Source organism: Jaculus jaculus, chromosome 15 (genome assembly GCF_020740685.1).
Source record: "Jaculus jaculus isolate mJacJac1 chromosome 15, mJacJac1.mat.Y.cur, whole genome shotgun sequence".
Lineage (NCBI taxonomy): Eukaryota > Metazoa > Chordata > Mammalia > Rodentia > Dipodidae > Jaculus > Jaculus jaculus.
The window spans coordinates 16,788,992-16,927,969 of NC_059116.1; the positions used below are offsets into that span (position 1 = coordinate 16,788,992).

At 43.8% G+C, this 138,978-nt stretch overlaps 2 protein-coding genes and 2 non-coding genes across 4 annotated transcripts; 2 read left to right on the top strand and 2 right to left on the bottom strand.

Annotated features, from left to right (window-relative positions):
• Positions 1–5,751: 5,751 nt before the first annotated feature.
• LOC101602682 (cytochrome b5) lies at positions 5,752–36,168 on the bottom strand. Its single transcript, XM_004654641.3, has 5 exons — positions 35,910–36,168; positions 17,359–17,487; positions 14,769–14,798; positions 8,079–8,113; positions 5,752–6,131 (listed from the first exon to the last, which is right to left on the bottom strand). Exons 1-5 carry the CDS (start codon positions 36,039–36,041, stop codon positions 6,050–6,052), a joined length of 408 nt encoding a protein of 135 aa, XP_004654698.3. The 5' UTR covers positions 36,042–36,168; the 3' UTR covers positions 5,752–6,049.
• A 4,572-nt stretch (positions 36,169–40,740) lies between these two features.
• Positions 40,741–40,873, bottom strand: LOC123455208. Its single transcript, XR_006633754.1, has one exon. It is a non-coding gene; the product is annotated as a small nucleolar RNA SNORA33 (small nucleolar RNA).
• Positions 40,874–41,382: 509 nt separating this feature from the next.
• On the top strand, positions 41,383–79,957 carry C15H18orf63 (chromosome 15 C18orf63 homolog). Its single transcript, XM_004654642.2, has 11 exons — positions 41,383–41,516; positions 43,880–43,958; positions 46,412–46,468; positions 48,890–49,001; positions 50,034–50,075; positions 51,587–51,663; positions 58,519–58,628; positions 67,477–67,573; positions 67,668–67,753; positions 70,648–70,831; positions 78,890–79,957. Exons 1-11 carry the CDS (start codon positions 41,383–41,385, stop codon positions 79,955–79,957), a joined length of 2,046 nt encoding a protein of 681 aa, XP_004654699.2.
• A 21,506-nt stretch (positions 79,958–101,463) lies between these two features.
• LOC123455145 lies at positions 101,464–101,571 on the top strand. The gene has a single exon (XR_006633704.1). It is a non-coding gene; the product is annotated as a U6 spliceosomal RNA (small nuclear RNA).
• The last annotated feature ends 37,407 nt before the right edge of the window (positions 101,572–138,978 follow it).

Genomic DNA, 138,978 nt, shown 5'->3' on the forward strand with positions numbered 1-138,978 from the left:
TAGCACAGCTGTGGAAGTCAGCCCTTGCCCTCCACCTTGTTAAAGGCAGGGTCTCTGTTGCTTCGCCATTGTGTTCACTGGGACAGCTGGGGTTCTCCCGTCTTCACCTCCCACCAGGCTGTAGAAATGCTGGGATTTGAGACGCTTGCTACTGCACATGGCTCTGACCGTCAGCCTTGTATAGCAAGTGCTTTTATCCTCTGAGCCATCTTCTGGGCCCTCAAGCTGTGCTTTGTAGGGGTGGCCACAGAACTCCTTGAGGAATACAGAATGCTGTCTGTGGCGGCACCCATTTCTTGCTTAGTCCTTTGGGTACCCTCACTTCTCAGACATCCGCTTTAAGCTTTTCTTTTTTCGTCAGAGACATTTATTCCTTGGTATGTGTGCTCAGGCAGACATGCCACATCCTCTAGCTTTTACACGGAGTCTGAGGATCCCCGCTCAGGTTCTCAGAGCTGCACAGCAGGCTGTAAACCACTCAGCCATTTCTTCAGTCCTTGACCATGTCTGAAGGAACAGAGAGGAACTTCACCCAGACAGCCTTCATGTGGGAGCATTCAATGCAGCACCAAGGTCTTCAAAGTCAATGCTCATTAGCTGCTGGCCATGGTTGTGGAGATTTGTTATTTGAGATAGAGAAAGGAGAGAGACAGAATGGGCACACCAGGGCCTCTAGCTACTGCAAACGAACTCCAGACGCATGTGCCACCTTGTGCACCTGGCTTATGTGGGACCCGGAGAATCGAACCTGGGTCCTTAGGCTTTGCAGGCAAGCGCCTTACCCACTAAGCCATCTCTCCAGTCTGGTTGTGGTAGTTTGAATATATGTATCCTACAGACTCAGGTGTTTTATGAAAGCTTTTAACTTAAATCTAGAGCATTCTGGCTGGAGGACGTATCACGAGGGGGTAGATCCTGGGGTCCAACCCTAAGGTATGTTGGGGGGAGGATCTGGTTTCTAGCGAGAGGTGTGTGGAGAAGTCTAAGTCCAGACCAGGCCCCCCCCCCCACCCATGCTTGCTGCCTGTGGTGTGCTTGGTGCTTTTGGTGTTTGCTGCCTGGTGATGGTTTCTCTCCGCTTATATGAATGGACGCAGCTTCTGCCACTGATGGAAATTCCCTGGATCTGTAAGCCTGAAATAAATCTCTTCCTCCCCTAAACTAGGCCTGGTTTGGATGGTCATCCCAGTACCATGAAGCTGTTTACAACGGTCAAACATGCAGAGCAACACATACACACAGACCTGCCTACTTCTAACACCTGTGATGTCAAAAAATTCCCCATAATTCTGTGGTAAGAGACACACTTTTATTATTATGATGATTTTTTAATTTATTAAAGACAAAGAGAGGGAGAGACAGAGAGAGAAAGAATGGGCATGCCAGGGCCCCTAGCCACTGCAAACGAACTCCAGATGCATGCATCACCTTGTGCATCTGGCTTACGTGAGACCTGGAGACTCAAACCTGGGTCCTTAGTCTTTGCAGGCATGTGCCTTAACCACTAAGCCATCTCTCCATCCAGCCCACACTTTTATTTTTTATACATATGGTTATTAAAAATCTGGAGAGGGGCCAGGTGTGGTGGTGCACGCCTTTAATCCCAGCACTCAGGAGGCAGAGGTAGGCTCACCGTGAGTTCGAGGCCACCGTGAGAATAGAGTGACTTCCAGATCAGCCTGTGCTACAATGAGACCCTACCAAACAAACAAACAAACAAAAAATCTGGGGAAGGCACTCAAGAGATGACTCAGTGGTTAAAAGGCACTTGCTTGCAAGGCCTGACTGCCTGGGATCGATTCCCCAGTACCCATGTAAAGACAGACAGAGAGAGTGCCACATGCATCTGGAGTTTGGTTGCAGTGGCAGGAGGCCCTGGTGTGCCCACTTCTCTCTCTCCCACTTCTTTCTGTCTCTCGCTCTCCTTCCAAATAAATAATAAATAAAAAGAAATTAGGGGTGGAGAGAAGGCTTAGCAGTTACGGCACCTGCCTGTAAAGCCCAAGGTGCCCATGTTAAATTCTCCAGGTCCCACATAAGCCGGACAGTCAAGGTGACGGATGTGCCCAAGTCGCACATGCTCACAGGGGGACGCGCATGTCTGGAGTTCGACTGCAGCGGCTGGATGCCCTAGTGTGCCAATTCTCTCTCCCCCTTGCTCTCTCACAAAAAGAAAAGGGGGGGTCCTAATCTGTTGGATTTGCCACACACACAGAGTAATTAAGACAAAAGCATCCTGGGGAGATGGTTCAATGGCTGAAGGGCTGTGCTAGAGTGAGTACCTGAGCTTGGATCCCGATACCCCATGTAAAAGGGCAGACGCGGGCTGGCTTCTATAGTTACTGATCAATAGGCCTCGTCTCGGAACAAGGAGGGAGGTGAAGAGCAACACACGAAGGCTGTCCCCTGACTGCCACATGCACCATGGCATGCACGCGCCCGCAGCTATCCACATGAACACACACACCCCAAAATAAAATTAAAAAACCTAACAACAGGGCCTGGGAGATAGCTAGCTCAGAGGGTAGAGGGCTTGCCTCACAAGCATGGGGAAATGAGTTTCACCCCCAGAACCCACACAAAAATGTTAGGTATCGTGACACATTCACACACAGTGTCGGGGGAAGGTAGAGTTACAGAGATTGTTAAGAGAGATTTCTGTGCCAGAGGTGGGATGCTTCCCAGTGAACTGCTGGATCACTGAGGCCTCTGAGCACCGCCCACCAACAGTAAATGCTATTTATTGTCGAGACTCTTGGCTGCTCACCAGAATTAAGACACTAAGACTCTATTGCTGAAGACTCCACAAGCTTTGGTTGCAGGACACTGGGAAATGAAACTAGAAGGGAACTGAAAGCCTCCTCCCGGCTGCAGGCCTTTTCATTGGCAGTCTTAACCAGCAGTGGACCCTGCATGCTACACAAGTGGCCATCCAGGCAAGATGTGCCTACTAAGTACAATGGTTGCATGGCCGTTGCTGGAGTAACCAACTGTAAACTGGACACGAGGCCCACTCCATGGGAGGGAATTCATGCCTGATACTGAAAACCTAGTCAAAAGCCTATGGCTGGGAGCGTCACGGGCCCTTAGGAGGAGAGCGACTATGGCTGTTTGGCTACATGGATATATTAAGCTCACAAAATTACCCTCTAAATATTTACGTTTCTGCCCATGTTCGAGTGCTAGTTTCACTTTTGGCTAGAGATGTTTCTCTTTTCAGACAGGGGTGACTGCTGGGGAAAACTCAAAACTCATCCAAGGGCAGCGAAGAGACAGTTGAACGTTCATCACTGAAGGAGGCATCTCTATGGCGCCCTGTAAGGGCTCGGGGACAATGGCGGATGTGGCAGAAAGAACGTAGGAGCCGAAGGACGGGAAGCAGTGCTTTGGAATGCTGAGTGCCAGACGCAAAGAGGTCACTGAATTTGCGACCTCACAACCGCTGTCATCACCTACACAAAACCTACATGATACTGATCCCAACCACATGTCGTCACAGATGATGGAGGAGGGCAAAACAAAAAGACAGCAAAATAAAAGAGGGAATAGTAGGAAAGAAGAGAAAGTTTAGTGCAGGGGTTGGGAGGAGGGGATTGTGTAAATTTTACGTACAATTTTAGTTATTAATAAAACTTTTTAATTTTAATTAAAAACATAATTGAACTTGAAAACGAATAATAATAACAATAATAAATAAAACCTCCAGGCTCTGTGTTAACATTAAACTCTTTTCATTTGTATTATTTCTGACCACCCCCACCGCCCGTCGGTCACCCTGTGTGCGTGAACATGGCTCCGTACAGGTTTCTGTGTTTAAGATGAGATGGCTGCATGATAACGTTGTGTCAGGCAGAGGCAACACGTGGGAAACAGATAACCAGCAAAACATGGGGCACAGCAGTACAAGTCTACAGGTTGAGATGAGAGGGTCGGGAGTTCAAGACCAGCCTCCATGACACAGCAACATTGAGATTAGCCTGGGATACACAAGACCCAGTGTCAAAACAACAATAAAAGGAAAACAAGATGACGGAATCAAGCCATCAAGAGTTCCTATAAGGAAATGAGTGGAATCATGAAAAAATTTCTCTTGGCTTCTTACTTTGTGGCTAAATCGCCTCACAAATCAGGTGCCAGAAGCTGCCCTACAGCCCCCAACCTTCCAAATCTGTACTGCCATGAATCACATACGGCCCCTAACCCACCAAATCTGTGTTGTGATGAGCCGTAGAGCTGACACTTAAGAAAAATTCATAAGCTACTTTTGCCTCTGAACAGGAATTATTAGAACTTTAGAACTAAAACTGAGAGCCTCTTGGGAGTGACTTTTAAAACAGAACAAGTAGTCCCAACCTCCTCTCATAGTCCCTGAGTGAGTCACATTACTGGCATTTGCCAAGCACACATGTGGAGGCTCACAGAACCTGTAGTAGGTTGCTTTTACTTTTTATCATGCAGAAAAATTTCAAGAACAATTATTATAACTCTTCAAGGTACAACTTCTGCGCCTTTCTTGATCTTCTTTAAAGAAGAAATGATGTTGCAAACTCACGAATGTAAAATGTTCCGTGTAGGCTCGGTGTTTAAGCATTTGGTCTCCAGCTGGTGTCGCTGTTTTGGGAGGTTATGGAATCTGTGCCATTCCAGCCTAGGAATACACAGTCAGTCAGGCCTTTACTTGGTATCTGCTGATGGCTCTGGCCTCTGCTTCCTGATCCACCATAATGTGAAGAGCTGCCACAAGCTCCTGCTACCACTGACTGAATCAGCCCAGCCCTTGGGTCTTCCTGACATGATGGACTGATACCCCTGAGACCACGAGTCAATAAACTTCCTTCAAGTGCTCTGTTAGGTATTATGCCACAGCAACACGAAAAGCAACCAACAGACAAGCATGCAATAATGCATATTAACTGTGATTATTAACGAGCTATTCAATTAAGACAAAAAAAAACCCACCAAAGATCGTTTCATTATTTAGCATATAATCCTGGGACCTGGGAGATGGCTAAGCAGGCAAGAGCACTGGCCACACTTGCATGAGGGGCCTGAGAGGGCTTGGTTTGCCTTGGTTCAGTTCCCCAGCACCCACATAAGCAGCTGAGCATAGCCATGCAAGCCTGTAACCTCATTCTTATGGAGAGTGGAGACGGGAGAATCACTGGGGGCTCACTAGTCAAGACAGCCTGACAAAAAAAAAAAAGCAGGTTTGTGTTCAGTGAGATTCCAACTCAAGGAAACAAAACAGAAGAACGAAAAGGAAGGACACCCAATGGCCTCTGCACACACAAAAGGCACATACATCTACACGCTCATGTGCATAAACCACAGCACACGCACACAATTGTTGTAAACAATCAAGACACTAAACATTAAAGACAAGATACCAAGCTGGAGAGAGAGCTCAGCAGTTATGGGCACTTGCTTGCAAAGCCTGGAGCCCAGGTTTGATTCCCTAGTGACCATGCAAAGCCAAATGCATCTTGTGTTCATTTGCAGTAGCAAGAGGCCCTGACAGGCTCATGCCATTCTCTGTCTCCCCTTGCAAATATATGTATTTTTTAAAGTTTAAAAAGACAGATATGGTGGCATACAGAGCACTCAGAAGACAGAGGAAGGAGATCACCATGAGTTCGAGGCCCCCTAAGACTATGTAGTGAATTCCAGGTCAGCCTGGGCTAGAGGGAGACCCTACCTCAAAAAAAAAAAAAAATAAATAAAAGATATCACAACAAACAGGCAAATGTGATATATATTTTAAAAGCCAGATATATTTTAAAAAGATCATGCTTACAGTAAGTAAATTATGTAGTGAAGACACATCAAAGTAAAGTTGATGAGTAAAAAGGCACATTGAAAAGTTTAAGGGCAGAAAGAGTTCTTTCTGTTTTTGTAGTTTTGCTTCTAACACAGGAAATGGGGAAACAAACATTACAATTACTTTTTTTTTTTTTTTTTTTCCGATGAAGGTTTCTGTCAGTTAAGTGATTAACACTGGCTTCTTTTCTCCCTTGCCCAGAACAGTCTTTCCTTGGCTTCAGAGAGGCGTTTAGTCGTCTGCCATGTAGAGACGATACATCAGGGCTACAGCCAGGGCAGACATGGCAGGAATCACCCAGTTGGTCCACCAACTAGAAAGACAGAGCAACGATGCCTGAGTGAGGTTTAGTGCAGGGAACTCAAACTCTGCTTCTTCTGACAGAAGACGACTACAGCGCGTTTTCCTCGCCTCGAGAAGCAATATGGCCAAACAGACAACACAGCTTTACTGAGCATCGTTCTCTCCTGCTGTTGTCCTGAGAAAACCAACGCCCCCAACCCTGTTCCAATGTACTCCCATTGACTTGACACAGAGGGCTACCTTTCTCTCTCCTGCCCAGGAACACTGATTTTCTTCATGTGAACTAGGGGTTAGCCATGACAAAGTGCAGTGATTAATCTCTGGTGGTTAACTTGGCAGGATTCCAAATCACGCAGGCACGGGGCCCCTGGGAAGGCTGGGGAGGGCTGATCTTGATTGGGTTAACCAAGGTGGGCAACACCATTCCACAGGCTGGGGCCTCAATTGACTGAGAAGGAGGAGCACCGAGCAGAGACACTCATCGCCCTCTGCTTCCTCACTATTGACTGAATGTGACCAGCTGCCTCAAGTTCCTGCCACCATGCCTTGAGCAAGAGGCATCTTGCTGGAGGAGGAGTGTCACTGGGAGCAGGCCTTGAGCCTAAGACCCTGAGCCAGGCGCTCTCTCTCTCTCTCTACTTCCACCTACTGATGTGACGTGACACAAGCTTCCTGCTCCGCCATGCTTCCCACGCCATGACAGACTTCACCTTAAACAGTAGCAAACACAATAGAGCTTTTCCTTCCTCAAGCTGCTTCTGGCTGGCCATTTTGTCCCAATGATGAGAAAATAACCAACACACCCTGTGAGTTCAGGCTGCCACCTGGCCCAGCTCTAACATTCCACGATCTTCCTGCTTTAAAAACCCAATCTTGGCACCTGTGCCTGGTGGACTTTAGACTGTTAAGAAACATGCCCAACATATTTAGTCTGTTCACAAAACTCACAAAAATGTCCAATTTATACATTGTCCAGTTTTAAAGAACAAAATCTCAGTAGATGATAAATTACAGGGTATAGATGAACTAGGGACAGAACCCCAGGGCAGTGCTTTATTTTTGATGTAAATTTTAAAATCAGACTTGAATCTCTAATTCAGATTTTAGTATCTTAGAAATCCGATTTAAGATTGGCTTTGCAATCCAAATAAACTATACATACATCTATTTTTCACCATAAACTCTCCACTCAGCCCATTCAAAGAATGAGATCAATAAAAAGCTTTAAACTGTGAAAGGACTACAAGGGTCATTTTCATCTTAATGAGTTTTTAGTTTCTATTCCGATTGCCAGCACACAGCGAGGTGTGAAGTACTGCCAGTAGGCAGGGAATGTTCTAGAACACCTAAAGACTGGGGAAGTTAACTTTGACAAGAAAAAATAAGAAACATGCAGCCTTTAGTTTGGTGGGGGAGGGGGGAGGATGTTACATAAGTCAACATGGTCAAGTTGCCAAGAAGAAGCTTGGCCCATAATTAAGGAAATGTCCCTGTAAATGAGTAACAGCACTTATATAAGTGAGGGCCGGCTTAGTGACAAAGGAAAACTGAGCCATGCTAGGGAAACACGATCACCAGGGTTTAAGATGGTCACATATCCAGCAGGAAGGGAATGGGACTTCTGCCTGAGGAGCAATCACAGGACTGATTGCCCGAATGGTTATCACAGGACCAAGAGGACTCCATTTGTTCTGTATGTTCCTTGGCGCAGAACCATCTGGAGGTTGATACATGGGGTGGGGGGGGGGGATTACAATGGAGGGTGCTGACAGCTGGAAACGACAGCTAAGGACAGAAAGCTCTGAAGGACCAGGCACTCGTGGGGCTGAGCCCAGGGTGATGGTCGAGTGGGAAGCATGGCGGGAAGCCAGGCACAGAGGGTCATAAGGGGAGGTGCCCATCCAGTTCTGACTCCCAAGCACTCCCACCTAAGCCTGTTTAAGAGACCACCACATACCTGGGCTTAGACTCAACAGTAGTAATAAGCGGTTCCTGGAATACAAGAGAAAACAAAGTTAGAGCGATGTCTGAACATTCATTCTATGGACCAAAATCCCTTAATTAATTAGCTCATTAATAAGATCAGAGTGTTTTACTCAAACCTGCTGTTTTTTGATTATTGATAGGGAAAATTGTATCAAAGTTCTGTTCATTAAAAAAGCCTGATTTCACATTTTTTTCAAGAACATAAAATTCTAAGTTCTATATTTAAATTACTCAATAGTGCAAACTTGATAATTTGAAAGTGTTAAAACCCCATCATTGTCCTTAGAACAGCAAACTATGGAACTAAAATATCAATTATTTCATTCAAAACTAACAGGGTATAAAGGTGAGTCCACATTACATTAAGTACATGTCAACAGGAAGAAAAAAATGACTGTCACTTCATATCCTAATGTTAAGTTTATACCACAGTTTCTGAGCCTCCCTGAAGTCACCAGACAGTACCAGCAAGACCCCTGATTGACTCCAGGGACCATTTCTGCCTGACTAACAAATAAGGAAGCCCTGTTTTTTATTTTCTAGCACTTTCTGAGGGAAGCTCTTCTTGTGAGGACCTGAAGGAGAACAATGTTTAATGTACAGCTTCATGAAACAAAAATAAACTCCTTGGCTTGAAGATGTGTTAAGAAGCAGTCTTTTAATATTCCACACCAGCAAAATTAATTATTAGTACGTCCAAAAAAGCAGGCATGAACAAGACAGCTTCAGAGACATGTCTGCAGCTTCCAGCAGCACAGATAAAGAAAAAAATGAAATCAGTAACACAACTGGTGGTTTGCAGAGAGGCAAAGTTTCGCTCCCATAAGGCAGAGTAAAGAAGTTCGCGCGGAAAGGTGGGATCATTTAAAGGACCAGCAAGCAAAGCAGGCAGGGGACACACACCAACCTTGAAACGGCGACTTTAAGAGTCCTGACACAGTAGGGGAAGAAAATAAGTCATTTAAAAAGAAAACTTCACATCTATTATCTACTTAGGTGGCTTTAAATCTCACCATCTGTAAGAAGCATTCATAACTACTGCAAGATTTTTTTTCAAACTTTTTTTACATGTGAATAAAATTAACAGTGGGGACTAAAGATGATCAAATATGGAAAGCCTGAGGCTCAGCTAGTGGAAGCAGCTCGCCATCAATTCTGGAGGAAGAGCTCACTGAGGGGCGAGTGCGACCACCGTGCTGCACTTAGGTGTCAAACAGTAGTATTGTATTAGTGGGTTACACTGGCCATGCTGCAGGCACTTGACCAGACATGCCGGCGACTCCACGCAAGCAGCTCATCTCTTCTGCCGGGCTGTCCAGGTGGCCGTGACTGCTGATGTTGAAACTGCCGTGAGGTTAAAATGCTGCCACAAAGGTCAAGCAAGATGGTTAACATGGAAAGCTTGCTGACTGACGCGTCGCCACCACAGGCAACGACGATGCCTCCCCCAGCAGAGGGGATCTTCAAAGATGAGCCCAGAGCTTCCATTTTTATTTGTTTTTCATTTTGTGTCCACAAGTGTTGCGCTGTGCTTGTGTGGTACGTGTTCATGTGTGTAAGCATGTATGTACAGATGCACATGTGTGTGCACACATGTGAGGCCAGGAATCAACCTCAGGTGTCTTCCTCAGTAGCTCTCTACCTTGAGTTTCCCCCCCGCCCCAACGTAGGGTCTCACTCTTGCTCAGGCTGTCCTGGAATTCACTATGTAGTCTCAGGGTGGCCCCATGGTGATCCTCCTACTTCTGCCTCCCGAGGAGTGCTGGGATTAAAGGCGTGCACCACGCCCAGCTTTCTACCTTGTTTTTTAATTGACAGCTTTTATACATGTGCGTAATGTATTTGGACCATAATCCCCTCCTGTGTCACCTTCTCTTGTCCCTCCACCAGTCCTGACCGAATGTCACTGGGCCCAATCTGGCGCAGGCCTCGTGCAAGTAGTGACAGCTGTTGGGAGGTCATTAATGCAACAGCCACCTCGTGCGCAGAAAACAGGGCTCCAAAAGCTCATCCTCTGGCTCCTAAATTCTTTCCACTCCCCTTCCACAATGTTTCCTGAGCCTTGGAGGTTCACCTAGGTTTTTTTGTTTTGTTTTGAGATAGAGTCTCACTTTAGCCAGGCTGAATCTGGAATTCACTGTAGTATCAGGGTGGAATCAAACTCATGGTGATCCTCCTACCTCTGCCTCCTGAGTGTTGGATTAAAGGTGTGCGCAATCACTCGGCCCACCTACTTTTTTTGAGACATGGTCTCTATATGAAAATGAAGCTCACTGGGTTCAGCTAGGTTACCTGACCAGCAAGTACCAGGATTCTCTCATCTCCACCCCTGCCCTTAGTACATGCCACCAAACCTGGCTTTTACACTGTGATGCTGGAGGTCTGAACTCAGGTCCTCAAGCTTAATGCAGCAAGCACTTGACCAACTGAGCCATCTCCCCAACCCTCATATAGCCTTGTGATATGCAATATCTTCACAACTCTATAATATCTGTGAATTAAAGCAAGTTAAAATTTCCCTTAGTACTTGAGTAAAACAAAGTAGCCAGAGCCCTGAGGGATTTCATTTGGGTTCAGGGAAGGAACTATCAAACACATCAAGAAGTAACAGGCAAAGGCTCATTTTTATGACAAGCTCCAACACCTGTCAACTCTGAAATCTGGAAGGCTTCCAACTTCTAGCAAGAAAGGTTAACAGCCGGGATGTGTCAGGCATCATGATTTATGAAAGTCACATAAATCTATGTGAATGGTATGAGTCACATAAAAATGCAGGGAGCTGAAAAAGCTTTGGCACATCAGAGTGATGACAATTGTAAGGTCAGCTAACTCAAGTCACTCCTTAGAAGCCTTTCTCCCTCACAGTACTGACAAGGATGCCTTCACGAGAGGTCCAGAGCATGTGGAAGCGCAAGAGAAGATGACAGCTACAAGCCAGAAGTTGGAAGTGTGCCTTTCAGAGCCTCACATCCTCAGCAGGACTGTGGGATGTGGTTGAGAGTAAACTACAACTTCACATAATGACGCTCTGAAAGTTATAATCTCAGGGTACTGTTAATATTATTCCCTCCTATGCAAGCAAATTTGGTTAACACAAATACATTTAAATATGTGTAATTTCTAGGTCTATAAACATCTCAAGTTGGCATTTTAACCTCATGCTTCCCCTGGCAGTTTGGATGTATGTCCTCCATAGACTGAGGTGTTTTATTAAAAGCTTGGATCTCCCACCAAGGCTGGAGGAGGTGTCGCTGGGGGCAGATCCTGAAGTCCAGACCTAAGGTGTGTTTGGGGTCAAATCTGATTTCCAGCCCAAAGGTGTGCAGAGCAGTCCCAGTTCTGGCCGGGCCATGCTGTCTGCTGTCACTTTGTGCTTATTGCTTTTGGTGTTTGCTGGCTGGTGATGGTTTCCCTCTACTGGGATGTGTGGAAACAGTTTTCTCCACCATTGATGGAACTTTCCCCAGGATCTGTAAGCTTGAAATAAACCCCTTCCTCCCATAAACTGTGTCTGTGTGGAAGTTCATCCTAGCAATGTGAAACTGACTGCAACTCCCATTTGGGCAGGTCTGAAGTAATACTTTGAAACCTCTAATTTCATAATTAAATTAGAAAGTTTAAGTAAGCAACATTTACTTTTCAGTGCTTGGGACTGGACTCAGGGCCTTGCTTAGCAAGCACTGAGCAACACTCCCATCCCTAATCCCTAAAGAGGTGCCATTTATTTAAAAACTCGAGCCACAGCACACATTCTCCATCCTAGCGACATATGCTGTTAAGAAACAGCTACACACCCAACCTTGTCTGGCAGACCAAACACACAAGGACAACAGACATAACACCGTTAACACAGGAGCCACCCACGACCTTTCATTTTCCTTGCTTACAGCCTCTCAAGCAAGGTCCTGCCCCACATTCCTCCAGCTCCACTCCCATTTACTAAGCAGACATAATAAAGGACAAAGGTTTTTTGAATGATAAAATACTTAAAAGTTCTTTTATTTGTAAAATCCCTGTATAGAATAAAACTATCAACTTTAAAAAGTGAGCAGGGAACCTGGTGTGGTGGCGCACGCCTTTAATTCCAGCACTTGGGAGGCAGAGGTAGAAGGATCGTCTGTGACTACAGAGTAAGTTCTAGGTGAGCCTTGGCTAGAATGAGATCCTACCTTGAAAAAAACAAAAACAAAACAATAATAATAACAAAAAAGTGAGTAGGGTAGCCCAGGAGATGGTTTATTAGGAAAAAGTGGTTGCTGGGCAAGCATGACTTGATCCCTGGCACCCATGTAAAAAGCTGGGCATAGTGGCACATGACTGTAGTCCCAGAGCTAGGAAGGCAGAGGTGGGGGCTGGGGGGGGCTCCCTAGCACTTGCTGGCGATTCTAACTGAACCGGTGAGTTCTAGGTTCAGTGAGAGAGCCCGTCTCAAAAAAACTAAGGTGGAGAGTGACTGAGGAAGACGCCAACATCCACTTCTGGCCTCCACATGTGCACATGCATGAATACGACCAGATGTACTTGTCTCCGCAAACATACACACATGTACACCCATCTCACACACACACACACACACACAATAAATTTTTTTAATTTTTATTTATTTGAGAGAGAGAAAAATAGAGGCAGGGAGAGAGACAGAGAATGGGCAGGCCAGGTCCTCCAGCCACAGCAAATGAACTTCAGATGCATGCACCACCATCTTATGTATCTGGCTTACATGGGTCCTGAGGAATTGAACCCGAGTCCTTTGGCTTTGCAGGCAAGTACCTTAACTGCTCAGCCATTTCTTCAGCCCACACATTTCTTTTAAAAAAGTGAGAGCTGGGCGTGGCGACGCACGCCTTTAGTCCCAGCCTTCTGGAGGCAGAAGTAGGAGGATCACCACGTGTCAGAGGCCACCCTGAGACTAAATAGTGAATTCCAGGTCACCCTGGGCTATAGCAAGACCCTACACCCCCCCAAAAAAAACCCAAAAATGAAACAACAAGTGAGAGTCAGCCTCCCGTGAGGCCTCTGAACCCAAACAGCTACTAGTGAGGATCTAAAGGCTCAGAGCCTCTCAATCCAGCAAACATAGACAGGAACACTTTTTTTAATGTTGACTGCTCGATTCCCAGAATTCAAGATGTAGTTGCACTCTGTCCCCCAAATACTCAAAGTATCAAAGTGACCAACAAGTTCAAACAGGAAACCAAACACCCACATAGAACAGCAAACAGTGACAGGTCATCTGTGCCCCCCACCTAGCAAAACACACATGTTCTAGGCGCAAACTAGGGAAACGGGCCCTAACACAGTGGTGGTCTGTGGGAAGAGACATGCTCACCACTGCACACCTGCCGTGTCTAACACGTGAACCCCATGGGAATGGACAAGGTTGGCCTGTAGAGGATCTAAGCTCAAAGCCTAGTTTCTCTGCAGCTGGGCAACTTAAAATTACTGTATGAGTATTAACATACTGAACATCTAATAGGGGAAAAAAAAAAAATCAAACTTAGTCTCTTATACACTTCAGAAAAAAAAAAAAATACAAAAGCTTCACCCATCACAGAATTTTAGCCTCCAAAAAGGGACTCCAGTCAAATGAACTAAGGACAAGGACACTAAGGACAAGTAATTGTCACAGGTGCCACTCAAATTCTAAAGTCTGTTTTTAACTTCCTGAAGTATTCATGTTACCTGCACTGAACTTAAGCCCTGTTTTTCAGCTGAGAAAAGAGAAAACAGAAGTGGAATGGCTGTGTACCAAAAAGCACTGGCCAGGCCTTTTATCATACTATGTAAGGGTTGAAGTCAACATGATCTTTACACTCATGCTATTGAACTAAAAAACAATATGCTGCCAGCCCAGGCAATGCAGCGGGTTCTCCTGTTCTTACTACAAGCTCACGGAGGTGTGCTGTGTGTGCTTTATCCACCAAACCCAAATGCACATACCAAGAGGAAAAACTACACTTCCTTGCTGTCATTGTTTGAAGCACAACTTTCCCCTGTCCTCCTTTAATTGTAGGCAAGGAATGAAATTTTTCCTACTTGCACTTTTCATGAACATGGGCTGTTCTCATCAGTTCTTATTCTGAATTTATTATGTGCAAATGTAAGTGAGAAGGTAAGTTCAGAGGGAATTTCTAGGGGACCAGAATGTAAGCCCAGTGCATTTACTGAACACCTACTGTGCCCCAGAGATGGGGAAACATCGAGCAGGAGACATGGGGAGTATCCTAAGAGGTTGAGGAGGGGAAATTCTCAACACAATCAGCGTTTAACTTCTCTGCAAATAGGACTTATGTTGTACCTTTCAGATCAAAAGAACAGTGCTCTTATAACTTTTTTTAGGGAATGAATCCAAGAACTCATTATTTCAGGCCAGCACTTTAATACTGAGCTATACTTACAGACTTGAAAAGGTAACTTATTGATAATTCTGATGACAAAATAAGCTTAAGTATTGACAGTTATAAAAACAACAACACACAAGCTCTCGTTGAAAACATACCAGCTGACCTACACAAGTAACTCCTGTGAAGCCAATCTTACCTAGAAAGACGTGGGTAGGCCTCAGTCAGGTAGGTAAGAGACCTATACCCACAGCTGGACAGGTTTTAAAGACAATGAAAATAGCTCCATCCACCAACACATGTGAGATGTTCAGACTTACCGAAGGTTTGGCTAACTTTGATCTGTCATCCTGAAAGAAAAAAAGGGGGGGGGGGCATTTAGAATAACAGAACATTTACAGAAGTATCATTTCCAAAGAGCACACTTTTTCTGAGACTTAAAATAAATATTCTCCAGTAATTAGCATTTGGGGCTCAGCATTCTCCTGAACAAAAAATTTGATCCATCTGGCTTGACAACAAAATTTAACAGCAGATTTGGGGTTGAGAAGCATTCTCTCCAGAGTCCCAATGTTTAGAAGGGCATCTGTGACAGTCCCATTCATGTGTTAATATGTGGACATTTACTTGGGTCAGACTGTGACTTTTAATTCAGGAAGTAACTGAAGACTGGACTCTTTCCCTCCCTTCCTCCCTGCCAAATTCCCTGAGATGTGGGCAGGAGATGGCTTAGCGGTTGAGCGCTTGCCTGTGAAGCCTAAGGACCCCAGTTCCAGTCTCGGCTCCCCAGGACCCAAGTTAGCCAGATGCACAAGGGGGAGCACACATCTGGAACTCGTTTGCAGTGACTGGAGGCCCTGGCGCGCCCATTCTCTCTCCTTCTCTCTATCTGCCTCTTTCTGTCCCTCTCTGTCTCTCTCAAATAAACAAACAAAAATAACAACAACAAAAAATCCCTGAGATGTGACTCTCTCTTGCTTATGTGATGACCTGAGTTCTGTAATTTCCCAATGGCAGGGTCATAAATTGTTTAAACCTCAGGCCTAGGATCTCAGAATGCAAAGGCATCTAAAAGAAGACTGGAAGTCCCCACAGGGTGGTAAAGCAGGTCATGGCCCAAAACCCACCCCCCCACCTCACAAGCACTGGACAGGACACTAATAAGGACAGACTTTGCTGGTGACTGTAGGACTACTTCACTTCTATGAGTCTAAAGATGAAGATATGCGAGCAAATAAACTTCCCAGGTAAGTGGAGTATACTCCCTCAAAGTACATAGATCCTCCCACCAAAACCAAACCTTCTCCATAGGTATCTAAAATGATTGCAATCCTTCTAAAGAGAGCCTAATCTTACCTTTAGTCAAGGTCACTATGAATAGTATGCATCACTCATATACATAAAATATCCCATGTGCACACATATACTGTTATATATGCATGTTATAAATGTGTGTTTATAAGCTCAGATTGCTCACTTGTTCTGGGGCTACTTGTCTCTCAGAGGGGCAAAGTACACTCCTGGCAGTTCCTCACCCCTCTGTGGCACCAAGGAGCTGGGAAGACAGAAAGGACCCAAGTGTTCTCTCAGAGTACAGAAAGAGCTAAATGTCCAGCCAGGAATCAGCCACCTTTTCTGAAACCCGGAGAACTCAGACACTCACAACTTAGGCGACAGACCAGCAGCATTGCAATAGGTCATTGAACAGAGGACACAGAAGGGCCTAAGTTCTGAGATAGCCCTGGGTACATAACAGAGTCACAGAGGCCAGTGCTTCCCAAAATTCTGCCAATGTAGTGGCACCAAAGGGTGCATCCTCTAAGATCCGGGGCAAAGTAGCAGAAAGAGGACACGGTGCTGATTTTCCATATGGCCGGGCTTAGAAGTTTAATACAGCTTCTAAAAATCATTTTTAAAATATTTTATTTATTTATTGAAAGAGAGGATGGGTACCAGGGCCTCTAGCTACTACAAACAAACTCCAGATGCATGCACCACCTTGTGCATCTGGCTTTACCTAGGTAGGTCCTGGGGAACTGAACCTGGGTCCTTTGGCTTTGCTAGCAAGCACGTTAACTGCTAAGCCTTCATTAAATTAAAATATCCTTAGGCTAATGAAAGTGGGGAGAGGGACTTGTCAAAAAAAAATCATTTGGGGCAAAAAAGAATACAAGGAAGAAAGCTCTGTGAGACTGATGCCCTCCCACCCTCTGGATGTCCTTTTTGGTGAATTTGCAAAGATTAAAAAGCAATCCCTGGGACAGGCCTTGGGCCAAAGCATTCTGACTCCGAATGGCATTACAAAACAGATCCAGCGCAATGCAGAGCAACTCTGAGCCAAGTTACTTATGACAAAGGTAGCGTTCTAGGCTGGGGGCTGGGGGAGGGGAATGGCTCAGTAGATAAAGTGATTTGTTGCAGGCTGGACTCTGGACCTCCAGAGCAAGCTGGCTAGCTAGATGAGCTGAACTGGTGAGCTCGGGGTTCAAGTGAGAAACCCTGCCTCAGTCAGATAAGGTGGACAGCAATCGAGGAGGACACTGCGTGTCAACCTCTGGCTTCCACACACACTATCCGCATGTGTACCCACTCGCACAGTGTAAATTAGTAGTAATGATGGCGGTGGTGGTGCTCGAGCTGGGTGTGGTGGCGCCGTTCCAACACCCGGTAGGTGGAAGCAGGAGGACTGAGAGTTGCAGGCTAGCCCGTGCTTCGTAAGAAGTTACAGGTCAGCCGGCGCTATACATTGAGACCTTCAAACCCAGGAACAAAACGGGTATTCCAAAATCGGGAGCTGCTTTTGCTTTCCTCCTTTGATAAGTTTTGTGTCTATGCAAAGCTAGACTTAACAAGGTCGAACTAGTAAGACCTTACAGAGAAATCAGAAAGCAACCTCCAGGAAGGACTTACTGGATGGACCTCCCCGATGATGTACGTTTTGGACAGTTCTCTTGCGTCAGTAGAGTGCCCCACATCCTCGAAGTTCTCGGTAGCATCGCCCCCGGCTTGTTCTCTTAGCACTTCTTCCCCGCCAGGATGCTGTTGAAAGGATGAGCAGAATGAAAAATTACTATTTTTTCCAGGCAAATGAGTTAAAAGGAAATGGTCAGTGTCTTTAGCCAAATAGGCCGCCCCAGAAAAGTCACAGGGGGCAATGGGTGACTGTGATTGCCCACAGCAAGTAGGTGGAGGGCGGCAGCTCTCCAGCACCCACATCACAAAATTACAGTGAAGTCTGAGGATTCTCATCCTACCTCGGTTTGTTTTTTTGTTTTGTTTTGTTTTGTTTTGTTTTGGAGGTAGGGTCTCTCTCTAGCCCAGGCTGACCTGGAATTCACTATGTAGTCTCAGGGTGGCCTCGAACTGGCCACAATCCTATCTCTACCTCCCAAGTGCTGAGATTAAAGGTGTGTACACACCTGGCTCATCCTGTCTTTTTAAAAAAATATATTTATTTTTATTTATTTATTTGACAGAATGACAGAGAGAGAGAGAGAATGAGCCCACCAGGGCTTCCATCCACTGCAAACAAACTCCGGATGCAAGCACCTACTCGTGCATCTGGCTCACATGGATCCTGGGGAATTGAACCTGGTTCCTTTGGCTTTGCAGGCAGACAGCTTAACCACTAAGCCATCCCTACAGCCCTGTCTTTTTAAAAAAAAAAATTTTTTTTTTAAATTCTCCCAGTTCTGGAATTGAAAGATGGCTTAGCAATGAAAAGTGCTTCCCATGAGAGCATAAGGGCCTCAGAAGGCCTGAGGCTGCTCACGTTCAATCCCCAGTATTCACAAAAATATCTGGCCATGTGGCCACACCTGTCTATAACCCCAGTCTGACAAGGGAGCAGAGACCTCAAAATTGCTGGAACTCATGAAAAGACAGCAAACTCCAAAATCAATAAGAGACTCTGGCTCAAGTAAGAACGGGCAGAAGAGCAATGGAACAGGCCACTGGGCATTCCACTGTAGTCACCGCATGGGCACACATACACATGCATGTAACATCCCACACACACACATTACACACAATACACATTACACACACATACACAGTAGCAAAAAAACAAAACAAAAAAAAAAAAAACCTCCCAGTTTTATTAAGGTAAAAATTTTTGTATGTGTATTTGTGTTATATAGGATGTAATGTTCTAGTGTGAATATTTCATAATGATTCAATCAAGCTGGTTTACCTATCATTTCAAATACCTATCTCTCTACTTTTCTGTGGCAAAAACACTTAGCAATTTCCAAGTATATATCACTATTACTAGCAGTCACCATATTGCAGAGTCCACCTTCACAAGAGTTCAGCAGCCAACAGGCAGCTGATTCATCCCTGAGGGGAGACCCACACACGAGGAGGAGGTGGCCAAGAACCGAGGACTATTCTGTGACTATGGAGCAAGTGTCAGGATCAAGCCAGATCAGTTTTATCCTCTTCCAATCTTAGGGCATGAAGAGGTAAGAAGAGGTTCTTATCTGCTTTGAATGCTTACATAATGTACTTTGTTTTACTCATGTTGATTTTATACAAATTGAGTTTTGTGCCTTTAGTCACTATTTTAAAGTCATGAAAGATCTGAAGTGATCCCTTAACCTTTTCACTAAAACAACCTTATTTAATGTGAGTAATATAGCTGTAATTGTACTGTAAGTTGAAATTGTACTGCAAATTATCAGAGTTAGGGGTCTACCCAAAACAAAGCTGAGAGAAATATAAATAGAATGAGAAGTATTAAATGAATGATATCAATGAAATCCACATAGAGAGAGACAGTTTTAGGTAGGGAGATGGGCAACAAAAGCATCTATCTATGATACACAGAATAAGTGATTGGAAGGTGGAGTCACCCCTGAGTCCATTAACTGGGCATTCCAAATTACAGCACTCCCTGAGCTGGTTTGGTGCTCAATGATCTGGAAGGCACATCTTTGGCTTCCTAAGAAACATAAGGGCTTAAAAAGGAAGAAAATACTACAAGCTTAATAATATTCATCACTGAGCAACAATTACACACAATCAATTGAGCAGACTATTTGCAAACCCTTGGTTATGCTAATAAATGAGCCAGATTCCCATTCTCATTTTGTCTTTCACTAACAGTGCCAATCCAATATTTTTATTTAATTACCATTGAGCCACCTGCTATGAAAAGTCAACATACTTCCAGCATTTGGGAGGCTCAGGTGGGAGCACTGCCATGAGTTCAAGGCCAGCCTGAGCTAGAGTGAGACCCTGCCTCCAAATGAATGAACAAATGCTCAAAACATCACCTAACCTACAAAGACAACAGTGATCCAGCTCACCCATCTTTCCAAATAAACGCTAGTGGTAACAATTTGCTTTCATCTGGAAAGAACCCGGCACGGGAGGCAGGGGGGCTTATCTACCTGTTCCAGGTATTGCTTCCTTCAGGAGAGACATCAAGGTTATCAAGGAAAGGCAACACACATGCAGCCTCCTTCAGGGAACACAGGATAAACACCATTCAAAACTAAGTTCTAAGAAACTCACTGAGAAGATATGCTGCCTATTTAAGACTACAGAGCTCAATAGCTTATACCCATTAAAAAAAAAAAAAAAAAAAAAAAGAATAAAGAGCCGGGAGTGGTGGCACACATCTTTAATCCCAGCACTCGGGAGGCAGAGGTAGGAGGATAGTCCTAAGTTCGAGGCCACCTTGAGACTACATAGTGAATTCCAGGTCAGCCTGGGCTAGAGTGAGACCCTACCTCGAGAACCACCCCCCCGCCAAAATAATAATAATAATAAGGAACTAACCCAAACCTTATAGGCCATCAAGACCATGCCTGCAGATCACCCACACAACAGTTCATGTGGCAAAGCTGGCCCCCAGAAAGTCTTTTCCCTCTATCTCCACTTCATTCTTTAGCCCCTGGTTAGTTTCTATTCGGTAATAACTGGTGGCAGTAGGAAAATACAGCATACACCAAACAACTGTTTTGCAAGTGAAAATAAGGGTCTAATTTCCCCCATCGAGAAGAAGAGAACAGCAGTACAAATATGGCCTGTAACTACAGAGTGCAATGGTAAAGATGTGACCTCAGGATTTTTTGTTAGTAGGTCAAGAATGATAAAATACTCAAAGTGATGCCTCAAATCCATTTCAGAATGAGGCCAAAGAAAAATGCTCAATAAAGTGCCATCTTTCAGATTCAACAATACCCAGAACTTAATTTTTTATATATTTTATTTTTAATTATTTATTACTTCACAGAGAGAAAGAAGTGGGGGGGTACCAGGGGCCCCAGCCACTGCTAACGAACTCCAGATGCATGCACCACCTTGTGTATCTGGCTTACGTGGGTCCCAGGGAATAGAACCTGGTCCTTTAGCTTTGCAGGCATGCGCCTTAACTCCTAAGCCATCCCTCCAACCCGTGACTTTTTTTAAATTGCAAAATATTTCCATTTCGGACATTGTAATGTGCACTACAAATAGATCTACCAAAACTGCTCCAACTATGATTTCAATAAATAATTCATAATGTGAAGGCAATAACCTCGAGAAAGAAAACAGAGAAGTCAGCTGCTTAAGATCCAAAGTTGCAGCTTGCAACTACCACTTACAAAGGAACTTTCCTAAGTAAAAACAATCTCCAGTCTCATTCTTCATCCATGTTTCTGTCTATGGTCATTTTACACTTCCTGTGACTTTCTCCCTAGAAAATAAAATTGAGTATATTTTTGGAATTGTCTTTGTCCCAGCTATGTTTTACCTTAACACACATAAGTTAATAAAACTGAGGATTTTCTTTTTTTTTTTTTTTTTCTGAGGATTTTCTTTTTTAACCAGAGGTCTTATATCCCTAGAATGCCTACATCTTAGTGGACTTAGAATACAAATTATAAATGCTCAAGCTCAGGCTGGAGTGATGGCTTTGCGATTAAGGCATTTGCCTGCAAAGCCAAAGGACCCAGGTTTGATTCCCCGGGACCCACGTAAGCCAGATGCACAAGGGGACGCACACGTCTGGAGTTCGTTTACAGTGGCTGGAGGCCCTGGTGTGCCCATTCTCTCTCTCAATAAAAACTAAACGGGGCTGGAGAGATGGCTTAGCGGTTAAGCACTCGCCTGTGAAGCCTAAGGACCCCGGTTCGAGGCTCGGTTCCCCAGGTCCCACGTTAGCCAGATGCACAAGGGGGCGCACGCATCTGGAGTTCGTTTGCAGAGGCTGGAAGCCCTGGCACGCCCATTCTCTCTCTCTCCCTCTATCTGTCTTTCTCTCTGTCTCTGTCGCTCTCAAATAAATAAATAAAAATATTTAAAAAAAAAACAAAACAAAAAAAAAAAACGTTCAAGTTCAAAGGTCACACAAGAGGAAAAGCTCTCATTCTTGTCAGTGAAACCAGGGGGGGCTTCTCACCCTTCTCACCAGGCACTGGGCCATCTCCCTCACTTCAGCCCCTCGTGTGTCCTTTGTGCCCTTACAGACCTACCACTGCAATACGCATCCTCAAGCCCTTTGACCATCTGTGCCTTAGCCAAAAGCTTGCAATTTTTTTTTCTTGAGTTTCTGCAGCCAAGTCAGATGTGAATTTCAACAAAGAAAACACACACCTAAGCAACACTGGTGACCACACATCATCAGGTGACACTGACCATTATTAGTCCAATGTCTTTGCCCTCCTTCCATAAAACCTAAAACTTTTAGCTGAGAATGACCCCTTGTCAGAGATATAAGAGATATTCCCAGCTTCCCTTTCATCTGGGAATTCCAGGAGATAAAATTCTGTCTAACAGAAGGCAAGTACAATTGTCTATAAAATTTTCCAGAGGTTTTCTCTCCTAAAGAAAAGTGTTATACTTCCTTTGCCCTTTCTTCTTCTTCTTTAATTTTTATTTATTTTAGAGAGAAAGAGGCAGATACAGAGACAGAGAGAGAAAAAAATGGGTGGGCCTCCAGCTCCTGCAAATGAACTCCAGACATAGGTGCCACCTTGTGCATCTGGATTATGTGGGTCCTGGGGGATTGAACCTGGGTCCTTTGGCTTTGCAGGCAAATGCCTTAACTGCTAAGCCATCTCTCCAGCCCTGCCCTTTCTTCATCTCTTCCTTTATCCTGCTGCTTGGAGGACTCTGCCCCTGAACATGAGGAGGGAGGATCATTCCCCAAGGAGGGAAAAAAGGAGCTAGATGTGTGAATTCCTCAGAGCCTGGTGGTATATGGCTATCACACAGCCCTGGGTAACAAAGCTAGCTTCCTTATGATAAATGAGTGAACTACCATCTTATTGAACAGTTTTCTGGGGATCCTCTACGCTTAGTTGTAATTGCTGCATCAGTTACTTGGTCAAAATTTGCCAGACCCCATGCCAAAGTGCATAATAATCAACGTAGTTTTGAGCTTCAAGAAACGTAAAAGTCAGGGCAACTGTCTTAACATCTATCAATGAAGAAGCCACAGGGACTGCTGACTGAACACAGTGTAGACAGACATCTACTTAGAAAAGTGAGAATTCTAAAGCCAGGCGTGGTGGTGCACGCCTTTAATCCCAGCACTCGGGAGGCAGAGGTAGGAGGATCACCCTGAGTTCGAGGCCACCCTGAGATTACACAGTGAATTCCAGGTCAGCCTGAGTTAGAGTGAAACCCTCTCTCAAAGAAAAAAAAAAAAAGGTGAGAATTCTAAAACAATAACTTAGGTCCCTTCAGGACAGTTAGAATGTGGATCCACAGAGCAGAGAAATAAAGATGAATGAGCCCAAGAAGAGTAGGACCCCAATGAAGGGTTACTATCTGTGATGTCCAGAGCCTGCTCAGTATTAGCAAGGAGACACAACAAAACCACTGTACGGCCTGAACGGGAACAGGGCATGACAGGTACCCACGCTGGATCTGAGTGGCTGAGGGAGGGAGCCAGTGGCATGGAGGCCTAAAGCATGGCATTGAAACTCCACCACATCATGGCAGAGTGACAGCATGATGCAGCACCGCACAGCTGTAAGGCAAATCACCATGGTGACTGAACACTGCTGCACATGCTTAGTCTGAACTTGCCCAGGGGAGCGTGGTACTGGGCTCTCCAGCCGGCTCCGGGCTCGGGCCGCCGTAGCAAGCCATTCTCAGCTTCTTGCAAAGGCCGACCTCCTCCACTGGAGTCCCGGGCACACAGCTGAGCCAGAGATTTTGACTCCACATGATAGCCTGAGGGTTAAAAGAGCACAGAACTGGTGCTGGTAAGAGCACTGCCACGAGTTCAAGGTCAGCCTGGGCTGAAGTGAGACCCGACATCAAGAAAAACCGAAACAAAACAAAACAAAATAAAAGTCCAGAAATGTAGACTTGAAAAAGACCTTCAAGGAACAACCCAACTTCTTTTTGTTGTTGTTGTTTTGAGACAAGCCCAACAGACTGCCCTCTTCCTTTTCTTTCTTTTTCTAATTCTTTTAAGTTTTTCTTTAATATTTTATTTTTATTTATTTATTTATTTGACAGAGAAAGAGACAGAGAGAGAGGGAGAGACAGCATGCCAGGGCCACCAGCCACTCACTGTAAACAAACTCCAAATGCACACACCCCTTTCTGCATCTGGCTAACATGGGTCCTACAGAATCGAACCAGGGTCCTTTGGCTTTGCAGGCAAATGCCTTAACCGCTAAGCCATCCCTCTAGCCCTCTTTCTTTCTTTCTTTCTTTCTTTTTAATGAGAGAGCAAGAGAGAGACAGAGAGAGAGACACCAAGAACTGGTGCAGTAGGGTCTCCAGCACAGCAATCAAACTCCAGACACGTTCACCACCTGGTATGCATGTGCAACCTTGCACACTTGCATCACTGTGCATCTGGCTTACATGGGACCAGGAAGAGTCACACATGGGTCCTTAGGCTTCGCAGGCATGCACCTCAACTTGCTAAGCCATCTTGCCAGCCCGTGACTCAACTCCTTAAAACTTACAGTCAGAGCACGTGGGATCCAGATGGGAACCACACCATAGTGGGGGAGGGGACTGGGCCAGAGCAAGTTTCTGACTCATTTCAACATCTTCTTTCTTGTAAAGCTCAAAGATTAAATAAGCAGACATGTACACACACAAAGTAACATTATATACAAAAACAATGCCTTACAAATGAAGTTTCTTCATAAATGTCCTATTTGGGGAATGTGGAGAGAAATCATTCCTCTAAACTCAAGAAAACCTGTCATTTCTCTTCCTGAAACTTTCCAACTTGAAAGGTATCTGTCTCTTTCTGTCTTTCTCATCAGAACTCCAAATGGCAATCAGAGTTACCCTATAAAAAAGCCAAATCAGGGCTAGAGAGATGGCTTAGCAGTTAAGGCACATGCCAGCAAAGCCAAAGGACTCAGGTTTGATTCCCCAGTACCCACATAAAGCAAGATGCACAAGGTGGCGCATGCATCTGGAGGCGGCCCTGACACACAAGTTCTCTGTCTCCCTCAAATAAATAAAAACAAATTTAATGAAATAAAGAAAGCCAAAACAGCTGGGTGTGTAGTCCCAGCACTCGGGAGGCAGGACGTTACAGCCAGGTTTGCATTACTGCCAAAAATACCCAACCAACCTTCTCAAGACCCGTTTTTAACAGCAAACCTCTCACAAACTGCTTCTAGCCCAGTCCAGGCACAGCTCTTTCTCACCCTCATAAGCCAAACTTCACAGTCCATAGTTCTTAGTGCATCCAGGTCTTTCAACTCTGACCAGAATAGTCCATCAAGCTGTACTTACAGCACTGCAAAGCATCTCTTAGGCCAAGGTTTCAAATCCTTCCACATTCCTCTTGAAAAATCAGCTCCAAAAGGCCAAAGCCAAGCAGCAAATGACACCATTCCTCCATACTACTTTAGTGCTGCAGTCAGGTTCACACTGCTGGTAGACATCACCCAACCAAGCGCAGCTTGTGGGAAAATGAGGTTTGTTTTAGTTTACAGGCTCGAGGGGAAGCTCCACAATGGCAGGGGAAAACGGCGGCATGAGCAGAGGGTGGACATCACCCCCTGGCCAACGTAAGGTGGACAACAGCAACAGGAGAGTGTGCCAAACACTGGCAAGGGGAAACTGGCTATAACACCCATGAGCCTGCCCCCAACAATACACTGCCTCCAGGAGGCATTAATTCCCAAATCTTCCATCAGCTGGGAACCTAGCATTCAGAATGCCTAAGTTTATGGGGACACCTGAATCAAACCATCACACAGGGGTAAGAAGATCACTGGGATTTCAAGGCCAGCCTGGAGTGAATTCCATTCCAACCTGGGCTACAGTGAGACACTACCCTGAAAAAAAAAAAAAAAGGCAAAAAGAACTAGAGATCTAGCTCTGTGGTGGTTCAATCCCAATAACACCTTAACCCTTCCCCCCAAAAAAGGTATGTATGACAATAGTGCAGTATGTATTAGGTCAGTGCACTGAGTGTATGCTTAACCCAAGACTACCAAAAAAAAAAAAAAAACCAAACCTTTGCTACCTAAATGCCATGTAGACCAGAAGTCCATCAATTCTGGAGTCTGAACCTGGCTCTTTAATTCCAAACACTTAACACTGCCAAAAAAAAAAAAAAAGGAAACAAGCACATTGTCCAAAAGCAATGACTGGGCAAAAATAGTGTGGTTAAAGAGATTATCTGGGATAGTTAAACCAAAAATGACAACAATTCAAGACTTAGGAGGAGAAAAGTTCATAAGAAATTTGAAAGACTGTAACAACCAAATGTTTCCTGCCACTTCTGGGTTTTGTTATTCTAAAACAGCAAAAGATAATTTCAGCTCATTGGTCCTACTTCTGTTGGCTTGCTCTGGGCTCTGTCAAGGGGCAAGCGTGGCACCTGCATGTGGCATGAACCCCCCCCTCTCACACTGATCCTTATGAGCACCCTCTGCTTTGGGAGCTCTTCTGCCTTGAAGATCTGGGGGTAGAGCCTCACGGGGAGGCACATCTACGCATTCACCCAGCAGACCCGGGAGGCCGGTGCCCTCATTCAAACATGTGACCACCACGTTTCATGTTCAAGGAGCAAGTCTAATAAGGAAGCTAATAATGGAGACGAAAAGAACAGCTGTGCGCCAGGCACCGGGGCCGCAGCACCAGAGGTGGAGAAAAGGCCAGCGATTTAGCAGTAAGGAAGAAAACAGACAGCACAAAGGCCTGGAGGCAGAACACAGCAGCCTGTGGTGGAAGAGAAGTCCCGGTCAGTTTCAGTGGAGGACGCACTGGCAATGAGCCAGGGTCTCTGTCTCCAGAAGGAATTCACTTGTAGAAACTGGACAGGAAGAGAGCACCCCGGAGATCTGCCTGAGACATCTACCTGCACTTCACGGCCCAGAAAAACTCCTGTGTCACCTGTAGTCCTCCACCCTTTCTGTTGTCATGGAGCTCTACAATCTGTCCTTTCTACTTAACATATCTCATTCCTCCAGAGGCAAACATTTCCTTTTGCTCACGAAACTCTCTAAGAAACTTGCGAGACTCCAGAAGTCCCACCTAGAAGCTGGAAGAACTCCTGCAAGTCACATGGAGCACGCCACCATGAGGAAGCTTTCAGGAGTCATCAGCGGTGGACTTGAGGGTGACAAAAGGGCCAGTCCATCCGCCCGCTTGAGAAACCCCAATAAGCTCACTGGTCACTGTGGAACTAAGAATGTATGCCCCCCACAGACTCGGGTGTTTTATTAAAGCTTGTTATTTGGTCTCCAGCTGCCTGGCTGGAGGAGGTGTCGATGAGGGTTGCACCCTGGGGTCTAGACCTAAGGGGTGTTTGGGGACGGATCTGAGTGCGGGAGGTCTGAGCTGGGGGGGGATCCTGTCTGCCTGCCGCAGTTCCCTGCTCCTTGCTGCCCACCTGTGCTGCTGCTTTTGGTGTTTGCTGTCTGGTGATGGTTCCTCTCTGCTTCTGTATGGAAGCAGCTTCTTTCACCACTGATGGAAATTCCCCCTGGATCCCTTCTGCCCCTAAAATGTGTCTGATTTGTATGCTCATCCCTGCAACGTGAAACTGCCTGTAACAGTCACCAAGCTAGTCTTGGGTACTCATTCCTTTGGCTTGTGGTCAGTGCCCTATCTGGGGTGAATGGAGATTTGTTCATGTCTCCCCGGGATAGCTAGCTAGCAGCTGTGGGAACAGAATAGGAGAAACAGGGATAAGTGACAGTGACTTAACAAATGCCAGCTCCACACCAGGAAGTACTCTTGAGCGTCACAAGAAACCCAAGGGCTGGGAACCTCTACTAGTCACCCCCAACTTCAGATGCAGAAGCTAAGATCCAAACTGAGGGAGCTCATCAAGAAATATTTGCAGAAGGAACTCACTGACTGCAAATCAAGTGTTCACACCACTCTGCACACTGGGAGGAAGCCATTGCCCTCAGTTCATCACATACCTGCATCTAGCTATCTGCCAGCCACCAGTCTAACCTCTCCAATGTTCTCTCCTGTCTTCCTGCCTGCTTCAAGGCTGCTTTAGATAAGTCAGCCAGATTCAAACATATAAAAACAGGGCTGGATCCGGGCGTGGTGGTGCACACTTTAATCCCAGCACTTGGGAGGCAGAGGTAGGAGGATTTTGAGTTTGAGGCCACCCTGAGAATACAGAGTGAATTCCAGGTCAACTTGGGCTAGAGTGAGACCCTACCTCGAAAAGCCAAAAAAGGTTGGGGGGCTGAAGAGATGGCTTAGCAGTTAAGACATTTGCCGGCAACACCTATCGACCTGGGTTTGACTCCCTAGCAACCACATAGAGCCAGATGCACAAGGTGGCACATGCATCCGAAGTTCACTTGCAGTGGCTAGAGGCCCTGGCATGCCCATTCTCTCTTGCTGTCTCTCTGTTAAGTAAATATTTTTTAAAAGTATAAAAATATATGCCTCAGCAATTAAAAGCACTTGCTTATAAAGCCTGCTGGTCCGGTGTCAATTCCCCAGTGCTCACATAAAGCCAGAGGCACAAAGTGATGCATTCATCTGGATTTCTTTTGCAGCAGCAAATGGCCCTGGCATACTCCTATTCATTCTCTCTCCCCTCACAAATAAATAAATAAAAATATTTTAAAAATACAGAAAGCTGGACAGTCTGCTTGCTTGTTTTGAGTATTAAAAGGAAGGTATTCAGAAAAGAGACTTATGTAGCAGAGGTTGCAAAAGTTGTTCAACTTCTAAATATATTGTGAAAGTTATGTCAACAGAATATTCTGGTGGATTGAATTAAGAATGTGAAAGAATCAAGTATGATTTCAAAGCTTTGGGGGACATAACTGTCATCAAATAACATAGGGAAGGATGAGGATGAAAAGTCTGGAGCAGAAAACTGGGTGCAGGGTTAACACAAGGTTTGAGAAGCCTATGAGGCAGGAAGTGGAGATGGGAAGCACTCGTACCAAGCTGAAGATGGGCCACAAGAATCCGTGCTCAGCAGAGAGGTCCTTCTGGCCTTGATTAATAACCCTGAAATTATCAACGTATTTAAAGCTATGACCCTGAGCAAGATCATCATCAAGGGAACAGAAAACCCTTGGCCTTGGCACCTCCAGCCATGCTAAAGATAAGAGAAGGCAGTGAAAGGAGGTCAAATGTGTGACCCCGTGAAGTAGAAGGAAACTCAGAGAGAACAGCATCCAGGAATCCAAGCAAGCACTTTTCAAGAGTAGACACATCAAGCTGGCGTCATGGGAGACCTTGGCAAGAGCATTTTGGTAAACTGGTGTGGTTTCCAAGAGAAGAGAAGACATGAACTGGAGATTGGAGGAGGATAATCAGAGACAGCAGGTTTAACAGCCCTTTCAAAGGCTCCACCACACCACAGGGGAGCAGTAAAAGGGAGGAAGCAGTGCTTTCCAGAGAAGCTGCGTATGCACTTTTAGGACAGGAGGAATCTCGGTGGGCCTGACTGTTGATGAGGATGGTCCAGTGGATGAGAGTCAGGGCAGGCGATTGGTTTCCCTCCAACGGAAAACAGAGGGTGGCTGAAGAAACTGCTGTGAGCGAGAGAGGGGGAACAGGAGCCAGCGCGAGCCGAACGTGGAGGCACAGCTTTGTCAGGAAGAGGTGGGACAATGGCTAGGAAGTGCTTTCCTGACCCTTGCCCCGGCTCTCCCTGCGCAGGAGGCTGGCTCGGCGCCAGTTGTGTGTTCTTTGATCTAAGATTATATCACAATCCAGATTTTTCTTAACGAAGTCCTTAACAGTGCTAAGGGCCAAATCTCCTGGGATAGAATTCCAATCAGTGTCTGTGAGTAAGAAGAGGTTATAATACCTCCGGCAATCACCCTTCGTGTGGGAGAAAGGGCAAAAATGAGATAGGATAGCAAGAGCGAGTGAGCTGGCGTCTGAGTTCTTCCTGGGGACTGTCCTGTTTCCCCACTTACTATGTGCCAGGGCACACAGCACCGAGGAGACACACAGGAAAACCTGCTCTCTGGAGAAGATGACAAGGGCACCAAGAGAAGCATCAGACACTGACTGACATAACCGTTAGCAGAGACTTAACACAGAAAGGTTAAGGCAAAAAACCGTCCTTTTTGGGGTGGAGACACAGAGCCACAATGAGAAGGGGGCAACGACCCAGGGAACACAGGACAGGAAATAAAGTAGAACAAGGGCTTCAGGCAAAAACAAACTTGGCTGGTTAGAGAAACAGAGCAAAGTCATGATGTGAAGAGAGGATAGTGTTACTAGCTCAAGTGGGACAGGCAGGTAGGGGCCAATCATCCAGTACTTGTTCAATTAGGGCAAAGAGATAAGATTTTATTCTAAATGCAATAGGCAGCCACTGAATAGAATTAAAAAGGGACACGACACTCTTTCACAGGACGTTTTGTTTTCTTCTGGAAAGAACATTCTTTAGTGTTATACTAGTAGGCATTGCTCAAGCTGAGCTCACAAAGCCACCCAAACTGAGGGAGCCAATGAGACTCTGAGGGCTTGTCAGCACAGGGGCCAGTGCAAGAGGTACTAGAGATGCAAACAGTGCCAGCAGAGTCCAGAGAGAAGGGTGTGGATGTGCTGAGACAGGGCCAGATGAAAGGATTATGGGAGACAGGACAGGGAGGAGAAGGCCAGGAGAGCAGCTGGACCCACCAAGGGATTTGTCAACAAGTCCTCGAAAGGCTGGCACTTAAGAGGCCATATCGCCCATTAGCTTCCTCACACATGCCTAACATGCATGTGAACCATTCCTTTTCATAATAGAAACGATTCAGATGCTTAAGCCAGGCCTACAGGAGAAGATCCACTGTGCCAAACAATAAACTGGGCAGGACTCTGCTGAAAAAAACTCCAGTGAGAAACCGGAATAGCTGCTTCCTTACCCTTCTAGAAGGTAACTCAATAAAATGACAACAGATGAAAATAAGGCACATCTTGGTGCTGGTTAATCTTCAAACTCCATGGGCCTCGTGGCTTGATAGCAGAGCAGTGTGGACTGTCCTCCTTCCTGCTGTGAACTTGACCACCTTAAGTCACCTCTATTCCCTTTAAAAAGAAGGATGCCACCACCAGGACATCAGAGATTAACAGGAAAAGTGCAAAGAAAGCTTTATGTACAAAAACACTCAGTATTCAGCCTAGGGCACAGTGGATGTTAATAAACATCCAGAAGATGCCCACTGTTTCAGCTTTTATCATTAGCTCCCTAGGAACTTTTATGGGAGGAATTTGCATATGACACTGACTTCATACTTTCTGTAAAGATGGAGCAGGGAAAGCAGGTGGGATATCTTTTGTGTCCTGGCCAGTGGTGGCTATGGCCACTGCTGCACAAGGCCTGAAAGGCAGCCACTAGAAGAAACAATCTGGAAACTAATAATCCAGGGCCAGAGACCATTTCATGCACGTACCTCAGGCTAGCCGAGTGTGCCACTGGAGCTCCAGGAGAGACCATTCCATTTCAAACAGGCTCTATCCCTGGTGAGCCAAGCAAAGCGGCCATGGCTGAGCCTGGATGCTGTTAATATCATGTTCTTCCTCCTGCTCTTCCCCCCACATTCACTTTACTTCCAGTCTTTTCAGCATTAGCATTGGTTCATTTTGTCATGTGCCTGACTAGAACATTCTGTGGATACAAGAAAGTCACTTCCACCTCTCATACAGAGATTTCCTGACCAGAGGCTGCAAGACCAGACCCTATCCAGCCACCAGCTGGGAGTTACACCCACCCACCCTTCAACTTCTTCTCCTGGGCCCTATCTTAGCAAAAAACACAGGAGCCACTTCATAAATATACTTAAGTGTGCTTTCCCAAGAACACAATTCCAACAAGAGCCTGCTGTGTTAAAAGAGAAGGATGGCTTTGGCCCACTGCTATTTCCATTCCCATTTGGTCTGCTGTCCCACAGCCCGCTTTTCAGAGAGCGCTGAGCCTTTGAACAAAGAAATGGACCAGTGCTGGTAATAATGGACAATTTTTCATAGGACAGAGAGTGTGCATGCTTCATTAAAAACTGCATTTTAAAAAGTACTTTATTGGGCTAGCAGTTAAGGTGTTCGCCTGCAAAGCCAAAGGACCCAGGTTTGATCACCCAGGACCCACGTTAAGGCAGATGCACAAGATGGCGCATGAATTTGGAGTTGGTCTGCAGTGGCTGGAGGCCTATTCTCTCTCTACTTACCTCCTCTTTCTCTTTCTCTCTCTCTCTCTCAAATTAAAATTAAAAAAAAAAAAAAACTCACAGGGAATAAGGCTCCTAATCTCGTTGGCTGGTATCAGATAATTATCTGGCACCTGCTATTTAGACTGCCATTCATAACGAGCCTGCCCTCCCACTTGGATTTCCACCCCTCCCCTTTAGTTCAGGACTGAGCTCATATTGCACAAGTAAACTTCAACCTGTGTTCTCATCAAGGAAGATAATCTTTATAATATCCTCCTATTCCGAAATCACCTTGCCAGATCTACACCTTTATCTAAAAACATACCTCAGGCACTCAGGTATGTATGACAAGGAGGAAAGAAAAGCACTCAACCCTGGCCTTGCCTGCGGTAGTTCACATCGAAGGAAAGCACCACCAGACAAACATTGTTTGGCTTTTTTCTGTTATTGGTTTTTTGAGGCAGAATCTCACTCTGTAGCTCAGGCTGTCCTCTAACTTGCTGCAATCCTCTGGAGAGCTGGGATTATAGGTATGCCCACCTCATGGGGCAATGTTTTGTTTAATTCTTTTGATAACCAGCACACAGGCACTGCTACATTCTCCTGTTTTACAAAGAAGGAATCTAAGGCACAGAGAAGTTAGGAGACAGAGCTGGATGCTCCAACAACATACCATGACAACAGAGATGTGGCTAATACATATATAACTCTAAAGTGGTGATGTTCTGACAGAAGGGGAACACAGCCACAAGCCAGCTGACCTGTGTAGATGAGTAAATTCCGAGTACATGGCTTTGTAGCTCAGGATGACTGAAAGTTCACTGTAGAGGTAAGAAGGACCTCATATTTTCTCTATGAAAATAAGGAAAGGTAGAACGATCTTTTAGTCAATGTGCTTCATGAAATTTCTGGAGCCTTTACATACAGAAGAAAAAGGAGGGAAGACAGGGCAAGGTGTTAAGCCAGCCAGACATTGAGAGCTCATTTCTCTGATTTAAGGCCAGGCATGATGACATAAACAGTACAGGCTGAATAAAACAGTAAAACAAAGACTTCAGTAAGAAGGGAAGCTCTGTGGCTGACGACCTATGAATGAGATGTATGTATAAGCTGTAAGCCACATGGGTACATTCCCCTGCAAGGAATCTTAGAACCCTGGTATGCCCAGAGAGGTCCAAAGTCTAAGGTTGTGCTGGGGATGGGAAATCAGTGAGTAGGAGACTGTGAAGCCAGAGGCAGTCACAGAAAGTAAAAGCGAATGGTAAGTGTGTCAAGTTGGATAAAACATGTCAACACAGGTAGAATCCGGATGGACTGAGAAGCCCAGCAGTCATGGGAAAGGTTCCTTCTATGTTCCAACAGGCCAGAACAATCCACTGAGGTAATGAGGGCAAAGGTGAGCAAAGCAGGTGCCCTGTCATTCAACAGTCCCTGGTTCCTCTAACCCTTCGGGTCAACGGGACCCACCACTCACTCTCTGTGCTTCTCCCAAACTCAACTTGCCCCAAATGACACTGGCATCTTCGTAATCGACTGAGTCCCAAGAGTTGGCCCTCTCTTTCAAGAACTATTCTTCCCAAATCATGCTCAAAGACAGACCACTTCGAGCAGGGAAGAATAAAGGAAGAAATTTGCCTTCTACTACTTTACCACTGAACTGCCTTTCCTCATCCCTTCCAGTTTTGTTCAGAAAACTTGTGTGACTCCCCGCTTTCCTGCCTGACCAGAAGGAAATTTTTTTTTTAAAAAAAGAGTAAATTTTAATATGAATCTTCCATTCCTACACAGTGGCCCCAAATCATCTGGCCCAAAATGTCAACAACGCCAATGTCAAAAGACCCTGTTTTAGAGAACAGTAAATGGTAAGTTAGAATGCCTAAAAGGAAAAACACTGAATGCTTCATCATACAAAATATCTCAATTTTTAAAATTGCGTATGTAAGCCAGGCATGGGGGCACACGCCTTTAATCCCAGCACTCAGGAGGCAGAGGTAGGAGGATCACAGTGAATTCAAGGCCACTCTGATACTATGTAGTGAATTCCAGGTCAGCCTGTGCGAGAGTGAGACCCTACCTCGAAGAACCAAAAAGAAAAAAAATCACATGTATGTGTGCTGTGTATGCACATGGCATATGTGAGGGTACACACGAGTGTATGTGTTTGTGTGTAGGCAAGAGGTGTTTCCTTCCATTGCTCTCCACCTTATTTTTAAAAATATTTTTACTTATTTGCAAGCAGAGACAAAGAGAGAAAAGACTGAGAGAATGAGTGCAAAGGAATTCCACTTTGTGTATCTGGCTTTTACCTGAGTACTAGGGAATTGAACCTGGGTCGTTAGGCTCTGTAGGCAAGCGCCTTAACTGCTGGACCATCTCTCCAGCCCTCAACCTCGTTTTGAGACAGGGGTCTCTCCCTGAATCTGGAGCTCACAGATTTGGCTAGCTTAGCTAATCAACAAGTCCAGGGGATTCCCCTGCCTCTGCTTCCCCAATACTGGGATTGTAGGTTTGTGCCATCATGCCTGGCATACAATGTTTTTAAATGCTGCTCTTTTTGTAGAGTCAAGATACACACTATATCTTAAAATTCCAGAATTACATGTACCATGGGAAAGGGTGAACGTGCAGTTCTGTGTGGAGACTCAAGTCACATGGGTCTGATGTCATGGAGGGCTGTTAAGTTTGACAGACTAATGGCAAATCCACTGAGCAGCTCAAAACAAGGAAGGTCAGATCTGAATCCATACTGTAAATCACCACTAACAAACCTGGAACCTGTTCTTATGTAGTTGGGCTCTCCCAAACGACACTGTCTTACCAAAAAACCACAACTCCAATCTTTTAAAGAGTTTTTCTGATGAGTTTATCATTCTTTTCAAAACAAAAGTCCGTTGTACATTGTATATTGTGACTGCACTATGATCAGGCTTATACTATTGCTCCAACATTCCAATCACTAATCATTCTCATTTACTGGGAGTGGAATTCAAAATCTCCCCCAAAGCGGACAGGGGACTAATGGCAATTACTTCAAATGCCCCTTAGACTGTCCAGCAAAAAGTACCACCTAATGAAAAAAAAAAAAAACTTGCCAAAGGAGTGTCTTCCTTTACGTTAATCAAAACCATTTTACAACTTCCAACGTTGCTCAATGATCAAGTCCCAGGACCGATTTTATCACGCACCCTACCCTGCTTCCCTTGGCACTTGCTTAAACCACACACCACGAAGTCCTCTCCCACCACCTGAGACAAACGCTGAGTCACACGGCCAAGTCACGCGCGAAACACCCAGTCTCTGCTGAGTGAACACGGCGAGGCGTGGGCCTGGACTGCAGGGTGGCCTTGTGGTCCTCACCCCTCTGGCAAGTGGTCTCCAATCCGCTGGTATTAGAAGTGCACCCCGAGGGGGTCGACCTCTGGCCTAGAGAGCCTTACACGGAAACCCACAGACAAAAGGGATCGCCTTGAAACCCTTAGGGGGCTGCGTGTTCTCCTAGCCAGTAGAGTAGTATTCTAGAACACTCCTGGCGCAGAGTCTGGAGAGCCGGCTCTGCTTCCACTATGAGCTGCAAAAACAATCCAAAAAAAGGAAAAAAAAAAAAAAAAAAGCTCACGCGACAGCGATGCTGGCCGACCCTCCTCGGTAGAGGGGGATTCCAAGGTGTGTACACAGGTGTGTGTGCACGCTCAGGGGCGCAGACACAGATGCGCAAAAGCGAGGAGGGCCCCCAGGTGTGCGCGCACAGGTGGGCGAAGGAGAGGAGCGCTTCGCGGGCGTGCGCACACGACGCGGGCAGCGTTCTCAAGTGTAGCACACGCGCGCGCGCACACACACACACACACACACACACACACCCCAGTGCACAGAGCCCCGGCCCATCGCGCCGGCGCAGCTCACCTCCTCCAGAAACTTGGTGAGATCGTACACCTTGTGGTGCAGGATGATCCAGGTGCTCTTGCTGTCGTTGTGTTTCTTAATGTCTTCCAGGGTGTAGTACTTCACCTCCTGCTCGGCCATCTCGGAACCCATTGCCTCCCAACCCCGGCCTGGCCCTGTACACACAACCCTGACGGGTGGAGCAGAGCGAGCGCGTGTCTAAACCACCTCCGCCCCGGACATTCCCCGGCCGAGCGGCCCCGGAGCCACCAGCCAGCGGCTGCGCAGCACAAGGGGGCGGGGCGCGCACGGCCTCCCAGGATTGGCCAGCGCTGAAGCCACGCCCTCGGGCCACGCCCTCCGCCAACCTAAGCGCAACCCCGCCCCGTCTTCGCATGTCGATTTGCTACAATTGATGCCCTTCACAGCCGGCGCCACCCGTTTCCCCCCTCCCGCGCAGGCGGGAGGCGGGGCTTCGCTGAGTCTGCGCAGGAGGCAGCGGGAGGAGCGGTGGTGGCCCCTGAATCTCTAGGTGATGACAATGGAGCAGCTGCATCGTGGCATAGCTTAGGCCCTGCCCTGGAGCCATCGATCAGGGCGCAGAGTCCACGCTTGTATTTCCTAACCAAATCAGACCCAGGTCCAGATGACCGCTTGTAACAAAAATAACAGTGATCCAAAGCCACTAAGTATGAAGCCATCTTTGGGAAACAAGCTTAAGAAATATGAAAGAGAGCCTCGTTAATGTCTACTTTAAAAGTGTCACAATTGAGCCAGGAATGGTGGCTCATGCCTTTAATCCCAGCACTCCGGAGGCAGAGGTAGGAGGATCACCACGAGTTCGAGGCCACCCTGAGGCTACATAGAGAATTCCAGGTCAGCCTGAGCTAGAGTGAGACCCTACCTCGAAAAAACAAGTGTCACTATTGGAGGCTGGAGAGATGGCTCAGCGGTTAAAGCGCTTGCCTGCAAAGCCCAACGACCCAGGCTCAATTCCCCAGTACCCACATAAAGCCGGATACATAGTGACCCATGCATCTGCAGTTTGCAGGGACTGGAGGCTCTGACGTGCATTGTCTTGTCTCTTTTCTATCCCTCTCTGCTTAAAAATAAATAAATTAAAAATATTTAGTTTTTATTTTAAGTGTCACAATTAAGACCTAGGCATCAAATGTGTTGCGCCATGTAACAAATGTCACTAATTTTGCCTCACCGACCTCTTCAGGGGGTTTAGGCTGCCTCATCTTGTAGGGAATCAAAACAAAACAAAAACATCCCAGAAATAATTTTTCGCATTAAAAGTACAAGTATCCAAATTATTTCTCAGCCTGAAGACAAGTGTGTGGCGAAGCCGGTGACATGGCAAGGTCTTGTACTCTACAGTGTGGTCATGTCCCAAATGACAAAAAGCACTTTGAGCAGTCTGGAGAAATAAACTTCCTAGCCTGACTTTTCCTAACCTCCTGACTGAAGACAAAATACTACTTTTAGCTACAAATGGTGGAGAGGGGGAGGAAACATTTATAAGAAAACCCTAGCATATTAAAAGAGGATTCAGTAGGTTATTTGGGACTGATACGGATTAGGTTTTTGGTTTTTTTTTGTTTTTTTGGTTGCTTGTTTGTTTTTTCTGATGGGTAGTTACCAAGGGAATGATCCACAGACACATGCATGCCACCTCCCCTATCCTGGCAGGATTAGCACTCTGATCTGATTGTTTCATCCAATATGGCTAAAAGCAGCAATCCCTCAGCAACAGCTTCTTGCCTTGGTTTAGCATACAGGTGGGCTGGCCCTTCCTGAGTCAGCTTGAGCCCACTATCCAATCAGTTATCCCTCTTGCCAGTCTGATGATGAGGCCAGTCCTAATTGGATGAAACACTTGTGCAAGTCTGTCTTGGCTCTTGGGCCCTTTTGTAGGTTCTCTGCTCCTCTGAGGGATTCAATTTCTCAATGGCCCCCACTAACATTTGGTTTGTTGCTATTTTGTATTTCGTTTTCTGACATATAGACGGAATAATGGCCTTAAGCTGAACCATCTTTGCACAACAGTTATTTGACATTTGTACACCTTCTTCAGTGAACTATATCTCCTTGATGTCTTTTATCCATTTTAAATGGTTTGTTTTTTAATGTTGAATTTTTGAGAATAGGTACATATATATGTATATGTATATATGCATAAACATATATATGTAGATATACATATATGTAGATATACATATATGTGTGTCTCTGTGTATATATATACACACACATATATGTATATATATACATATACACACACAGACACATATATATGTGTGTGTATACATACATACATACATACATACACTGAGTCGGTTACTTTCTCATTGCTCTGGGCAAAGACTCATGTTCATCATGGTGGAGAAGGCATAGCAGGGCGCAGCAGGAGCAGAGCTTGTTACTTTGCACCAGTCCAAGGGCTGAGAGAGAAACAGCACGCCAGGCTGTAACACCTCAAGGCTCCCTGCCAGTGACTCACTTCTTCCAGCAAGTCTTAACCTTCCAAAGGCTCCACAACCTTCCACACAGCATGTCTGGGGGGGGGGGGGATGATTTTATACTCAACCCCCCACACATAAGTACTACGTGATTCCTTGTCAGAAGTGTGGCATATGACCCTTTTCTCCCTAGTTGTAGCTCATCTTCTTCTCTTATTCATTTCAAAACAAACTCTCATTTTGAAGAGGTCAAATTTTGTTCTCATTGGTGATAGCGTTTTGTTTTATGACATAGTCTTACTATGTAACAATGCAGGCCTCAAACTCATGGCAATTCTCTTGCCTCAACTTCCTTACCTTTTATCTCTTAGGATCATGCTTTTTTTTTCATTGTTTTGTTTATTTTTTATTTATTTGAGAGCAACAGATAGAAAAAGGGGAAGATGGAGAGAGAAAGAGAAATATTAGGTACGCCAGGGCCTCCAGCCACTACAAACGAATTCCAGACGCATGCGCCCCCTTGTGCACCTGGCTAACGTGGGTCCTAGGGAATCGAGCCTTGAACCGGGGTCCTTAGTTAGGCTTCACAGGCAAGCGCTTAACCGCTAAGCCATCTTTCCAGCCCAGGATCATGCTTTTGATACTATGTCTAAGAACTCTTTATTCATCTCAAAGTCCCACCTATTTCCTATCTCATCTTCTGAAATTACAGTCACCTTAATGTTTATATTTTACAATATATTTTTTGAGATAAGGACTCAAAATGTTACCAAGCTGTATTCTAGAGATCTTCCTTCCTTCCTAAGTGATTTTGGTTACAGGCACTCTCCAATAAGTTGCACTGGTAAGTTACACAATAAGTTATACAAAGGAAAGTTAGCGTGAAGTTGCACTTTATGTAAATAAGGCTTTAGACTTATACTGGGGTTTGTTTTTCTTGTATCAAATTGTTCAAGCATAATTTGTTTAAAAGAAAGGTAGAGAGAAATCCCCTCTACACACATGCCCTGACCGAAACATGGGCCTGACTGGAATGACAGAAGTCATGGATGACACAGACCTGAGAAGATTGGAGCGCAGGGTCCCTGACGGGAGCTGGGCGCTGACTGACATGTAGGGGAGCAGTCAGTGTGGGGGCCTGCGTGGACTTGCAGGCACAGCTGACAAGAAGGGAGCTTGCAGGAAGAACAAGGTGAATTGGTAGGAGCTGCCCCTGACTGCAGGTGCTAGACGAGGGGCCTGACGGGAGTTCGCAGGAGCACGTGGCCAGCGGGGGCGCGGGGCCTGACGGGAGTTCGCAGGCGCACGTGGCCAGCGGGGGCGCGGGGCCTGACGGGAGTTCGCAGGCGCACGTGGCCAGCGGGGGCGAGAGGCCTGACGGGAGTTCGCAGGAGCACGTGGCCAGCGGGGGCGCGGGGCCTGACGGGAGTTCGCAGGCGCACGTGGCCAGCGGGGGCGAGAGGCCTGACGGGAGTTCGCAGGCGCACGTGGCCAGCGGGGGCGAGAGGCCTGACGGGAGGTCGCACGTAGGCAGCGGGGGCGCAGGGCCTGATGGGAGTTCGCAGGAGCTCGTGGCCAACGGGGGGCGCGAGGCCTGAGGTGAGCTGCGAGGAGCCGGCGCGCGGCCTCGTGACCTGACAGGAGCGGAGGGCCGCGCTGCGTGGCCCGAGGACGCCGTGATTCCCACGCGTGGGAAGGTTGGGGCTCGGTGTGGAAGGAGCGTGTTGCTCGTTTGGGATGGGGGAAAGAAAAATGCACGTTTGCTCAGACCCGCGGTTTTAGAGTCGTTTCTTGGAAATTTCTAGAATCACCTTCTAAAAATGAATTTTAGGCAAAAGACCTCAGGGACGTTTCCTCCCTGCCATTTACTGAGAAACTGAAGCCCGAAGAGAAAGGTTGCACCCCCGACCACTCCCCCCTCGCCCGCCTGGCCCCAGTGCGCCCAGCACACGGCGGGAGGCACTGCCAGCTGCTGCGTTGCCAGCCGGGAGCCTTGCTGGAGCCCAAGGGCACTGCCAGCGTTCCTCTTGGGGCGCCACACTTGGGGCATGTGCTACTATAATCACCCTTCAGATTCCCGAGTTAGTGACTTTCTTCTTAGAGAAAATGTGGAAGGACTAGAGCCCAGCTTACCCCTTACAGATGTGTTTGTTGCTTATTAGAGTACTTGAAGTTATAAATAGCTTTTTTTCTCTATTTACATTCGTTTTTTGTAATAGATGATACACACTTCAGAGAGCCATGTGAATTAGCAGTTGTAAAACGCGCCCCAAATAGAAGTTTTAAAATTTTTTTCTTCAAAAAATATGCAATTTATTCTTAGCTTTCATTAAACTTAGAACAAGTTACATTAAAATAAGTCTTATGAAAATGCTTCAACATTAAGGTATTGTAGCCATTTTCAGGGACCTTAATGACCTCAACTGTCCTTAAGGCTCGTAACATGGCATCACTATTGCCAGCTCTCTACATTTCTGCAGAAACACATTCAGATAAGCAGACCAATTAATTAGCTGGCAGAAGTTTTAAATTTTTTATAGGACTTTATTTTTAAATGAACACGATATAATCGATGCAAGCAGGTACCCAGAGAAGATCAGTGTTCAGTAAATTAGCCGGTGTTTTGCTATTGTTTCTTATTATAATACTTAAGTTACTCAGTTTGTGTGATGGAACTGCAGGTGCAAGACTCTATGTGATTTTGGAGGTGATGAAAATGCTCTAAAGTTTTACAATAGGTGCAAACTCCATGAATATAATGAAAAAGGATTGAGTTGTACACTGAGTGGGTGAGTTGTATGTTACATGAATTACGTCAAAACAAAACTTGTACCAAATACAATCTAGAAATGACTTGAAAACTATGCGGATGAAATGTAGGTAACTGCTAGTTGTTTTTATTCTAACATGACATCATATATTACCTGCTGAGTTGCAATTGAGATCTATAGCTAAGATCATTGACTTCTCTTTCATTGCGGTTTGTCTTTAAAGGTCTGAGTGCTGAGACACAGTCAACCGGGAAAATAATGGACGAATCTAGACAGCAATCTCTCTTCTTCATCACACTTCCAGATTTGCACAAACTCTGTGCGGTCCGGATAACATTGAGTAGTAGGGTAACAGAAACTGAGGTTAAGAGCACACAACTGAAAATGTGCAGGTAAAAAGATGTCTGTCTTCTAACTGAGCTTTTAAAACTTCTAAGATCATTAATAGTTATTTTTAAGCACTTCAAAATATTTCCTCAATCTGTATACATGATTTGAAAATAAAGAAATTCCATTTTAACCAGGTATGTTGCACTACATGCATACAAAGAGGCACTTAAGGGCTGGGAAGATGGTTCATTTGGTAAAGTGCAGCACAAGCACCTAAATTAAATCCTTGGTATCCACATGAATGCCAGCAGGCTGGGTTCAGATCCTCAGTCTAAAAGTTGAGCAGATCTGATGATCTTCCTGTAAGCCAGGGTGTGGGAGTCACAGATGGGAATCTCTGACTAGCCACGTCAGCAAACTCCAGGTTCAAGAGACCTGTCTCAAATATGGCAGAGAATGATCAAGAAAGACACCTGACTTCAACATATGGTCTCAACACACATGTGAATATGTATATACATGCACAATGTATGTGGTGTGTGTGTATGTGGTCTTAAATCACTTAAAGTGGAATACCTCAGTTTAGCTTTTGTATGCTTGTCCTCTTAAGTGATTTAAAAAAAAATTGAAATCTAGGGTGGGGAAATGGCTCAGGTTGGTAAGCTACTTACCATGTAAGTGTGAAGACCTACATTCAGATTCCTAGCACCCACATAAATGACAGGCATATTGGTGTGTGCCTGTAAAGCTAGTATTCAGGAGGTGGAGACAGGCGGATCCCGGGTGCAAGCTGGCTAGCTAGACTAAATGAATCAGTGAGCCCTGAGTTCAGTAAAAGACTGTCTCAACAACGTGAAGCGTGGTTAAAGAAGACATCCAATACGGACCTCTGGCTTCCACATGGTGTGCACTTGCACCTGCACACATGCAAACAAACATGCACCCCCCCACACACACACACATTTACAAAGACTAGTTAAACTTGGCTAGGAAGATGGGTCAGTGGCTCAAGGCACTTGGAAAGCCTGCTGATCTGGGTGGGTTCAATTCCCAAGCCACCCATTTAAGTTGTATACAAAAAGTAGAGTAAGCAATTGGCATTTGTTTACAGTGGCAAGAAACACTGCTGCACAAACACACACATAGACACACACACACACACACCAGACACATGCAAATAAACATTTTTAACGTTAAATAATAATTAAAATTAAATCTCTATAGAAATTCATGAATTAAATCAGGCTACCAAAAACTTAAGAGATACTAAAAATGAATATTTATTATTACTAGCTCTCCCAACAAGCATGATGGCCTGGATTTTGATCCTCAAATTCGTGTAAACATGTAAATGCCGGGTATGATGGCCCTAGTACTGGGAGAAGTAGAGACAGGATCCCAAGGGCTTACTGTGGGAAACGGAAGAGAGACAGAGAGAGAGAGAGAGAATGGGCTTGATAGGGCCATTAGCCACTGCAAGCAAACTCCAGATGCATGCACCACTTTGTGTATTTGGCTTTACATGGGTCCTGAGGAGTCAAACCCAGGTCATTAGACTATGCAGGCAAGTGCCTTAACCACTGAGCAATCTATCCAGCTGAGAATTTCAATTTTGAAAAGAAATAATGTAATTAATTCTCTTTTTTTTTTTTTTTTTTTTTTTTTTTTGAGGTAGGGTCTCACTTTAGCTCTGGCTGACCTGGAATTTACTCTGTAGTTTCAGGGCAGCCTTGAACTCCCGGTGATCCTCCTGCCTTTGCCTCCAGAGTGCTGGGATTAAAAGTGTGTGCCACCACACCCAGCCAGAAATAACCTAGTTAATTTCAATTGTGAAGTTATTGTTAAATTTGCTGATAGTTGAATCCGTAGACTCTTGCCTCCAGTGGTGCTTTAGAAGGGGGAAGGATGAGGGGAAGAGAAAGGATGGGAGAAGGTAGAGAAAAGGATAATTGGGACAGAAATGAAACTTTAAAAGAGGAATTTAGTTTTACAGGTTGATGTTGAGAAACTTGGGTGCAGGGATAAGTTTTCAAGCTAGTATCAGGATGTAAAACTTTCTCTTAATTCAAACATTGGCTGAATCCCTACAATGCTCAAGGCACCATACGAAGGTGGGGAGAGGTATGGAAGTCTGTAAAACAAGCTTTGCCTAAAAGAAACTTTAAAAATCATGGCATATATTGAAGTATGGATATTTTTACTATTAGCTTTAAATTTTTATATCTTAATTATTGGTGTATAAGTTAAAGTTCTAAAAAACATTTCTAAATTTTTCTAATATAGAAATTATTAGGAATAAATTAGAATATTAGAAATATGAGAAATAAATAATTTCTATATATAAATATAGTTCTAAATGTATCTTATGTAAAAGTACAGACAGTAGACATGTCCACTTTGAAATTAATGAATTTCTTTTCCACAGACAATTACTGTTTTTACATCAAGATATTCTTACAGCACCTATGCCTGGAATATTAAACCAAATTTGGGTAGTAATGTCGGTTAGTATTACCAATTATTAGAAGTAATATTAATAAATGGTAATTCAAATATCATAGCTGAAATTGAAGTCGGGTTATAAGGATTAATCACTTTGTGCTGCATTTGGATTGAATGTTCCATTAACAGACAACTTTGCTATGTCTGATGTTTAAATCCATCTTTGTGATGCTAATTTTATATTTATTTTTCTGTCATAAATATTAAGATAAAAAACATTAATGAGAAAACATGGCATACTATAATATTTTAAGATAGTATGGGTTTTAGTGCCTTTTCATCAAATTTTATTCTTTAGTTAGGAAGACATTTCTTTTTGCACTTTTTAAAACTTTTTTATTGACAGCTTCCATAATTATAGACAATAAACCATGATAATTTCCTCCCATTCTCCACTTTCCCCTTCAGAAGTCTACTCTTCATAATATCCCCTCCCCCTCTCAATTAATCTCTCTTTTACTTTGATGTCATCATCTTTAAGGAAGACATTTCTTATTTTAGTAAATCAACTTTTTAAAGAACAGGTCAGTTTCTTTAACTTAGAAATTTTATTTAAAAATTATTTTACTTAGTGAAATTAGAACCAAAAACATATTTCCTAATGCTGCATATAACTGAAATGATAATGAAATGCCAAAAATCTTTATTAACAACATTATTCTCATGTTTTTGTTAAAAAGTCTTCTGAAGATTCTGTTTTTCTAAGACTAAGCTTGTGTTGCCGGGCATGGTGGTGCACGCCTTTAATCCCAGCACTCGGGAGGCAGAGGTAGGAGGATAGTAGTGAGTTCGAGGCCAACCTAAGAAGACAGAGCGAATTTCAGGTCAGCCTAGGCTAGAGTGAGACCCTACCTCAAAATCCAAAAGAAAGAAAGAAAGGAAGAATATTTAATGCTGATAAGTCATCAAAACTCTTTGTTATATTATTTTCTCTTAGAGATATATTTATATTTATCTGTTCATTTTAAGTTGTTAGTAAATAAGCTAATCTCTTTTCTAACTGAAAATTATTATCGAACAAGGAGGAAAGTTTTTCTGTTTTAGCATTCTGGATAATTCAAGTATCCTATTCTTAGCAAGAATTATAGTAAGAATAATATAGTCATTTTGAAATATGCTTGGCTTTCTTCAAAGGTATTTTATAAAACAAAAAAAATAGCAGAAAATGCTTTTGTGCATGCTATTGTGACACTTGAGTTTCTGTCCTATCCTTTTTCATAGCCTGTCCTTTATATCTGTCCATGTTCACACATACTTCTTCCTGGTGTGTATGGCCATGAACTATTTTATCTTGTGGACATGCAGCAATTTATTTAAAGCTTAACGTTCCCCTCCTCCCCTCGAAGGTAGGGATTCACTCTAGTCCAGGCTGACCTGGAATTCACTATGTAGTCACAGAGTGGTCTGAAACTCACGGCAATCCTCCTACCTCTGCCTCCCAATATTTAAAGCTTTTTAATGTGCATCTGAGATACCAGTTTTTTGTTAATACAAATACTACTTCAGAAAGCAGTATTGAAATCATATCATTTTTGTCTGATGACTTGTAAGTGGATAAATTTTTAGCAATGGGATTGTGACACATTTTAAACTAAATACTGCTAAATTGCTCTCTGACAAGTTTGTGTTTTAGCAAATAGCATCTCCTTCATGAATACTGGATATTAACAGCTTTTTCATTTGTCACTTTGTAAAGTTAAAAAGAATAGCCAGACCTGGTGGCGCACACCTTTAATCCCAGCACTCGTGAGGCAGAGGTAGGAGGATTGCTGTGAGTTTGAGGCTTCCCTGAGACTACATAGTGAATTCCAGGTCAGCCTGAGCCAGAGCGAGACCCTACCTTCAAAAACCAAAAATAAATAACAGTCTTGAGCTAGAGAGATGGCTCAGAGGTTAAAGGTGCTTGCTTGCAAAGCCTGGTGGCCTGAGTTGAATTCCCCAGTACCCATGTAAGGCCATATACACAAAGAAGCACATGAGTCTGGAGTTTATGTGCATTGACAAGTGGCCCTGGTATGCCCGTATTCATTCTCTCTCCCCTCCCTCTGACTACTACTTTCTTTCTTAAATAAATAAATAAATAAAATCTTAAAAAAGTACTTAGGTCTTTCAAATTTGAACTTCCATCCAGTTTCCTTATTCATATCTAAGTGTGTCTTACAATTAAGAAAGGTGATGAGTACTTATGTAAAATTCATTAGCTTTGGCCTTTATATGGCTTCAGGGTCCTCACTCTGAGGATGTGACCACAGAGTCTAGTTCAGGGAGAAATGATTATGTATTTTGAAGGCGTAGATGTACCTAATTGTTATATATATGTGTGCCCTGTGTTATATATGCTTTAAATCTTTATTCATTACATCAGTTAATTACATATTTCTGTTGTCATTTTTATAACAATATAACAATTTTATAACATTTTTGTCTATAACAAAAATGTGTATTTTTGTTATAGATACCATTTTTTAAAGCTGGAAAACTTAATGCCTACATTGAAAAACATGGAGCTAAGGTATGTGCTTAAAAGAATAATAATTTCATGTATATATTGTTAGATTGCATGACACTTGGAATGATATGAAAGTTCATTTCAGCCATCTGTCACAGTCTGGGGAAAACCATAGTGTTGAAGAACAGTGAGGAAGGATGGTGGCTAAAATCTTTTTCTGAGTCAAATCTTTGGTCATTTAAGGAATTTACCCATCTTTTAAAAGTCGTTAAAAACTATGGTAATCAAAATGTGATAGGTCATTTGCCTAGAATAAGTACCTAGGTGTTTCAACATTCTATTCCTTATTATGAAAGTATCTAATAATTTAATCCAAGCCTTCTATGCTGTCTTGTTGGTTTGCTCTTGCAGAATTCCTTTTTCTTATTAGTTTATCACTTTAATGGTCAAAATTGTATTGCTTTTGAGACAAAGTCTATGAAAGTAGTACAAGGAATGGCACAGTATGAATTTTTTATTTATTTAAGGGGGCAAATAGCCTACAATATTACTTTTCAGTTGAATTTTGAAGTCAAACGCAATTTTTTTAGTGTAAATAGGTAGCACTTCAAAATTAATTCAGTGAGAGAATGTTTATACTGAGTCCCATCATTTTATATTTACCTTGAAATTACAAGAAAAAGGGCTGGCGAGATAGTTTGGTGGTTAAAGCACTTGCCTGCAAAGCCTAAGGACCCAGGTTTTATTCCCCAGTACCCACATAAGCCAGACACATAAGGTGGTGCATGCGTCTGGAGTTCGTTTGCAGTGGCTGGAGGCCCTGGTGCACCCATTCTCTCTCTCTCTGTCTGTCTGCCTGCCTCTTTCTCTATCATTCTCAAATAAATTTTAAATAATTACTTACAGTGCTCCCTTGTGCACTAACAAAATGTTTACTTCATGATTTATTTTCTCTCAGCATTCTAATTCTCACCTTATACTCATCAATGCAGTCTTGCATTTCCAAAATACTTGAATTCTTTCTTTTAATAGTCTTGTCCCTTTTCCATTTACCTCTGATCCTCATTCTTACCAAGTAACTTATTTTGTCCTTCTCAGACTCCCAGATCTCGAGGTCTTGTCAGTGTACTCTCTTCCAGTCACTCTCTTGCCCCTACACTAATTGAGCCTTCATAGTTATGTCTGATTTTCCTTTATTATGGATAGTGTTTATACAGTAGTAAACATAAACATCATGTTTATTGAACCTTACAATATCTGAGTATTCTGCTTGTTTCTAGAGATAAAGCTGTTATGCTTACTGACACCTCACCACTTCACAGATTTAAGTATGTCTTGGTGGGAGGGTATGGCTAGCAGGAAACTTGTCTCATGGCTGCAAAGTGGAAAAGTGAGAATAGAGAATGCTCACACTTGCAGATTTTCATTTACCTCCTTTGATTCCAACTCAGCTCTAGCCTGTGCATGGTGCTACCCACCCTCAGAGTGGGTCTTCCTTCCTTAGTTAATCCTCTGGAAATGGCCTTATAGACACACCCACATGTACTTTACTCATCTCTCTTAAGCGCTTTCCAAGCCAGCCAATTTGACAGTTAAGATTAATCACTGGAGCTGTGAATAGTAAGTATATCCATCTCTTTTGGACTCTATTCAAGGATTTTTGTGTAATAAACAGCCTTGGATCCCATCCCAACTCATTAATCTAGTTGCATTCGTGTACTCAGAACAACACTTAGCAATTCTGTTGATCTCCAGAATTTGCTTTCTATAGTCTGCAGAACTTTAGCCCCAAACTAAACTAGCTTCTTTGGCTTCCTTTAACTCCCAGTTCTGTATTGCCAATTTGGGAAGCCTATCAGGCTGTGCTAGATAACCTGCCCAATATTCTCGGGAAACCATAGGGTTTGTCTTGTTGGCTTCTCATGTGTAAGAGATCACAGGTCTTTGTTGCATGATGCCCAATGTCTTAGGAACATTGTTTCATATAATTTGCCTAGATTTTTAGATGTTTCAAGTGAGAGGATAAATCTGATTCCTATTACTTAGTGAATCAGTAGTGAAAGTCCTAATTTTAAAAATTAATCCTATACAAATAGAGATACCTTTTTGGTTGCATTTGGCTGCTGTGTTTAGCAATTTCAGATATTAAACTAGAGATAACAAAAATGAAAACATTTAGAAGATATTCTGTCTAGTCTGGGTTTTGTGTGGAGAAGGAGGTAGAACTGAAGGTTCTTAGCACACGTCATCATTTTGCATTTAAGTATAAACAGGAGAATTTGGCACTTAGCATAGTAGTGGTATGGTTTCAAAGTGAATATCCTTTTAACAGTCCTTAACAATTCAGGCATTAGCTATACAAACAATGATAATTTTTATCCAAACACCCAGCTAATTAAGTGAGTGGTGATTTAAGCATGCAGGCATTTTCTGACAATGCAGTTGCTCTTAATATGCTCATATTTTGTTCTTTAACATTTTTAGATGGAGGCCCCACAAAGAGTAATTCCTGCAATACTTCAAGTCTGCCTTGTACATTCATTTACCACCAGACTTGCTCCAGCCTGGAATAGAGCAGGTCATCTCTTGGTGCAAGGTGACTATATATTTGCCAATCATTAGGATTGAACAAGATAACTTCTGTTGTCTAATTTGTTTTTAATTTCAAGTTATCTTATTTTTAGGGAAGTACCAACTAAGCATCCTCAGCTAAGCCCACAATAATATCTCTGTCACTTCTTTAATGGGGGATAATATAGAGGCCTGTTGATGTTGAGTTAAAATTCTTGTATTATTGTAATACTTTATACTTGGGAATAACTATGCTGTAAACAATTGATTAAAGTTAACACACATTGTCAGTTTTTTAAGCCAAAAGGCTATCTTGAATTTTCTCAGAATTTGGATGGCTTTTTAAGTATTTTGTAACAGAAAATAAATATTTAAAAGAAGCTGGGAAAATGACTCAGTGAGTAAAGTGCTTATCTCATAATAATGAGGACTTGAGTTCAAATCCCTAGCACCCATGTACAAAATAAAAAGAGCATGAGGGTGAACATCTGGAATCACAGTGTTGGAGAGGATGAGGCAGAAGAATCCTAGGACTTGCTGGCTAACCAGTCTAGCTGAGTGGGTAAGCTAAGATCTTGTCTCAAAAAGTAAGGTGGAGAGTGACAGAGGAAGGTACCCAGTGTCAACCTCTGCCCTACACATGTGCACATGTGCACACACACACACACCATACACACATGCATTTTTTTTAATTCGGAGGAAGAATTGTATATTTTGATCCCTTTAATTGAAGTAGGGTCTCATTTTAACTCAGGCTGGCCTGGAATTCACTGTGTAGTCTCAGAGTGGCCTCTAACTCACGGTAATCCCCCTACCTCTGCCTGCTGAGTGCTAGGGTTAAAAGCTTGCATTACCATGCCTGGCTAAGAGAGATTTTTTTGAAGAGATGCTTTTTGAGTAATTATATTTTTCTTTGAGCTGCCTTTAGATATTTGCTTGTGTAGCTGTTTTATAGTATCTTTCACATCTCTCATAATTTCACTTGAAAATATTATATATGTAAAAAGTGATTATTTCTGAGTATAATAATATGCTGTATCCTGTGAATTTTTTTAAGGAAGAGATTTTCTTTCTCAGATGGGAAAGCAAAATGCTATTGGTAAGTAAAAATGTATAAATCAATAAAGCATTAACAAAATAAACCACTATTTAAAAAGCAGCGTTATACATCATTGGGTTGTGACTACCTTGATGATCACCATATACCAGAATATAGTCAAACATTATTGTAATCAAATTTTCACCCAGAAAATCTCTGCTCCTCTCTCTCCATATATAGATGATTGAAAAAAAAATCACTTAATTGGGGGAAAAGTTGTATTTTAATTAATTTTCCCTACTTACTCTGAAACAGTTTAATTCTGCAAGTATTTTTAATATATAGTTTTTAGAATCGTATTATCAGAAATGTTACTACTAACATGCTAAAGGCTTATATTTTTGAAAAAATTATTTTTCTCCTAACAAGTTATCTAAAGGGACACAGATAGCCTATAATAGTCAGTTTACTCTAAGATCCATTCTAATTTATTTACATGATTGCACTTAAGGTTACTAAATAGTACCCTGACATAGGAGATAGGTAAGAATCGGGAGCCCATCAGTCGTGGTGGGGCTCCTCCTGAGCAGTTTACCCTCCTGGCACTTGTTAGGCTTTGGTCATGGTGGTCACTCTGCTCTAACTCTGGATGAATGGATTTTCTACCTAAACTTAGTTTTACTGCACTAACACTGCTAGAAATGAAAGATAACAGTTTAAAGTAAAATCCCTCAGTCCTGTGTTGGGTTTCTTTTATTAAGATGTACTATATTCAAGAAAACTCAAAACATTTTACTTTATTTTATTTTTATTATTTTTTGAAGTAGGGTCTCACTCTAGTACAGGCTGACCTGGAATTCACTATGTAGTCTTAGAATAGCCTCAAATTCATGGCAATTCTCCTACCTTTGCCTCCCGAGTGCTGGAACTAAAGGCATGAGCCACCACGCCTGGCTGTCTCAAAACATTTTAAATATATACTTACTTAACTTTTACAAAGTGAATGGAGCCTTATAACTGGTTTCAGATAAAAAAAAATGACATTATGGGTACCCCAGAAGACTCCATGCCTTGTTCAAATACTTTCCTTCCCAAGGTCACCATATTTTGTCTTTCCAAAACTATTTTTATTTATGATAAAGTAAGGAGGAGGCCTGTGGTCTCGAGGAGTTAGAGAAGATCTGCCAGTACATTTGAGGAAATGTTGATAAAAGAATATGCAAATCAGAAGCCTAGTGTGGGACTAGCTCAGATTTTAGAAGTTGATAGTCTCTATTTTAACATATACTAGATATCAAATTTAAAGAAGTATTTACTGTTTTCCTCTAAACTATAGGATATTTTATTTTTCACTGCAGCCCTATTCTATCTCCTTCATGCATGTATCCATGTTGTTCTATATCCTTGTCGTAGATGTATTATCTGTAGAGTGCTAAACATACAGTTAATTATTTGAACTTTACTACATGTGTAGAAAAAGTATTCTTAATTTCTAACTTGCATAAGGAAAGTAACTTGTGTTAATAAAATACTCAATAATAAATTCAGACCATGGTTAATTTTTTTTTCAGTATTAGGCATCAATGTAACAGAAACTCAAATTTGTCTAAGTATAGAAGTTTGCACTATCAGAATGCCACCAGCTGAGGTACAAAATATTTTATTTGTATGTTCTATATGTGATATACTTACTAAGTTTACTACTATTATGCTTTTAGATTTTAGTTTTCATCATGCAAGTAGGTAGAATTTGTCATCAAAATTTATGCTGTTAGATTTTCTCTCACATGTAGAATATGTACTACACACACATGATCTCAAAGCAGGAGGAGGATTGTTAGGAGGAGGAAGGGTTAGGTGAGACAAGAAAGGGCAATGAGGGAGAGTATGAACAATGAAAGTACAATGAAATATATATTGGTCAGTGTCAGTGAAACCCATTATTAAGTAGAAACATATATGGACACAACATATATACCATCATTTTCCTCCTCCCTGTCCCCATTACGCTGAGGGCCCTCTTCAGTGGCATTGTACCTGAGGTTGCAGGTTATGAGATGTGAGAGGATCAATCATTATAATGGCTGGGGGTACAGTGGTGAGGCAATGTTTTATGCTGGTCTGTAATTCACTAAGTAGCTGGCCTCAAACTCATGGCTCCTGTCTCAGCCTCTGGAGTGCTAGAATTACAGGTATAAGATACCATACCCAGCTTAATGAGATGAATAATTTTAAAAATCCATGAAATTAAATGCTTGACCTATTTATATTTTTATGAAATTTCACCCTAATGTCATTTTATTCATTTAACTTAAGCCTTTTGTTTGGTTTTAGATTTGGTTTTTTGAGGCAGAGTCTCACTTTAGCCCAGGCTGACCTGGCATGCACTATGTAGTCTCAGGGTGGCCTTGAACTCATGGCAATCCACCTACCGCTGTCTCCCAAGTACTGGGATTAAAGGCGTGCACCACCACGCCCAGCTGCAAGTCTTATATTACTCCTTTTCAGTCAGTTTTTGGCCTTTTGATGTGATCAAGTGTAGTATTTTTGTTCAAAAATATTAGATAGCATCTAAAACACCACAGCCATACCTTGTCTCATCACCCCATCACCCTATCACCTACTTCTTTTACCTCAAAATATTAAAATCACAATTATCAGTTCATAGTAAATATAATACTTCCTTAGCATTCTAGCAGTATTTCTCCCCCCCCCCCAAGGTAAGGTCTTCCTCTAGCCCAGGCTGACCTGAAATTTACTATGTAGTCTTAGGTTGGTCTTGAACTCACATGAAACAGTATTTTTTACATTTGTTTTTTCATACATCACACATTCTGCCTTTGTCTTTGATTTTGCTAATTTGCTGTTATACATAATATATTGTATGTACATACAGCCTTACACATTAGTGGTCACTCAACAAATGTTATTTTCTGTCCTGTATACCAGTGGTTCATTGGTGACAGAAAGGGATGGAGGGAGAAAAGAATGGTGTTGCTTCCCATGAAACTGTCTGGAGACAGTTTCACTTATCACAGGGTATGGAGGAAGAGAGTGATGTTCTGCTAGCATCTAGCAGGTAGAAGCTGGAAGTGCTGCTAAATATATCCAACTGTACACAAGACATCCCTGCCACTATCCCAGCAAGGCTTTCTTCAGCCCAAAGTGTCAACAGTGGTAAGGTTGAGAAACCCCAGACATAAGCAGATGACTTCATTTGCTTAGGATGTCCCCAGTAATTGTACACACAGGTCCTGCTCATCCTTTAAGGGCCAGCTGAAATGCTATTCCTCCGTTCATTTATTTATCTTTAATGCTTGAGTATGTGTTATGGTGAGCAATAAGACAAGTTAAAGATGAATGGGATCTACTCTTCTGCCCTTTACAATTATGTAAGCTGCTAGGAAGTCTGACCTACATATAAATAACTGAAGCAAGTGATACGGCAGGATGCCTTGGACTGATGAGAAACTGTCTCAAGGCTCAAAACTTTATCTGATCCTGGGGAAGCCCTCCTACTATTCTGTACCAAACTCATATTTATTTTTAGAATTATACTAACTTTCATATACTCAATTTCCTTTATAACCATCATGAAGACCAGTGTTGTGTCCTCACATTTATCTTTTCTACAGATGGCATGTCTATAGTTTATACCTGAGTTTGAATGAATTTGCAGATTAAAAAAGAGGACATTAAAAAATACATCTAACTGGGCGTGATGGCACACACCTTTAATCCCAGCACTCGGGAGGTAGAGGTAGGAGGATTGCCGTGAGTTGGAGGCCACCCTGAGACTCTGTAGTGAATTCCAGGTCAGCCTGGGCTAGAGTGAGACCTTACCTCAACAAACAAACAAACAAACAAATATATATATATATACACACATATACATGCATACACACACACACACACACATATATAAATATCTAGAGATGAGGCCATCAGTATAATTTTTCAAAATGAAAAACTTGCAGGGAGTGAAGGGAACATTACTCTGATGAGTTACTAGTCTAACTTTCAAGAATTGGGTGGGATATATCACTGGAAACAAAAGGAAGTCTTTCAAAAGAGTAACCTATCAGAAACCTAGGATTAGACAGATTTACCCAGCCATTTATACCAGAGAATCCTTCCTTGGAATTTGGGCACTACCCCTAACATGGCAGAGAATGCAGAACTCCAGTTTAAAAATTTTATTTATTTATTTATTTATTTACAAGCAGAGAGAGATTTAGGGGGGTGATACGGGCATACCAAGGCCTCCACACATTGCAAACGAACTCCAGATACCACTGAGCCATCTCTCCAGCCCCCAAACTCCAGTTTTGAGCAGAAGGCCAGTTCCCAAGAAAAGAGAGGAGTTTGGCCAGGTAGTATGGGTTATTTGTCCCAGTTTGACCAATGATCTAAGTCACTTGGTCTGTCCCAAGGAGTAATAAATGTCAGACAGACAAAGGATGCTAGGAATGCGCATTAGTAGACATGGAAGGAGATACCAGAAACGGCATTCTACTTCCTGCTGAACATTACACACTTAATACAGGCTTGATGGATTAATCCCCTAAATAATGATTGAACATCACTCTTCTATATCTCCTTTATATATCTACATTCCTAAAAATTGTACTCTTGGGCTGAAGAGGTGGCTTAGCGGTTAAGTGCTTGCCTGTGAAGCCTAAGGACCCTGATTCAGGGCTCGATTCCCCAGTACCCATGTTAGCCAGATGTACAAGGGGACATATTGAGTTCATTTGCAGTGGATGGTGGCCCTGGAGTGCCCATTCTCTCCCTCCTTCTCCCGCTCCTTCTCTCCCTCCCCCCTCTCTCTCTCCCTCCCTCTTTCTCTCTGTCACTCTCAAATAAGTAAACAAAAAAAATTTTTTTAATTGTACCCTTGTGGAAAGTTTAGGTCTTGCCTGATTCTTCTGTATTCCACATAGGCACTAAAAGTTAGTTGGATTTCATTTTTCTCTTATCAAAGTCTGGTATTGGTTATTAAGTCAGATGGGCAAGATTAGGTAATGAGAAAGATGTTTCTGGTCTCTTCCCTCTAGTTTATCTTGTAAGAGCTTATTCAGAGGTTGTATTAGAGGAGCACAGGTTTTTGTATACACTTGACCAGAGAACAGCTCTCTATTGGGAAGATTGTCTCTTTTTCTTGTTTGGTATTGTGTAGTATATGTGGTGTGATGTGTATGGTTAGTACATGTACACATATAGCTTTTCCCTTTTGCTTAAGCATGCAGCTTTTAAGGAGGGATATGGGAAGAATGGGGCACCTGCCTAACCAGCCAGATCAGTGACATGGCTAGATGGCCTTCACTTCTCCATGCAGTTCATCTTACATACATCCCTTCCCCATGTTAAAAATCTGCCATGGGGCTGGAGAGATGGCTTAGCGGTTAAGCGCTCGCCTGTGAAGCCTAAGGACCCCGGTTCGAGGCTCGGTTCCCCAGGTCCCACGTTAGCCAGATGCACAAGGGGCGCCCGTTTGCAGAGGCTGGAAGCCCTGGTGCGCCCATTCTCTCTCTCTCCCTCTATCTGTCTTTCTCTCTGTGTCTGTCGCTCTCAAATAAATAAATAATTTTTAAAAAATATATATTTAAAAATCTGCCATGCCTTTTATTGCCTATTGATGAAATCTCAACATGAAAGATAAGGTCCCCACCAAAACACTCCTTCTGGGTAGTCTCATCTACCATTTCTTTCTCATACGTACAGTGGTTAAATAACTGCTTAGTTTTTTGTTTTTTTTTAATAAGAATTCAGATGAAAAGAAGGTGCCGGGGTCCAGCCCTGGCTTGAAGGAGGGTCCCGGAAGAGAGGTGTGAAAGGGAGCGGCGAAACAACGACTCGAAGTCAAGTTCTGGTGCAAGCTGACAGTCTAATGCTGAAGGCAGCTGAGTTTTTCCCTCTTTCTCTGCCTCCTCCTCTGTTTCTATTTTTTTTTCTTTTTCTATCTTTCTATTTTTTTCCTTTTTCAATTTTTTTTCTGTTTCTATGCTTCCATGCTTCTTTGCTTCTCTACTTCTCTGCTGCCACAGCTCTTAGCCTCAGTCTTTTATTTTCTGATCATGTCATGTAAGAACAAACTTCAAGAAAGGTACAATTTCACAGAATTCATAGAAATATTTTGTTATTCCTTTTCATCAAACAATCCCATAATTATTCACCTCAAGTAAAGTCATCAGGCCCCTATAATGATTAACTGTTTTCACATTTTCCCCATATATGTGCGATCAAGCACTCGTGATTTCCTGAACTTCTACTTTCAATTACTATATTAAAGGTGAGAGGCAAAACAACCACAAATGGGGCTTCCCATCATTAATCACTGATCCAGTAGATCCATTTATCCTTCAATCATTTATTTTGAATTTTCCTTTTCACATCCCTCCAATACTTAGACTTTGGTCCCCCTGATTGAACTCTTTTTTTTTTTTTTTTTTTTTTTTTTTGAGGTAGGGTCTCACTCTGGTCTAAGCTGACCTGGAATTAATTCTGTCATCTCAGGGTGGCCTTGAACTCATGGCAATCCTCCTACCTCTGCCTCCTGAGTGCTGGGATTAAAGGCGTGCGCCACCACGCCCGGCTCGATTGAACTCTTTTTAACTTCAGTTGTTTTTCTTAAGGATTCTTGTTAAGGATTCTTGGTAAAGAGTCATAGTTTGTTGCAGTTGCCACCATTTAGAAAAATTAGTCATAGAACAATTTTTACATTGTTCCAGGAGGTTCATTGCTTCCTCCTAAGTGTACTGTACTCCATGCCTGACTTTTTTTAAGGCCTTTAAGGAAAACAGTTATCTCTGACCCATTTTCTTGTTTTTCCAATTCTATGCAAGAGCCTCTTTCAGATACATTGACCAATACTTTACCAACACCAATTTTTACTGGAAAAGTAAACTTAGAGATTGGGACACCAAGTGAAAGACAGTGAAAGACAAATGTTATACAGAAAACCACGTATTTCTGTAGCGTAGAGAGCCAAAGATTTTTCTATAGAGGGGCCACACTGGACTTCAAGGAAGAGAGAGCTGGGCTGGAACTGTGTCAAGCAGCTCTTAAGCACTCAATTCCTCATGATCCTGAAATGGCATGCTTGCCGTGTCCGGCAAGAAGGTATCTGAGAGAATTCACCTTTTAAATCTATGGAATATGTACACTATTCCATACCATTCAGTTCTTCAAATTGTCACTCTTATTCCTCTGAGACTTGCCTTTTCTAAACTCTAATACCTTTCATTGATAATTCTTTTTTCTCTTATCACTAAGTTTTTGCTGTTAAGCTTTGCATTTTTGGCTATCTCTTCAAATTGCAGTTTTATTTATTATGTTAGTTGATAGAGTTGGAATAAGACCATCTTAACTCCATCTTTAAACTTTTGTTTGAAGTATAGAGTAAGGGGCTGGGGAGATAGATGGCTCAGTAAGTAGTGTTAGCATGCCATGAGGACCCAAGTTCAGGTCCTCAGCACAGGGGTGCTCAAGCACATTGGTGCACGCCTGAATTCCAGTGCCAAGTAGGTGGAGACAGGGCAGTGTCTAGGGCTCACTGTCTGGTCTAACTGACTCGCTGAGCTCCAGGTTCAGTAAGAAGACAGTCTCAGGAAATAATAAGGTAAAGAGTGATTGAAGAAGACACTGCATTCAGCCTTTAGTCTCCACACGCATGCACACCTACACATACAGAAGCATGCAAACACACACCACATACAAGTGCAAAAACATTAATGTAAAGTCAGGCCCTATACTTCTACTTGTAGAGGACAGAAGAGAGCCAATGCTCTGTCCTCCTCTTATGTCTCCTTTCCTCTTCCTAGAGAGGCAAGATGTGCTGAAGAACTGACTTGATCATGTGCATGAGTCAACAAAACTTAAATAAATTTTGTTTATGATCCAGTATTTTGTGTAAAAATATGCATTTGGGGGCTAAAGAGATGGCTTAGCAGTTAAGGCACTTGCCTTCAAAGCCAAAGGACCCAGGTTTGATTCCCCAGTACCCATGTAAGCCCGGTGCACAAGATGGCACATGCCTCTGTAGTTTCCAGTGGCTAGAGGCCCTCATCTCACTCTTTTCCTCTCTCTCATCTCTCTGTCCATATCTCTTAAATAAAAAGTTCTGCATTTTCAGGAAAGTGGATGGAACTGGGAAAGGTTATGTAAATAGGGAAGGTGAACGTGAGTACCAGCTGTAAAACTACATGAAAACATGAGAAGGGAGCAAAAGGTATTGAGAAAGGAGTGGGGCTAAAGCACTTGTAACATGAAAGAAGGGAGGCTGTAGTGTGGGGAGGACACAGGAGGAAGGAAATCGGGGAAAGAAAGGGAAGGGAAACAAGCAAAATTTGTTTGAAGAAAATGTTGCAATGGAGCCTAGTGTTTTGTGTGCCAATAAAAATAATTCCATAAATAATATTTAAAAACATAATGTATTTAATGGTTTCTTTTCTGTGATATTCTTTGGTGTACTTATACATTGAAATCTTATTTCAATTAAAAGCTGATGGAGTTTGAAATTTCTCAGCGTGTTATGGAGAATTTTCATGCCAACCAGAATGCCGTCATTGAGACGCATTCCATTTTGAACAACTGGTGCTACATTTTGCCAAGGTGAGATTTCAGTTTGTAATACCTAGCATAGTATAATAGTTACTTCTGCATTGTTCTAATGACAGTGTCCAACAGAAGAAACTCAAGGGAGGAAAAATTTGATTTTGGTTCATAGTTTCAGAAGATTCAGCACTTTAGGTGGGGAACAGATGTGATTTGACTCATTCAACTTTTTCAAAATATATCCATTTATTTGCAAGAGAGAGAAGGAATAAACACAGAAAAAGAGAGAGAGAATAAGAGCACCAGAGCTGCTTGCCACTGCAAATGAAGTCCAGATGCATTTGTTAGTTTGGGCATCTGGCTTTACATGGGTACTGGGGAATCAAATCCAGGCTATCAAGCTTTGTAAGCAAGCACGTTTAACTACAAAGCTATCTCTCCAGCCCCTTGCTCAACTCTTTTTTTTTTTTTTTTCGAGGTAGGGTCTCACTCTAGCCCAGGCTGACCTGGAATTCACTATGGAGTCTCAGGGTGGCCTTGAACTCACGGGCAATCCTCCAACCTCTGCCTCCCGAGTGCTGGGATTAAAGGCATGCACCACCACGCCCAACTTCCCTTGTTCAACTCTTAACAGATATTTTCCCTAGTACTATGCACACTTACACCTGGCAATATTTTGTCTTTTTTGATTTTTTGAGGTAGGGTCTCACTGTAGCCCAGGCTTAGAGCCAACTGTGTAGTCTCAAGCTAGCCTCAAACTCATGGTGTTTCTCCTACCTTTACCTCCCAAGTGCTGGTATTAAAGGCATGCATCACCATACCTGGCTTGGCATTGTTTTTTTACTTACCATTTTGTGTTACTAATTGGCATATTTTTTACATCCGTTCAACTCAGTTTTTCCCAAGAATTCAAGTGACTAAGATTTAACATAGCATTTCCAGGTAAGATGGCAGCATAGTAGCCATGCCAAACCAGCCTAAGGAGGGAAATAAGCAGAAAAACAGCAGAACACACCCTTCTACTAAAAGGTGAAGGTGTATAAGTTTTCAACCACAGCAGAGAAAGAGAGACTTAGATCTTCTAGAAAGGAAGAAAATGACCAGAATGTGGCCTGATCCACACATCTGCCCAGCAGAAGCAGAAACCAGGTGGAGGGAATTTTCACTCACATCAGCCTTCTCACAAAGTCAAGAAATCTGAAAGGGAAAAGAGCAGGAACCAGCTGAGCAACTCTGGTACAACTCTAGGTATACTGCAGTCTCCTATCCCCCAAATACCAATGCTGCAGCAAACCACCTGCAAACTCATATAACCCCCAGCCTCACAGCATCTATCACAGTCGATCAGAACACCAGATCCACAGCATAACAGGGATAGAGATAGGTACTCAGCATTGGTGAGATTGGAACCCATCCCAAAAGGTAACAGGGCCTACTTAACACAAAGGCCTGCACTAGAAGGGCTAATATCTCTTTCCATGTCAGGCCAGGTTATGTTTTACATAATCTTCATTGGCATTCCCATTCTCAAGCTGTATTTTGGTATTAGTTATTGTTGCTTTTGATGCTTCCTAATTTATAGGGCTTTTGTCTTTTTCTTACATCATTATTGGGGGCTGGGTCTGATTCGGCCCCAAGCTGACTCAGAACCCATTTCAGTTCAGAAATCTCAACCTCCCACTTGACAAGATTAAGGGTGTGGGGCAACACACACCCTTAGGGACTTTGGCTTTATTAGATTATCTGGGTTTGGGTTTTGTTTTACTTGTTTGTTTTTTGAGGTAGGGTCTCACTCTAATCCAGGCTGACCAGGAATTCAATATATAGTCTCAGGGTGGCCTCGAACTTCTGGCAGTCCTCCTACCTCTGCCTCCCAAGTATTGGGATTAAAGGCATGCAGCACTATGCCCCGTTTATCTGTTTGTTTTAATCCCACCCTTGCATCTATGCTCAAAGAAATGAAAGGAATTAAAGAAGAAAACGAACTCGTGAAGGAATCCCAAGAGAACACAGGAAGCCAATTTAATGAAACAAAGTAAATACAAGATAGGAGTAAGGAAATAATGAAAAAATTCCAATCAGAAATACTAGAAATGGAAAACAGAGCAAGTCAAATAGAAAACTCTGTAGACAGTCTCACCAGTAGAATGGACCAAGGAGAAGACAATATCTAAACTAGAAAACTAGGTGGCAGAGCTAATACAGTCCAATAACGAGAAAGACTACTAGGAAGGCATGAATGGGAATTTTAAGACATTCAGGACACTATGAAGAGATCAAACATGAGAATTTAGGGCATTGTAGAAGGAAAAGAATTTCATCCAAAGGCATAGCAGATATTCTCAACAAAATCATAGAAGAAAAACTTGCCCAAATAGGGAAAGTGATGGCAATACAGATTCAGGAGGCCTATAGAATGCCAAACAAGACAAAAGTCAGGAAAGAACCTTGCTTTCATATTAAACTACAAAACACACAAACCAAAGAAAACATACTGAAAGCAGAAAAATCAAGTCATATACAAAGGCAACTCTATCAACATAATAGCAGATTACTCAACACAAACTTTAAAAACCAGAAAGGCTTGGAATGATGTATTCCAGGCTCTGAAAGGTTAAGTGTCAACCAAGATTGCTTTATCCAGCAAAGCTATCCATTCAAATTGATAGAGAAATAAGGACATTCCATAACAAAAACAGACTTAAAGGAATATATGAACACTAAACCATCTCTATAGGAAATACTTGAAAGGATCCTCCATGCTAAAGAGAAAGAAAAGCATGCACACAAGGAAACAGGAAATAATAAACCATACTCAGATAATATTTAATCCAAGAGAGTAAAGGAAAAACTGCAAAACAAGAAGAATACCAAGAATAAACACTTTTCAATATCTCTTAATGTCAATGGCCTCAATGTCCCAATCAAAAAACACAGGATTGCAGACTGGGTTAAAAAGAAGGATCCTTCTATTTGTTGCTTCCACAAAACTCACCTTTCTATAAAAGACAGACACCATCTTAGGATGAAAGGATGAAAAACATTTCAAGCAAATGGGCCTACAGAAACAACCAGGGGTCACCATTCTAATATCTGACAGGGTAGACTTCAACATTAGTAAAGATAAACAAGATCACAAAGGGCTGGAGAGATGGCTCAGCATTTAAGGCACTTGCCTGCAAAGCCTAAGGACCCACGTTCAATTCCCACTACCCACTCAAAGCCAGATGCACAAGGTGGCACATGCATTTGGGGTTTGTTTGCAGTGGCTAGAGGCCCTGGCGTGCACATATTCTCTCCCTCAAATCTTTTTTTAAAAAATCATCACTTTATATTGATTAAAGGAACACTCCAACAGGAGGACATTACAATTCTAAGCATATATGCCTCCTAAGATGGAGACTCCCAATTTCATCAAACAAACACTATTAGAATTAAGGTCACCACCGGCCATGGTGATGCATGCCTAGAGGTGGTAGGATCCCTGTGAGTTCAAGGCTGCCCTGAGGCTACATAGTGAATTCCAGGTCAGCATGGACTAGAGTGAAACCCTGCTTCAAAAAAAAATTTAATTAGTTAAAAAAAGAATTAAGGTCACAGGTAACACCAAACACAGTTGTAATGGGTGACTTCAAAACCCCATTGTCATCAATCGACAGGTCCTCCCAGTAAAAAATAAAATAGAAACATCTGGATTAAATGAGGTCATAGAACAAATGAACCTAACAAGATACCTACAGAACATTTCATCCAAATGCTGCAGAATACATACTCTTTTCAATAGCATATAGAATTTGTCTAGAATATATCACTTATTAGAACACAAAGCAAACCTTAACAAATATAGGAAAACTGAAACAATTTCTTGCACTCTATATGATCTCAGTGGGATTAAACTACAAATCAATAGCGAGAAAAGCTATAGACATAAACAAACAAAGGGAAACTAAACAGTACACTACTGAATGATGAATGACTATGTCAATGAAATCAAGAAGAAAAAATCAAAAAAATTCATAGACTCAAATGACAATGAGAACACAACATAACCAAAGCCTTCGGGACACAATGAAGGCAGTCCTAAGAGGGAACTTTATAGCTTTAAGTGCCTACATTAAGAAATTATTAGAAAGGTTGCAAGCAAACAACTTAATGCTTCACATTAAGGCCTTGGAAAAAGAAGAATAAGGCAAACCAAAAATTAATAGATAGGAATAAATAATAAGGGTTAGAGAAGAAATTAATAGAAACCACAAAAACAATACAAAGAATCAATGAAACAATGAGTTGGTTCTTTGAAAGGAAAAACAAGATTGATAAACCCTTAGTAAATCTTACCAAAAGAAGAAACAAGGTAAGAGACTGAGTAAAGGACAGGTGGGAGAGGGTAATCAAAGTCTAAGAGGGTACAAATAAGTCTCATGGAAACCTACATTTTTGGACAATGGTGCACCCAGAAGTCATAAATTGTTACTAGAAAATTTTCAATGCCAGAGATGGAATACCTTTCAGTGTGTTTTGACCAGGGAGGTCACTGATACTCCCAAAACATTACAGGCCATTGCTGAGGCTCTTGGTTTCCCCCAAGGAATAGATGGTAAGACCCTACTGCTGAAGACTCCACATACTTGAGCTGCAAGGTTATGGAGGAATTTTTCTAGAAATGAGCTGAAAACCTCCTCCATGTAGACCAGCTGGCAAAAAGTTGGAAAATGCCATGCTGCATGTAACTCCATGGGAGAAAGAGAAGTCATCAGTGGAGATAACAATGGACACTACAAGCCTTAAGTTTGGCCAGCAGGACCAATGGGTACAATAGCAGCATGTCTGTTACTGGGGAAACCAGCCCAATCCACCAGATGGAATACATGCCTGGTATTGATAAACCCATAATGGAGGAAGTCATGACCCCTGGGGTGTAATGCCTGCTTGGGCCTGGCTAAGTGTATATATTATGCTCACCAAACTTCCCAGTAAGCACTTATCTTAAGGTTCATACCCATATATTAATGCTACTCTTATTTTTGGTTAGAGAAGCTTCTCTTTTTAGATGCCAGTGACCTCTAGGATGACTCAAAAGGCACACGGTGCTGAGAAAACATGACAGAGGAGTGCTCAGCACTGAAACATCTCTATCACACCTTCCAAGGCTCAGGATCCATTGCGGAAGAAGTAGCAGGAAGAATGTAAGAGCCAAAAGAAGGGCAGGACTCCTTATGATGCACTCTTCCAGACACAAAATGTCATCTTAAAAACTAATAAGAAAATTCTATTGAGACACAAAATGTCATCTTAAAAGCTAATAAGAAAATTCAATTAAGTCATAAAAAATCAGAACATAAAATTCATAGCATCTGGTCATAGTGGTTCATACCTGTAACAATTTGGGAAGCTGAAACAGGAGGACTGCAATGTCAAGACTAGCCTGGACTGCTTAGAAAAACCTCATCTCAAAAAAAAAAAAAAAATCAGCTAGCCCTCTGGAGGCAAAGGTAGGAGGATCGCCGTGAATTTGAGGCCACCCTGAGACTCCATAGTGAATTCCAGGTCAGCCTGGGCTAGAGTGAGACCCTACCTCGAAAAAAAAAAAAATCAGTAGCATTTCTACATATACTAGCAACAATCTGGAAAAAAATAAAATAAAACAATCTCACACAGGATAACTGCTGAAGGGGGTAGAAGTCATGGGTAGAGCATTTGACTGCAGAACAGCTGCCAAAAAGAAGTTCTAGGAATAAATCTAGCCAAAGTGAAAGAGTATAAAACATTGATGAAAGAAGCTGAAGATACAAGTAACTGGAAAGAAAACCCATTTATAGACTGGAAGAATTAGTATTGCTAAAATTACGTGATACCAAAAGTAAGCTATTGATTCAATTCAACCTCTACCAAGAGTGCAGTGCCATTTAAAAAAAAAAAAAATCAAGTCTATGTAGAAATAAAGGGTCTTGAGCCATAGCAATCCTGGAGGCATCCCTCTCTGATTTCACACTGTCCTTCAAAACATGAATATTTAAGACACTGTGATGCTGGCATATAAACAGGCATATACACCAATGACTAGAATAAATGCCCAGAAATAAATTCATGTATTGATGATAAGTTAATTTTCAGCAAAGTTACCAAGACAAAATGACAAAGATATTCTTTTTAATAAATTACATTGAAAAAGTTATATCACCACATTTAAAAGAATGAAATCAGACTCCTAGCTCATGCTATATACAAAAACCAATCCAAGATGATTGAAAGACTTAAATGCAAGACCTGAAACTATATCAAACTACTAGAAGGAAACTTACTGGAAGAATTTCATGACATTCGTCTGAGCAGTGATTTAAGAATTACCCCCCCAAAACCAACAAGGGTATAATGGACCAGCAGCACTACATCAAATTAAAGAGCTCCTGCACAGCAAAGGAAACAGTCAAAGAATGATGACACTCTATGTTTCTAAACCATGTTATCCTACAATATTTTATGGTGCTATAACAGAATGCCAGATACTGGGTGTAGTAGACAGCTTCTTGTCATTGTGATGAACCTCCAGACCAGACACAGTTATGGAGGAAGGGGTATTTGTTGAAACTTACAGATACAGGGGAAGTTCCTTGACAGAAGTTGATCCATTTTCACAGTCCTGAACAGAGATACCAACACCATCACCAGCATAAGCAAGCACTTGAAGAACTCTGGGCAGAACTTCCAAATCCACCCCACACCTTGGGGCTGGATTAGGATCCACCCATAGTGACATCTCCAGCCAGGTGGCTGCAAATCTAAATACAGACTTTAATAGAATCCAGAATATATTGAGGAACATCCATAACTTACCACATTGGGTAAGTTAAAACAATGCACATTTACTTCTTATGGTCTGGAGGCTAGGAAGTTCAAGATGAAAGTGCCAGCAGGTGAGGTTCTGGTGAGAGCTTACTTTCTGCCTCATTCCATGAGCAAAGAGATGGCCAGAGAGACTCAGATGACAAGAGACCAAGCTCCTTATAGGAATCCCACTTCTGAGATGATGGCATTAATCTACTCATGAGGGCAGAGCCCTCAGTCTAATCACTTTGTAAAGTTCTCATCTCTTAAAATCATTACAATGGCCTTTAAATTTAAGCAAGAATTTAGAAGGGGGTCAAACAGTCAATATCAGGACTAATATCCAAGATATACAGAAGACTCAACTCAGTAGCAAGAAAACAACCCGACTTGGTGGCACACGTCTTTAATCCCAGCACTAGGGAGAAAGAGGTAGGAAGATTGATGTGAGTTCAAGGCCAATGTGGCACAACAGAATGAGTTCCAGGGTTCCAGGTCATGCTGGGCTAGAGACCCTACCTCAAAAAAAAAAAAAAAAAAAAGAAGGAAGAACAAAAATACAAATTAAGGCCTCCCTTATGTTAAAATGGCCATTTAAAAAAATTTTAAATGAAGGTTGGAAAGATGTCTTAGTGGTTAAGGCACTTGCCTACAGACCCAGGTTCAATTCCCCACATCTGGAGTTCATTTGCAGTGGCTAGAGGCTCTGGCACACCCCTTCATTCTCTTTCCCTGCCTTTCTTGCTTTCTCAAAAAAATATTAAAAATATTTAAAAAGATAAGTACTACATGTGCAGTAAAGGGAACCCAGGCCTACTACTGGTGGGAATGTAAATTAGTACAGTCATTTTGAGAAACAATATGGAAGTTCTTCAAAAACTTAAAAATAGAGTTGGGCATGGTGGTGCATGCCTTTGATCCCAGCACTCAGGAGGCAGAGGTAGGAGGATCGCTGAGTTCAAGGCCACCCTGAGACTACATAGTGAATTTCATGTCAGCCTGGGCTAGAACAAGACTCTACCTCAAAAAAACAAATGAACAGGGCTGGAGAGATGGCTTAGCGGTTAAGCGCTTGCCTGTGAAGCCTAAGGACCCTGGTTCGAGGCTCGGTTCCCCAGGTCCCACGTTAGCCAGATGCCAAAGGGGGCGCATGTGTCTGGAGTTCGTTTGCAGAGGCCAGAAGCCCTGGCGCGCCCATTCTCTCTCTCTCCCTCTATCTGTCTTTCTCTCTGTGTCTGTCGCTCTCAAATAAATAAATAAAAAATTTTTAAAAAAATGAACAAAAAAATTAAAATAGAATTCTCATATGATATAGGAAACCTACTACTGATATATCCAAAAGAAGTAAGTATGTATAGGTACTCCCATATTGACTGTAACATTCACAGTAGCTGAGATAGATACAGCCTTAGTATCTATCAATGATGGAATGAATAAAGATGTGACATGTATGCCCTAAGAAATAACAATTCAGCCTTAGCAATGAAGAAACTCTTGCTGTTTGTGACAATGTAGATGAGCTTATGAGATATTACATTAAGTGATATAAGCTATACAGATACTATATAATGTCATGTATGGAATCTAAAATGTTGGACTCATAAAAACAGTAAAATGGTAGTTGCAGGGTCTGGGGTGGTGCTATGAGAGTGGAACAGAGAGATGACCAAATGATATAGAATCTCAGGAGAATTAAAAATATGGACTGTACAACAGACACTATAATTAACATCAATGAGGTGTGTTTTTGAAAACCACTCCAAGTAGATTTTAAGTATTCTTACCAAAACAGGTAAATATGTAAAGTAATATGTACATATTAATTTGATTGATTTTGGCATTTTACAGTCCTGATATTTTAAAGCATGTTGCTATACATAACAAATAAATGTAATTTTTACATGTCAAGACAAAGGATTAATATCACTCAGTATGGAACTAGGGGCAAATGATTCATTGATTGCTTATATATGGGTAGAGATAATTGCTGTCTTTTTGAATATTCTCTAAAACAGTTAACTTATCAAACTATATTCAAGCATTGTCTTTACAATATTTTGTCAAATGTTACTTTTCATAGTATGAAAATGGGACAAATAATAAATATTCTTCATACCATACCCCCGGACTGTCCATTTCATTCCTTTGAAGATTTCCAGATGCACTGGGATGATATGGTAGGAATACAAATATACATTACTTAGAAATTACTTTATTTAATTGAAGATTAGCTTTCTCTAGGATAATTTAAATTTCATGTTTTATTTATAGTATGGTTATAAACTTCCAGAAGATTGTGGAGAAATGAAAATATACTGCAACATCTATTTCAAAATGATCAGAGAAAAGCCCTTCACATATCCTTTATACATCACTTGTGATATAGCTTTGCTTCCCTGTGCTCTGTTACCTAAAGAAGCCACTTGCCCGTGTCTGTTACCTCCACACGTGGTTTTGTTTGAAGGATGAGGTTAGTAAGGTTACTTTTTGTTGCCTTTAATATGAAACCACTTTTGGTGGAGAGGAGGTTGAAATAAGGTCTTGCTTGTGTAACCCAGGCTATCCTTCAACTATTCATCCTCCTGCCTCAGCTTCCTTAGTGCTGCAATTACAAGCATGCACCATCATGCCAAGCTATAAGGATTTCTTCCACTAAAGACTATTGCAGGGCTGGAGAGATTGCTCAGTGGTTAAATATGCTTGCTTGCAAAGCCTGATGGCCTGGGTTTAATTCCCTAGTACCTATGTAAAGCCAGATGCACAAAGTGGCACATGTATCTGGAGTTTGTAGTGGTAGGAGACTCTGGCACACACACATACACACGGGGACACACACACACACACACACACACACACACACACACACTCCCTCTTATTTATTATTTATTTTCCAAGGTAGGGTCTCACTCTAGCTCCAGCTGAACTGGAATTCACTCTGTAGTCTCAGGGTAGCTTCAAACTCATGGTGATCCTCCTACTTCTGCCTCCTTAGTGCTGGGATTAAAGGCATGCACCACCATGCCTAGCTCTTATTTTTTTTAATTTAAAAAGATTATGCAACTATTTAAAAAACAAAAGAAAAATTTTAAGTAGTATACAGGCTTTTTGGTTTTTTTTTAATATTTTTTTTTGTTCGTTATTTATTTGAAAGTGACAGAGAGGAAGAGAGACAGATAGAGAGGGAATGAGCGCGCCAGGGCTTCCAGCCCCCTTGTGCATCTGGCTAATGTGAGTCCTGGGGAAACAAACCTCGAACCGGGGTCCTTAGGCTTCACAGGCAAGCGCTTAACCGCTAAGCCATCTCTCCAGCCCTGGTTTTTTGTTTTGTTTTGTTTTGTTTTATTAATAGGAAAAAGAAACAATGGTACGGTTGCCCTTAGCCAAGAGCTCCCTCCAGTGGTAGATTAAGATACTATTGAAAAGGTTAAATTAGAAACCAGTTACTTGAAGACTTTTCTTTCTGGAAGATTATTTAATTTTATAAGAACTGGCTTGCACTTAATACACTGCATTGATTTAGGGAAATTGTCTTCTTGACAGAACTTTAAAAAATATACATAGGAGGGCTGGAGGGATGGCTTAGTGGTTAAGGCATTTGCCTGCAAAGCCAAAGATCGATTCCCTAGAACCTATGTTAGCCAGTTGCACAAGGGGGCGCACGTGTCTGGAGTTCGTTTGCAGGGACTGGAGGCCTTGGTGCACCCACTCTGTCTTTCTCTGTCAAATAAACTAACAAATGAAAATAAATATTTTTAAAAATATATTTTAAAAATAGACATAGGAAAAGAGCACAGTGCTCAGGTGAAGCTCTTAAATCTGAATTAACCCTGATTTCGCCATTGTGTCCCAGTCTTTGTAGTTGAACAAGCTGAAATTCAGAAATGGAAGAAGGCATCTCTACTTTGCTTTCTGACTCAGATATCCACAGTAAGACTGATTGCAAATGCCAGTTACTCCTTCTCATTATAGCTGCTAAAACATTCTTCCATGACTCTAGAATAGTTCTTACTGGAAAAAGAGACTGCAGAGTTTGGATATCATTGATGGGTATTTTTCTGTGTACTGAGTTTTTCCACTGCTCTTGGGAGAAAGAACAAACTCACTGTTTGCTACATTTGTTTTAATAATCTGTATGAACCATGGTAAATTCCTTGTAAACCCTTGTTGGAATATCTTGGCCTTCCAGGTCACATGGAACACCATATAGTAAGGGCACAAAGAATTGTCCAGTTGTGTCATGCCAGAGCAACATGCTATGCCTCAGAAATATGTAGTTATTGTTTGTAATAAGAAGAAACTTAGGCTGGATGTGGTGGTGCACACCTTTAATCTCAGCACTCGGGAAGCAGAGATAGGATGATTACCATGAGTTTGAGGCCACCCTGAGACTACTTAGTGAATTCTAGGTCAGCTTGAGCTAGAGTGAGACCCTACTTCAAAAAGAAGAAAGAGGAGGAGGGGAGGGGAGAGGGAGGGGGAGGAGGAGAAGAAAAAAGAAGAAAGAATAAACTTAAAAGCTGAAGGAATGGCCAGGTGTGGTAGTGCACGCCTTTAATCCCAGCACTCAGGAGGCAGAGGCAGGAGGATCACCATGAGTTCGAGGCCACCCTGAGACTACATAGTGAATTCCAGGTCAGCCTGGGCTGGAGTGAGACCCTACCTCGAAAAAAAAAAAAAAAAGTAGAAGGAATGAAGACTCCTGAGAGAAAACACACAGTTTGATTTTTAGATTTTTTTTTTCAAGGTAGGGTCTTGCTCTGACCCAGGCTGACCTGGAATTTTCTGTGTAATTATGGCTGGCTTCAAACTCACAGTGCCTGCCTACCTATCACTGCCTCCCAAGTGCTGGGATTAAAAGTATGCACCACTATGCCCAGGAAAAACACACTTTTTAGCCTTGGGTATGTGGAATATGCAACAGAAAAACAGAATTTGGCTATGTGTGTCTTTTCAACATTGCCATTTTAAGGATATTATTTATTTGCAAGCACAGAGAGAAAATTAGAATGAGAGTGAGAATGAACGGGTGTTCCACTACAAATGAATTCCAGATATATGCACCACTTTGTGTATCTGGCTTTACCTACATACTCGGGAATTGAACCCAGGCTGTTAAGGTTTGCAAGCAAGCACCTTTTACTGCTGATCAACCTCTCCAACATCAGCACTGCCATTTTCATACTTGTCTAATATAAAAAAGTGCTGTCTCTGACAGACAAGAAACATCATATAGTTCCTTAACTTTGCTTAGGTACCCTCTCAGTTGCATCAGAAGTCAGCCCATTCAGTTCTTCCCAAGGGTAGATTTGGAAGGCGTATTGAAAAGCTTTCTTTCAGATTTAAAATCCAAACTGCCTCACATATGCGGCTATCCCGTAAAGATGACAAACAAACCATGCTACTACACACATGACCTGAGCAAGCCTCAGACACAGGTAAGACGTGTTTTTATCTCACCCAGCGAGACTCGGTCACCTCTTTCTACTTGTATGCCTTGTGTTCATGGTGGAACACCCAAACCCTTGGGCAAAGACTTTTCTCAGATCAGCATTTCATGAATGCTACTTGTTATTACTTTACTTAACCATTTGCTCTGGCATGTCTTATTATTATGTTTAACATAAAACATACCAGCTGGTGTTTGAAATGTTTCACTCACAGCAAGGTTATAAATGAATTGGGATTTTGGAGATTAAAGAAGGGATCTTGTTTTCAAAGGTTGGAATGTTTTATTAAATATGGACATATTTAGTATGTAAACATCACATGTTGGCACTGTACTTTCCCTCATTCCTGCCCCTTTTCTGAGAGGTCTTCCTCTCTGGGGATACAGGTCAACCCCATGGGGATTGTGGGTCATGCATTGTAGGGGGAGAGGCAATGTCTCTGTGCAAAATGTCCCAACTTTTGGCTCTAACAATCTTTCTGTCCCCCTCTTCCACAAATTTCTCTGAGCCATGCTGGGAGCGTTAAGTCTCCTTCAGTGATGGGCACTTAGGAGCCTCTGGATGTCTGCTTTGGTAGGTGTTGAGTGTCCTCAGTATCTTTCTCTATCACTCGTGTGCTGATATCCAGTTAGCTAAGAAAAGAGCACTCTTGCTCATTTCCCCAATTCCTCTGTGGTTTCAGCTGGGGCCAGGGAGGCGTGTGCTGGGTCGTTTATCTCCTCAGGTCCACTTCAAGAGGGAATCTTTTGAAGGTGTTTATCTAGAGCATTGGGTATCAGTGCAGGCCTGTTCAGTAAAAGGTGAGTGGTTACTATATACTACATGGAGCCAGGAAATGTTCCCTGAAACCTGCAGCAGCAGGAAAGCAGTGGCCAGTGTCTGTAGCAAGATTGGGTGCAGTAAGAAACTAGTGTGCCTGGTTGTCTGCTGGTAGACCTGGTAGACCAGAGAAAGGAGAAATGGTTGTTGGGGATAGTGCTATTTTGTCAGAATAAAATTCGGAAGGCCTAACTTGAAATCCAATTCAGTTTTAAGTTTTAGTGAGGCTAGAAAAATTTGAAGTAGAGTTGCTTCCTCTGACTTTGTTTCCTTGCATTTTAAATCTATTTTATGGTGACAGACCACACACAGATTGCGTCCACATGTCCACCTTGTGAGTAATTGTCAAATGTCCATGCAACCAAAAGCAGCCTCCTGCTCACATCCCTCCTGAACGATGCACAGAAAGATAATCATGCTTTGACTCCTTCAGGAAATGTTCTTTGTTTTCTTTGTATTTTTATCAATGAAGTATATGTCATCAAAGAGCATGAGGTAGTTTGCCTGGTTTTGAATTTATACAAAAGAAGTCATGGAGAACGTGCTCTCATTGCTTAGCATCATGTTTGCAATATTCACTCAGGGAGTTCTGCTTACTGTGTCCATTCACTTTCATTTCCATGTAGGATTTATTTGTGATTATACAGTCATTTATTTATGCATCCAGAACATTTTTATTGATTAAAATTTGGATTGGTTCTATTTGATGGATATTTATACTAATGCTGTTGTGAAAATTCTTGTGTGTCTCAAGCCTATCTTTTTTTAAGCTTTTATTTCTTTATCATTTATTCAAAATATTTTCACCTTTCTATCACAATGGGTCTTTTGATCCCTCGGTTGCTTATAAGTGTCTTTCTTAATTTTCTAATGTATGAACATTTTCTAGTTGTGTTTCTCTTGTGTAGTGTAGTTTAGTGCTACCTTGTAATCTGTCAGTTTCTGAGAGGTGTGTCCTTCCTAATCGCTCACTACAATTGGGGATTTTTGGTTCTCCTACTTTCAGTGTTTGCCTTATGTATTTTGTTACTCCATAGTAGAGATATGTAAACTTAAATTTGTTTGTCTTCATGGTGACTTGAACTTAATATTTTATGTGGCTCAATTCACATGTTATCTAAAAGGGATAAGAAGAATTGAATGCCTGTTGGATCTTTTTCAGGGTTTTCCATGTAGTGCATTGGAAGGGACAACAGGAGACACTATTGCCTTGTCATAAGACACCATGAGTCCATTTGGGGAAAGTACCTATGTTTCATTAAGACGTATAGAGCGTCTCTTGAATTTAATTTGTATAAGACTACAGCTGATAAGCCTGTTTGCTCTTATGGACAAGAACAACTATTGCTACAGTAATAAGGAGTGCTTTGCTATGTTTTGTAGGGGTTTGCTTATATTAGCACTACATTGGAACCCCAACAGGAACCAAGAACACTCTAGAGATCATCTCTAGAGATCATCTACATGTGCTTCAGTCTTGCTTGCCTGCTTACTTGTTTTCTTTCTTTCTTTCCTCACTTTCTCTTTCATGTTTGTCTGTCTTGATTCACAGTGTTTGTTTATTGTAGTTTTTACTATTCCAGTGATTTGAGCTTTCATGTGTTGGCTTTCTATGACCAAATGCTACATATACCTCAGTCATTTTTTATCTTTTGTTGCTGTGCTAATTGTTTCTTTCTCTTTCTAATACTCAACTGAAATTCAGAATGGCCAGTGTCTGAGACCTTTAATCTTGTCAGGCCTCCTGGCCAGCCACATCACTTGTCACTGGCCAGCCTGTGGATTTGGTTTCACTGGGTCAAGGGCCAATCTCCCCACAACCCCCACAACACATTATAGTTAGCTAAACAGTGTCTACAGACAATGGCATTTTATGAGAAGGGAATGTGGGTGAATAAGTATCAATTGATATCTCTAAGAACCTTAAAATTTTGACAGACATAACATTTTTCAAAACTAAGTTGTTTGTTAAGTCCCAATCTAAGGAATTATTTTGAAGATTTATAATTATGTTACGCATTTTAAAAAATTGTTTGCAAGTATGTGTGTATATGTACACCAGGGGCTCTTGCTGCTGCAAATAAATGCCCATTTGGTTTTATGTGGGTTGCTGGGGAATTGAACCCAGGCTTGTAGCCTTTGTGAGCAAGCACCTTTAACTACTGAGCCCCAGTCCCCTGTCATGCATTTTTATTTAATATAGTCATTGAATATTTAATACTTAAAGCCTATGTTTGTTCTAGTCATATAAACCAGGACATTATACTTGTGAGGTTTTGCTCCATAAATGTAAGGTAACACTTAACTGGAAATTCAGGTCTTCATATTGCTCCAAGCAATAAGTAGTTATTTTGCTTGTCTGTTGCCAACTGCCTGTGTGTGTGTTACCTCAATTAGTGATCAGCATTGTCACTTGCAAAGAATCATTTTCACAATTGTACAGAAGGAACTAAGCCACAAAACAGAAGCATTTTAACAATGCTACACAGTTAATACATTGCCAAAGTAGAATTAAAATCCATCAAATTCATATCTTAACCCAGCAACTAGAAAACTTAGATTTCTGATTCAGAGCTCAGGCTCTACAGACAGGATGTGTAGATCCCCCTCTCTACTGCATAATTTGAGGCAAGCTATTGGAGTGAGGTGGCAGTGGTGGTGATGAGAGCACCTGTCAGACTGGCCTCTGGGAGCGCTCTGGGGCGGAATCTAGGGCACACCGTGCTTGTCAGAATGGCTCTTGGAAGCAACAGTTGTGGAGATGATTGGAAAGAAGCAGACTGGGCAAAGCAAGAAGTCTGCAGCAGGTCTGGAAAGATTGTTCAGCGGCTAAAGTGCTTGCCTGCAAAGCCGAATGACCCAAGTTCAATTCTCCGGTACCCACATAAAGCCAGATGCACAGTGGCACATGCATCTAGAGTTTGCAGTGGCTAGAGGGTCTGGCATGCCCATTCTCTCTCTCTCTCTTATCTATCTGCTTGCAAATAAATATTTTTTAAAAGAAGTGTGCAGCAAAGCAGGGACCGTGTGGCCTTGGTCAACCCTTGGGAAACCAGAGGCCAAAATGCCTATCAGAGTTCTTCATGGGCCAAAATAGCCAGGCCTGTATATCCCCTCCTGAGGATTTAAACTCAGCTAATTTTTAAGATAATTAGCAGGAATGTTTATGTTACTTCTCCTGTAAGGACTTCCACCACACAAGAATGTTTAAAACATATTTTTTGTAGGATTGAGGAGATGGCTTAGTTAATAGAGTGCTTGCTTTGCAAGCGTAAGTACTTCAGTTTGATCCCCAGAGGCTGTGTAAAAATGCTAAGCATTATATGTGTACTTGTAATTCCAGCACTGAGGGGGGTAGAAACAGATAGCTCCCTGGAGCTTGCTGGCCAGACTGTCTAGCTTGATTGGTAAGCTTCAAGCCAATAAGAGACTCCGTCCCAAAAGTAAACAAAAAAAGTTGGATAGCATTCCTGAGGGACCACACCTAATGTTTTCCTCTGGCCTCTACACACAGACGCAAATGTGTGAGTCACTGATACACACTGACACACACATGCATTTTAGATAGATAGATAGATAGATAGATAGATAGATAGATAGATAGATAGGCAGGCAGGCAGGCAGGCAGGCAGGCAGGCAGGCAGACAATAGAACCCCAGTGTCATTATTATACCTAGTAAAATTAATAGTTCTTTAATATGACTAAATTCTAGTTTACTCTCAATTCCCTATTATCTAAAAAAATATTTTTAGGTATTTTGTTAAATTAGAATGTAAACAAAGTAAATTTAGATTATTTACTCATTCTTTTATTTGCTAGAAAATGGGAGCATTTATCCTAGAGAATGTACCATATGTTGAACCATTGCTTCCTGTATGTCCTGTCATTTAATATTCTTCTCATATTCTAAACCCAACACTTCTATAAGCTTGTGGGTAGATAACAGCTTAACTGAATTCTTGTTCAGCTTTAAGCAAGACATATAGTGACTAAGGTGGTGTCATACATAGAAATAGAGTTTAATAGATAAAGCATATTTGATCAATGATTTTAAATCAAGTCTCATTTAACAGTTACCCCAATAATACTGAACCTTAATTAGAATTACTTTACATTAATGGACAAAGCTACATATATTATATGTGAATTTTCAAAATTAAAAATCGACTAGTCTGCATTTTCCAATGATACCTAGAAAATAACATATAAAACGTGTGCTCCTTAATTGTTTCACAACTTCACAAAGCTTTGGTTTGTTGACCATTTACATATATTTAAGTGCTGTGAATTATTTATGATCTCATCTGCTATTTACATAGGCCCTTTTTGTTCTTTTTATAAGTTTTGAATAGAAACCTAGAAGTTTACCTTTGGGGCTATTTTATATGTATTTTAAAAATTAAAAGAATGAGTGAATAATATATTGAAAAGCTAGAGGGCAAAACAATCTCCTGGAAACTTCACCAGAGTTATATTTCTAAGACAGATGAAGAAGCAGGGTGTGAACACAAATATACTTCAGGCCTAGAGACAATCTAGAAAAGATTATGTCAGAATACAAGCAATTTATCTTTACATGTATCTGCTGAAAGTAAGTTTTTGTTTTCGTGTCTCTAGTAATGGTGATTTTTAGAAATTAGTTTATAAAACTCAAGGTTTTCTATAATTAATGCCAATTTAGTTCTTGAATGCATTTATTTAAAGATCTGGAAAAGGGGGCTGGAGAGATGGCTTAGCGGTTAAGTGCTTGCCTGTGAAGCCTAAGGACCCTGGTTCAAGGCTTGATTCCCCAGGCCCCACGTTAGCCAGATGCACAAGGGAGCACACGCATCTGGAGTTCATTTGCAGTGGGTGGAAGCCCTGGCACGCCCATTCTCTCTTTCTATCTGCCTCTTTCTTTCTCTGTCTGTCACTCTCAAATAAATAAAAAGGAACAAAAAAATAAAAAAAATATATCTGTAAAAGGACTGAATAAACTGGTTATCCAGAGTGACTCTGTCACTTTTTTTTTTCCATCACTTTTAATAAAACGTGTCCTTGTGGCAGAGTTTCAACCAACTTTTGGAATGCTTCTCACGACAGCATCTGAATGCTTGTACAGCATGCAAAGGGCAAGGGCAGTGGTATATGGGGAAGTATATTGGTAAGTTGCCTAATACAGTCAGTAACTGAAGAGTATATGCCTTATGTTCTGTCTGCACTGGTCACCCACAAATCTACTGAGTGGATACTTCATATTCTGCCTTATTACCACTGAGTTCAGTGAAGGCATTCATAATTACATGTTTCAGTAAAATCAGCACAAGTATTGCTTTACCTTACTTCCTCCTTCCAAACCCTAAATTTAAAACAGAAAATTTCATTTTGACTCCATCATACCCTTCAAGGTTCAGGGACTATTGTAGAAAAGGTGTTAGAAAAAATAAGAGCCAGAGGAAGGGAGGACTGCTTACAATGCTGCCTTCCAGTCACAAAGTGGCCTTGATATTCATGACCTCACAGTGGCTGACACCACCTACAAAGACCTGCATAGCTGGAGAGAGAAGAAGGATGACAGCAGTAGAAGAGAGACTAGTTGAAAAGAAGAAGGGATTCTTTGGGGTGGGGTGGAACTCAGGAGGAGGAAAGGTGATGGGAGGAGATTATGATCATGGTCTACTGTTTATATGTATGGAAGCTGTCAATAAAAACATTTTTTAAAAAAGATGTCACTTTGGGATTTCCACACTCTAGTCTCAGAACACACACAGGAAGAATAGAATGGAGGGTGAGCAGCAGTCCGCCATGCCCACTGAGGTGGAAAAGATCTCCTTTTCTTGACCTGATCAAACTTCAGATGTTTGCACCACCTGATGGGCATGTGCGACCTTGTGCCCGCCTCACCTTTGTGCATCTGGCTTACATGGAATCTGGAGAGTTGAACATGGGCCCTTAGGTTTCGCAGGCAAGCACCTTAACCACTAAGCCATTTCTTCAGCCCCACTTATTCTTTTTTATTTTTTTTTTCCCCAAGGTAAGGTCTCACTTTAGCCAAGACTGACCTGGAATTCACTGTGTAGTATCAGGGGGGCCTTGAACTCATGGCAATCTTCCTACCTCTGTCTCCTGTGAGCTGGGATTAAAGGTGTGCACCACATGCCCAGCTCCACTTACTCCTTTTAAAAAATATTTAATTTATTTATTTGCAAGAAGAGAAGAGAATGAGTGTGCCAAGTACTCTTGCCACTGCAACGAACTCCAGACACATGAGCCACTTTGTGCATCTGGCTTTACATAGTACTGGAGAATCAAACCCAGGCTGCCAGGTTTTGCAAGCAAGCACCTTGAACTGCTGAGCCATCTCTCCAGTCCCCAAATTCCACTTATTCTTAAAGGTTTCATGTAGACATATCCATCACCATTGTTGAGTAACCTTAAAAGAGATAAGAATAAGTAAGTCATAGTTCTTATCATCCAAGAAGCTACAGTAGTCAGAGAAGTGGAATACATTCACTGAAGTACTATGTCACCATCTTGTGATGTATATTTATGGCAACTAATGCTAACTACTGGCCAAACCTTAGAGAATTAAAAGAGTTACTCTGTAGTAGGTTGACGGGTGGAAGATTCCTAGAAGCAGGTACTTTTTAAATTTTTTTTGTTTATTCTTATTTATTTGAGAGTGACAGACAGAGAAAGAAACAGGCAGAGAGAAAGAGAGAATGGACACACCAGGGCCTCCAGCCACTGCAAACAAACTCCAGATGCGTGCGCCCCCTTGTGCATCTGGCTAACATGGGTCCTGGGGAATCGAGCCTCGAACCAGGGTCCTTAAGCTTCACAGACAAGTGCTTAACTGCTAAGTCATCTCTCCAGCCCTAGAAGTAGGTATTTAAAGATAGAAAAGGTCACATTCTAAAGCAGTGGTGAGAGGAGGAGGTGCGTTCAGAGCCAATACTTGTGTGAGCATGTCTGGAAGGTTAATGTAGCTGTGTGTAGCTTTTACAGTTGAGTGACACTGTAGTTAGACTATTTCCTCATTCTAAAATGCTATCTTGAAAATGTAGACTCTAAAGAAGGGTGCAGACCATAAGTAGTACACTCATTACACCAGAGGACTCACTTATATTTTTTCTTTACCTGCTTTATATGTTGTAACAATAATTAATATTCTTATTCTGATAGTTATATTTTCTGTCTTTTCATTTTTATTAATTTTGAATTTTCCTTAATTTCTATCCTTTCAGGAAAACAAAGTCAAACTACATAACTTGACCACTAAAAAACTGTTTCGGGCTTCTTTGACACAGGCCACTGGGGCCCTCAGTCTTCTCCCATGTTCCTCGGCAGTGGACCACAAGGTGGAGCTTTCAGCCAGCCTGCCACAACCAGGCCTGTTCTCAGAGCACCACCAGTCAAACTCTGTTCTGGGCAGAAAGCCATCCCAGCCTCCAGAGGCATCACAGCTTCACTTGAAGGAGTCAACGCTCACCAGAGAAAATGCCCAAGTCCACCACACAAATGCTAGCTCCCAAAGAAACAGTGCCTCTGCATTCATACCCACGTTTAAAGGTAAACCTGGCCTGATGAGCAAAAATGTCTCAGCACCTGGCAATCCAAAAAGAAAACACCATGCTGCTACAGAGTCCAGGTTGCTTCCACTTACAAATAGTGTAACCCAGGGAGACAAACCGAATTTAGGTTTAGCTATTAGAAAAAGGGCAAAGAGTAACATCCAGGTGCATGCTAGAAATTTAAATCAGAAGAGCACCAGACCTCAGCAAGAAAAAAGTATTGAGCCCTGTGAATACAAGACGCAATATCCCTCTCCTAGCAGAAAATCAACCATGAACCCAGGTGAACATAAATTGCTGACCCTGACTGCAGTAGAGCACTCAAACCTGAATATCAGTGTGACAAAAAGCACTATTGATATGCAAGTGGAGAAGAAAGATAACTTAACAAGAAGATGTATCACTCAAATTCTGGGGAGAAGCCATGAGTTGCTTAAACTCAAAAGACGGCCACACATTTTTGAATCAGACATAGAAACTGAAGATTCCCAACTACAGCAGCAACAATCAGCAGGTCGGATTAATGATGCTGATGTTGCTGGCCACAGGTTGATGGCAAACAGAACTGCCCACAGTTCCAAAGGAAAAGTCTGTCTGGATTCACCGGCAACTGCTACAAAGCACCTTTCCCATACTGCCTGTACTGCTCATCACAGGCAGTCCAGTTCTAGGAACCAGGTGAATGTATTTCCTTTTAATCTGAAAATATTCACAATGGTTGAGAACATGAAAAACCTTTAATAGGAGTGTAAATGATTTGCCCAAGACCATGTAGAAACACAATTAATTAAGAAGCAGGCTATCTTCCCAAGCACAACCACATGTAATATAGCTAATTAGTAATATAATGTTCTCTAATCTAATACAGATACAAGACCTGGATAAATCAAAGCCTAACATTTCTCTTGTCATTCCTAAGGCGCAGAATATGCTGTGAAGAGAGCATCCATCAGGTAACTGAAGTGATATATGTTTGGTTTACTTATATTACTTGAATACTTAGGGATTCCCCTAAATACCTACTTTTAAGTTCCTTGAAATCTGAAAATTAGCAAGGAAATAGAAAGAGGTGGGAACAGCACATCCTTTGAGTAAGGTCTGTATACAGCAACTGATTAACACTGCACAGACCTCAAAGGGAGACTGCATTGAGGAAGACTGACTCAGGTTCTCTCCCCTCTGCTCTGGGGTCTGCGCAGACTAGGATGACAGCACAGCAGCAGCAGCCTGTGAATGCAAGCCTGTGTCCCACTCGGAAACCTTCTCAGTCAGTGTCCCAAGATAGTAAACCTTCAGTGAAGCTCCAAGGTTAATAATTAAGTTTAAATTTGCTCCCACAGTACCCCAGTGCCAGCTACACTTACTAAACTTGAGATTTACTTGATCATGCTGAGTCCCTAGCACTGAATTCACAAAATAATACATCTGGAAATACCATTTTATTCCTTGCTGCCATCTGTTATATTCTAAGAGCAAACATAGTACTAAAATACCCACAAATATTTCTTTGCATAAAACTATTGGGATACTTTCAAATTCTTTTTTGTTTTGAAATTTTTTTGTTCATTTTTATTTATTTATTTGAGAGTGACAGACAGAGAGAGAAAGGCAGATAGAGAGAGAGAGAATGAGTGCACCAGGGCCTCCAGCCACTGCAAATGAACTCCAGATGTGTGCGCCCCCTTGTGCATCTGGCTAACGTGGGTCCTGAAGAATTGAGCCTCGAACCAGAGTCCTTAGGCTTTACAGGCAAGCGCTTAACCGCTAAGCCATCTCTCCAGCCCACTTTCAAATTCTTTAAAAAAACGACTAGAAAACATTTTCTCTTCCAAATGCTATTTCTTCCTATAGCTAATAGAATTTTCAGCCTGATTTGAATTAATTAAAAGATATTTAATTCTATTCCTATTAATGTTATGATGATGTATTTGTTATAGTTTTTAACACTTTAATTTTGGGGGGGGGGTGTTCGAGGTAGGGTCTCATACTAGTCCAAGCTGACTTGTAATTCACTGTGTAGTCTCAGTGTGGCTTCGAACTCATGGCGATCCTCCTACCTCTGCCTCCCAAGTGCTGGGATTAAAGGCATGTGCCACCATGCTGGGCAACACTTTAATTTTAACTGACTCAAATGGTTGAAAAACAATGTAATGTGCTTGAGAAATTATTTGCAGTTTTAGAGAAAAATGAATTGTTTATTTTGTTGTAGTAGTACTTTCTCAGTTTGAATGACTTAAGAACTGGCAATTATGTTTATTATTATTATTATTATTAACAACATGCTTCAGATGGATCCATCATGTGTTGCTATTCTCTGTTCCCTTGTCCCTGCCCCATTCTATTAGGGACGCTCCTCATTGGGGTTATAGGTATTCCCCATGGGGTTGTGGTTTATGCTTTGTGGGAGCAGTAATCAGTTATTTTGGGGGGAAGGAAGTGCCTTTGGGCATGATGTCTTAACCTGTTGCTCTTACAATCTTTCCACTCCCTCTTCCACAAATTTACCTGAGCCGTTGGTGGGTGAATTTTAAGTCTACTTCAGTGATGAGCTCTTAGGAGCCTCAGGATCTCTTCTTTGGTAGGTTTTGAGTATCCTCAGGGTCTGTCTCCTTCACCCTAGCACTGATTTTCAGGTACAACATGGAAGCAGCACTCTTGCTTGTCTCCCCAATTCCTCTGTGCTTTCAACTGTGAGTTGGCTGAAGTGTGAGGGGTGGTTTTATCTCTTCAGATGTCATTACTTTCTGTTAAAGAAGAACAGATTCTTCAATGGAGAGTGAAGTCAGCATAGTTTAATAATAAGCATTATTAATTTGGGGAGAATCTGATGTATGTAGCCCCTCTTTTAGCCAAAGACTAGTGAGAGCTTGACACTGGAGAACATAATCTTTGTCTCCACAGGATTCTGATCTGCTTTCCAATCCCAGATACGGGTTTGTTTGTTTTTTTACACTGGGTGGATCTCTTTGCCAATCAGAAAGCTATTGGTTTCCCACTGAGGCTGTGTGCCACTATTGCATTGACATGTACATGGTATCAGGGTGTTTGCTTCTCAGTAGCTTAGACCTCTGGCTTCTCAGACCATTGTTGGCCATTTTCCCCCAGTAGCTCATGTAGCACTTTCCAGCAGTAGACAGGCTAACTGGGGACTGGCTCTTTTCTGAATTCCAGCTGTGAACCTGACAATTTTTAGCATGAAACCAGTCTTTATGTTAGAAAGAATAACATATTGAGAAAATTACATGCAATTAAAATACAAAATAATTTTCTCAGTTGTAATATTAATACATGGTCTTTTGAAAAGTTTTAAGTAAATACAGAGCTGTTTAAACAAGAAATAAAACCTACAACTGCTCTTTCCAGAGACGATCACTCTGAACACTGACAACCACTCCTCCAGATATGTTTCATGGGCTTGAGGGCATGACTCAGGCCCTCTGCTGCTGCGGAACCTCCTTGTACAATTAATAACTTTAATGTTAATGTTTATTGCATTGTATTTAAATTGTATGCAGATGTATGATATTTAACTAGCTCCCCATTTATTGACACCTAAGTTGTTTCTGACTTTCCATTATTATGTCATGTATCAGCAGTCCTATACAAATCTTTGTAAGTTATATAATTTTATGTAGTAATTTTGATAGTTGAAAATATGGTTATTTTGCTGTTTTTATCATTGAAATGTTTTTTGAAGTAATCACTTTTTATTGCCAAAGTTTTCAAGCCACACAAAGTGGTAGCATGGAGAACCTCTAAGTGCCCGTTACACTCCATTCCACTGCTTATTGACACTATGGCGTCATTTCACATGTTCATGCCTGACACTCCTTTTGATGTAACAATTTTTAAATTTTATTAATTTGGTGTGTGCATGTGTCAGCTTTTACATGGGAAGTGGGAATGAGAACTCAAGTACTCAGAGTTGTGCAGCAGGCTCTTTATCCACTGAGGCACCTTTCCACCCCTGCTGTAATATTGTAAGCAAATTCAAGACCTCATGTAGTTTCACTCATAAGCACATCAGTGTGTAACTAACATAAGGTAGTGTATGTTTTAGAACAGAATGTGTTTGTGTGTTTATATATCCCAATTTGGAAGTATCTACTGTGTCTCCAAGTTAACCATCTACCTTTAGTTATTCTGAGAAAGATATTATGCTTCTTAGTTACTGTGTTTCTGTGTGAACTTAGGCAAATCATTTCCATTCCTATTTAGGGATTTAATGATGTACTGTATCTCCACTGATTTCTTATTTGTTTTATATGTGAACTGTCAGGAAGTCCTGAATAAAGAAGCAGAACCATAGTAGATGTTTTTGTTTACAGTAATACTCACTAACCCCTGCTCTGTGGTCAGTCAGCCATGCTCTTTGTCCACGATTAACATGAATGAGATGGCCACAGCCTGATCCACAGCAAACCCTTGTGGGACTAACACCTGAATATGTGCTGAAAGCAGTGTCCAGAATGACCTGCTGGCCCATCTACGGGTAACTGTCTAACATTAAAGGAACGAGCATAAGAAACACAAATAGAGCTTCTCACCCAGTGAATATTGTTCTGGCTTTCAAACATTTTAGACTGTAAGGCATTAATTTTACAAAATATGGTATTAGTGTGGCAATATATTTAAAAGAAGCTAGCCAGGCGTGGTGGCGCACACCTTTAATCCCAGCACTCAGGAGGCAGAGGTAGGAGGATTGCCATGAGTTTGAGGCCACCCTGAGACTCCATAGTGAATTCCAGGTTAGCCTTGGCTAGAGTGAGACCCTACCTCAAAAAAAAAGAAAAAAAAAAGAAGCCAAAATTCTTCATTAAAGTATTGCCAAAACAATCCTTTTCTTCATTTATTAAAAAGAACGAAGTTCAAGTTAAACTGTTGTTTCAGTGTAGTCTCTGTCTCTACCACTTCATTAAATTATCACAGTTAGGCAAAAATAAGCACAAAACCCTCCTTCAAAATGTAAGTGTAGGGCTGGAGAGATGGCTTAGCGCTTAAGCGCTCGCCTGTGAAGCCTAAGGACCCTGGTTCGAGGCTCGGTTCCCCAGGTCCCACGTTAGCCAGATGCACAAGGGGGCGCACACATCTGGAGTTCGTTTGCAGTGGCTGGAAGCCCTGGCACGCCCATTCTCTCTCTCTCCCTCTATCTGTCTTTCTCTCTGTGTCTGTTGCTCTCAAATAAATAAATAAAAAATGAACAAAAAATATTTAAATAAAAAAAAAATGTAAGTGTACCTGACTCCTGAAGTTGTGCCGAGTTGGTCTTCTGTGAACCTATACTGTGAGTATTTCTGCTTTGCAGAATTATTTCTATTTTCCAGCTAATTGACTGTGTTCATAGAATCATATATTTGATTTGAAGCACATTTTGAGTACACCTTTCCCCTTCTGAAGCTAGTGTTACAGATAACTAGCAGGCTGCAGTAAAGGGATGTCAGGAGGTATAGTGGCTCACACCTGTCACCCCAGCACTTGAGTGGTAAAGACAGGGGAGTGAGTTTCAGGCAAGCCCAGGCTACATGAGCCCTGTTTCAAGTGTGACATCTTGTTTGTGAGGCTGTACAGATGGTATTTGCTTTCAGGAGTAATCTTCAGAGACATGTATGTGTGGTCAGCACAGTCATCCACATGTATGATCACTCTTGAACCAGCCTGCCTGCTGCTCTTCACACTCAGGTGCTTCCTGGTGCTATGCTATCATTCTGTTTACACACTGAAGCCTAAACACATGACCATATTATTAAGCTTAGCAAAATGGCTTAGGATAAAGGGTAATAAGTTCATTGGTGAAGTAATGTGCAGTATATTCCAGTTCTTTAAGTAAAGAATCTTGATGACTTTCCTCTTCTGCTTCACTAGTATGTACAATCTAGAATTTATAGCATAGCACTTTTTTTTTTTTTTAATTAAGAGAGGGTCTCAAGTAGCTCAAGCTGGCCTTGAACTTTCTAGCTAGCTAAGGATGACCTCAAACTCTTGATCCTCCTGCCTCAAGCTCCAGTGCTGGGATTATAAGCATGCTCAGTTTCGTGTGGTGCTAGAGATCATTTCTAGGGCTTGACGCCTCCTAGGCATCTACCAAATGAGCCTCAGTCCCAGCCCAGCCAAGTGTCTCATCTGAGATCAATCACGTACATGCAAAGCCTACTGCATTGGGTGCGGTAGATTGTACAGGCTTGTATAAACTAGCTTTTCTCTGAAAATTGAATAATAAATCAACAATCAACTAATCTACTGTAAATCCCACATGTATTCATAGATACATGTGTCTTGAGCTTTCATTAGTATAATATGATAAGATAAAACAATCTACTTAACATAAGGAAATAGACCCCTTATTAACACAGTAGGTTTTCATTTATTTATTTATGAGAGAGGAAGAGACAGAAAGGGGGAGAGAATGGACACACCAGAGCCTCTAGCCACTGCAAACTTCAGACACATGTACCACCTGCATCTGTCTTACATAAGTACTGGGGAATGGAACTTGGGTCCTTAGACTTCGCAGGCAAGCACCTTAACTGATAAGCCATCTCTCCAACCCTGTGTTTGTTTTTATTTATATTTTTATTATGCATTATAATTATCCTATTTTATTTGTATTTGTTGCTCACTATAGCAAATAAGGTAGAAATGTTGGGTCTCTCAGTGATTTGTTTTTATTTGACTAACTAGTTTAGCAACCAGCTTTTACTCTCTTTTATCAAATTGCATATGGTCTGGTTTTATGCTGGAATTGACAACATGTTGAATATTTACTGATGTATATGGGTGGTCAACATAAAGATTTAAAGATACCACAGTTCTCTGTAGTAGTGCTTACAATGTTCATGTATCTTTCTTTTAAATTTTTTTAAACTTGTTTATAAGCAGAGAGAGATAGAAAAGACATACAGAGAGAACTCCAGATGCATGTGCCACATTGTACATCTGGCTTTATGTGGGTACTGGGGAATTGAACATGGATTGTTTAGGCTTTATAGGGAAGCACCTTAACTGTGAAGCCATCTCTCCAGCCTGTTCATGTATTTTTCATACTATCTTATTTTAAATTTTAAAAAACTGAAGGCATTTGAAGAGATACATTTTTCACATTGGTGCCTATATCTAGGAATGGAAGGGCTTTGGTACACTACAAATATCTTTCTGTCTGTGGTCCCATTTTTTCACACACATTTGCTACTGGGCCAATCTAGCTAAGGTCTTTAGTATATCACAGACTATCATTCTACAAAGGCCTCCATTCTTTGATTAAACAGTTACTTATGAGCTAGAGAGATTCCTAAGTGATTAAGGCACTTGCCTGCAAAGCCAAAGGACCCAAGTTTGATTCCCCAGGACCCATGTAAGCGACATACACAAGGTGATGCATGCGCCTGGAATTGATCTGAAGTGGCGAAAGGCCCTGGTGTGCCCATTCTATCTGCCTCTCTCTTTTACTCTCTCAAATAAATAAAACTAAAATATTTTAATGAAAACTGTTATTTATTTCTTTATTTGCTATGTGTCAAGCACTGCTTGGGGTTACATAAAGGATCTATAACCAGCTGTTTGGGCACAAGGAATGGACTGTAGTTCAAGAACTCTGAGTAGCCAAAGTAAAGGAAGCCATACAGAAGCCCACAAAGAGTTGATCACACTGGGCTCCACAGGCCCTACTTTCCTCTGGCTGACATGAGGTTGGGCCCACAGGAGTGGCCTGGCTCCATAGGGTTCAGCAGGATACTCTGGCTTCCATGTTATGAGTAGACTGAGGCTGGGGAAACATGAGAAAAGACAGAGGGAAACCAGTTAAGAATCCAGGCAGAACATGATAATAGCCAAGACCATTGTGGTGGTAGTGAAGGAGATAAAAAGTGGTGGTCCTGAATATATTGTGAAGAGTGGAGCCCACTGGCTTTGGGATTTGGTGGGAGGCAGGGGCATCTAGGATAGTTCAATGTTCTTGGCTTGATCACATGGAAGGATGAATTTATCAACTGAGATGAAAAGAAGCATGTTTGGAAGTAGGAAGAGGACTAGGAACTGACTGCTGGATTTCACAACATGAAGGCCATTAAGAACCCTGATAAGAAGCTTCTGGTGAACAAAGGCTTTGGTACACTACAAATACCTTTATATCTGTGGTCCCATTTTTTCACACACAAGGAGTGCCAGGTGAACACTCAAAGTGGATTTAAAACAGAAAGGAGGAGCTGGAGAGATGGCTTAGTGGTTAAAGTACTTGCCTGCAAAGCCTAAGGACCTGGGTTTGATTCCCTGGTACCCATGTGAAGACAGATACACAAAGTGATGCATGTATTTAGAGTTCATTTGCAGTGGCTAGAGGCCCTGGTGTGCCCATTTTCTTTCTCTCTCTGCTTGCAAATTAATTAATTAAAAGAGAAAAGAGAGCTAGAGGGGTTGGAAATAGTGAGTGTACCAACACTTGAATCATCAGCGAGCTTCCTAATTTCATTCCTCCTAAGCAATTATCCTTTGGTAGCATCCCCTTCCTAGAATGCAGTCTCATGCTCTATAACCTTACATCTCTACCTACAATTTTTCAGTCTACTGACTGCCATCACCCTGGGACATTGAAAGCGAACAGTAGTGATGTCTGACCCCTCTAAGCACAGAAGCAATGGAGCAAGCATATCCCAGGGAAGGAGTGAAATGCACAACGCCATGAGGCTGTACACAGGTTAGAGAACAGTGGGAAGTGATCCTGCTGTGGTTATGGGTATATCATGCCAGGGCAACAATGACTGTAGAGGAAGCTAGACGGCTGTCTCATCAGGGCATCTATCCTCTGGAGAGGGTCTCAGACTGGACTGTGAAGCCCGGTGGTACTGCAGACCTAGAGATGGCAGGTTCTGGAAAGTGACCACACACGGTACATACTGGAGAGGGAGGTTCAAGCTCAGGCCAATCAGGAAGCACACTGCAAATGGGAGAGTGGTGGGGAAATGTTGCTTGTTGGTTTGTGTGTCATACACTGGGTTGGGGACATTAGCACACACCTTTAATCCCAGTACTCAGGAGGCAGAGGTAGGAAGATCACCACAGGTTCGAGACCCCCCCTGAGGTTATATAGTGAACTCCAGGTCAGCCTGAGCTAGAGGAGACCATACCTCAAAAAACAAACAAGAACAACAACAAAATCTCATTGAAAGTATGTATGAGAGTATAGGGAATGAAGTAAAGAGCACAATGCCAGCATTTAAGGAATGAAGAAAGAGGAAGAAGGAGGCAGAAGAGAGCAGTCAGGGTCAGTTCACAGAGGCTGGGTTCAGGGAGGTCAGCTAAGGCAAAAGTCCAGGAGAACCGGACAGAGCGGGGACAAAGGGGGTTGACACCTGCCAGATCCCTGTGGCTGCCGCAAACTTGTCATGAGGACATGAGTTGGAGTCTTCGAGGAAGAAGTCTGGCTGTGACAGAAGGACAGATGGCAAATGTCAGCTGCCCAAGTCAGAGGATTGCTAATGGTGCCCAAGGGTGGGCACCTTAGTGTCACCAGGAAACTAAAAGTGCTTAGTGAGAACATACATTTTTTTCAATGTCAAGCTTTCTCTCTCTAATTTTTTAAATTTCTGGAATCTGCTACCACTCAATATTAACAGGCAAAGCTTCTAAGTTGTCAGCCTTCTTAGTTTATCACCAACCAAATATACATGTTAATTTTTAAATGGCATGTTTCTTTTCTACTTTTTTTCTGCCACTGAAATTTACAATAGTTTTCACAAAAAATTAAATGCCTTATTATTTAACTGTATTGCACAGAGATTATCCTATTACTACGCATGCATTACATTGTAAAATCCCTGAATTTCAAAACAGTCAAGGGCTGAAGAAGTGGTTCATCAGTTAAAGGTGCTTGTGTGCAAAACCTGACAGTCTGGAAGCATCCCCTGTACCCATGTGAAGCTAGATGCACAAAAGGGCATATGCATCTGGAATTCATTTAAAGTGGCAAGAGGCCCCAGAGTACCCATTCTAGTTCCCTCTCTCTTTCCCTCCCTCTTTTACCTTTCCTCCCTCCCTTTCTCCCTCTGCATTCCCTCCCTCTCTCCCTCCCTCCCTCTCTCTTTCTTTCCTTGCAAATAAGTAATAAAAATACAAAAACAAAAGCATTTTTAAAATATTTAAGAAATGTTTTTCTGTTTATAGTCAAAAGGCAAACACACTAGATATGCAGTAATCACGTACTACTTTTAAATCTTGTTCCAGTAACTGCTCTCTGGAGCATTTAAAGGAATTCTGTTTTTTTGGCAGCCTGCATTCCATTAGGTAAAGACAAATCTGTATCCATACTTCAGGAGGAAGCTGGTCAAACATGGTCCTGGACCTAGTAGATACCTACTTACCTCACTGCTAAAATAATTTTTCAAATAAAATATTTTAATCTCAGAATAACATGAAGTAAGATATCTTAAGTTAAAACCCCAGATCTGTACTTAAAGGGAATCTATATCAATATCTCCATTCAGCTAAAATTAGTAACATCACATTTATAAAAATGAATGAATAATTACAAAGTTTTGTTTCTGGGATTAAGGATTTTCTATATATTTCCTTTTCCAAATCTATTTCTAGTTCTTCTGATGGTCAATATTGTCATTCTGAAATAGGTTTAGGCCTCTTGTTAGGCAAAGGGGCCTCCTTCCTTCCTTTCCTTTCCAGCTTGAAACTTAGTAAGCTCTTTGATCTCAATCACAATTTTCCTTTCCTTCTTTCCTTACTAAATTTTAGTTAGCATATAAAGCAATGTGTTTTGGGCTGGAGATATGGCTTAGCAGCTAAGGTGCTTGCCTGTGAAGCCTAAGGACCCATGTTCAACTCCCCAGATCCCACATAAGCCATATGCGCAGGGTGATACAAATACAAGGCCTCACATGTACACAAGACGGCACATGCATTTGGAGTTCAAATGCAGTGGCTGGCAGCCCTGGCATGTCAGTATTCTTTCTCTCTCTCCTAAAAAGCAATAAAAATAGTGTTTTATTATGATATGATGACATGTATATATAATTGTACTTTGTACATATTCAGCCCTCCATTGGCCTTCTTCCCTTTGCTGCTGACTCCTTCCTGTTCCCAATAGTTGTTTACCAGTGTTATCATGTCATGTATGTGTACACATGCATACATATATGTGTATATAATGTATTTCTACTCTTTTCTGCCAATGAAAATCTTCCTATTTTCCACAAAATACACTATAAAATCTAGATTCTGCATCTAAGAAAGCATGCAATAGTTGATTTCTATATTCTCCCTATTGCCCTTTCTCCCTTCTTCATTGCTTTTAGACCCCTTCCTTTCTTACACTGTCTACTTTCACTACACACACACACACACACACACACACACACACACACACACACACACATATACACATAATTACATATGATATAGATACAAACATATTTCATGGTACACATATTACTTCATGATATATATGTGTTCTAAAAGTGAGAGAAACCTGAAATATTTGTCTTTCTGAGTTTGGTTTATTTCACTTAACATGATGATCTTAAACTCCATCTATTTCCCTGCAAAGGGCAGAATTTCATTCTCCTTTACAGCTTAATGAGATTCCATTGTGTACATGGACCCAATTCTCTTTACCTATGATGGACACCTAGACGGATCCCATAACTTGGCTATTGTGAGTAGTTTTGCAGTAAACGTGAATGTGCAACTAGCTCTGAGGTGAGCTGACTTAGATTCCGCTGGGCTTGGAGCCAGGAGTGGTATAGATGGATCATATGGTAGTTCTGTTTTCAGTTTTTAAGGAACTTCCATACTGATTCCCATAGTGACAGCACTAGCTTGTGTTCCTACCGTGAGTGTATAAGGGTTACCTTCTCCCCACCCATCTTGTCAGCATTTGTTGTCGTTTGTTTCCTTGGTAACATCCATTCTGACTGGAGTGAGGTGGAATCTTAATGCAGGGTATTCAAGCTAACTCTCATAAAGAATCAACAATGCTGGGTCTATTTTTTAAATTTTATAGAAAGGTCAAGGAACAAAAATGATATAAGAATTACCTGTCCAAAAACCTAAGAAAAATGAGTGAACAGAAATATGATGAAATGCAACTTGAAACAGCATTGAGATTTTACCTTATTTCTGTCAGAAATAAGGGAAATTAATAAGCAATCAAAATGCACTGGAATTCCTTCTGCTTTGAGAAAAACTAACAAGTTAGCTGAGTGAAATAAACTACTTTCAAAGAGTATTAAAATGAAAACTTATGGTTTGAAAATAATTTATTCAATTCACAGGTACCATTCTGGACGTTGTCACTGTACTTTCTAGGCTTATAATTGCCCTTATATTTGTCTCTGGCCCAGCTGGGCTCCAGACTCTGTCTTGTGAAGACAAAGGCCATGTGGTTTTGCCCATGTCCTTTGAAGAAGTCTGAGGACATGAGAAGAAAAGGTCCAGTCCTGCTGTGCCAATACAGCTGGCCAGTAACACCCGGAGTGATGACGTAGAGCTGCCCACACTCAGGCAGAGTCCTTCCTGCTCCACACCAGCAGGTTTCTACCATATCTGTGGTAGAACAGAAGGATGTAGCAGTAGAAGCTATGTGTGTGCCTGGTAGTTTTCAAGGGCATCAGTAATATGTCTATATATAACTTCTTCCAAAGCCTTTCTTCAAATTAGCAAATCTCAGTCTTTTCTCTCTTTCATTATTCCTCGGTTTCTTGAGGAACATTTCTCATTCACTCAGTAAAGATAAAGGTCTTTGGGTGGCACATAGTGTATATGCTTGGTTATATCCCTCAAGAATCTTGATGGGTAGGAGGGGCTGCCCTCCTCTGCTCTTCTGCTCCATTGAAAATCATTTTTAAAGGGTTTGGGGCCAGTGCTCACTCAGCTTCCTTGCTTTTAATGCTAATAACTGTCTGCAAAACAAGGGTAAACTTTTCATAGACAAAAGGCAGGACCCTCAGCTGTCAGCATCAGGGGTACCAAAGACAAGCTGTGACACATTGCCTTGTTACCCTCTGCTCCGTGGGGCTTTGCAGCCAGTCAGTGAGTAGGAATCCCTAAGCATGGAAGAACTCTAGTGTTATGTGACCAGTGACCTGTCATCTCAGAGAAGTCTGGAGGAACTCAGTAAATTTGTATAAATAGAAGTTAATGATTATGACCCTTATTTTATGATGTATATATATAACTAAGGACTTATATATTATAAAATTAGGCAAGCTCTGTATTCCCCAGAGCAATAAATTCTCCCTGCCTCCTTTATCCCAAGAGCTAGTTTTAGTACTTTGTAAACCACACTAAATATGGAGCTGCAGAAATGAAACAAAGGGAAATATTTTAGTCATATTTCTAGCTGACCAGATTTACCATAGTTCATTACTTGATTGCCTTCTATTGCTTTATGTCCCCAAGGAAATAACTAGATGAAACTGAGAAGAAAAGCAACAGAACATAGGATATTCAATACCCTAGGTTGCAAATACCCAATCAGGTCACACAATGATTAAATTTAGCTCTTGTTAACCTGATTTCAAGTGCAGTTCAATTCCAAGAGATGATGAGAAACAGAATGCTTTGTTCCACACTGTGAGAAAATACTTCCATAGGAACATATGGCTTTGACTTCTCCTGCTTGACAGGACCATCAGCACACCACAGGCAGGCTCTGCTTTCAGAGATCACTGGCTATTCCACATGTTCTAATTTGACAGTGTTATGTAGCCAAGGAGAGCATTCACTAGCATCCCATGCTGTTCCCTTCTCCACGCATGCACATGCCCACCACCTGTAGCTCCTCTGCCTGTCTCACCTAGCAAGGGACTAGGGCCATCTGACCCTGGAAGCCATGATGTTCCTGCCAGGCAGCCTCGTTAGACCTTGTTACCCTAAACTTTGCCAGCCTTGATGCATTTTCTCTGAAAGAGGCCTCAACATGTAGAGAAACTGTGCAAATCCACAAGAAGGATTTCTAGGTATTTAAGGTTAATCTGTAATAAGACTGTGTGATTTCATCTTGGTAAGGGAAGAGTAGGATTTCAAATCAAACTGGTTCATTTTTGCTTGCCCTGGATTGGATTTGCCAGAAATTCTACTAGAAGTGAACAGATCACCTCTCAACATCCCTCCAAACTGCCTGCCGTTAACTCTGTCAGAATGGTAGGGCAGAAAGTGTCTTCCTCCACAGCAGTCCAGTTGCTACATCTTACAGGGAGGGAACTGAGACATGGGGTCACCTGCAACCCAGCATGCACTCATCTATGATAGTTATGAAGGAAGATAAATGTTCCTCTCATCTCACCTTGCTTCTTTGAATAAAACCCTTATGAAAAAAACATGGACAGAAAGAGTTTATAAGATAGCCGTGGTTGCACACACCTTTAACCTTTAATCCTAGCCTTGGGAGGCAGAGGTAGGAGGATCTCCATGAATTCAAGGTCACCCTGAGACTACCTAGGTCAGCCTGGGCTAGAGCGAGGTTCAACCTCAGGGGGAAAAAGTGTTTAGGGATGGAGAGATGGCTTAGTGGTTAAGGCATCTGCCTGGAAAGCCAAAAAATCATGGTTCAATTCTCCAGGACCCACATTAGCCAGGTGCACAAGGGGGCACATGCATCTGGAGTTCATTTGCAGTGGCTGGAGGCCCTGGAAGGCCCATTCATTCTCTCTCTCCTCTCCCTCCCTCCCTCCCTCCCTCTCTCTCTCTCTCTCTCTCTCTCTCTCAAATAAACAGAATTTTTTAAAGTGCTTATATATGTACCATTTAAAGAACAATATTTGTTATAACTCAAAGGATGATAATGAACCACAAGGAGAAAAAAAATATATGTACAAGTTTGGAGTAACAATAATAGTGAAGCACCCAGGTTGCAGATGAGACGACCACACCAGGAATTTAGACACTTCCTCAGAATCTCTTCCTGATCAGATTCCCTCGAAGAAGCAAGGTACGGGTGACTAAAGTTTCCAACATCAGCATGGGCTAGCAAGTGGTGGTGCCATTTATGGAGACAGTGAACCCCAAGGAGTCGATGGGAGGCTGGCCTCACAGAGCAGGTGTGTCCATGTTGTACGTGTCTCTTTAGAAGTGAGTAAGCTCCCTCACACTCTTCCCTTCAGTCTCTTCACAGCACTCTGCTGCTCCCTCCTGGGACTCAACTCCCGTGAGCTGGTGAGCCCTTTGGAGGGGAAACAGCCAAGCATTTCCAAAGAGAAGTGTGGTCATTTGAATTAGGTATCCCCCATAAACTAGTATGTTCCACATGCTAGGTTCCTCCCCAGCTGGTGGCAGTTTTGGAATTGAAGCCTTCTGGAGGTGGTGTGTTGTTGTGGGCGGGCTTATGGGTGCTACAGCCAGCTTCCCCTGGTCAGTTTTTGGCTCACTCTGATGATGCAGTGTTCTGCCTACGGTGGCAGAGGTGATGTGGAGCCTCTGCTCGTGCCATTGTTTCCCTACCAACTTGGGGTTTTCCCTCAAGTCTGTAGGCCACAATAAACCCTTGCTTCCCACAAGCTGCTCTGGGATGGGTGCTTGTGCCAGCAACAAGAAGGTAACTGCAACAAGAAGTCATTGATGGAAATGAATTGGGATATCCCTGCCCAAATGACTCCCAGAATGTTCGAGTGCAACACCCAGAATCAATCCATTTCCCAAAGTCTGATCACTCCTTTTGAAGCACACACCCAATGAAGCATCAGTCCTCTCAAGCACACTGCATGGCGCCAGGCCCAGGTGATTACTTCTCCAGTCCTGTCTCACCTGACCTTACCTTGCCTTGCCTTCTTTCTTTCTCTTTATTTTTTAAAATCCTCCCTCTTTCCTTCCTGAACAGTCTTCCTCACTGCACATAAGGGATGAGAAGGCCTTTCTGGCCTAGGTCTCCCAAAGTCCAGGAATCTTTTCTTGGAGTTGCCCATGAAGAACTATGGACCACCTCCACAAAAGAAAACAGCTTGGTAAAGTGCTTGCCTTCCAGGGATGAGGGCCTGAGTTCCAACCCAAGAACCCACATACAAAAGTGCTGTATGGTGGCACACACTTGTGATCCCAGCACAGAAGAGGCAGAGACAGGAGGATCTCTGGGGCCCAGTGGAAAGCCAATCTAACTTACTTGGTGAGTTCCAAACTAGTGAGATGCTGTGTCTCAGAAAAGGTGGATAGCAGGCTGGAGACATGACTTAGTGGTTAAGACACTTGCCTGTGAAGCCTGAGGACCCCTGTTTGATTCTGCAGTTCCCACGTAAGCCATATGCACAAGGTCACACATGTGCACAAAGGGGTGCACACGTCTGGAGTTCGATTTCAGTAGCTGGAGGCCCTGGTGCACCAACCCCTCCCCCCCAATCCTGCTTCGCATTAAAAAAAGCCAAAAATAAAATAAAAGAAGAAAATGGAAACTTTTTTGTCACTCAGAATGTGTGCTTTGGAAGGAAGAGGGATAAAGAAATGACTATCAAATGGGTTAAAAGTCATGTGGTAGCCTACAACACTACTTTAACCTAAGACAGCTTGGAAGCACTTCTTCCTCTTTGAAAGGTTAGTTCTTTGAGTATGTAAAGCAATGCTCTCTACCCACTCCTTCAGTGGAATTTCTTAACCACATCTGTCCCACGTCTGAAACGATTACATCTGTGTCTCAGTCAACATCTTGGAGTGTTCTGTGCTAACAGTCATTCTCACATTCTGTTTTGTTTCTCCATTGAGCCCTGAATCCCACAAGTCCTCATTTAACCTTGGCTTGATGAAAGATGATGTCAGACTGGTCTTGGTTTAATGACTATGGAACCTACACATCCATAGAGTAGCCAAGCCAGGGCAGGGCCAATTCATTCTGCTTCTCTGCACATGAATACCCCTCACTCATCATGAGCCTAGTTCATGTATTACCAGTCACCAAGGTTGCTTTAGTCATACAAAACATTTACCTACATTTTCTAGAAAGTCATTTGTAATCATCACTGTTTACCATATGCATGATTCACAGTTCTTCATTTTCATTAGCATTTGCCCCTTGAAACTTTCCACTGTGCTTTCTGTTGTGTAATCGTTAGTGTATTCTCCACATGGGCTTGGGAAACATTCCCATGCATGCGAGGAAAGCACTGACGCTATGGGACAGGGTCATCTAAAATGATTACATGGAGGGCTGAAGAATGGTTTAGTGGTTAAAGCACCTGCCTGCAAAGCCAAAAGGACCCAGGTTTGATTCCCCAGGACCAATATAAGCTACATGCACAAGGTAGAGCACACGTGTGGAGTTTGTTTGCAGTGGCTAGAGAACCTGGTATGCCCATTCTATTTGAGAGAGAGATATATATACAGAAATAGGTAGGTAGACTGAGAGAATGGGTGTCCCAGGGCCTCCAGCCACTGCAAATGAACTCCAGATGCGTGTGCCCCCTTGTGCATCTGGCTAACGTGGGTACTGGGGAATCGAGCCTCGAACTGGGGTCCTTAGGCTTCACAGGCAAGTGCTTAACCGTTAAGCCATCTCTCCAGCCCAATAAAGAAATATTTTAAGGGCTAGAGAGATGGCTTAGCAGTCAAGGAGCTTGCCTGCACAGCCTAACCCATGTTCGAATCTCTAGTAGCCAGACACACAGTGGTACAAATACAATGTCACACTTGCACCACAAGGGAGCACACGTGTCTGGAGTTTGTTTGCAGAGGCTGAAGGCCTTGGCATGCCCATTCTCTCTCTCTCTCTCTCTCTCTCTCTCTCTCTCTCTCTCTCTCTTTCTCTCTCTCTCTCTCTCTCTCTCTGTGTGTATGTGTGTGTCTGTCTGTCTGTCTCTCTCTCAAAAGAAATAATTAAAAATATGTAAAATACTTTTAAATGATTATATGAAAAGAAATACACAAACAAATACATTTGAGGGTGTTGAGTCTTTCTCCCTGACCCCCTATAGTGAAGAACTGTCCACCAAAATGTTAGCTGTACTGAGGTCCAGCGATCCTGGGCTTGAGAAATTGGGGAACACCTGCTGGAGAAGGGCTGGAGAAACGGCTCTGTGGTTAAAGGTTCTTGCTTACAAGAACACAGAGTTGCCTCCTGGGATATCTCTCTGTCTCAGGTAGAGGACTTCTTTGTGAGCTAGAGACCTGGAAGAACCCTTTAGAAATGGTAAAAGGAGTAAATTTTCAAACCTAAGAAAATGGAATGTTCCAGAATTTGGGGAGAGGGGCTGGAGGAGACCAACTTGGCTAGAAATGGTGACTTGGGGGAAAAAGCTGAAGAGTTAAGATCACAAGCTATGTTGGGCCCAAACTTAGAGGGCCTTAACAAGGCTTTGTGTCTCATCATTAACGATAAAAGGGATTGGAGAGATGACTCGGCAGTTAAGAGCACTTCCTGTGCAGGCTTGAGGGCCTGAAGAAACCAGCAGAGTTCAGTTCCCAGGACCCACATGAACGGCTGGGCATGGCCATTCATTTATGTAACCCCAGTCCCTTAGGGGAGTAGAAACCCCAAAATTGCCAGAGATCATGAAAAACAGCAAGCTCCAGGATCAGTGCGAAACTCCAGCTTAAACAAGAATGGGTTGAAAGGGAGCTGGAGAGATGGCTTTGCAGTTAAGGCATTTGCCTGCAAAGCCAAAGGACCTCGGTTTGATTCCTCAGGACCCAAGTAAGCCAGATAAGGTGATGCATCTGGCATACATTTGCAGTGGCTGGAGGCCCTGGCCGCATTTTGTCTCTCCCTCTCTCTTCCCCTTTCTTTCTTTCTCTCTCTCTCTCTCTCTCTCTCCCTCCCTCCCCCACTCTCTCTGCCTCTTTCCCTCTCTCAGATAAATAAATATAAATAAAATATTTTTTAAAAGAATGGGTGGAAAGAATGACAGAGTGGGTCACCCAACATGCCACTCAGTCCACCCACCACCACAAGGAAGCACCCCTGACCCAGTTGGTGCGGCAAGAGCACATACAGATTCAAAAGACATACCCACAAGCCATTAGTAAATAAATGATAAAGGAGAGAAGGAAGACGGATATTGCTGAGTCCCCCCTCCTAGATTAATGACTTCATTTCACACATCTGCTGCCCTCCCTCCAGTCAAAAGCAAAGCAGACATCCTTGCGCCAAAAGTATGATGGCAGGGTAGGACAAAAAGAAATGAAAAGCAGATGTTTTTCAACAATGGGAGCCAACAGGCAGGGAACCGGATATCCCCACTCCTCCATATTCGTTCATTCAACAAGTATTTATCAAGTGTCTACTGTGTACAAGTGCTTGGGAGATGGCTCATTGTGGAATGGTGAGCTTCAGGGAAGAGTGAGCCTTAAACACAGGCCTCCCTTAACTCTGAACCAAATAAACCCATGACTTGAGCCACCAAAGCCATGAGAAGGAAAAAGAGCGTTATCAGTTACTTTCTCATTGTTGGGACGAAATACCTGAGCAGAAGCAGCTGGTGGAGAGAAGAGTTTAATGTGGCTTACGGTTTCAAAGGGATGCTTTCATCATGGCTGGCCAGAGCACGACATGGAACAGGATATGTCACCTCAAAGCCCACCCCCAGTGACGCCCTTCCTCCAGCAATGGTCCACCTCCTGAAGGTTCCACGACTTTCCCAAACAGCACCACCAGCTGGGAACCAAGTTAAACACACGAGCCAATGGGGGACGTTTTACATTCTAATCACACCACAGGGTCTGGTGTTTCCTTGTCTGTAGCAGAAAGCATCACCATGGGCCTGCCAAGGACTTTTCCAGGTGTATCCAGCTGTGTAGGACACTCTGCTGGCGTCTTCTTTTAAATATTCCCACCTGGAAACAGCACTCAATGGCCCTGTTGGTGGATGAGAAGTCGCTGAATGCAATTCCATCCCCTAAGGCCTCTGACCAACACCACCGCATTGCCCTTGTCTACAAAAGTGGCTGTGGAGCACATCAACAAATAGGCCACATCTCACCTCTGAGAATCAGACTCACTTGACCCAAAGGAACAAGGGTAAGTGCCCTTCTTTGGAACTGTCTTTGCACCAGGTGACAAAAGCCAAACTGGTCAAAACAGCTTCCAGGACAGGCGTAATGCAAACACCATAGAGATTTCAGTTTATATACAGGGAGTAGATAAGTGTGTACTGCATCCCTACACCCAGCCTCCACCTCCACCACTAACTAGATTTCTCTGTCCTCTGGGGTAGACACACCCTCCATATTGCCTTGAAAGCTCATGGTGTAATCTCAGGAAATGGCGAAGGTTTTGAACCTCAATGACTGCAGGAGCAGAAAAGTCAAACTAGCGGTGGGCATGGGACTTAGTGTTTGAGCTAATACACAGTCCTGGCTTGACACGGCCCTTGTGAGGTAAAGGTGGAATCACAGTGGACTCTCCACCCGTCCCATTCTCTCAGCATACCCACTACACTGGGAATCCCCACCCACACTTCTCCCTTCAAAGCGTTCTTGACCAAAGCCACTGGAACAGATCACTGCCCTGTCTGAGAACTGTCCTGCCTGCAGCAGAGATGGGACTGCCTGGCCTTCATCTTGACTTGCATCCCTGCCCCTGCTCCTGCCCACGGGGCGTCCAGGATGCTTCCCGAGCTAGCTTCCTTCTGTCTCTGCCTATTTCTCCACATATGTCCTTAAACGCTAAGTTCACAGGACTCTGTACTCCCCAGGGACCTTCTCCACACCATGGCTCCATCTCTACTGTGGAATAGCTCCCAAGACTCTTGGTCAGAGCTCCCCAGTGGTTGATCTCGCTATATCAGTGCCCAGCCAGCTGGCACTGAAGTTCATCAGTAAACACCTGTGACCAAATTCAAACCATGTTCCACCTGAGCTAGACTGATCACCTACCTTCGGAGCTGGTTTCCCAGCTCTGCTGCAACCTTCAAGATGGGTCACCTTGAACTTCAGCTAGAGTGGTCTTTCTGAGAGAACAATCAGGGAGCAACAATAAAATACCTCTTGCATATTCTGAGAGCAAAGTGTAAAACTCAAGAGAAGAATTACACAATAAAGGTGAGATTAAACCATTTTTGTGATCAAAGAGTTATCAATCAATACCATAGGAGGAATGATGTGGAATCTTTCCTAACCTGATAACTACTGTATACCCCAGATCCATTGGTATATCTAATGAGTTCAGAGAACAGGCAGTTGAGATGACCATTCGGTTACTTAGAGATGGCTCACAAGGAGTCAAAATTCTTTACTTCTTTATCCATCACTATTTCCTTTTACTACAAAGGAAACATACATATTCCAGAATATCAGACTATAACTGGGATTTCCTTTGTGGGAATACAAACTCCCTGAACGCCCCTTCTCTTAAAGCTCCCACTAAAGCTCAAAACTATAATAAAAATCTCTTTGAACCTTATCTATGGCATGCTAACTTCATCCTTTGAATTCATTATATAAGAATCAGGAGTCACTCCAAAAGCACTGGTGCATTGGCAGATTGGTGCATTAGTGAGGAAGCCCAAAACTCCCGTATCACTGTAAGTAACTCCTCGCCCATACTCCTGTAAGTGACCCCAGTGAACTAACTGGTTCACTAAGCAAGATGGGTGGAACTGTTACTTTGGCCTGTGGTCGGTATCTTATCTGGGCTAAACAGGCATCTGTTTGCATCTCCCAGAAAACGTTTAATGCAACACCCATGTGAAAGCAAAGCAACATGCTTTCAGAACGCAGCTACCCACGAGTCCCTACAGTTCAGACTCAGAAAGCACGCGCCTGGGGCCAGATCTCTGGGCATGTTCTCAAGAAATACTGCTACTCACATCTGTGAAAAGCTCCCCAGAGAGCATGGTCAGTCCTTAGTTCTCTACTTTATATATTACGGTTTCATGTTTCCCAACTTGAAACATCACAGTGAACATACCAGCGTTACACTGTAACCCTTGGTATTTGCTAGTGTCACATTTAATCTGCCGTTTCTCTGGCACCTGCAGAAACTGGGGGCCTGAAGAAAAATGATGCTTAGCAAGTTCTCTTGCCTTAGAGCACCCTGTAACTGCCAGAACACATTAAATGCTTTTTAATTCTTTTTGTTTCTTTATTTATTTGAGGGGGGGACAGATAGAGAAAGAATGAAAATGGGTACGCCAGGGCCTCCAGCCACTGCAGACAAACTCCAGCCATATGTGCCACTTTGTGCATGTGGCTTACAAGGGTTGTGGAGAATCAAACCTGGGTCCTTAGGCTTCACAGACGAGCACCTTAACTGCCAAGCCATCTCTCCAGCCCTTAACTGCTTTGTTAAGATACTGGGGCGGAGGGGATGGCTGGAAGAAGACAGCACTTTCGTGCTCGCTTCGGCAGCACATATACTAAAATTAGAGCGATACAGAGAAGATTAGCATGGCCCCCTGCACAAGGATGACACACAAATTCGTGAAGCGGTCCACATTTTTAGGAAACGAGAAAAAAAAAAGACAGCACTTTCTATGTAAGAATGAGTACCTGAATTCAGGTATCCAGAATGCAGGTAAAGCCACACCCCATAGTGGACATCTGTAACCCCTTAGCACTTACCGTAAGGAGAGAGGCAAAGACAGCAGAAGCTGTGTGCCAGCCTGGGGAAGGAACAGAGCCCTGAACAACCAGAGGCCGAGCCTCAAATGAGGAAGGTGAGGACCAACATCAGCACACTGTTCTCTGAGCCCACACGTGTTGTGGAATATGTGTGCCCACACCCACACACAAACTTACACATGTCACACACAGAGAGAGAGAGAGAGAGAGAGTTATTGCTCAGGCTGAAGAGATGGCTTAGTGATTAAGGTGCTTGCCTGCAAAGCCTAAGAGCCCAGGTTCAATTCCAGGGCCCACATAAGCCAGATGCACAAGATGGGGCATGCATCTGGAGTTCATTTGCAGTGGCTGGAGGCCCTGGAACACCTATTCTCTCTCTCTCTCTCTTACTTTCTCCCTCTCCCTCTCTCTCTGTCTCCCTCTTTCTCTTTTTCTCTCTCTTCCTCTCAAATAAATAGAATATTAAAAAAGACATTTACTGGGCTGGAGGGATGGCTTGGCAGTTAAGACATTTGCCTGCAAAGCCAAAGGACTCAGGTTTGACTCCCCCCAGGACCCGCATTAGCAAGATGCACAAGGGGCGCACACATATGGAGTTCATTTGCAGAGGCTGGAGGCCCTGGCACACCCATTCTCTCACTCTGTCCCTCTTTCTCTGTCAAATAAATTAGTTAATTACTTAAAAAATTGGGGGGGGGAGGGTATTACCATGGGATACTTTTTATAATCATGGAAAATGTTAATAAAAATTGAGAAAAAATAATTTTAAGACATTTACTATTCTGTGTCTCTCTGTGAGAAGAAGGCTGGGGTATGGAAAAGTAAGGTCATTTCCAAATCATGTCATACACATGAGAATGGCCACAGTACTCTCAGTATACTAAGTCCTGGTTCCAGGATGGTCAAGGTCAGGAGGTTACTTCCTCAGCACAATACTGTGTATAAGCCTAGAATGGAGCAGCAACTGGCTATGACCTGACTCCCCACAATTGTCAAGAAAGGAAAGAGATGCTTCCCCTGGGTGTCTCCATCACCTGTGGTATGTTACATTGACCCAGAACCCCACCTTCCTTTCACTGGTACATTGAGCACATAACACAAGGGCAATAATGTCTGGCAGAATCTTTTTTTTTTTTTTTTTTTTTGGTTTTTCGATGTAGGGTCTCACTGTAGTCCAGGCTGACCTGGAAATCACTATGTAGTTCAGGGTGGCCTCAAACTCATGGCCTCTACCTCTGCCTCCCAAGTGCTGGGAGTAAAGGCGTGCACCACCACACCCGGCTTGTCAGTCTTTTTAATTATTAAGTAGAAACTGTGTATGGACACATCATGTGTTCGTACCATTATTTCCCTCCTCCCTGGCCCCACCCCACTGAGGGCCCTCCTCAGTGGGGTTGCTGGTGTTCACCATTGGGTGGGGAGTCATGGGTTGTGAGAGCAGCCGTCAGCCAGTGCGGGGTGGGGAGCAACACAGTTGGCCTTCATATGCAGGAGCCATGAGTCTTTCTCCTTGCTTATGCAAGCAAGCTAGCTGGTGGTCTAGGGATGCTGGACGGGTTTCAGACGCACAGCAATGTTAAGTGAGTCCAGGTGGTTCTCAGTTTGCCCTGTTTTGAAAAAGAGAGAGGGATGCCTAACAGAGAGTGCCTCTCTAGTGGTGGGAGCTGTGGGAGCTCATGTGCCTGCGGTAGTGGGGGAGGGGTAGGAACTTTTGACGGTGACTTTGGCTGTGAGTACTCCTTGGTCCTGCACAGGGACACAGCTCTCAAAATCCATGGTGCACCAGAACGACTTGTGACTTGGGGCAACCCATTCCTTTTTTTTTTAAAATTCGTGTGTGTGTGTGTGTGTGTGTGTGTGTGTGTGTGTCCAAACGCACTTCACTGCACAGATGGAGGCAACAGGGTCAGAGGACAACCTCAGAGTCTTTTTGAGTCAAGGTCTCTTGTTTTGCCACTGTTTGTCTACCAGTCTAGCTGGCCAATGAGCTTCCAGATTCTCCTGGTCCCACTTCCCATTGCTCTAGACACATTGGGATCTCAAATGCTTACCCCGCTTTGTGTCTGTTCTGGGGAATCGAACACAGGCCAGCAGACCTAGAAGCAATCACCTGTAACCCATGAACCTTCTCTGCAGGACCCCCGCCCATTCCTTCTAAGCTCTCAGGTGCTGCTGCACAGCTGGGCAGTGGGACACAACTGGGCCAGAGTCTTTGTGGGGTGAATGTCCCTCAGTGGAAATGAACACCGAGGGAGAGATGGCTTAGTGGTTAAGGCACTTTGCCTGTGAAGCCAAAGGACCCAGGTTCAATTCCCCAGTACCCACATAAGCCAGTTGTACAAAGTGGCACATGCATGTGGAGTTTGTGGCTAGAGGCTCTGGTATGCCAATTTTCTCTCTCTCTCTCTCTCATAAACAAATAAAAATATTAAGAAAGAAAGAGAAAGGAAGGAAGGAATGAAGGAAGGGAGGGAGGGAGGGAGGGAGGGAGGAGGGGAAGAAGGAAGGGGATTGGATTTATGAATGGGAGCCAGTTTCTTCCACCAGAAAAGAAACTTCCCCTGGATCTGCAAGCTTGAAATGAATCCCTTCCTCTCATAAACTGCACCTCGATTGGATGTTCATCCCAGCAATGTGGAGCAGGCCTCTACAGCAGCTCCCCACGTCCTGACTCCAGATGCACTGTGACCAGCTGTGTCCTGGCCCTGCTGCCCTCCCTTCCCCGCCAGGAGGGACTGTAACCTTGAACTATGAGCCAAAAATAAACCTTTCCTTTCCTTAGTTTCTTTTTACACATCATTAGGAAAAGTATTTAATACTAGTGGGTTTTTATCAAAACAACCCCATTAGGGAAGGGAACACACAACAAATTGCATTTGAAAATATCATAATGATACACAGAATTCTGTATGGTAGCTAAGCAATTAAATAAATAGGGTCAGGAGAGATGCTCAGTGGTTAAGGCACTTGCCTGCAAAGCCTAATGACCTGTGTTTATTCCCCAGCACCCAAGTAAAGCCAAATGCACAAAGTGGCACAAGCATCTGGAGTTCATTTGCAGTGACTGGAGGCCCTGGCACACCTGTACTCAATCTCTCCCCCCTGCCAAGTAAATAAATAAAATATTTTAAATGATATTTTTTTGATTTTTTGAGGTAGGTCTCACTCTAGCCCAGGCTGACCTAGAATTCACTATGGAGTCTCAAGGGGGCTTCGAACTCACAGTGATCCTCCTACCTCTGCCTCCCAAGTGTTGGGATTAAAGGTGTGCACCAGCACACCCAGCTTAAATGATTTTTTAAAAGATTTATTTTTATTGATTGATTGATTAGGGTCAGAGAGTGTGAGAATGGGCATGCCAGGGCCTCTATCCACCAGGTTCTATTCTCCAGGTCCCACCTAAGCCAGACGCACATGGCGGCACATGATCTGGAGTTCATTTGCAGTGGCTAGAGGCCCTGGTGTCATGCCCATTCTCTCTCTCTCTCTCCCTCTCTAATAAATAAATAAATAAAATTTAAATAAATAAAAGACAAGCCCATTGGAAGATGAGAAGCAGCTATGCAACTGGTCATTTCCCTCCTTCCAGGGGCACCTGTCCTTCCTTCCTGCCTCATGTGAGTCCTCAGCGTGCCCCACGCATCCTCATGTCCCTGTTACCTAGCGCAGCGCTTGGCTTCTGGTACCTGGGGCTGGATGAATGAATCATAATGGGTAAAGCTGACTCTATACTTCCAGGTCTGCTTTCTTACTGCCACCCTCTTCTTTGCCTCTCTGAAGTGAGCAGCAGCTCTTGCCAAATAGTGTGGCTGGGGCTGGAGAGATGGCTTAGCGGTTAAGCGCTTGCCTGTGAAGCCTAAGGACCCCGGTTCGAGGCTCGGTTCCCCAGGTCCCACGTTAGCCAGATGCACAAGGGGGCGCACGCGTCTGGAGTTCGTTTGCAGAGGCTGGAAGCCCTGGCACGCCTATTCTCTCTCTCTCCCTCTACCTGTCTTTCTCTCTGTGTCTGTCGCTCTCAAATAAATAAATAAATAAATAAAATTAAAAAAAAAATAGTGTGGCTGGACCAAGAACAGGCTAGCTCAGCACAGGGAAGTTCTCCACTTGACCTGCTGGTCACCTCTCTGTTTCCTCTCTAAGTAGGCTGTGGAGGGCAGGGAAGCCTGGCTTCGAGATCTCATGTGTCTCAGCGAAATTGCTCTGTGCTTTCCTTGGCTTCATCCCAAGCTTACTGGGCAGTTATTTTTGGCTAATTCAGAGCACGGCTTTCCATCAGGTTCTTGTGTTCTGAATGCTTAATAGAGAGCTTGTCTGCAGGCAGCATTCATAACACTGTTACTTGTTAATAAGCATTTTTTTTTTGGCCCCTAACCCAGTTTCCCTTTCAGGTTCTGTGTACAGCCTGCTGGCTCAGCTGGACAGAGGATACTGCATGGACTCTTAGATCTCAAAAATCCTGTCCAGTGTTTGATCTGTCCAGATTAGCGCAAGACCTTTTGAATCCCTCAAGCGTTGTGATCAGTGGTGGGGCGGAAGAAGCCATCTGTGGGCTGGAGAAATGGCTTAGCAGTTAAATCACTTGCCTGCAAAGCCAAAGGACCCCAGGTTCAATTCCCCAGTACCCATGTTAAGCCAGATGCATATGGTGGAACATGTGTCTGGAGTTTATTTGCAGTGGCTAGAGGCCCTGATGTGCCCATTTTCCCTTCCTCCCTCCCTCTCTCTCTGCCTCTTTCTCTCTCCCTCCCTCCCTCTCTCTCTCACTTCTTTCTCTCATAAATTAATTAATTAAAAATGTTTTTTGAAAAGAAATCAGTAACTGTCTGTGTATCGTCTCCATGGACTAGTTAACCCTGCATAGTTCATATAAGTGGGGTGTGCCTGGACTCTTTCACTCTGCATGTTGCTTGTGGGATTTATACACGATTTATACACGTTACATGTGTTAATGCTGTGCTTTTTTTTTTGACATCTGGATAATATGCCATTGTGGGGATATGCCACATCTTTTATGTCTGTTTATGTGCTGATGAACCTCTGGGTTGCTGCTACTTCATGGGTACCTTGAGTAATGGGGTTCCTTTGCAGTGGCAAGAGGCCCTGGTGTGCCCATTCTCTCTCTCCTCCCTCCCTCTCTCTCTTTTTCCTTATAAACCAAGAAAATGTTTTTAAAAAAGAAAAATTATTTTATGTATGAGGCAACCACACTAAAAGATTATAATAACAGCCAATTCATTGAGCTATTTCTATGTGACATTCATTGAGGATCTTACTATGAACTGATTTGTCAGTCTCTATGACAATTCTGATAAGAAAACTGAGGTGTGCCACTGCAGACGAGCTCCAGACACATGCACCCCCTTGTGCATCTGGCTTACTTGGGTCTTGGGGAATCAAATGTGGGTCCTTTGGCTTTGCAGGAAAACACCTTAACCTCTAAGCCATCCCTCCAGCCCCCTTTCACTTTTTTACACTAATTTTGGTAATTATTTTAATTATACCATATTCTTTAGTTACCCATAAGAAGTAATTTTGTTGTATTTTATTTTTATTTGACAGAGAAAGAGGAAGAGAATGAGCATGCCAGGGCCTCCAACCACTGCAAATGAACTCCAGACTCATGTGCCCCCTAATTTCCACAGATTCCACACGTTGGCTCTCTTCAAGCACCTTGGTGTGCTCGGAAGGGCTAGTCTGTGAAGGAAGGCCCGAGTCAGCTCCACCTGCTGCAGCATGCTGATCAAAGTCTAGATCCCAGGCTGCCATTAGAATTTTCAAATAACAAAATAATCAAGGCATGCTGAAAAGGAAAGCCCAGGGATGTCTCTTGTGCCAGCAATTCATGTTCCAGCCTAAAAGTTGTCATTGTCCCCTGGACTGAAAATGGAAGAAGTTCTATGTTTCCCCAACCCTGCACCTGCCTGGCCCAGCCTGAGTCCTCAAACTGCACAGAGCCGCCCTGATTTTGCATCACCTTCTGAAGGATGTTTTGTCTATTTCTCTTTTAGTTGTGGTGAAAGACATGACATAAAGTTTGCCGTTATAAAAATTCAGAGGCCAGCCGGGCGTGGTGGCGCACGCTTTTAATCCCAGCACTCAGGAGGCAGGGGTAGGAAGATCGCTGTGAGTTCGAGGCCACCCTGAGACTACACGGTGAATTCCAGGTCAGCCTGAGCTAGAGTGAGACCCTACCTCAAGAAAAAAACAAAATTCAGAAGCTAAATGAGATTTACCACAAAAGATTTATCAGACGGATCTCACCGTTGCAGGTTTTGAGAGCCATGGAGCCCCTCAGCTCTCGTTGGGCTTAGCGCAGGGGTCAGAGTGCCGGGTGCACATCAGAACCACCCAAGCCAGTAGCTCTCTTGAGTCGGTTGGCAGATGTAGACAAAGGAGATGGACAAGTTAAGCAAAGTTTATTCTTAGTAAAGCAGAAAGCTCCCACGCTGTGAGGGGCCCCCAAGCTGGTAAGCCACTGGGTGACTGTGCTCTGGAGTTCCTGTATCCTCAGGGATGTAATTTGGGCATCATATCAGAGTAGCTTAGATTGGTTACTTGGAGTGTGTATGGGGGTGGGGGACTCCACACTTGGAGATGGAAATTAGGCTGCGGATCTTTGCAGATGTCTGCTGAACACACGAACACAGGCAAGGACACAGAGGCATATGTCCCCCCATGACCTGGGCAGTAACATGAAACCGACTGGAGCTGTGTAAGACATTTTTTATACCTGTTAAAACATATAGAGTTGGAGCCGGGCCTGGTGGCGCACACCTTTAATCCCAGCACTCGGGAGGCAGAGGTAGGAGGATTGCCATGAGTTCGAGGCCACCCTGAGACTCCATAGTGAATTCCAGGTCAGCCTGGGCTACAGTGAGACCCTACCTCGAAAAACCAAAAAAAAAAAAAAACAAAAAACATATAGAGTTGGGCTGGAGAGATAGCTTAGCAGTTAAGATGCTTGGCAGCAAAGCCAAAGGACCTGGGTTTGATTCCCCAGTACCCAACTAAAGCCAGATGCACAAGATGGTGCATGTGTCTAGAGTTCTTTTATTATTGTTGTTGCTGTTTTTATTTTATTTATTTGTGTGAGAAAGAGGCAGAGAGAAAGAGAGAGAGGAGGGAGAAAGAGAGTGGGCACACCAGGGCCTTTGGCTGCTGCAAATAAACCCCAGACGCATGCTCCAACTTGTTCATCTGGCTGATGTGGGTCCTAGGGAATCAAACCTGGGTCCTTTGGCTTTGCAGGCAAGTGTCTTAACCGCTAAGCCATTTCATCAGCCCCATCTGGAGTTATTTTGCAGTGGCTAAAGGCCCCTGGCACACCCATTCTCTCTATCTGCCTCTTTTTCTCTCAAATACATACATAAATAATAAAATAAAAACAAAACATACAGAGTTGGTCCTGGGGCACTAAGAGAGTTAAGATGAGCAGTCAGTGGTCTGTGAGAAAATGTCTGTCTAGCTGAGCAGGGCCTAGGCCAGCTTCTCCCAGCCTCCATTCTCCAACCCTGGCAGAGCCCTTTTCTCATCTATTCAAAGCCTGCCATTCACTAGGCTATAATGGCTCACTTGATCTAATTGATGACCCAAATAGCTTCAAGGAGCTCTCTGTGGGTGGCCAACCCATTATGGAGGGTGTCCAGTTACAGCTGCACACACCAGGGGCCTTTTCTTTCCCACAGTAGCTCCGGGGTGGAGTGGGGAGGTGAGTGCCCTCCTGATAAAGGGGGTCTTCTCACACCCTCCCCAGAGAGAAGAGGGATGAGAAGGCAAGGCCAGCGCTTCCAGACACAGATTTAATCAGCCTTCACTTTCATGCTTTGGGCTGGTTAGTGAAAGCATTCACCCGGGACAGAATAAGGCAGAAATAGAGTTTATTAATTAAAATGATGAATGTGTACCTGTGGCCCATGATGCCTTCGCTACCATCCTCTTGTCTGCGAACAACTGCCAAGAACCTGCTTTTACAGCTGCCGGAAGCTGGTACAAGAAGTCTCCCATTTCAACCCGCCCTGGTCCCAGGAGAAGGTGGCTCCACCCTCTGGCTTCCTTCCACAGGAACTGTGGCCTTCCTGAAGGAAAGCCCAAGGCTTCAAGGATTATCAAGAAGAGAGAAATGGGGGGGGGGGGGCTGGAGAGATGGCTTAGCAGTTAAGGCATTTGCCGGCAAAGCCAAAGGACCTCAGTTCGATTCCCCAAGACCCACATTAGCCAGATGCACAAGGGGGCGCACGCATCTGGAGTTCATTTACTGTGGCTGGAGGCCCTGGCATGCCCATTCCCTCTCTTCCTGTCTCTGCCTCTTGCATCCCCTCTCTTTCTTTCTCAAATAAATAAATAAATAAAAAGTTTTTAAAAATTGGAAAAAAAAAGAGGAAGAGAGAAACAGCGCTGACTGAGGTCCTGGGGCCATCAGCTGAGCTCTCCACATGGTGCTCCTCCACTCCTCTGAAGCTAAGCGATCGTCTGCAGTGGACCTAAGAGTCCTGCGTTCAAATCAGCGGTTGTTTCCTGCAGACCAAAGCGCTGGCGGACTGGAACTGAGGGCGCCGGCCAGCTTGGCAGACAGGGACATGAACAGCTCACCTCAGTGGTAATGTCAGCTTCTTCTGGTTCTGGGAGAAGATGAGGATGCCTCTTCATCTGCCTGCTGTATAAACAAAGGTGACATCTAGTAGGGAACAGGGAAGATCGTGACTTAAGGAGAAATCATCTCTGGGCCACAGGGGCTTACTTATCTGGTCTCCTGCCACCTCGGTCAGTAGAGTGTGGAAGTTCCTTGGAATGCACTGGGTCCCAAAGAGGCAGAAGTCTTGTTCGGAGGCAATGGCTCTTGTTCTAGACACAGAAGGAGACACTGAGGCCACATCCCCTCTTCCCGGCTGTGGGGTTCCATGTGATGTTTCACCCACGCTCATGTTAGGAAAGTCAGGACTCTTGGTAAAACTGGTAGAAGCCATTCTGCCTGGGAGTTTGGGCGGGCTAGCTAGAAGAGCCGCTTTTAAATCTTGCTCGTGTCCGGTGAGAGCATGTATTTCCAGCCAGGTAGAATGTGAGTGTACCATGGATTCGTCCCCCTCCAAAGCATAATTTGGGGCTGAAGAGGAAAAAAAAAAAAGTATTTGCTGCACAAGCATGACAACCTGAGTTTGGAACCCCCTCCAAAAAACCCTATGTAAAGCCATATGTTACAGCGTACATCTTTGGTGATAGAATTCCCCAGAAGCCTGCAGGCCATCCAGCCTGGTAGACACAAGATATTCTTCCTGCCAGAAGGGTAGAAGGTGAAAGCTGGCACCTGAGGTTGTCCTCTGACCTCTATACCTCCACACATGTACCGTGGCATGCACACACCCACGCTCACACACATCATTCACACACACACACTCAGAGATTTTCAAAAAGTACAAAAAGTAAAAGCATAATTTGAGTTCTTTCCAGCACACAAACTATTGTGAGCTTCTCACAGAAGCCTCGCTAGGCTGTCCTGGTGACATTCATTTTTATGTCTATACATGAACCACTGCAAACTGGTCCTTGATAAAAAGTCCTTTATGACGATGAAAATGAACATTATCTGAGTCCTTAGAAATAGTTTTCTTCCTAGGTTCCTAATATCCTTTGCCACATATTTTTAATTTTTGGGTATTTCAAGGTAAGGTCTCATTCTAGCCCAGGCTGACCTGGAACTCACTCTGTAGTCTCAGGGTAGCCTTGAACTCATGGAAATCCTCCCACCTCTGCCTCCCACGTGCTGGGATTAAAAGTGTGTGCCACCAGGCTGGGCTAAAATTATGGGTTTTTTTTTTTTTTTTGGTTGTTGTTGTTTTTGATACTCTCATACATATATAATGTATTTTGATCATATTTTCCCGATTTCCCTGTCTTATCCCCATCCCACACCTAAAACCCTTCTCTCCACTAACCCCTATCTTATTTTCATGCCTGATTTTTAACTTTTTTTGGACCCACTGAGTTAAATTAGGATTGCTTGCATGATTATACGTGGGAAGCTGTTTGTTGGAGATCAGACAACTTTACCAATAACTGCTCCACTGAAAAACATGATCGTTCCTCCCCCAGCAGCTATCGACTGCCATGAGCTACTCTGGGAAGTCGGGGGGTCTTATGAACCCTTCCCTCACCCATGATGAAATATTGATAGGCTCAATCTTGTGCAAGAAAGTCCAGCTGCTAGAGTTTATCAGCCACATTGTATCCAGAAGATGGCATGACGTAGCCCTCTTCCTTATCTTCCCGCTCTTACATTCTTTCCCGCAGGTTCCTTGTACCTTGGAGAGAGTGGTTTCTATGTCCTGTGTAGGGCTGAGCACACAACAGGCATTTATTACCAGCAATTTTTTTGCCAGCTTGCATGTCAGCATTAACTTTTTTTTTTTATTTATTTAATTGAGAGCGACAGACACAGAGAGAAAGACAGATAGAGGGAGAGAGAGAGAATGGGCGCGCCAGGGCTTCCAGCCTCTGCAAACGAACTCCAGATGCGTGCGCCCCCTTGTGCATCTGGCTAACGTGGGACCTGGGGAACCGAGCCTCGAACCGGAGTCCTTAGGCTTCACAGGCAAGCGCTTAACCGCGAAGCCATCTCTCCAGCCCAGCATTAACTTTTTTTACCCATGACAGGAAAAAAAAAAAAAAAAAACTTTCTGTGATTGAGGCTTCAGGCACTAGTACTCTGTGGGAGCAAATGTAGGTATTTAAAAGGTAGTTTGCAGTGCTATTTAGCATAAACACAATACTAGATGCCTCCCTATAGCCTGTTCTTTTGTTCTGGTTTACAATGCTGGGCATGAATTCCCTCCTGTGGAGCAAGCCTTAAATCTGACTAGAAAGTAGTTGGCCTGCAAAGTCTAACCACCCAGGTTTGATTCCCCAGTATCCACATAAAGCTAGATGCATAAAGTGGCATATGCCTCTGGAGTTCTTTTGCAGTGGCTGGAGGCCCTAGCGTGCCAATTCTCTCTCTCTCTCCTCTCTCACTTCTCCCGGCTTGAAAATAAATAAAATATTTTCTTTAAAAAGGAACAGAAGGCAGACCCAAGCCTGAACAATTAGTAGGAGGGAGGCAGCAAGGAGAAAGGAGTCAACATCCATCTCCAGGTCTTAGAACGAGGCTACAGGGCCTTGGGCTGAAATAACAGTTATTCATGCCGTCATGTCTGCTGCAGTCAGCTTTGCATTTCTGGATGAACACAAGACCAAAAGCAGCTTATAGAAGGAATGGGTGTTTTATTTCCAGACTTATAAATTTCAGAGCATCATCAATGGCAGAAGAAGCTGGCTTACTTCCATAGATGCATAGTAGACAGACACCATCAAAACAGCCAGAGCTCAAACTGTTCTCCGCACACCTTAGGGCTACACTCACGGTCCACTCCCCAAAAAACACCTTAGGGCTGAACTCCAAGATCCACCCCTGTGGTGGTTTGATTCAGGTGTCCACCATAAACTCAGGTGTTCTGAATACTAGGTTCCCAGCTGATGGAGATTTGGAAATTAACAGCTCCTGGAGAGGCTGTCTTGTTGGGGGCGGGTTTATGGGTGTTGTAGGCAGTTTCCCCTTGCCAATGTTTGGCACCCTCTCCTGTTGCTATGGTCCACCTTATGTGGGCCAGGGGTGATGTCCACCCTCTGCTCATGCCATCGCTTTCTCCTGCCATTGTGGAGTTTTCCTCGAGCCTGTAAGCCAAAATAAACCCTTTTTTCCCACAAGCTGCTCTTGGGTGATTTCTATCAGCAACACGAACCTGACTGCAACACAGCCCCAGTGACCTCCCTCTTCCCCAGCAGGGCTCTGCTCACTGGAGACTCAAAATTCAAGCCTAAATCTATGGAGCCACACATTGAACCGCCACAGTGTCCAATACGGACAACAGCCATCAGCTTAGCCATGGATACAAGATTATGCTACCCACTCCAAGTAAGATAATACAGCTCTGGGAATGTTCACAGCATTTTTCTGAATTGTAATCACCATTCCCTCTCTACTTACAGAGCACTATAATTGGAAAATTCTGTCACATTTAATCACCATGTGTCTGAGCAGCAGCTCTGAGACAGCATTGTCTTGGGTGCTGGGGTCACAGAGACAGGTGAGGCCCAGTGTCTACCCTCTGGAAAGAAAGAGCTCTTGGGGAATTGACAATCTCCATGGCAAGAATTTGTGAAGGACAAACAGAGTTTGATCCACAGACAGGGACACCTGCAATGTGCGGTGACAAGGTGACAAGGATCCACCTGTTCGCTTTAGCACTCTGCTTCTTGCCTTCAAAGCCCTGTCAAGCGTAGGCACGTTGGCTCCTCCTTTACAAAGGAAAAGCATGGCTGGAGAGTTGGCTCAGTGGTCAAGGCGCAAAGCTTAGGGACCTTACTTAGTTCGATTCCACAGCACCCACCTAAAGCCAAGATGCACAGGGTGGCACACACACCTGGAGCTCCTGTGCAGTGGCTGGCTGGGGGCCCTGGTGCACCCATTCTCTATCTGCCTCTCTCTCTCTCTCTATCTGCCTCTCATATAAATAAATGCATAAAATATGATTTAAAGAAAACCAAAGCAAACAAAGAGTGGAGCACCGAGTCTGCATTTCCTTCAACAATAGCCTCCATGGCCAGCTGCTGAGTTTTTTTTTTTTTTTTCTTTACGTGTGTGTTGTGTGTAAGTGTGTTCGTGTGTATATGGGTGTACCTGGGCATACAGGTACACACAGTGTGTGTGGAGTCCAAAGTTGACATCAAGGGTCTTCCTTGATCAAGTCTTCCCCAATCACGCTCCACCTTAGTCCGTGAGACACACAGTCTCTCACCAAACCTAGAGCTCACTGATTTGGCTCGATTAGCTATGTAATGAGCCCCAGGGATTCTAATGAACCCCAGGAATTCTGCCCTTGCCACCCCAGTACTGGGATTACAGGCAGGCATCAACATGCTCAGCTATTTTTAAAAAAATATATTTTTATTGATTTATTTTCAAGCACAAAGAGATAGAAGAGAGACAGAGAACTGGGTGTGGTGGCGCACGCCTTTAATCCCAACACTCAGGAGGCAGAGGTAGGAGGACCGCCATGAGTTCAAGGCCACCCTGAGACTATGTAGTTAATTCCAGGTCAATTTGGGCTAGAGTAAGACCCTACCTCGAAAAAAAAAGAGGAGGAGGAGGAGGAAAAGGAAAAAGAAGAGGAGGAGGAGGAAGAGGAAAAAAAAAAAAACCAGAATAGGCATACCATGGCCTCCAGCCTCTGCAAACAAACCCCAGATGCACGTGCTACTTTGTGCATCTGGCTTCACGTGGTACCAAGGAATCAAACACGGCTTGTTAGGCTCCGCAGGCAAGTGATGCCTTAACCATCTCTCCAGCCCCATGCTCGGCTTTTACATGGGTGTGAAGCTCCAAACACACGCGCTCACGCTCATGAGGCCAACGCTTCACCCACTGAGCATGTCCAGACCCGGTCTCCAAGCCAGCAGCAAGCTTCCCACGGTGAAGAACGGACCCGGTCCGTGCCACAAAGGCAGGAGCCCGCTTTGGAGCATCCAGTGGCACATGTCGCCGTGCGCTCAGCACTTTCCTTCCCAGCCCCAGCCTGCGCTGCGCCTTGCGCCGCGCCCCCCGCCAGGGCCCCCGTGCCTCCGCGCTCCCTGGGGCCTCCTCTTGGCTACACACCCGCACAGAGCTCATTTTCCCCTTGGAAAGCTCACAGAGAGTGAACACATTCCCACACTCAGACACCGGGGACACAGAGACACATCTCCAAGCCATTCCAAGCATTAGCAGCACAAAGGAGGGTTTTTTTTTTTTTCTTTCCTCATAATAAATGACTTTATTTGGTGTCAGACACAAACACATTATTATTCACTCATGCTTTAAAAAAAAATAAAGAATGCCTTCTAAGTGCAGTTGCTTTCTATTCATAATCTGCACGTAGATTTTGAAAAGACATCCCCCACCACCACCCCCCACCTCCCCACCCCCCCACCTCCCCACCTTCGTTCAAACCCTTGTCAAAGGCTCCAGGGATTTGTAGTCTGCTGCTCTGTACTTAATATGCACAGCTGTGAAGTTGAGCGACGCCCCCAGGGTCACCTAAGGGAGCTCTTGCTTCGCAGGAGAATAAAGTTTCTCAGAACAACCTGGCTTTAGGTTAAAAGGGGAAAAGAAGCATAGTGAACATTCCGTATTTCCTTTGGGATCCTCTACGAATTACTTTTCTCATGGCTGTGACAGAATACCTGACAAAAAGCAACCCGAGTAAGCAAAGGTGTGTTGTGGCGAATACTTTGAAGTGACAGTCCCTCGTCACAGAGACAATGTTATGGGATCCAGGGTCGCACGAGACCATCGACTCACGGAATGGGAGGCCGCGTTTCATTGGGTAAAAAAAAAAAAGATAGAAAAGGGGGAAGAAAAGGATAGTATGGTACACCAAGTCTCCACTCCAGATTCTGAGTGAAGCCCTGAACTATTCTGGGAGTGTCACTTTTTACAAAAAAAAGAAACAGGATGGGAATTAAGCCCTAAATCACAATTTACATGGGACAGTTACAGTCATAAAAGAAAAAAAAAGAACGTGTGAATAGGTCTGTTGGTCAGGAACGTGGGGGTGTGAGCCTGTGACCAGGAGTCCCGCTTATCTTAAGGAGTTTGCTCAACCATGCCGGCCCCAGGAAATGCTCTTCATGCCAGCAGAGCCTCCTGTTGGTCTGGCATGAGCAGAGCCTCCTGACTTCTATGTTCCTCTAGGCTGGGCATGAAGAAATGTAGAGAAATAGAACCTTCTGCCCTCTTCACAAAGGCATGGTGGCAGGAGAGGCGGGTGCTGGTGCTCAGCGTGATTTCTCCCTCTTACTCCTTTAGGGACCCCAGCCTTTGAGAGGGTGCTGCCCACAGTTACAGGGAGTCTTCCCTCCTCAACTCACCTAAAGGACATCCCATCAGGTTGACAGGGCTAATATCACAGCTCCCTGATACCTCTTGGTATCCAGGTAACAGCAGTAACCAACACAGGTCTGCCCTTCTTCTGGGCCCCTCTGTTGTTCACAGATGTAAGCAGGACAGCAGCCCAATGCTTACCTTCCTCCCAGGTGATAATCCCCCCAAAACACACATCTTTCTCTATAATCACATCCACTGTGGCTTTGTTTTTCTCAGACCTGAGGAGTCTGCTCACCCCAGGGGCCATGGCAGCCTCATAATTCTTGGAAGGACTCTATTGTCTGCTCAGTTCTCTCTTTCACCTATCAAAATCCTCATGTGCCCAGAGCTAGGCATGGTGGTGCACACCTTTAATCCCAGCATTCGGGAGGCAGAGGTGAGAGGATTGCTGTGTGTTACTCGTGCTTGACACTGAAGGAGGATAGAAGAAAGCTAGCTTTTAAAAAATATTTATTATTATTTATTTGAGAGGGAGGGGCAGATATATAGAGAATGGTTGCGCCAGGGCCTCTAGCCACTGCAAACAAACTCCAGACTCAGGAGTTACCTTGTGCATCGTGGGTACTGGGGAATGGAACCTGGGTCGTTTGGCTTTGCAAGCAAGCACCTTAATCACTAAGCCATCTCTCCAGCCTGAAAGCTAGCTTAAAAAAAATTTTTTTTTTTAATTTTTATTTTCGAGAGAGGGAGAGAGACAGAGAGAGAAGTGGCCCCAGGGCCTCAGCCACTGAAATCAAACTCCAGATGCTTGCGCCACCTGGTGGGAATGTGCGACCTTGCACTTTCCTCGCCTTTGTGTTTCTGGCTAATGTGGAATCTGGAGAGCGGAACACAGGTTCTTAGGCTTGGCAGGCAAGTGCCTTAACTGCTAAGCCATCTCTCCAGCCTGAAAGCTAGCTTTTAAAAGGCAGTTTCAATCAGTGATTGAGGCCTAAAGAAAACCAGCAGATGCCACCTTACATGCTACCTCCTCCTGGCATAAGAACGGAATTCTTGGAAGAAATGGAACTCTGTCTGATAGAGACTGATCTACAGGGTCCCCTGCTGCCCACAGTCTGGGGTGCTACCTGGGTGGGCTGGCCCAGGTAGGCTGGCCCTGGGGTCCATCCTCCAAATATAAGAACCAGTCCGATCTTCTCCTTGCATACCCAAATCAGCCTTTTGGTCCCTCCCTCTCTTGAGGCCATGCTCTGTGTGTGTGTGGGAGATGGTGCAGAATTTTGTTTCTTGGTCTGGGGAAACTTTTTTGCTTGCTTCTACTTTGCAATTGGGGGTAACTTCTCACTTGTTGACTCACATCATTTTCCTCTGGTCTCCAAATCTACCACATGTGTATTTCTTTCCCTTACACTCTAGATCCGCCACGTGGGTGCTCTCACTAACTGACTGTTGCAGGTGGTGTGAGCTGAGCTAGGCGAACCCAACTGGGATGGACCAGGGTGTAATGCAAGATTTGGCTAAGGGCCGTCCTGTGTGTCCAGTTCAAGACACTAACTGCGTACTGTGCAGCACTCTCCCCACACACACATTTTCTCATTTCTCCTCTGAATTTCTTGGTTGCTGCTCAGATATTTTCCCTCTTCAGGAAAGTATGTAGTAGACGCCATGTGTATTACAGGTCTCTTTACATCTACATCTAAGTTCTGTCCTCCACACACTTGCAGCTCTGCTCATTCCCCCCAACCTCGATTTCTCTTAAGTGAACTTTATAAACTATGCAGTGTTTCCACATGAGTGTGTGTTTCCTAAATCCCACAATTTGTGATCTCTCCCTTAAATAAACCCCACAAGTTGAAATTTCCCCCTAACTAAACTTAATAATTCATAATTTATCCTTCTTGGGTCCATCTTTAATTCCTTATTAACGGTAGGACACAGCCGGACATGGCGGCACACGCCTTTAATCCCAGCACTCAGGAGGCAGAGGCAGGAGGATCGCCATGAGTTCAAGGCCACCCTGAGACTCCATAGTGAATTCCAGGTCAGCATGGGCTAGAGTGAGACCCTACCTAGAACCCCCACACACACAAAAAAAGATAGGACAGAACCCAAAACTTGGGGTTCATAAGTTCTGGAGGACTCCTCCTGAATCCCCAAATCCTGTATCAATGCAACTGATCCTAGTTATATTTAGGAGGTAAACCAACTTGCCTAAGCTTTTATTTGTACATTCATTACGATGAAGGTGCATGATGGGTTGATGAAAAACCTCTTCCAAGATGTCTGTGTCCTGGTCCTCGGGGCCTGTGAGTGAAACTGTACCTGACAAGAAGTGTTTTTGCAGATAGGATGAAGGAGTGTGAGACACGCAGGTTGTCCTGGACACCAGAGGCAGGGGAGTAGGCGCAGCTGACATAATCACAAATGTCCTCCTAAGTGGATGGCCCCAGAGTGATGGGGCCACTAGCCCGGAAATACTCACAGCCACCAGAAGCCAGAAAGGAAAGGTAAAGAGGTCGTCCTTGATACCTTCAAAACGTACCTGCTCTGCTGACCCTGTGAGTCCGACCCAGTGACGCTGACTTTAAACATCTGGCTTTAGAGAGAACCATTGGGGTTGTCATTTATGCCTCTGTTTTTAGCTGCTAAATGTGAAGCAATTTGTCCCAGCAGCCACTGAGAGCTGACACGAGGCATAAGCACAAAAGGTGTTCTTGAAGAAGGGAGTCCTTGAGTCCAGGATTGATCTGCACTTTCTGGAGTACTCAGCAGAGAGAGCAGATTCTGAGCAGTGCATTTTCCACCTACTTCTGGCAGACCCTGCCTCCGTTTCCTAGGATGTAAGTTAGACACACTGCTCAGCCCACTGGAGGAGGAGAATACCCAAATCACTTCAAACAGAATAGGGTTAGTCAATTTTGAGTCATGCCTTAGTTAGCTGCCTGAGGAATTTTGCTTGAAATACCAATTTCAGAGACATCCCCAGAGATTCCAGACACATCCCTGAGATTCCAGAGACACCCCCAGAGATTCCAGAGATGTCCCCAGAGATTCCAGAGACATCCCTAAGATTCCAGACACATCCTCAGAGATTCCAGAGATGTCCCCAGACATTCCAGACACATCCCTAAGATTCCGGAGACATCTCCAGAGATTCTAGATATATTCCTAAGATTCCAGACATAGCCCCAGAAATTCTACACACATCTCTAGAGATTTCAGACATATCCCCAGAGATTCTAGACACATCTCCAGAGATTTCAGACACATCCCTAAGATTCCACAGACATCTCCAGAGATTCTAGACACATCCCCAAGATTCCAAACACATCTCCAGAGATTCCAGAGATACTCTCAGAAATTCCAGTACACATCCTCAGAGACTGCAGAAACAGACAGCCCCAGAGATTCCAGGTAAGGAGGTTTGGGGCAGAGATCCTTTATTTGTAGCTTCAAAAGCTCCCCTGGCAGTGTCACCATTTAGCTCTTAAATGTCCGCCAAAGGCTTTCATATTAAAGGTTTGCTCTGCAGGGAGGTACTATTTGGAGATAGGGAACTTCTAAGAGATGGGACCCAGTGGAAGGTTTTAGGCCCTTGAAGACGCACTCAACAGAATTATGGGGTCCCTGAGCCCTTCCTCTTCTGCTCCTTTTGACTTCCTGGCCACAGAGTGAGTTGTTTGCTGTTTTGTGTTTTGTCACTCATTCCTACCATGATGACGCTGGTCATAGACCCAGAGCAAAGCAGTCAACTGGTTGTGGCTTGGAGCCTCCAAACCTGTGATCCACCCAATAAGTGAATGAATGAATGAATTAATTAATTAACACAGAAGGGACAACAAAAACCTTTTATTGTTGTGATTTTTATATTTCTGGTATTTCTTACATTGTCAGGAAGCTGATTAACACAGCCCTTTCAGTCAGCCACTGTTCAGGGGTTTATTCACCTCAGAAAGGATGATTACAGTCTCTCTCTCTTTTTTTTTCTCCCCCCAATGTAGGGTTTCACCCTAGCCCAGGCTGACCTGGAATAGTCTCAGGGTAGCCTCTAACTCATGGTGATCCTCCTACCTCTGACAGGAGCTCCTTAAATTTCCTTTCCTTTCACTTTTTTTTTCTAGACCCTCCACATGGGGATCTCCAGTCATGTGGGTACCTTTCCTTGGCTCTGTACTTCCCTCAATAAATATAATAATTTGATAATTATCCTTCTCAGTCTTCTTTTTCATTCAATTCATTGATTAAAATTAAAAACAAACCTAGGATTTGGGGTTCAAGAACTTTCCTGGGCCCCTAACCCCTCATTACACCCATGCCAACATGTGGGACCTCAGCACCCATTATATGGTCTTTTCTTACCAACTGCAATGGTTAGTATTGATTAACAGGATCTAGAATCACCTAGGAGGCAAATCTCTGGGCATGTCTGTGAAAGAGTTTCTAGATGAAATTAACTGAAGTGGGAAAACATCCTAACTGTAGGTGGCACCATTCCATGGGCTGGGAGCCCAGTCTTAATTAAAACATGTTGGGGGGGGAAGGGGAGACTGGAGAGATGATTCAGTGATTAAAGGCAATTGCCTGCAAAACCTGAGAGCTTGAGTTCAATTCTCCAGTACCCATGTCAAAACCAGATGCACAAAGTAGTGCATGCATCTGGTGTTCCTTTGCAGTGGCAGAAGGCCCTGATTCACCCATATTCTCCCCCCCACACACACAAATAAATAAATAAATATTTAAAAAAAAAAACATGGGGGTGCTGGTGAGATGGTTCTGCTATTAAGGTCTTCCCTGAAAAGCTAATGACCTGGGTTCGATCCCCTAGTACCCACATATAGCCAGATATATAGAGTGGCGCATGCATCTGGAGTTTGTTTGTATTGGCTAGAGTGTTGCCTTGGAGTGCCCATATTCTCTCTCTCTCTCTCTTCTTGCAAATAAATAAATTAAATTAATTTTTTACATTTTATTTATTTATTTGAGAGAAAGAAAGAAGCAGAGAGAGAGAGAATGGGTATGTCAGGGCCTCCAGCCACTGAAAATGAATTCCAGATGCATGCGCCCCCTTGTGCATCTGACTTACATGGGTCCTAGATATCTGAAACAGGATCCTTTGGCTTTGCAGGCAAGTGCCTTAACCACCAAGCCATCTCTCCAGCCCAAATTAAATATATATATATATATATATATATATATATATATATATATATATATATTTTAACATGGGGGATTTGGATCGAAATATATTATGCACATGAATGAAAGTATCAAAAATGTTTTATTTTTAAAATATTTTATTTATTTATTTGAGAGAGAGAGAGAGAGTAGATGCGCTAAGTCCTCTAGCCGCCGCAAATGAACTACTATGGCCTGGATGTGGCCAGCTCCTTCATGTTCCTGTCGCCATCCCTTCCCTGCCAGGATGGGTTGTAGTCCCTTGAGCTGGAAGCCAAAATAAATCCTTTTTCCCTTAAATGGCTTCTTGTTAGGTGTTTTTGTCACAGTAATACTGAAAGCAACTACTGCGCCAACCGCGCCCTTCCTCACAGCTCCCAAATCACTGTCCTTAGAAATTAGGTGGCGGGCCAGGCGTGGTGGCGCACGCCTTTAATCTCAGCTCTCGGGAGGCAGAGGGAGGAGGATGACCACGAGTTCGAGGTCACCCTGAGACCACATAGTGCGTTCCAGATCAACATGAACTAGAGTGAGACCCTATCTTGAAAAAAAAAAAGAAGACGAAGAAGAAGAAGAAAGAAAAGAAAAGAAAGAAGGCGGCAGGTTCCCCCCAGCTTGAGGGAAGCTCGCTCTACCTCTGGGAATTACATTTCACCGTCCCAGACTCCACCATTCCTTTTGCAAGTGGCCTCCTGGCACTGAGCTCTGCTTGCCTTCCAGCTAGCGAAACTGTATCGGGGGCTCTTTGGTGGGTGTTGCTGGCCACAACAGCGCCTTGGTCAAGGCTGGCGAGGACTCTGCCGTCCTTGTGACTATGTGCACAGCCCCACAGGTCACCTCAGCAAGGGCCCAGTACTGCCTGCCGTGTGCCTACTTGCTGCCTCAGACCCCGCCCGTCGTGCCATTGTTCATGCCGCTCTAGTCTCTTTCCTAACAACCCACTTCGTTGAGACCCCAGCACACCTTCTTCTATTGATTTCCATCTATTTCTTGTGAGGAATTCAAAGGCTCCATGTCAGTTTCAATGTCTAAAGCTGGTAGCAATTGAGAAAAGTGCTTTCTTCAGATCAATACTTCTCCTCCAGACTTGACGTTGAGTAATTAATAATTACTTGGCATATGATTTGCTAGAGGAAAAAAAAGAAAGGCAGAAGCCAGTAGAACTGCACCATATGGACATAAAACTCGCTGGTTTTCCCTGAAATGGGTTTTGTGGCGCGGCCCCAAGGGCTTCAAGGAGCAGAAAGCTCCTCTTCCCACTGCGTGCCACGAGACACCAAGGCATTGCCGCTCCGCCAGCAACGAGACTCGTTTGTCTGGTCAGAAGCAGCTGTCCACGTTGGGTCAGCCTTGGGTCAACCCCTCGTCCCTCTCTCCCCGACTGCAGCAGGTTCCTGCTCCTGACCCGCTACACTTCCTCTGCAACTGTAAGCCGAAATAAACTCTATCTTTCCCTAAGCTGCTTCTGGTCAGGTATTTTGTCCTAGCAATGAAAGGGTAATTGACACAGAGACTGTGTCTCAAAAACAACAGCATCTCAATATTTTCTTATTAAAAAAGTATTTTATTTATTTATTTCCAAGGAGAGAAATGAATTAGAGAGAGAGAGAATGGGCATGCCAGGGCTTCCAGCCACTGCGAACACAAACTCTGGATACACATGCCACTTTGTGCATCTGGCTTTTACGTGGATACCAGGGAACTGAACCCAGGTCATTAGGCTTTGCAGGCAAGCGCCTTAACTACTGAGCCATCTCTTCAGCTCCTCAACATTTTCCTTACAAAATAAAGTGACTTCAATGCTAGTGGTTTCCTTTTAAAGAAATACTGCCAGGGCTGGAGAGATGGCTTAGTGGTTAAGCCATTTGCTTGCTAAGCCAACGAACCCAGGTTCGATTCCCCAGGACCCACATTAGCCAGATGCACAAGGTGGCACACGCGTCTGGAGTCCGTTTGCAATGCCTGGAGGCCCTGGAATGTCCATTTTCCCTCTGTCTCTCTGTCTCTCTGTCTCTCTCTCTCTCCCTCCTCTCACTACCTCTCTCTGTGTGTCTCAAATAAAGCTAAAATAAAATAAAAATATTATTATAAAGAAAGAAATACTGCCATAGGATGGGTAGAGATGGTTCTAGATAAATTGATGGGTGGATACAGATAGTCAAGAGGTAGATGGGTGGTTGATGGGTAGATCAATCAATCAACAGATAGCTAGATAATAGTTACTTTCTTTAGGGCTTGAGAGATTAGTGGTTAAAGGCGCTTGCTTACAAAGCCTGACAGCCTGGGTTCAATTCCCCAGTATCCATGTAAAGCTAGATGTACAAAATAGCACGTGCATTTGGAGGCTTTTTGCAGTGGCAAGAGGCCCTGCAGAGTCCACATTCACTCTCTGTATCTGCTTCTTTCTCTCTGTCTCTGTATCTCTCAAATAAATTAAACAAAATATTTTTTTAAAAGAATAGCTACTTTCTCCAAAGCTGACATGCTTTCAGAGATGGTACCTGACACTTCCAGCCACTAGTTTTTACCTTCCGATCCAGCTGTTCCTCCAGAGGAGAGGAGCTGGCTGCATCAATAGCTTCATAAAGAATTTCAGACATGTGTGTTCCAACAAAAACATTCATTTATTATGAGCCCATCTGGACCCTGGGAGGCAGTAGGAGGAGCGACTCACGGTCTTCTGAGGCCCTCAGCAATGGGCCTGAAAACCAGAGCACCCATGACCTCAAGTACTTTCCTCACCCTCCCTGCCAGGAACTCTCCTAGTCACCATCTGGTGCTGCCTGTCCTCCCCGAGTCCCTCCCGTACAGCCCCTAGTGAGGAGCTTACAGGCCTGGGAAGGGCTGAGAACACAGTCACTGGATCAATCCAAGGACAAAAGCAGGGCCAAGGCACAGATGTACTTGAGCACACGGCCAACAGACCGCCTTGAACCAGCTCATCCTGGACCCAAAAGGACGTGCATGGACTCACCTCTCCTCAATTCACGAGAGAGACGTGAGACAGGGTGCTATGTCACAGGTTTTCCCCTGGTGTGGGAATCAACCCACTTTCTCCAGTGTACTCAAGCAGAAAAAAAAAAAAAAAAAAACAAAAGGAAACACAAAGCAACGGTGAACATCAAAGACCCACCAATATGCTTGGCGAACGGCCACCCCACATCTACTTTCTTTGCCTGACATAACATATTGGAGTCTTCCACCTATATCTTTTTTTTTTCTTTTTTTTTTGCTACATAATATAAGTGTATTTAATAATGCTGAACTGTATATTTAAACATGGTTCAGATGACAGTATGTGACAGTTATTTCTCTACAATTAAAAATGCCCTTTAATGCCAGCACCAGGGAGACAGAGGGAGGAGGATCACCGTGAGTTCAAGGCCACTCTGAGACTACATAGTGAATTCCAGGTCAGCCTGGACTAGAGCGAGACCCTACCTTGAAAAACAAAACAAAACAAAACAAACAAACAAAAAATATATATATATATGTATACATTTACATATATGCATAATTTTTTATTTTTCTCATTATTTATTTTTTCTTATATACTTTTGACACTTTCATACATGTATACAATGCTTTTTCCAAATACTTTTATTTATTTGAGAGAGAAGAACAGAGAGGAAGCTGCACAAAGAAAGAGAAGAGTGAGAATGGGAATGCCAAGTCCTCTTGCCATTGCAAAGGCACTCCAGATGCACGCACCACTTTGTGCATCTGGCCTTATGTGAATATTGTGGAATTGAACCAGGGCCATCAGGTTTTCCAAGCAAGCACCTTTAACCACTGAGCCATCTCTCCAGCCCTTACAATGCTTTTGGACCCCACTTCCTCCGGTTACCTTCCCTCTTCCTTCATTCCCTCCATGTTTGTTGCTGCTCTATACACAAGAGCTAGGAAGTGGAACCAGCCTAGATGCCCATCAACCGACCAGTGGATTATGATGTGGTATAGATACATACAGAATTTTATTCAGCTATAAAGAGAAATGCAATGTGACATTTATAGGACAGTAGATGGAACTGGAAAAGAGCGTACTGAGTGAGGTAGTCTAGATTCAGAAACATAAATGTCCTGTGTTCTCTCACATGTGGACCCTACTTTTGAATTTCTAGATTAGTGGGTATAACTTGGAGAGAGAGAGAAAGAGAGAGAGAGAGAGCAGGTGTGTGTGTGTGTGTGTCAGTCTGTCTGTCTGTGTGAAGGCTAGAGTACAACTTTGGGTGTCATTCCTCAGGCACTGTCCCCCTTTGAGACAGGGTCTCTCATCTGGACGGATTTTCACCAATTAGGCTAGACTGGCTGAGTAGCAAGCCCAGGGAAACTTCTGTCTGGGATTACCGACACACACCATCATACACCATCACTAAGTGACTGCATTTTTTAATTTAATTTTGTTTTTTTAGAGAGTGAGAGCGACGGAGAGAATCAGCACGCCAGGGCCTCAGTCACTGCAATCTAACTCCAGACGCTTGTGCCACCTAGTGGGCATGTGAGACATTGTGCTTGCCTCACCTTGGTGCGTCTGGCTTATGTGGAATCTGGAGTGTCAAACGTGGATCCTTGGGCACAGGCCTTAACTGCTAAGCCATCTCCCCAGCCCCTGCTGCTTGCTTCAGAGCCAGAGGACAAGGCTTCACACATCCTGTATCTTTGATCAATCTCGGGAAAAGCAACCCCAAACCATGAGCTGAAGCCATCTTTGAGGGTGGGGGAGGGGAACGTCATGTCATGTTTCTACTTACAATTAGCCCTATTCATCTTCCTTATCTTCTTTTCCTTACCTCATAAAGAGCAGTTTCATTAAGAAAGCTGATGAACCTAAATGAAAAGCAAAGTCAGAAATAAAGTCCGGCCAGATCATGTATCCAATGCTTTGTGAATTTAAAGAATAAGCAATTGCTTTAGATGTGATCGTTTCCTCTTAACTGTGAGCATTAGCACGTTATAGCTTTGTTTCTGCAGGAGCCTCTTCAAAGGTGCAAGGCTGCTGGACACGTGACCTCAGGCTACTCATGGGAAGCATCCTTCAGGGTCACCCAGGGTTAGGTACATATTCACATGTATAGGCGGGTTCTCAGCTTCCCACACAGGACGTTGGTGCGCTGAGCAAAAAATAGCCTTAATTTTTATAGACCACTATATTTTTCCAAGGCCTTGGCCCATAATCCTACTAAATGCAGCAGTTCAAAATAGGTTTCTCTGGGAAACTGAAATCTAGAGGAGACAAGGAAATCGTTGCCAATGTCCCAGCGTGGTCCCTCTACTGACCATCTCAAAGCTGGTCCCCTTGCAGGAACATGTTCCCCTTGATGTTCTTGAATGTGGACAGTCAGCTCGTTGAAAACCCAGCTAGCTGCTGTCCCACCCCAAACTAAAGTCTCCATGAGCAGCAACCCCATCCTTCATCCTGTGCTATAGTGGCCAGAAAGCTGGGAAAGCTTCCAGAACCCTCGGTCTGCCGACACCAGGCACTCATCAGATAACTGCCCAGAGGTCATCTACTTGCTGAGCTCAACCATATTCCTGCAGCTCCTGCCAGAGCCACTCACTGTCTTCCTGGTGCCTCCAGCTCTGTTCTCAGCACAACCTCCAAATTGCAAGCTCCCAGCCTCTCACGTCAGCCCAGCCCGTAGAAGAATCTCTCAGGGGCTGGGGAAATGGCTTTGCAGTTAAGACATTTGCCTGCTAAACCTAAGGACCCTGGTACGATTTCCCAAGACCCACGTAAGCCAGATGCACAAGGGGGCGCATGCATCTGGAATTGGTTTGCAGTGGCTGGAAGCCATGGCGCGCCCATTCTCTCTAATTGGCCCCCCTCCCCCGCACATAAATAAATAAGACTCTTAGATTCCTCCCCGTCCTTGTCTTCCTGCTGGCCAAGCGCCTCCACTGCACCTCTCACATCCCAGTGGGCTGCCTCACAGCCTGGACCTGGGTTGTGGCCTGAGTGCACTCTTCTCCCACAGCCCTGCTCCACCCCACCATCCCCGTCTGGCCACTAACCCATCTACACATCCTACTGGGCTTCTCCCCAGAATACTCAGCATGTCTTGACACGCATCCCTTACTACTAAAACAGAATTCACTGTTTGTTACACTCGTTACTTATTATCTGTCCTCAGGTCTCTGGCCCCAGAGGGAGAAAACCTCCCCATCAGAGCCTGGAGAGAGGCTCTCGTGTGTGCCTTCCCTTAACCATCTGGTCCATAAATGCCACCCCGCTGAGTAATCCTGAGCACCCAAAAGCGAGGCATTGTTATGCTGTTAAAGAATTGAATTTGGCCATTTGCCTTCAAGAGGCTGCATAAATTAAGTAAATTGTTTCCAGGCTACAAACTCCTTAGCAGAGATGGTGCTTTTGTAAAGTGCTCTGTGCTCCGTCTCCTGGGATTCCTGAGCTACCACCACAGCAAGTGAACTCTTAACGACTCGGGAAATCTCATTTAACTTTTTAATAAGTTTGCCCTTTTCACCCTTCCCACAAGAGCTGTGATAGCCTAAGCCTCTTGTCCTAAATGTTTGTGACATTCCTCGCTAATGAATTGGAGAGATCAAATTTTCTTTCCAAGACAGTCCCTCCCCTGACTAGGCAGGGTTTCACCTGCGTGTGACACCATCTCCAGGCTGCTCAGTCCCTCCACCTGAAATATACCTGAAAGATACCTGAAAGCATCCAGAGTCAGGTCTCATCCTGGCTGGCCTCTAATTTCAAGGTGTCAACCCACATATCCCGCCCAGCCTCTGCCCAGAACCTCTTCTTCTCCGCTGGCCTTTGCTGCCCAGCAGGACATACTGGCCTCCCCTCCCCAGTTCCACCCCTGGCTTTGTCTCGCATACCCGGTCAGAGGCGACATGAAGTATTGAACTTACCACAGCGTCTGGCCTTATCACTGCTGTGAGCTCTCTGAAAGCCACACGGCCGGTCTGGCTGGTGTGGTGCCCCAACCATGGTGCCAAGCAGCGGGGGCAAGGGTGCATTTGTGCGGTCTTGTCAGAGCCTCTTCTGTCCCCAGCAGTGAGGCTGATGAGACGGTGAGAGGAGTCGTGGTAACCGTGGAGCCTTCAAAGAGCATGGACACATGCCTGGAACCACAGCTTCTGTAGCTCAAGACTCGGGACTGAAAATATTCGATTTGAACCACTATGGTTTTCTTTAGCTCTGGGTTTTCTTCCTGAGAGTCAAGACTAAGGACATCACAGGGCAGAGTTGATGTCTGTCATGGTCGAAAGTCCGGGGGTGATTCCCTGTGACCCGGGGCCAGTGCGTCCTCTTGGCCCCTTCAGACCTTTGTCCTCACGTCATCTCAGCCTCTGCAAAGCGCAGGTCAGCGTTTCGGACCAGTTCTGTCATTTAGAGTTGGCAGCTTCAGGCAAGGGGTGCAGCTGCTATGCCCCTTGGAGTTCTGTGCCAGTCGATGATCCCTCTGGGACAGAATTGTAATGGGTAATGGCAGGACACATATGAGGTGCTCACGTGCCTGGCCCATGCTTCCTGCCCCAGCAGTTATAAGACAGTGGACCACCATGCTGCTTCCCTCGCAGTCCATCCCACCCCCCCACCAAGTCAAGAACTTGTGATGTCCTGACAGAGGAAGGAAAGAAGGGAGGGAGGGAGGGAGGGAGAGAGGGAGGAAAGAAAGGAAAGAGGCATGGAGGGAAGGGACGGAGGGAATGATTTGCAAAGTCCCCTGGGAGACTGCTAAGCATTCCCAAGCCCTGGGGGATTTCAAGACTTGCAGACGCAGAGAAGGGCACAGCTGGAGGACCTCGGCTCCTCATGCCCGCTGCTCTGAGAGCCTCTGTTTCCCTTCACCACACACTTGCACAGGCCCTGAACCTGCACTCCAGAGTCTTCAGTGGTGCTTCTAGAGAGCAGTAAAACCAGCCCGAGCCCTCAGATGCGCTTCTGACGGTCCCTCTGTGTCCCCTTACCCTAAGAAAGGCCCCTGAGAAGGCTACTGTGAGCCCAGTAAGAGATCCTCAAGCTCTGGGGTGGTGGAATCCATTGCCCCTCTCGTCCCTCTCATCCCTCCTAGGTGGCCGTGGGCTGAGGCGTTTCATAGCTGTCGAACAAAGCCAACAGCAGGCTTGGGAGTCCAGCGGAGGCAGGTCTGTCCACCATGGACACTTGATTTGACCTAACATATTGTTTCTCATGTCCATACACGTGGGGGTGAATGGATCTATGTATGAACGTCAGCATGGATGCCGTTATAAGAGGGAGTGGCTGTTTAATACAGGTCTCTGGTATGACCTCTGCCTACTGTTATGACAAATTCTAAAACTCTCCTAATGTATGTTATTTAACTTTGTTGGCTTTGTTTATTCATTTTTTCCCCTGAGGTATTATCTCACTCTAGCCCAGACTGACCTGGAATTTACTATGTAGTGTCAAGGTGACTTTGAACTCGCAGTAAACTGACTACCTCTACCTCTTGAGCCCTGGGATTAAAGGCATGCACCACTATGCCTGGCTATTCATTCATTTTTTTAAAAAATTTATTTATTTATTTTTTTGAGAGCGACAGACACAGAGAGAAAGACAGATAGAGGGAGAGAGAGAAAATGGGCGCGTCAGGGCCTCCAGCCGCTGCAAACGAACTCCAGATGCGTGCGTCCCTTGTGCATCTGGCTAACGTGGGACCTGGGGAACCGAGCCTCCACCAAGGTCCTTAGGCTTCACAGGCAAGCGCTTAACCGCTAAGCCATCTCTCCAGCCCTATTCATTCATTTTTTGACTTAGTGATTTTTTTTTAACTTTCATTGACACCTCCATATCTAGAGACAATATATCACAATCATTCACCCCTCCGACCACCCTCCATTCCCCCTTTCCCTATCCCCCTCCAATGAACCCCTTTTTTCCAACTAGTTCCTCTTCTATTTGATGTCATTCTTTTGTTTCTTTCCTAGCCTATTATACAGGTCCTGTGCAGGTAGTGTCAGCCAATGTGAGGTCATATTTATTCTTTCCTTCTTTTCTTTTCATTTCTTTCCTTTCTCTTTCTTTCTTTATTCCTTTCTTTCTTCGTAAGCAAAAAGAGATGGAGAGAAGAGAGACGTGGAAAGAGAGAGCATGGGCACTCCATGGCCACTGCAAACAAACTCAAGATGCATGTGCCTCTGTGTACCTGGCTTTATGTGGGTACTGGAGAATCAAACCCAGATTATTAGGCTCTGCAAGCAAGTGCCTTAACCACTGACCCATCTCTCCAGCCCACTATTCATTTCTTTGGAGACAAGGTCTACTCTATTGTAGCCCAGCTTGCCTGGAACTCTCTCTGTAGTTCAATCTGGCCTCAGATTCATGTCCTGTCTCGGCCTCTGGAGGGCAGGGATTTCAGATGTAAACCACTAGGCTAGGCTCTTCTAGTGCCTTCTTGTCACTGCCTGAGCTACAGACGTGGCTTCTCTCACTGGCATGGAGTTCTTGCTGAAAGGCTTCCTTCTGAGGAAGGACAGCCTTGCTGGCCTACAGGGAGCTGGGTCCTGGGCACCCTGCTGCTCAGGTAGAGTGGTGAAGTTTGCCTCATGTTTTACCACAGGTAAAAAAAAAAAAAAAAAAGTATGCTTATTCACGTTACTCTCCAAAATCCAGTTAAAACATTTCTTCGGACCAGGCGCAGTGGTGCACACCTTTAATCCCAGCACACGGGAGGCAGAGGAAGGAGGATCTCCATGAGTTTGAGGCCACCCCGAGACACAGTGAATTCCAGGTCAGCCTGGGCTAGTGAGCAAGACATTACCTCAAAAAAAAACAAAAATCAACAACAAGAAAACATTTCTTTGTTCGCTGTCCACTGTCACTCTTTTTTCTCAGCTGTTACCATAGTAATTGCCACTGTGATCCAAACGTTCTGAGGCAAGTCCCCCATCCACAGAGCTCCCCAGAATTAATGTTCACAGGGTGTGGTAAGTCATGGCTTGCTTCTGTCCTAAAGCTGGAAAGTGGTGCCAATACTCTCCACAGAAGGGAGACTCTGGGACCGCAAGGATCAGGCTTCAGAGGGCGACTTCAGGCTGCTGTGGTGGCTGAGCAATGCTGTGTGCCGGGGCCTCCTCCCTCCCACAGACATCTGAGAAGGTTCTAGAAGCTCCAAGAATTCACCCTGGGTATCCCGGAAGAGGACTCAGTGGGTATTGCATTGTGCCTGAATAGCTAATATTTGGAGAAGGTGTAGCTACTGATTCCAGTAATCGTCTGAAGAAGAAACAACCATGTTAAAAATTTGAGCTTCGGCAAGGATGTCTAGGGTAAGCACTGATTAAAAGCACCAATGTAAAGAATTTTGTAGCTTTCTCGGGATTATGCAACCCCCTTATTAGACTGTTCACTCCAGTTTCATCTCCCAGTCTTCAAAGAAATGCCAGGATACTAGAGGGGATGAAAGAAAGAGTGATTAAAGAGAAGAAAATGGCACCACGGGAGGGCTTGAAATGCTCAGAGGTTCCCCAGAAGGCAGGCTGGGGAGTCCTGGGCTGCCAGCGCCTGGATGGGACTCCACGTGCCTTCTTCACGTTCCACAGAAGTGGAGTTGAACACGTGGGAAACATGCTTTCCAAGAAGGACAACTGTGGCCCTGATCCAGCCAAAAATCCAGCTCCGGGGCTGGAGAGACAGCCTAGTGGTTAAAACATTTGCCTGCAAAGCGAAAGGACCCCGGGTTCGATTCTCCAGGACCTAAATTAGCCAGATGCACAAGGTGGACTTCGTTTGCAGTGGCTGGAAGCCCTGGCATACCCATTCTCTCTCTCTCTCTCTCTCTCTTCCTCTGACTCTGTCTCTCTGAAATAAATAAATAAAAATAAAATATTTTTAAAAATCCAGCTTCGCCCTCCTTGCAGTCTTTGAATGTGTCCAACTCAGAGACCAGGTGGGAATAGACAGGAGCGCCTGTCAGAGCTGCAGGTCCATCAAAGTCACGCGCAGCCTTCAGCAGGGTGAAGGATGAGACTCCACTGGAAGAGTCATCGCAGAGGAGGTGGGGACAGGACTACCCCACACTGCTAGCCAGGAAATCAGTCCCAGGGCAATGCTACAGTCACTGCGGTCACTCAGACAGCATCAAGACAGAAATCCAGAGGCTACAGAAAAATCAGCACCAAATCAGATGGCTAATATTCCCGCCTAGGCTCAGGGAATTTAGTGGAAAACAGGGCAGAAAGATTGTAAGAGCCTCGGGGTGGGTAGGCTTACCCCGAGGCAAGGTTCCATCAGTGCCTCCCCCACATCCCTCTGCTGACTGGCAGGCCTTCAGGACCCCACAGGGAATCCCAGTAACCCCACTGAGTAAGGGCCTCTTTGGAATGAGGGCAGGAGAGAGGGGTATATAAGAGTATAACCTTTGAAGAAATGAAATTTAATTTAAAAGGAGAGGAAAGGGAGCCAGGCGCGGTGGAGCACGCCTTTAATCCCAGCACTTGGGAGGCAGAGGTAGGAGGATCGCTGTGAGTTCAAGGCCACCCTGAGACTCCATAGTGAATTCCAGGTCAGCCTGGGCTAGAGTGAAACGCTACCTTAAAAAAAAAAAAGAGAGGAAGGGTGAGCATTTCATGAGGAAACTCTGCCGTCCTGAAATGGCCTTGCCAGGTTGTGGGGATGTGATTTCAAGTATGACCAATTTAGTTTGGCCTAGACCAGAGACTTGTTGAACATTAAACTTTGTCCATGAAGGCTAAGCGGGGAGGGGAGAGGGAGGGAGGGAGATATTTGCATTTGTACATCATCTCCTGTCCGGGTTTGAAACTTCACCTCCTCCTCCATCTCCTTCAGTCGCCCCCCTTCCCCGTCCTGAAGAACATCTGCTCACACTTCCCCAAAGAGGAAGCGCAGGCCAGGGGAAGGTTAGCCCACCAACCTAAGCCTTACGCCTGACTTTGGCTCAAGCCTGGGAGTGCATAGCTAGATATTCCATAATATATAGCTAGCCAGCTCAGTGCCAGCTCAGCTCAGCTGCCTTGGCACATGACCATGGAATAAGGCTCAGACTAAAGAGAGAAGATAGTTTTAAGGCAACTTAGATAATGTTCACACCTCTCTTGTAAACCTGTCCAGATGACAGGCTGTTACGGCATAAACAAAGGTCAGGTTGAGGTGGTTTTCATGGTACCTTTCTCTTGAAAATTCTCTTTTTTGTTTGCTTTGTTTTGTTTTTTAATATTGTTTATTTATTTATTTTTAATTAATTTATTTATTTGAGAGTGAGAAAGAGGAAGAGAAGAGAAGCAAGAGAGGTTATATCCTAACTAGAAATGACCCTGTGGCCAATTACCACCTGCAGCTGACATCTCCATGACCCCACATTGTCACACATGTCTCATGCAGCCCTCAAAATGGTCCTGTGAGAAAAGGCAGTGTTGCAGTCAGGTTCACGCTGCTGGAAGAAATCACCCGAGCAAGAGCAGCTTGTGGGATAAAAGGCTTAGTTCGGCTTACAGACTCAAGGGGAAGCTCCATGATGGCAAGGGAAAACAATGGCATGAGCAAAGGGTGGACATCACCCCCTGGCCAATGTAAGGTGGACAGTAGCAACAGGAGAGTGTGCCAAACACTGGCAAGGGGAAACTGGCTACAACACCCACAAGCCGGCACCCAACAATACACTGCCTCCAGGAGGTATTAATTCCAAATTTCCATCGGCGGGGAACCTAACATTCAGAACACCTAAGTTTATGGGGGACACCTGAATCAAAGCAGCACAGGCAGTTACAATTACTAGTGCCTTTATAGACGAGGAAACTGAGACACTGAGAGATTGAGTAATGTGTCCAATGCCACTAAATTGCTCAGCAATGCTGTGAGAAACCTTTCAGAAGGTATCATCTCAGCTCATGGGCAAAGCACTAGACCATGATTACAGGGTAGATGCTGGCGACTTTAGAAGAGAAAGATGGGGCTGCGGTTATAGAATGGATGCCGGGGTCTGGAGAGATGGCTCATGGGTTAAGAGTGCTTAGTGCAAAGCCCGTTGGCCAGAGTTCAATTCCCCAGTACCTGTGTAAAGCCAGACAGTTAGTCCAGACCCACAAAGTAATGCATGCATCTGGAGTTCATTCGCAGTGGCAGGAGGCCCAGGCATACACCCATGCTCTTTCTCTCTCTCTCTCTCTGAAATAAATAAAAATATTTTTAAAAAAATATAATGGGGGCTGGAGAGATGGCTTAGCAGTTAAGGCATTTGCCTACAAAGCCAATTCCCCAGGACCCATGTAAGCCAGATGCACAAGGAGGCGCACGTGTCTAGAGTTTATTTGCAGTGGCTGGAGACCCTGGCATGCCCATTCTCTCTCTCTCTCTCTCTTTCTCTTTCTCTCTCAAACAAACAAATAAAATATATTTTTTAAAAATAGAATGTCACCCTGAGACTACATAGTGAATTCCAGGTCAGCCTGGCCTAGAGTGAGACCCTACCTCGAAAAAACAAACAAACAACAACAAAAAAAAAATAGAATGGATGCCAGCCCCTTTGAAGAAGGTTAAATTGTGGTTATTGGATAGATATTGGCCACTTAGAAGAGAAAGACAGTAAAGACTGAATACAAAGCACCCCAAGGAAGATGGGGAGCAGGGGAGTGAGTATTCCCAATGTGAAGACTCCTAACAACAGGAAGGAAGTTCCCCCCCACCCCCGCAATCTCAGCTCCTAATCTATCAGCAACCTTTCCGCCAAGATACCTGAGGCAGACCCATCCGAGGCTTTCCCTGTGCTCTTTGCAGGGTTTGTAGCATTTCTTATGAAGCTCGGCTTTAGCAATTTGCCAGAGAATAAAAGACACTCCGGTGGAAAAATCCAGAAAGCAAGAGCCGGCCAGCTCTAGGCATTAAAAGGCTTTCCACTCAGGCTTTGAAGTCCACAAGATGCAACACTTTCTCAGGAGTTTTCATTTAACTAAAACTGAAAGTCAAACAAGCAGGAAAGGAGGACAGCCCCATATTAATGACATTTCAAAGAGAAACCATCAAAGCTATCTGTGATGGTTTGGATGTGGAATGTCCCCCCCAAAAAGTTCGTGTGTTAAAGACTTGGTTCCCTGGCTGGTGGAATTTCTGGCAGGGTTGGAAATTTCAGGAGGTGTGTCTTGTGAAGGGTCGTAGGTCACTGGTGCGTGCCCTTGAAGGACATACTGAAATCTTCCCATCCCCTCTCTCGTCGCTTCCTGTCCCCCTCGAGGCAAGCAGGTTTCCTGTGCTGTGCCCTGCCACCGGGATGTGTCATCTCATCACAGGTCTGAAAACAACCAGACATTGTGGCCATGGACCAACACCCCTGAAACCAGGAGCCAAAATACGCCTGTCCTCATTTAAGTTGACTTTTCTTGGGTAGTTTGTCACAACAGAAAGATGCTGCTGCAGTTAGCTTTGCGTTGCTGGCAGAAAACACCTGACCAAGGGCAGCTTGTGGGAGGAAGGCTGACGGACCTGAGGGGACACTCCATGGTGGCAGGGGAAAACCACTGGCCTGAGTAGAGGCTGGCCACCACCTCCAGGTGGACGACAACCGCAGGAGAGCACGCCAAACGCTGGCAAGGGAAAGATGGCTATAACACCCATAAGTCCACCCTCCCCAAAATACACTGCCTCCAGGAGGCTCCAACTCCCAAGTTGTCACCAGCTGGGGACCCAGCATTCAGGGCACGTAAGTTTGTGAGGGACAACTGAATGAAACCACCACAGATGGCTAACACACAGCCATCTTCTGCCTGGGGAAATGGGCAGACAGCCTTTTGCCCCTAAAGATTTTCATGTATACAGAACAGCGGGAGGAAACGAGTATGGTTCTCAGCAAAGCGTCGCCAGCCCCGGGCATCGCAGCATCCTCCACGACAGCGAACCCCAAGAGAGGTTTCTTTGTGTTCATTTGTGTTTGGGTTTTTGGCTGTTCTGTGAGAAACAGTTCTGTGCCATGTATCTCAGGCTGGCCTGGAACTTGTGGTGTGGCTCAAGGTGGCCTCAAAATCAAGCTCCTGCTGCCTTAGTCTCTCGAGTACTGGGATCCCGCACTCACCTGAGAGCTGTGTTTCTCACATGAAAATCAATGCATCAATTGGTTCCATGAATCTCGGTCTCTCGAGCACTGGGAGTATCCTCCTGGGAGTTATGTGTTTCGGGTTTTTTTGTTTTTTTTTTTTTTTTTTTGAGTAGAAATAGTAAATATCAGTTCCATCCGCCTAGGCCACCAGCAGAGACTGCCTTTTCCAAGGTCCAGAAGCTGAGGGGGCGGGGCAGCGTGTGAGAACAGCTCCTGCAAGAACACGTCTCTGCCATGACGTTACTCCTTGCCTGCGGCCTCATGCTGTCAGAGACAGAATGGCCTTTGTTTGCCAACTGTAGGGTTCTAACACATGAAGTAAAACATGCTTTTTTTGTTTTTAAAGAGAGAGAGTGTTGGTGCACCAGGGCCTCAGCCGCTGCAATTGACCTCCAGATGCTTGCGCCACCTAGTGAGATGTGCAACCTTGCACTTGCCTCACCTTTGTGCATCTGGCTTACGTGGGATCTGAAGAGAACATGGGTCCTTCAGCTTCACAAACAAGTGCCTTAACTGCTAAGCCATGTCTCCAGCCCAAATTTCTTTTTTTATTTCATGATGGATAATAAATCATTATTACATTATCTAGTTTTTTTTTTTTTGTTGTTGTTGTTTTTAAGTCAGCTACCTTGATGTTCCAATACAGCTTTAAAATACAGCTAAAGAAAAAATACAGCTAAGAAAGCCTGTCCCAGTTCTGCCTGGAAATCCACCACAGGCCCTTGATGCTGCTGCGAACGCTGTGGGTGCAAGCATACTCCTGGTTGATCGGTGAGGCTGTCCTCCTACGTTTGGCCTGGACGTCAACCTCTGGCACGTGCTGGTCAGTAGCTCTCCTCAGGTGTAAGTGGTCCCTTGCTCACCCCATCATGCCACAAACGGCTCACCAGAACCAAGCGTCAGGCATCTCCTGCCACTGCTCAGCTCTCCAAATCTCTTTTTTAAAACATATTTTTAGGGATGGAGAGATGGATTAGCAGTTAAGGTGCTTGCCTGAGAAGCCTAAGGACCCATGTTTGACTCTCCAGATCCCACATAAGCCAGACACACAAAGGTGAGGCAAGCGCAAGGTCACGCATGCCCACCAGGTGCTGCAAGCCTCCAGAGTTTGATTACAGTGGCTGAGGCCCTGGTGCACCAGTTCTGTCTCACTCGCTAAAAATAATAATAAAAATGTCTAAAGTCAGGCATGGTGGCTTACACCTTTAATCCCAGCACTCGGGAGGCAGAGGTAGGAGGTCGCTGTGAATTTGAGGCCATCCTGAGATGACATAGTGAATTCCAGGTCAGCCTGGGCTAGAGTGAGACTCTACCTTGAAAAACCAAAAAGAAAAACAAAATGTTTAGAAAACATATTTTATTATTTTTTTTTCAAACAGAAAGAGAGAAGAGAGACAAACAGAAAAAATGAGTACTCCAGGGCCTCCAGCTGCTGCAAATGAGCTCAGATGCATGTTCCTCTTTGTGTATACCATGGGTACTGGGGAATCAAACCTGGGTCATTAGGCTTTGCAGGCAAGCACCTTAACCACTGAGCCATCACTCCTACCCAAAGCATGAGTTTCTTTTTGTGGTCATTGGTTTTAGAAAATTTCAGCCAAATCCCATGACCTCTATCTCTTTTTTTTTTTTAAATTATTTATTTATTTATTTGAGAGCTACAGACACAGAGAGAAAGACAGAGGGAGAGAGAGAGAATGGGCGCGCCAGGGCTTCCAGCCTCTGCAAACGAACTCCAGACGTGTGCGCCCCCTTGTGCATCTGGCTAACGTGGGACCTGGGGAACCGAGCCTCGAACCGGGGTCCTTAGGCTTCACAGGCAAGCGCTTAACCGCTAAGCCATCTCTCCAGCCCACCTCTATCTCTTAAAAGCACAACTTCCAAATAAAGTTTCAAAACAGCTGCTCTTCCAACACCTTAAGGTAATGTCCTGAGATCTCATCCTGGATCCCCCAAGTAGACTGAGTAAGACACCACACCAAGCAGGACCCTCAGGAGGCGAGCCTGCTAGACGTGCAGAAAGCAGCTTGCCAGTAAGCTGTCAGCAACCACCTTATGTGAGGAGATGAGTAGAGCTTGTTTGTGAGTGACTGCAGTATTATATGACACCCTCACCTCTCACTGATCAGTTCAGGTATTCGTGAACTTATGAGACCCAAGCCACCTGATCTCCATGCAAG

Coding starts and splice junctions, on each gene's coding strand:
- LOC101602682 (XM_004654641.3), bottom strand. CDS start 36,041: ATGGGTTCCGAGATGGCCGAGCAGGAGGTGAAGTACTACACCCTGGAA. Junction 8,114..14,768: donor CAAAGTTAGCCAAACCTTCG/GTAAGTCTGAAC, acceptor CTTGTATTCCAG/GAACCGCTTATTACTACTGT. Junction 6,132..8,078: donor ACTGTTGAGTCTAAGCCCAG/GTATGTGGTGGT, acceptor CTGTCTTTCTAG/TTGGTGGACCAACTGGGTGA.
- C15H18orf63 (XM_004654642.2), top strand. CDS start 41,383: ATGGACGAATCTAGACAGCAATCTCTCTTCTTCATCACACTTCCAGAT. Junction 43,959..46,411: donor AAATTTGGGTAGTAATGTCG/GTTAGTATTACC, acceptor TTTTTGTTATAG/ATACCATTTTTTAAAGCTGG. Junction 58,629..67,476: donor TGGTGCTACATTTTGCCAAG/GTGAGATTTCAG, acceptor TACTTTTCATAG/TATGAAAATGGGACAAATAA.